This window comes from Panthera leo, chromosome C2, assembly GCF_018350215.1.
Source record: "Panthera leo isolate Ple1 chromosome C2, P.leo_Ple1_pat1.1, whole genome shotgun sequence".
In the NCBI taxonomy this organism is placed as follows: domain Eukaryota; kingdom Metazoa; phylum Chordata; class Mammalia; order Carnivora; family Felidae; genus Panthera; species Panthera leo.
The window spans coordinates 5930982-6067527 of record NC_056687.1 but is presented as its reverse complement, the minus strand read 5'-3'; the positions used below and the strand labels follow the sequence as shown (position 1 = coordinate 6067527).

The 136546-nt window shown below is 45.8% G+C and overlaps 1 protein-coding gene across 3 annotated transcripts; it reads left to right on the top strand.

Moving 5' to 3' along the window:
• The first annotated feature begins 79964 nt into the window (after window positions 1-79964).
• IGSF5 (immunoglobulin superfamily member 5) lies at window positions 79965-131518 on the top strand. 3 transcript variants are annotated; one of them, XM_042903200.1, is made up of 10 exons: window positions 79965-80130; window positions 80431-80495; window positions 84192-84269; window positions 97698-98015; window positions 103231-103530; window positions 114268-114408; window positions 117635-117659; window positions 121632-121732; window positions 123412-123485; window positions 130600-131518. In XM_042903200.1, exons 3-10 carry the CDS (start codon window positions 84212-84214, stop codon window positions 130693-130695), a joined length of 1113 nt encoding a protein of 370 aa, XP_042759134.1. In that variant the 5' UTR covers window positions 79965-80130; window positions 80431-80495; window positions 84192-84211; the 3' UTR covers window positions 130696-131518. The 3 variants fall into 3 exon arrangements, with proteins under 3 accessions (XP_042759134.1, XP_042759132.1, XP_042759133.1); XM_042903198.1 differs by lacking the exon at window positions 80431-80495; XM_042903199.1 differs by lacking the exons at window positions 79965-80130; window positions 80431-80495 and adding an exon at window positions 80507-80595.
• Window positions 131519-136546: the final 5028 nt, after the last annotated feature.

The following is a 136546-nucleotide window of genomic DNA, read 5'->3' as shown; positions in this document are numbered from 1 at the left end:
GGCCAGTGAACGTTGGGGCAGCGATGAAAAATCCAGCACCGTCGGAACTCAGGTGCAGCCAACGACTCGGTCGGCCCCTCTGTCCCGGAGAGACGCCTGCTGCTGACGCCCTTCAGCCCCTTTCAGCCCCTTTGTAGAGTCCCCTCCGCCTCCGCTCCTAATCCTTGTGCTTTTAGCGCTGTCACTGGGGCGAAGCAGCGTGCCCCCAGATCCTTAATTCTCTGCGGTGGGTCCCCGAGTCCCTGTGAGCGTCTCGGCCCTCCGCTCATGGCAGAACGAGAACATCCCAGGCAAGAGCCCCTCAGAAACCGCCATCCCTAGGTGGAAGATTCGGTTTAGAAATGGCTGCAGAGTCGGCCTGTGGCACAGATTCTTGGCCTCACTGCCGACCTCCCCCAGGGTGTCTGTTTGTCGCAGATGCCCCTGGTCTGTCGGGGTTCCCACGGGAGGGCAGCGGGGCGCAAGGCTCGGCCTGGGAAGGACTCTGGGAGCTTTCCTGGGAATTCAGGCGGGTTTAAGTCAAGATGTCCTCAAGGACCCCCTGGGACACTGAACACTGAAGTGCCTGGTCAGGAGGGGCTGTCTTCCTGCGCCTGCTTGGCACACCCAACCCCAGCTCATCTTTGGATTTCTCAGACGGCCAAGGAACGACGGAGTTTGTGGAGGACTTCATCCTTCGACTTTTTCCTTCCTGGACATTTGCAGGGGCCCGTTCCGCGGGCCGTGGACGCGAGGCGCTGCTGTGCAGAGGGGTCTCAACCGCGTTTGGCCGCCATCGATTGCACGCAGAGTCACCTTGCTCCTGGTTGTGGGAATAACTGTGGGTTCTTGTTTTCTTACCTTATCCGATTGGACTTTACCAGCACTCAAAGCCAAGGCCCCACGTGGCCGCGACACTCACAAACGTTGGACTAAGCTCCTACCTGAGCTCAGGAAGAGGTATTTGCCGCAAAATGGCCGTGGCGATGTTAGCTTGCAGGTCGAGGTGTGGCATTCTAGTTTGCAACCGCATTTGTTGTATCTGGACGAGTCGTTGCTTCGTGGATGTGTTTCCTTACCCTGGCTGATCTGAGCGTGCTGGGTCGTGTTCAGAAAACGCTCCTTCCCAGGTGGGAAAATCGGGGACTGAGCTCATTTTTTTGAAGCCCGGATTTTGCCAGAGCCTGGGTCCTGCAGAATGGGTTGCCCCTGATTAGGAAGGTGATGGTGGGTGGGTGTTGAGGGTGAAGCAGTTCGTCTGGCGGTAGGGCTGTGTTTGTGCCCAGATGTCCACCTTGTCTGGTGTGCGTGACCGTGTGGCCCCTGGGCTAGGTGGGTGAGGTGTGGCTGACTCAGGATCTGGACTTCTCTGCATCAGACTGCAGCTCGGCCAGAGCGGCCATGAGCACAGGTGTGGCTGTGTTACCCAAGTCGTATTCTTGGGCCCAACAATGATAGAAATGAGGCCGGACCCAAAAGTCAAAGGCACGGGAAACAGCTTGAGCTGAAGGAGACACAGCACCAAGAGAGCGGTTATGCTGGCCTCCCTGGGCAAAGGGGAGGCCCTGCTTATATAGAGAAAGTACCCCCCCCCCCCCCCCGTGTTCCCACTCCAGTCCCTTATGCTACTAAGGGACAGAAAAGTGCCTCGTCCTGATTGGTCGATACTGGCAGGCCACCCGGTAGCTGGTGTTTTCGGAGCCAGGGTCTTTCGGGTTTCCAGAGCTTCTGGTTTGCTCCTGGGTTGACAGGATATGGCCGAAGCTGTTGTTTTTAGTCTTGCTTGGGTGGGGTCGTCTCCTGGTTCTGCTCTGAGAGAGAAGCAGCTTAGTAATAACAGCCGACAAGAATGCCCCAGGTGCATAGCGTTTTTCATTTGGGGCTTGGTCCTATGGTCCCTGATGGTCTTCTGTCCCTCCTGAGAGATTTTATCCTCCTCTTTTTTTTTTAACATATTTTTAACTTTTAAAATTTATTTTTGAGAGAGGGAGGCAGAGCAAGACAGAGCATGAACAGGGGAGGAGCAGAGACAGAGGGAGACACAGAATCCGAAGCAGGCTCCAGGCTCTGAGCTGTCAGCACAGAGCCCAATGCGGGGCTTGAACCCACGAACCGTGAGATCATGACCTGAGCTGAAGTCAGATGCTTAATCGACTGAGCCCCCCAGGTGCCCCTCATCCTCCTTATTCTTAAGGGGAACATGGATCGAGTTTTCAATCTTCTTCTTTTTTAAAAAAAAATTTTTAATGTTTTATTTATTTTTGAGAGAGAGAGTGTGAACAGGGGAGGGACAGAGAGACAGGGAGACACAGAATCTGAAGCAGGCTCCAGGCTGTCAGCACAGAGCCTGACACGGGTCTCGAACCCGTGAACCTTGAGATCGTGACCTGAACCGAAGCCTGATGCTCAACCAACTGAGCCACCCAGGCACCCCTCAATCTTTTTTATCTACTTCCTGCTCATCAAGGGCAGAGGCCCCGCCTATCACTGGAGGTCATGGAAATGTCTTGCTATCTGATCTAACGCTGATATGGAAACATGGCCCCCAGTCGGTATGGACTTGAATCCCCATGCGAGCATCAGCTTGTTGTAGTCTGGAGGACGCACATTGGACAAATGAGTTAAAGAGGCGTGGCCCAAATAGAAGCAGCAGTAAAATAGCCCAAGGAGAGGCAAGAGACAGGTAACGCTTGGCAGGTGGGGCCCCAGATGGCTTGAGCGGGGGGTTCTTAAAATGACGTAGCCAACAGGCCGGATGGAGGGTGATGTTAACCCTTTGTTCCCCGTCTCTGGAAACATTAATGTAGAATGTTGAATGTAGAATGTAGAACATTGATGTAGAAACATCAGGATGTATTTGCAATAGCACATTTCTCTGCTTGTTCGGCCAGTAAATTATCTAAGGCTAATTGGTGCTCTAAGACCATGGAAGCCATTGAGTCTGATGATGTTTAGATAAGTATAAAATCCTGTCGGGTTCCAGCCACCACTGCGGACACAGTGGCTGTGACATTTTGTGTGACCGCACTGCTTCCAGTTAGTCCCCCGGCTAGTCCTGTCACGAGTCTCACCAAGGTGACTGTTCCAGCGATCAGCAGTCCTACAGCTCGCCCGGACTTCGTGGTGAGAGCTGAGTGTCATTAGGGTTATTGGAGAATATTTTAATATTTTTTTCAGGGCGAGGTGCGACACATCCCACAGCTCAGTCACTGCTAGTATTATTGGTATCGTGACGTTGAAGTGGCGTCCCCTTCCCATCCACCATTCCTAGGAACACCGTTCCTTTAGCCAGACACAGCAGCCTTGGGGAGGGATCGGTGGGGACTGAGGGGTGAGTGGCTGTGAGGCACCCACAGGGAGTTCTTGTCATCATCTGGGTCGCCATCACCAGGGGTCCAGGGCATCTGTGGCCTTGTGTGACAGTCAGGGTAACTGTGCCACCAGAGCCATATCTCCTGGATCTTATCTCCAGGGCTGTGTTTGAGTTGGGGGTCGTATTTCTGCACATAAAGGGGGTCAGGGCTGGGGGTGGGGTGGGGTTAAGTGCACCTTTTGGTGAGCATAAGATGGGAGCTAAGTAGGCCGGCTCCGTGGGCAGTCAGAGTATAGATGGAGGGCCTATGAGGATCTCAAGAGGTGTCATGTGGGGACAACCTGGGATCTACCTTGGTACATCAGGTTATGGCTGAGGGATTAAAGCGTTTTGTTGTCATCAGGTCAGCGGGCATCAGGTGGGTGTGGAGGACTGGGCTTGTGTGAGATTGACCGGTTCTGTAAACGGGGTGGGTCTGGACCCAGGACCACTGTACGGGGTAGATCCCCCCCCCCCCCCCCCCCCCCCCGCCAAACATCTTTATGTGCCTCTCCATGGACCTGTTGGTGACATACCCAGCAGTGGGATAAATTTCTGGTGTGGTCTGAGACCACGGTTTTAGTAATTTGGAACAAAGAATTTTCTTCCCATTTTCCCACATTTTGCTTACACCGTATTACTATTAACAAAGATCTAAAGCACCAGGACCAGAAGGGACGTGGTTAGTTGTTGTCGTTGTTGCTGTTGTTACTGTGAATCCTAGCAAGGACACAACAGACCCAGAACCACCCCAGGAAATGTTAGACTAGACGGGACCCTCTCCCCAGCAGGGGCGAGCACTGGAGAAACTCAGCAGGGACGTGTTAAATCCTTGTGAGCTGGACCCAGCTGGGTATTCCTTCAGCCCTGCAGCGGAGGGAGTGGCCAGGATTACCCAGTAGGGTCCTTCCCATCTGGATTGGAGTTGGTCTGGCAAGATTTTATTGCCACATTCCCGTCTGGCCTCTTGAGTCTTGGCTTCGGTTAACCTGAGAATGAAATAGCCCCCGCCCCCCCGCTCCCCCAACCACCTGTTGCTTGGGAGGGACTTGGGCAGCCCCAACTAGCCCCAGTAGCCTTTTCTGTCCTCGAACAGAAAGCCTCTCCCCAACCGGTAAAAATGTCTGCACAGGCAGGGAGATATTAACCAGCCATTGGAGACGCCTGAGTAACATCAATGCCTGTCTGTCAGGGAACTCGGGTTCCGCCTCCGGGTGTGTTCATGACGTCACCTTGCCAGCCGGTGAGCGTAGGAAGCTCTGTGACAGTGTGAATTAGGAAGCAAAGCGATGCTTCTCCAGTGACACCCGACGTTTAGTTCTGCGCTGGGACCCAGGGGAGCCAGGACGGTATCTTGGCTCGCGCGCATCCAGAGAAGAGTGACTGTGGTGCGCCCTGTTTTCCAGGTGCTGAGATGAGGGTGATATTACATGCACTGTCCCCTTAAATGCTGGAGGCAGCTCTCTGGGGAGAGGGTGCCAGCAGGGGCCCTGCTTTGCAGACGAGGAAGCCCAGGCAGCGGGGAGCAGCTAGCGTGAGCTGCAAAGCAGTGGAATCAGGCTGTGACCCCCTGGGCGGGCGTCCCAGGCAGGAGCCCGTGGTGTGGGCTGCACGTCCCTGCTCGCCCTGTGCACCCCTCCACACGCCCACCCGCAGGTGTCTGAACCCTGGCCCCCGCCTTCCTCCGGGACTGGGCTGTGTGGCCCCAGCCCCAGTGCTCTTGCACTAGATTCCAGCCCTCCCCTGCGTCCTGGGGTGCAGGACTCCTGCGCGGGGTCCCCCTCTGCCGGGTCACCCCATATGCACGCAGGCGTGTTGTCATTTGCATCTTAAAAACTCATCAACAGCCTTCCTTGACACCCTCTTTCCCTCCAGCTAGGGCTCCATTTCTGTTCCCTCTGCAGCCCCACCCACAGGGAGTTCTGCGTGGTCTTACGCTTCTTCCCTCCTGCTCTTTCTGAATCAGATGTTGGGTCCCCTCCACCAGGCGGTCCTCTCCGAGGACCTGTGTTGCTGGTCCGGGCTGGGTTCTCGGTCCTCATGTGGCCTGACCGCACAAGCTGTTCTCGGTGGGGTTGGCTCACGTCTCCCCAGCTTCCAGGACGCTTGGTGCTCTTGGTTCTCCCACATGCTGGCGCCTCCTTTCCCATCTACTGTGCTTGTCCGCTGCTGGCTGTACCTTCAGATTGTATCCAGAAGCCCACCTCTTCCCACCGCCTCTCTGCCGCCACCTGCCCAAGCCCCGCCCCTCGCACCTGCCTGCCTCCTTCCTGCAGCGGCTCCTGCCTGCTCTCTCTCGGGTCCCACTGCTGCATCCTGTGGGTCTGCTCCCAAAACGGCTTCCAGAGCACCCTTCTTCGAAAATATAGATCAAAGCATCTCCTGGTCTGCTCAGAGCCCTCCAGAGGCTCCTCATCTCTGAGTAAGAGCCACATCTTTAATATTGTCATCTGCCTTTATTCCTTAATTTTGTCCCTTCACACTCTCCCCTTCCTGCCACTATAGCCTGCAGTAGCACCACCCTTCTAGCCACACTGACCTTCTTGCCTTTCCTGGGACATCACAGATGGATTCCACCAACCTCAGGGCCTTTGCACTGGTGTTCCTTCTGCCAGGATCACCCTTTCCCCAGAGGGTCTCATGACTCACTCCTTTCCCTCCTTCAAGCCTTTGGTCAGATATCACCTTCTTAGCGAGGCTTACCTGGACCAGCTTACATGAAATTGCAGCTTGCCCCCCGCCCCCGCCATGTCCCCTTACCTTGTGTTATTTTTCCCCACCGCACTTACCAATTTCTAACAGAGTATATAATATCTATGTATTATGATTATCTATTTTGTTTATTGTTTATATTTCAACCCACTTTAAGGAAAGCTCTCTGCAGGCATAGATCTTTGTTTTCCTCACTGATGCACCTTAAAACTTTAGCACAGCTCCTGGCACATACTAGATACTCAGCAAATACTTGTTGAATGGAACTGAAATGGCCTTTATTGAAGTGGTTTTAGAGGGGACAGGAGAGCCTAGACTGGAAGGCGGATGGTTTCTAAAGACTTTTTAAAAATTTTTTAAATGTTTTTTATTTGTTGAGAGAGACAGAGAGAGAGAGAGAGAGAGAGAGCGTGCTCAAGTGGGGGAGAGGCAGAGAGAGAGGGAGACACAGAATCCAAAGCAGGCTCCAGGCTCTGAGCTGTCAGCACAGAGCCCGATGCGGGGCTTGAACTCACGAGCTGTGAGATCATGACCTGAGCCGAAATCAAGAGTCTGTCGCTTAACCGACTGAACCACCCAGGAGCCCCTGGAAGGTGGAGGATTTCTGAAGCACAGCCAACACCGTGGCTGCTGGCGAATCAGTAGATGAGGAAAGGGATGCACTTTTTAAATAATTTGTTTATTTTTTAATTTACATCCAAGTTAGTTAGCATATAGTGCAACAATGATTTCAGGAGTAGATTCCTTAATGCCCCTTACTCCTTTGGCCCATCCCCCCTCCCACAACCCCTCCAGTAACCCTCTGTTTGTTCTCCATATTTAAGAGTCTCTTATGTTTCGTCCCCTTCCCTGTTTTTATATTATTTTTGCTTCCCTTCCCTTATGTTCATCTGTCTTGTCTCTTAAATTCCTCATGTGAGTGAAGTCCTATGATTTTTGTCTTTCTCTGACTAATTTCACTTAGCATAATACCCTCCAGTTCCATCCACATAGTTGCAAATGGCAAGATTTCATTCTTTTTGATTGCCGGGTAATACTCCATTGCGTATATATACCACATCTTCTTTATCCGTTCATCCATCGATGGACATTTGGGCTCCTTCTATACTTTGGCTATTGTTGATAGTGCTGCTATAAACATATAAACATTGGGGTGCATGTGTCCCTTTGCAACAGCACACCTGTATTGAAAGGGGTGCACTTTTACTGCAGACTGTGACCTGAAAACCTAGAAGTGTTTTAGAGCATTGTTTCTTGACTTCACGTCCCCCCTTCTCCATAGCAGAAGGCCTCAGACAGGTAGGGCCTGTAGGCAGGTGGGACCTGTAGCAGGTAGGACCCTATGATGCACTCTGTGTGCCCGCCCTCCAGCCCCCACGTGCCAGCCTTGTCTCACCTGCCACCCTCTTGACACCCCCCTTCCACCTCTGTTCATGATTATAGAAATCTGCCTTTTTTCCTCCACCGCATCCAACTTTTAGTCCCAGAAAACACTTAACCAAATTGTCAGAAAACACACACGGGACGACCGATGTGACTTTTCAGTGCTGTTGTTTTCTGTGTGTGAATAACTACCTACGTGGCAGTCTTTGGGACACTGAAAACCACACTTGGCCAGTATTGGAGGGCGTTTTTCAAAACCAGAACTCCGAAGCAACGTCCACTCTCTTGAGCTGTGTGGGTCAGTTCTGGACTCGGGATTGCCACTGCTTGGCGTCCCGGGGCCTGGCCGGCTCACGGAAAAGGAACGTGGATGGCCCAGGAAGGTTGTCCCTGGACTCCTGCACCTCACGAATCTGTTTTGATCCCGCGGAAGGGGCTTAGTTGCTGAAAGCCAGCCGTGGCTGAGGGGGCAGTTTCCTGGTCAACAAACCTGTTGCATGCATTTCAGGGACCGTGTTTAGCAACAGGAGACTAGAGTTTAACTCACTACCTGCCGGTTGAACTAGGAAACCACACCAATGCTGTGATGGAGTAAATCATCCTAATGTGACAGCAACAGAAATTGTAGAGCATCTTAATTTTACAAACTGTAATACCTGCCATTTGTTAAGTTACTGAATAGTGTTCCCTTGCCCTCCAGGCTCGGAGAATCTACGGTGAATCACGTCAGTCGTTTGGGTGGAAAGGCTGATACCACTGCCACTTTGCGACGAGGGGACTTTTTTTTTTTAATTTTTTTTTTTAATGTTTATTTATATTTGAGACAGACAGAGACAGAGTATGAACAGGGGAGGGTCAGAGAGAGGGAGACACAGAATCTGAAACAGGCTCCGGGCTCTGAGCTGTCAGCACAGAGCCCGACGCGGGGCTCGGACTCACGGACCGCGAGATCGTGACCTGAGCCGAAGTCAGACGCTCAACCGACTGAGCCACCCAGGCGCCCCAACGACGAGGGGACTTTTGTCCTCAGGTGTAATCGAATTATCCTGAACGTCAGGTTCCTCTTCCTCACCGAGTAGTTAACTCTTTCTTAGACACCTTTACCCACCTCCAACGTGGTCCACACATCACGTCTTGTACTGAATGCAGACTCAGGCCGATTCTCACTTCCTGGTGGGCTCTGGGGCAACCATCTTCTCTGACTGGGTCACCTCGACCCTGTGTCGCGGGTTTTTGCCCCGGAAGCCCTACGATTCTCCCAACTTTTCTTTCCTGTTGTCTGGGGGCGCATGGCCCCGGGGGTCACTGTTCTGATTTCTCTAGATAGTGACACCTACAGTAAGAGGTGAGAAAACAGTTTCAAAGGAAAGTAGGATTTCTGTGCTCGTGGACGGAAAGAGGGTTTAGAACTCGGTCCCATCCCCTCAGGTCACGCGTGAAAACTAAGGCCTTCGGCTGGTGTTTCAACTCGGCGCTCGGCCCTCCGAACTGTTTCGTTCTTTTCTTTGTCCAAACTAAATGTACTTAATTCCTACTTGCCTTAAAACATACCACTGCAGCCCCACGTGTAAAAAGACGGGAAAGAGAAATCCAAGCAATAAACCCTGTCCGGCTTCCTCTCCTTGGGCTCCGTCTGTCCATTCAACAGCCCGATTAACATCTCCTCCCGGGTACCCCCAGAGTGCACACGACACAGTGAGGCTAAAACCAGACTCCACAGCTCCTTCCCCCAAGCCCGCTCTCTGAGCTCAGAGCTTCCCCATCTCAGGCGGTGCGGCCACTGTCCCATCCCTCCGTCCATTCCGTTCAGGCCAGGGGTCACCTTGTCACTTTGCTCTCTCTCACTTCACCCTGCGTGTCGGACAGTTGCCAGCCTCTTCTCTCCGCGTCCACCACTGGATCCTCAGTCCCGGCCACCATCTTGGTTCAAGCGGACTCATGTTCATCCTCCGGGTTGGTCTCGTGGATCCCTCCAGTCATGCCTCCTCCCAACCCACCCTCCACTTCGCACCCAGAGTGATTTTTTTTAAAAGCAGATCTTGGGGCCCCTGGGTGGCTCAGTCGGTTAAGTGTCCGACTCAGCTCAGGTCATGATCTCATGGTTCATGGGTTCGAGCCCCGTGTTGGGCTCTGTGCTGACAGCACGGATCCTGCTTGGGATTCTCTCTCTCCCTCCCTCTCTTCCCCTCTCCTGCTTGTGCTCTCTCTCTCTCTCTCTCAAAATAAAGAAACTTTAAAAGAACACAAAAAATAAATAAAAAGCAGATCTGAATAGGGAACTCAGAGACCCAGGGGTGCTGAGTGGTTGCCTCTGGGCACCTGCCTTCTTGTCCACGAGTGTGGGCCATTGCAGAGGTCGGACTAGTGACCCCAACTCCAGCTGGGCACCTCAAAATTGCTCTGCTTATCCCCAAAGGCTTGCAAGAAGCACTGAAATCTTTTAGAACAAAAGGAATGACTTTTCATTGAATGTTTTGATCCTTTTGGTGTGGTTACTCTGGGTTGGGCTGCCTGGGTTTGAATTTAACCTTCGTCCTTCACTTCCAAAAGTAAGATACTTACCTTCACCTCAGTTTTCTCATCCTGAGAATGGGGTGATAGTGGTTCCCACCTCACAGGGTTATTGTTAAGGTTGTTGAGACAATGTGTGTAAATGACTCAGTAATACGAGTGTTTATGATGATAGTATTTGGGCTATGAATTTCGGCGCGTACTCTGATGGCATATTTATGGCGATCTTTACGCAAATCAAGAAATCCTTTGGGGTGAGTCTTTAAGACTATGCTCCCTCCTTGAATTTTCCCCGGCACTTTTGGAAAAATCCTTGTATCTGAGGAATTTGTCAAAATCTCAGGGCATGGTAGCCTAGATTCAATTCAGAATTCATGAGAATCTAAACAGGTTAAAAAAACGGAGCTGTAAGGTGCCTTAGAGATTACCTGTGGTTTGATTACCTCCTTTTTACTGAAGAGAAAGCCAGGTCTAAAGAGGACGGGGTGGCTTCTCTAAGTCCTCTAGGGAGCGGCATCTGCAGGGTCAGAAGCCAGCATTGGAAAACTCATGTCAGTCATTCACTCTTTTGTTTATGCATTCATTGGGTACATATGCTCAGTGCTTTTCACAAGATGTCAGGAATGAGGGTCAAGCCAAAGTTCTTGGCTGTGGGTTTTGCAAACGGCGTTAGCTGGGTAGGGTGAACACACAACACCAAGAAGGTGATTGGGGCATCGGCTCTCTTGACAACCGAAAGAAGAAGCGTTTGTTCGACGCCTTCCTTGTGGACAGATGTCACAACCCATTTCCACAGAAGCTGTCTCAGTGAACCCTCACAGGAAACTTTTGGGGTCCCCATTCTCATCATAATCAACACCCTGGGTTTGAGCTGAGGAAACCGAGGTTCCCAGTGACTCAGTGGGGGCTCGGACGTGGCAGAGACCTGGCCCCTCGCCCTTCACCAGGGTTGGTGAGTCCTCGCACGGTGCCGAGGGGGGACAGGGCATCCTGAGCCTTCCACAGGGACCCAGGGCTGGCCCCACCCCAAAGCCTGCCCTCCTGTCCTTTTCCTGCACCACCTTCTGAGTGTTGACACATGTCTCTGTCTGCTCCTTCCCGGTCCTGTTTCACCTTCAGCAGCTTGGTCCTTTGTCATCTGTGGTGTGCCCAAGGACTTCCTGTTTAGCTGGGTCCTCTGACCTGTCCTGTCCAGTTCCCTAGGTTTAGGGCGACAGCATAGAGCTCAGGGGGTCACTTGTTGTCAACATTGTGCAACTGGTCACACGCCTGTGACGCACTGTGTGCTACTTGCCACGCTGGTGTGCCAGCAACGCGGGCTGTGGGACGGTCTGCCATCACGGGTTATCCCGGACTCCCAAGTGTCAGGTGGAATGTTCAGAAAAGTGAAATACGGTGCACAAGGTAGAGCAGCCTCCTGACTACGGCCGTGTTTCTCGCAAGCGGACGGCACGCAGCGCCGTCCAGAGTCCTTGCCCCCGCTCCGCCCTGATACACAGGCCGAGAGGGACGGCCTGGCCTTGGCCACGCTGGCGGGCTCACCACACTAGGATCCTGTGGCTCTGTGGTACGTTGAATAATTAACAAGCCCGCTTTACCATAACAGCTGCCGTGCCTTCTCGTTTTAGACATAGATGAGAAGATGTTTCTTCTTCTCCGGGTCTTCCATTTGCAAGTATTTCCTTTCTCATGATTTTTCTTTCAAGAATTAATTTTCGGGACTTATCATCTCAGGACTGATAGCTTAGCTGTTTCCTGGAGACTATAACCCTCTCCAGGCTTACGATCCTCTCTGTCCAGGTCCTCGACACGGTGCGTGGTAGAGAGGATACGCCGGCAATTGTCTAGTGGGTTTTAAGGCGGTTTCCTGAGGGACATGTTCAGGCAGAGCAGTGAGCTGGTCCAGGGGAGTTAAGTGAGCCTCAAGGTCCCTTCAAACACCAACTCCTGAAGCCTCTTTTCTTTTTAAAAAAAAAATTTTTTTTTTAACATTTATTTATTTTTGAGACAGAGAGAGACAGAACATGAATGGGGGAGGGTCAGAGAGAGAGGGAGACACAGAATCTGAAACAGGCTCCAGGCTCTGAGCCGTCAGCACAGAGCCTGACGCAGGGCTCGAACTCACAGCCCGCAAGATCATGACCTGAGCCGAAGTCGGCCACTTAACCGACTGAGCCACCCAGGTGCCCCCTGAAGCCTCTTTTCTAGATTGTTATTGCCACTGATTTTTACTTATGTTCGGTCCTACAGGATTCAAAAGTCTGTATGTGAATATTAGGGAACTTTGTCACGGGCTGAGATGTATTTGAAATAAACTCTCAATCATGTCTCTGGGTTATGAAATGCGCTTACCTTCTCTGTTGTGTTTTGTTTTTTGTTGGATTATTTATTTCTACTGAGAGAGTGAGAGAGCAAGCAGGGGAGAGGAAGAGAGAGGGGGAGAGAGAGAATCCCAAGCAGAGGGCTCAAACCCATGAACTGTGACGTCAGGGCCTGAGCCGAAGTCAAGAGTCGGATGCTCAACTGACCGAGCCCCCCAGGTACCCCTACCTTCTCTGTTTTGAATATAGGTGGAAAGATTTGTAGCTTGTGGCCACTGGGAACCCGGAAGGAGGAACTCCTCTCGATTTTCCTTCTTTTCACGTAGGCGTACAGGAAAGGACCCCTTCCTCTCGGATTGGCCCTATCACTGAGCGGTGAAGCTGTCCACCCCAGTGTGGGGCCGAGAGCCATGAAAGGGCCAGCTGAGCACACGAGAGGAGGAAGCAGGAACGCGTCCTAGCATCTGCCAATTGGAATACTGGCAAACCAAAACATTAGATTTTAATTAAAGAAAACTCCTTCCTTATCAGACGTGATCAATTTGAAAAACACTCCTTTTAAAAACATGTCAATTTATTTATTTTCGAGACAGAGAGAGAGCGTGAGTGGGGAGAGGCAGAGAAAGAATGCCAAGCAGGATCTGCACTGTCTGCGCAGAGCCTGATGTGGGGCTGGGACCCACTGAGTCGTGAGATCGTGACCTGAGCGGGAACCAAGAGTTGGTCACTTAACCGACTGAGCCACCCAGGTGCCCCCAGACGTGGCCAACTTTAAGTATCCGTGGACAAGTTACGTTCATAGCCAGATGTAGTTTTGGGATCCCATTGTTTTGCATTATCTCTTCTACCTCCATTCTCTGGTTTGAGAAATGATTGCCTGAGGCGTGCAGAGTGTAGACAGCTGGTGTGGCATCTCCACAGCCTGGCCCGGGGCTCCTGTCACACACAGGCTCCTGGGAAGTCAATGCCAGGTCAGTTGTCTCAAGGGGCCAGTCTCTTGGGTCCCAAAGAGATAAACCAAAGAAGTAACGAGACCCTTTGTTAAGTTCTGCTTCGGGAAATGTCAGGTGGAGGGAGAACTTACTTATTTTACACCTGATCATACGAGACGTCAAGGAAAATCCACTATGACTGGAAATTACTTAATGTTAACCGAGGAGACTTTGTGGTCAAAGTTTGTTCTTCCTAAACGACAAGAAATAAAAATGAATTTATATGTTACTGAATGATACTGGAAAATGTCTCTCTGTATTTTAAGGGGATGTACTAGAGTCTTACGTCAGTTTTTGGAAGTGGGCGTATGTGTTTATTTATGATTTACTAATTATCTTTAATAAAAAAGCAACTATTAAAATGGCAGAATGCACATACGTGGCTAGTTCTAAGTTGTAGATAGGTGTGATATACTTGTCCTCCTCCTGAAAAGCCAACCATTTGAGGTCTAAACTGGACAATTTTTTTTTCCTCCATTAAAGCTTTCTATATTTATTTTGTGTTAGGAATTTTTAAAAACATTTTTAATGTTTATTTATTTTTGAGAAAGGGAAAGAGCGTGTGAGTGGGGAAGGGGCAGAGAGAGAGGGAGGCACAGAATCCGAAGCAGGCTCCAGGCTCTGAGCCGTCAGTACAAAGCCTGATGCAGGGCTTGAACTCACGAACTGTGAGATCATGACCTGAGCCGAAGTTGGATGCTTAACCGACTGAGCCACCCAGGTGCCCTGTGTTTGGGAAAAGTTTTTAAATTTTATTTATTTATTTTTGAGAGAGAGAGAGAGAGAGAGAGAGAGCACAAGCAGGGAAGGGGCAGAGAGAGAGAGAGCAGGGGAGGGGCAGAGAGAGAGAGAGAGAGAGCAGGGGAGGGACAGAGAGAGAGGGAGAGAGAGAGCAGGGGAGGGGCAGAGAGAGAGGGAGAGAGAATCCCAAGCAGGCTCCGTGCAGTCAGCTCGGATGGAGCCCGACGTGGGGGATCCCATGAGATCCCCATGGATCTCATGAACCATGAGATCATGACCTGAACTGAAACCAAGAGTCCGACGCTTAACCAACTGAGCTACCTGGCGCCCCGTTGGGGAAAATACTTTTGAAATTCGACTTTGATTTTAGAAAAATATGCTGAACAACATTGACGTGCTTATCTTTGTAAGAGATGGGGATTTCTTATTCCCCTTGGATTTTAGAAGCAAAAAACACCCTGGGGCTCTGACTCTTAGCGGGTCTTTAGGGGGACAGTGTCTGGGTGGGTGTGGAGGGGTGAGGCATCCTGTCGGGAGCTCTAAGCCCAGAGCGTGAGGAGACAGCCGTCCTTCAGAATTATCTTCCTCTCCGGTATGTTTATATTTTTTGAAAGCTGTCATTCAAGTGTAAGAAGTGAGGACTTGTGAATTGACACGAATTAACTTGTCTCTGGGTTACGCACTGGCCCCTGGGGCTTTCAGTGCCGTTTAAGTGGAAATAAAATGCAACCGATGTGCTTTTCTTGGACTTTTGGCTTGCGTTTGCCACAATTCTTGTGCGACTGCACACCTGGAAATCACTGTCCACCCCTCCTCCTTGCAGCCCATCTCGGACACAAAGCGGAAGCTGGAGGGGACAGGGAGCCTGGGGGGGCTGGGGATGCGCAGAGAAGGGGATGCCTTCAAAGGATGCGTGAACTGCTCTTCCCTGTCCCCTGTCCCCTAGCCGGGCCTCTCCTGCCAGTGACACTGGCTCATCACACCCCACCCCCATCTGCACCTCCACTTGCTCCCTGCCTTCCAGAACATTCCCACAGCACACACACATGCGCTTCCCACTCAGAGACAACTTTCTAGACCTCCCTCTTTTTCCAGCACTGCCCCCTTTCTTTACTTTTCTTTTTAAGAATATAAAAACCTCTCCAAAGAACAGCCTTCTGGTCACCACCGGCTCCTATTTCCCCTCCCCCCTCTGTGGCACTGAGAGTTCTGGCGGAAGCGTCACCCCCTCCTCCTGGCTAGCACCTGCATCTGATACCGCTGGGCCCACCCTCCTCCCGTGGGCTGCCTCCCCGGGCTCCTGGGACCCCACAGCCTGCAGCTTCTCCTCTCTGCAGCTTCTCTCTGGGCCCCCTTTCCCTGGGTCCTTCCCTGGGTCCTCCTCCTCGTCCAGCCTCACCCTCCAGCATTTGGGGAGCTGCAGGGCTGAGACCTCAGACCTCTTCCCCTTCTTTCCACTGACGCCTGCCCTCAGTCCCAGGAGCCCTGTCTGCTTGTGCTGCAATAACAATAATATCAGACTGGGGGGTCTATGAGAAAATTCATTTCTCATAGCGCTGGAGGCTGGAGGCTGGTCCAGGATCACGGTGGTTCTTGGTGAGGCATGATTCCTGGTTATGTTTTTATATGGTGGGAAGAAAGAGCTCATTTCTCTGGTGTTTCTTCTTCTTTTTAAAAAAATCTTTATTTTTGAGAGAGAGAATCTGAAGCAGGCTCCGTGCTGACAGCAGAGAGCCTGACATGGGGCTCGAACCCATGAACCATGAGCCGAAGTCAGATGCTCAACCTCCTGAGCCACCCAGGTGCCCCCCTGGTGTCTCTTCTTATAAGGACACCGATCCTCTCGCGAGGGCCCCATATAAACTTAATTACCCCCTGAAGGACCACTTTCTGATACCATTGCATTGGGGGTTAGGGCTTCGGCATAAGAATTTGGAGCAGGGCGAGGAGGATGTGGGGGTGGTGGGTGGGGACAGACACAGACATTCAGTCCACAGCAAGGTCATATAGCTAGAAACCAATCCTGGAGTTCTAACTCGAATTCCGTTGCCTAAAGCTTAGAATTCAATCAGAGCTAACGGTATATGTCTTAAAGGAGGCATGGTGTGATTGTACACTTAGTTTTCCAATATTTACTGAGTGACAATTGCTACACATTTATCACATTTGTGTTGAATGTTTTTCATGTGCCAGGGTTCCTGCCCGCATGGAATTTCCTTTCCTTTCCTTTCCTTCCCTTCCCTTCCCTTCCCTTCCCTTCCCTTCCCTTCCCTTCCCTTCTCTTTTCTTCCCTTCCCTTCCCTTCCCATCCCGTCCCTTCTCTTTTCTTTCTTTTCTTTTCTTTTCTTTTCTTTTCTTTTCTTTTCTATGTTTCTTTATTTACTTTGAGAGAAAGAGAGAGTGAGCAGGGAGAGGGGCAGAGAGAGGGAGACAGAGAATCCCAAGAAGACCCCACACTGTTAGCGCCAAGTCCAATTCAAAGGCTCAAACTTACGAACTGTGTGTCTGAAATCAAAAGCTGGACATTTAACTGACTGAGCCACCCAGGCACCTTGGAACTTATTTTCTATTAAAGAAAATGATGGGTAGACAGGCTTGCAGAATGCCATGTGCTAAGGGCTTTGATCAGTTTCATGCTAAGTGCAGGGGGCGCACGCAGAGAGGGCGCTTCATGTATTCTGTGGGGACAGGGAAAGCTCTCCAGACAAAGTGAAATATAACCTAAAACATACATAAGACTTAGTCACGTGGGAGGAGGAGGAGGGTTCCTGGGAGAAAAACCGGGGAGAGGCTGAATGTGAGCGGGAGCAGGGTGTGTTGGGAGGGAAATACTGTTCAGTGCACCAGAAGCAGAGTGCAGAGCGACAACGCCAAGAATAAGACTAGCCATGACCCTCAGTTTGTTCTCTGGGGGGGGGGGGGGGCGCAGGGGTGTAGGAGAGGGGAAAACGAGTGATGGGCGTTGAGGAGGGCACTTGTTGGGATGGGCACTGGCTGTTGTATGGAAGCAACGAACCATGGGAATCTATCCCCAAAACCAAGAGCGCATTGTACACACTGTATGTTAGCCAATTTGACAATAAATTAGGTTGAAAAAAAAAATAAAACAAAAAACAAAAATTAAAACAACAACAAAAGACTTGCCGTGGACTTCATGCCTCTGTCCGCCCCAAATTCATACGTTAAATCCTCACCTGCGGTGTGATGGTATTTGGAGGTGGGATTTGGGAGGTGATGAGGTTGTGAAGGGGGAGGGAGCCCTCGTGAACGGGATTACCACCTTACAAGAAGCGCAGTGCACAGGATGATCCCTCTCTCCCCGCCATGTGAGGACACGGCAAGAAAGCCCAGAAGGCATCTGTCTGAAAACCAGGAGGAGGGCTCTCACCAGGAACCAAATTGGCCAGCACCTTGTTTTTGGGCTTCCAGGCTCTAGAACAGTGAGAGCTAAATGTATGTTGTTTGAGTCCCCCAGTCTGTGGTGTTTTGTTACAGTAGCCCGAGCTGCCTAAGACAGACTAGATAATTTAGATCCAGATGATGGATGGCTTTGTAGGATTCTGAAACGGTCAAGATTCTGAAACGGTCTCCCAGGATTCCCTGCTCTGATCCCCACCACTGTGAACATGATGAAGCATCGTGGCCATGGTTTTAGCGATTATGTTACCTTACACGGCCAAAGGGATTTTGCAGGTGTAATTAAGGTTACCAATCAGTTGGCTTGGAGTTCATGAAAAGGAAGATTATCTGGGTGAGTCCAGTCTAATGGTGATGGACGGAGAAGTGCTAGAGATGCCATGTTTGGGAAGGAGGCAACATGCTGCTGCTGGCTGAATGTCAGAGAAGCCGTATGTCAGGGAACGTGGGAGTCTTTCCCTGACGGTCCACACGGAAGAGGGACTCTGATCCTACAGCTTCCGTGAACCACATCTGCCAATAACCTGGATGAACTTGGAAGTGGATGCTTCCCCAAAGCTGCCGGGTAAATGCCCGTCCCAGCCGGTACCTTGTGACGGCGTGAGGCTGCTCAGCAGAGCCCTGGCCAGAACCACGAGGCACTAAGTAGTCTGTGCTGGGCTTACATAGTGATAGAAAGCTAATGTTCAAGCCAAGTTAGACAGTTAGACTTTATCTGAGGCAGAAGAAGATAATACCCTTTGAAAGTCCAAACACATCCAGCAGGAGTTTCAGGAGGACCAAAGGAATGGAAGAAAGGCAATCTTCAAAGGCTGTCCTCAGATATATAAGAAGAACCAGAAGAAGATTGTTAAAAAAATAGATTAGGGATCGCAAAGGGTTTCTTGGAAATTAACAATATGACAGCAGAGAAGGGGACGTGTGGTCAGAGGCAGAAGATAAATGTAAGGAAATATCCTAGTAAATGAAGCAATGGAACAAAGGTGAAAGAGGAAAGAACAGACCATAAATGAGAGGGTGGCTCATCCTAAAATAGAAGGTGCAGAGAGGCCATGAGAGAAAGGGGAAAATGGGGGAGGAGAGACCTGTTAAGAGGTTATTCAAGAGCAATATCCAGAATTGAAGGACACACACCTCCGAATTTTGTGGGCCCACCAAGTGCTCATCATACTGGACGACAACAGTCACACACATCAACCACAGGACATTTGAAAATGTCCAAAGAGAGGATCCTAAAAGCTTTGGAGGGAAAGGTAACGGGTTTCAGAATTGCGTTGGATTTCTCAGTATCAGGACCAGTAGCTAGGAGGGAATTTTTCTTTTGGGGATTATTGTTTCCAACCTAGACTTTTTTTTTTTTTTTTTTTTTAACTTGGCCAAACTATCCGTTAAGTGTAAAAGCAGAAGAAAGACATTTTTAAACATGGAAGAGGGAAATAAAAGCATTTTTGTCAAAAACGAAGATTTTACTATGAATGCATCGAAAGGAAAAAAAAGTCACTGCAAAATGGACATCAACAGAAAGAAAATTAAACCCAGAAAAATGAATACCATTCATAACTCATGCGAACTGACATTTGTGAAGCCCTACACAGACAAAGGGAGAAGTAAGTCTCTCTCACACATGGGTAGAAGGAGCACCGATAACAGTAATGACCTAGCTGAGGCCATGGGATAAATGTTAGCACATACCAAAGAATGATTATTATATGGACCACATTTTCTGACCACAGTGAAATACAAAAAGAAATAAATATGTAAAAAACACCCACTCGAAACACCACTCGTCCTTCCTATTATGTGTTTGGAAACTGAAAAATGTATCTCTAAAGAATTCATGCGTCGAAGAGGTCAAACGGACATCACACATATACAAGACTGAATAAAAATGTATTTAATCTATTAAAACTTGTGGGATGCGAGTAGGGTTACGGTGTAGGCTATGTGTGTACAAGGGGCCCTGGGCAGGGCTGAAGCTTCGTCATCAAGTGCTCCCCATGCAATGGTGTCTGCCCAGGTGAAGGGTAACTTTTCCTCTTCCAAATCAGAGCTCCACCCACTGACCAAGCTGTGCACCCAGCAAACTGAGTCCACCCTAAGAGAATACCTTTTGAAACTTCGCACACAGGGGCTTCATGGGCTAGTAGAGGCCTGGATGAACCTGAAACGGGACTAAGAAGGAAAATTGTAACCCCAGAAGCATATCTTTTGAGGGGCTGAGAAAGACCTATTCACGTCATACAAAAATAACAACAGAATAATTGAAAAAAAAAAGCAGTAATAATAAAATAACAATGGTAAGAGCAGAAAGTAACAAAATTACAATTATACAGATAAGTACTAAACAGGGAATAATAATACCCAAACACATTGGAAGTACTTTTATAAAGAGGTATATTTTGGGTATAAATGATTAAGGAAAGGAGAGGAAGCAGCAAACATTAGGAATTTTATTTTTTGCAGCAAAGCATCTTTTTTTAAAAAATTTTTATTTATTTTTGAGAGAGAGAGACAGAGTGTGAGCAGGGGAGGAGCAGAGAGAGGGGGAGACACAGAATCCAAAGCAGGCTTCAGGTTCTGAACTGTCAGCATAGAGCCCGATGCAGGGCTCGAACCCACGAACCGTGAGATCATGACCTGAGCTGAAGTTGGATGTTTAACCGACTTGAGCCACCCAGGCGCACCGACATATTAAGAATTTTAAAGAGGAAATCCATCTATAGATTGAGTAGAAAATGTAAAATTGAAAGAGAAAGTATGAGCCAAAATATTTGAAAACATCTAAGAACTGAGACAATTTTCTAGGAAAACAATTACCAAGAAGAAATGGAATTTATGTCCATTGGTAAACATATGACTCAATTATAAAAACTGTATCAGTGGTCAATCATAGGGCCATCTCATCAAGCACTTATGGGAAATCGTTTATCTTCCAAGATTCAACAACTTTTATTGTGTAAATTATTCCAGAAAGTAGGAAAAGGGGACATCATTTTCCAATGGGCATTAAGAGGCTAGTGTGACCTTCATGCTAAAACTTGACAGGCACAGTAAAAGAAAGGAAAATTATAGACTGATCTCACTTGTGAAAATAGATGTAAAAAACAATTAAAAAAAACCCCAATACTAAAATGAATGTGAAGTACATTAAAAATATGAGAGTACTGGGGGATGCAAGCTGGTGCAGCCACTCTGGAAAACAGTATGGAGGTTCCTCAAAAAAGTAAAAATAGAACTACCCCACGGCCCAGCAACTGCACTACTAGGCATTTATCCCCGGGATACAGGTGTGCTGTTTTGTTTTTTTTTTATTATTTTTTTAATGTTTATTTATTTTTGAGACAGAGAGAGACAGAGCATGAACGGGGGAGGGGCAGAGAGAGAGGGAGACACAGAATCGGAAGCAGGCTCCAGGCTCTGGGCCATCAGCCCAGAGCCTGACGCGGGGCTCAAACTCACGGACGGCGAGATCGTGACCTGAGCTGAAGTCGGACGCTCAACCGACTGAGCCACCCAGGCGCCCCCAGGTGTGCTGTTTTGAAGGGACACACGGCTATCAGCAATAGCCAAAGTATGGAAAGAGCCCAAGTGTCCATTGATGGATGAATGGATAAAGAAGATGTGATATATATATATATATATATATATATATATATATATATATATATACATATATATGTGTGTGTGTGTGTGTCCACACACACACACACACACACACACACACACACACACACACACACAATGGAGTATCACTCGGTAATCAAAAAGAATGAAACTTTGCCATTTACGACTACGTGGATGGAACTGGAGGGTATTATGCTGAGCGCAATTAGTCAGAGAAAGACAAAAATCATATGACTTCACTCATATGAGGACTTTAAGAGACAAAACAGATGAACATAAGGGAAGGGAAGCAAAAATAATACAAAAACAGGGAGGGGGGACAAGACAGAAGAGACTCCTAAATATGGAGAACAAACTGAAGGTTACTGGAGGGGTTGTGGGAGGGGGGATGGGCTAAATGGGGAAGGGGCACTAAGGAATCTACTCCTGAAATCATTGTTGCACTAGATGCTAACTAAATTTGGATGTAAATTTTAAAAAATAAAAAATAAAATTAAAAAAATATGAGAGTGCTGTTTAATATTAGAAAATATGTTGGTGTAATGTGCACTGACGGGTTGTATTGGGATGTAAGTTTGACCCTTGGAACAGAAACATCTAAAATAATAGCAACTTTAACCAGATAGAATTTTGTGCCTCACGTGAAACTGTAGGCAGATGGCCCGAAGCTGGAGTGGTGACTCATGATGAATGGTGACACACACTCACTGCTTGCCTTGTGCCCTTCAACACGTGGCTTCCGTCTTGTCACCCGGATGGCTGATTCAGCTGCTCTCTTCATGATATGTCTCAGCTAGCAAGAAGGGAAAAATGGTCAAGCAAAGAGCATGCCCCCTTCTCCCCATTCTCTCTCCCCTGCACCTTACAGGACAAGATGTGAAAATTGCACACACTTCTCCAAATCACAGCTCGTTAGCTGGAACGTAGTCACACGGCCACATCTCGCTGCAAGAGATTTTGGGAAAGTCGGTGAAGTGTGCAGCTCGTGATCTCAGGGTTATGAGTTTGGGCCCTTACTTAGGTGTAGAGATTACCTAAAAAATTTAAATCTTAAAAAAAAAAATTGTAGACACTGTTTTATAAAACTTAAAAAAAAGACATTAAAAAACAGAGAACATGGCAAACACGGAGAATTTAAACTACCCCCACGTTTGCCACATTTTATCTTATATTTAACATTGTTTGAGCCATGTGAGTAATGTGTTCAGTGAAATACAGTGATTTCAGCATTGAGGGGGTTACTATAGATATTGTATAAGCTCAAATATAATGACCATAATTGCATGATAATAATGGAATCTCATAATCTTGTTACCTCACAGCTTTTTTTTTTTTAACAAAAGAAAATGTGGAAATTTTAGTGGAAAAGTGTACCTTTAAACCAAATTCTGGCCATCAAAGGTTGCAGTAAATTGGTTTTTAAACAGTCTTCCCACATACTGAAGTTCTCACTACTCATCATTCCTATTCCCAACACCACCCAAAACCATCTCCACGGTAATCGGTGTACTTTTACGTGGCTCATCTTGGATTTTCACCGTTCAACCAAATAGCAAGTATGTACAAAAGTCGGTCTCTCGATGAACAGTGCAAAACAAGAAACATGGCGTTGGTCAAGGATTCACTGCAACACCCACAGTATATTAGACAAACCTGAGTTAAATGAGACTATGAGGGGGAAATGGCTAAATCTATATGTTTTGTGGTAGCTTTTTGATTATAAAAAGCCCTTTGCCTTGACCTTCGGCATGAGAACACTTTGAATTTTGCAGATATTAGTTGTTAATATTTCCGACTCTCTGCAGCAGTGGTGGAAAAGTGAGCAGTGAGGAGGCTCTCTGCGCACACAAAATAACACAAAGATGTTGAAAGAAGGTAAATCTGCAAGATGACCTTCCTCTAAAGAGGAATACTCAGCCTCGGCTGAACACTGCAGTTACCCAGCGAACTTTAGAAATAGTGATGTTTGCATCTCTCCCGAGAGACCCTGAATTAATTGGTCTGGCCACATCCTGGCCATTGGGAGTTTTAAAAGCTCCCCAAGTGATTCTCAGATGCAGCCAGGCTTCTGAGCTTAAGAGCTACAGCTCTGGGGCTGATGCCGACCTCTAGGGACAGAAAGTGTTAAGAGGTCCTTGTTTATCTCCGACGGATAATCGATTTGCCTCTTCAGACATTTTGCATTTTATTATTTTTGCCTTCAGATATTTTATTATTCAATATAGATTTTTCATTATTCATTCCTTTATTTAATGCTTTTTTAAAATTTATTTTTGAGACAGAGACAGAGCGTGAGCGAGGGAGGGGCAGAGAGAGAGAGGGAGACACAGAATCTGAAACAGGTTCCAGGCTCCAGAACACGACGTGGGGCTCAAACCCACTAAATGTGAGATCATGACCTGAGCCGGAGTCGGACGCTCAACTGACTGAGCCACCCAGGTGCCCCTCATTATTTTTTTATTTAAATTCAAGTTAGTTAACATACAGTGTAGTCTTGGTTTCAGGAGCAGAACTCAGTGACTCATCACTTACATAAGGACACCCAGTGCTCATCCCTGAAAGTGCCCTCCTTAATGCCCATTACCCATTTGGCCTATCCCTCTCCCCCACCTCCTCTCCAGCAACCCTCATTATATTTTTAAATAAAATTAAATTTCATCATAATTTTAAGTTAAATGTGTATTGGATTTTATTTCTACCTATAAAAGAAATACATGTTAAGTGCTCCCCAGGCTTAATTAGTGTTATGATTTTGGTGTTTGTTCTTTGTTTTTTATTTACTTTTTCACGCTAGAAAAAAATGAAATAAAAAAAAAGAGGGGTGCCTGGGTGGCTCAGTCAGTTGAGCGTCCGACTTCGGCTCAGGTCATGATCTCACAGTTGGTGAGTTCAAGCCCCGTGTCAGGCTCTGTGCTGACAGCTCGGAGCCTGGAAGCCTGCTTCTGATTCTGTGTCTCCGTCTCTCTCTGCCCCTCCCCTGCTCATGCTCTGTCTCTCTCACTCTCAAAAATGAATAAATATTTTAAAAAAATTAAAAGAAAAAAGAGAAAAAAGTGAATAGATGTAAAACATGAAATGTACATAGAGTGTAATGAATAATTATAATATAATAATCACTATAAGGTGAACTCAGGAAATCATACTGGGTCAACCAGCATACCAGAAGCTTCTTCTTTGTCCTTGCCTTAAAAAAGAAATAACTCTTGATTCTTTTGATCATCAATTCTTTGCCTTTCTTTATAGTTCGACTGTCTATGTGCACTTTCCTAAACGGTACAGTAGAGTTCATCTATTTTTTCCATTTTTTAGCTTTACAGCCGTAGTTTAATTACTTACATTGCCATAGTATCTTCCACTGAGTGAATATACCAGATTGACCTTCTACTGTTGATGGAAATTTGGGTTGTTGACATCTACGGGCTGTTAAGAACAACGTGCTTGAGCACTCTGGTTGTGTCTCCTGGTGCCCATATGTCCTAATTTCTCTAGAGAATATATGCTTAGTGTGGGATTGCTGGCTCCTCTGGTATGCATGTTTTCAATTTTAATAGAAAAAATGAAATTGATTTCCAGAGTGGTCATACTAAGCCCTACAAGCAGTCACTGAGAGATCTCGTTGGGCTAAATCCTCTATAGAACTAGGTGCTATTAAGCTCTGTTAGTGTTTGCCAGTATGGTGAGTATATGTAATGGTATTTCCTTGAAGTTTTAATTTGCATTTTCTCAGTTTATAAGGAGACTAAGCATCACGTCACATCCCCCCCGGTTCATCTGCTACTTTCTTTGGGTGTTGTTTGCTGTTCCTTTACATATTGCTTGAGAAAAGATTCCTAGCTCATTCATTTTCAGCCTTTCTTCCTTTCTAGGTGTGGTTAAGGTCCTCTGTTTCTTCCTAAATCCAACTTTTGCTAATGTTATTTCCTAACATAGGAAGATTTTCCAGATATGTTCATTAAGTCATATTTGTTGTTCATGATATTAATTTCTATCAGGTTTCTCTCTCTCTCTCTCATTTTTTTTTGTCTGCTTATTCTATTGTGCTGACAGGAGAATGGTAAAATTCTCCCACCATGATTGTGAATTTTGCTGCATATATTTTGAGGCCAAGTTATTAGGTATGTACAAATTAAAGATTCTTATCGCATCCTGGTCTATTGAGCTTTGCATGATTTGAACTCAAGTAATGTTTTTCTGCTTTGCAGTCTTTAAAAAAATATTTTTGAGAGAGAGAGAGAGAGAGAGAGAGAGATTGAGCGTGAGCAGAGGAAGGGCAGGGAGAGAGAGGGAGACACAGAACCTGAAACAGGCTCAAGGCTCTGAGCTGTCAGACAGAGCCTGATGTGGTGGGTCTCAGATCCACGAACCTCGAGATCATGACCTGAGCCGAAGTTGGACGCTTAATCAACTTAACCCAGGCACCCCTGCTTTAGAGTCTTTAGCTGATTTTGATACAGCTGTATCAGCTTTATCTTGTTTGCATTTTTGGGTGAATGTATTTTCCCATCCTTTGATGCTTAGCCCTAGTGTGTCCTTATATGTTAGGTATATCTTTTGTGGATATCATACAGCTTGATTTTCTTTTTCCTAATTAGACAGGTTTTTGCCTTTTCCCTTTTCTCTGAAGCATATAGCTTGTTTACATTTAGTATAATTACTAATATATTTGGATTTCATGTTATTTTGAGATTTTTATAGGTACTATCCTGTTTCCTTTTGTCTTATGTCTTGCTTTTGGGGGGGGTTTGATTAGTGATTTTTTTCTCCTCTAGTTAGCTTGAAAATTATGACTTCTGATTCTGTTGTTTTAGTCATAACCCTAGAAAGCACAACACAGGGACTTACTTGATCAAAATTTAGAGTTAATCAATGCCTTTATTTTCTTCATGGGTAATAATACGGAGCCTAAAGATGTTAATTATTATTTCTTTCCTTCCTGACATTCCCTAATGTCATCACGCACGTTAATTCTCTCCTTGTAGCCCCATTAGTTAGTATTATTTCAGAGTTAATGTTTACTTACCTTTACCCATCAGAGATCACTTTCCTTCTGCCTTTAAAATGTCACTAGAGAGAGGACATGGCATTAGCAGCTGAATTTTTAGTACTTTCCGGCACCTTCTGGCTTCCACTGTTCTGGCTGAGAAGGCAAGTTTCAGTGTCATTTCTTTACTTTAAGATTTTTTTCCTTGGTTGGTCTTCTGCAGTTTCATTATAGATATGGGTTTGTTTTTATCCATCCTCTTTGGGAATCAGTGGACTTCATGAGTTTGTAGATTGGTGTCTTTCATTAATTTCCAATCACTGTTAGTTACATTTTCACTCTCTTCTTTCTTCCTTAAACAGCTGTTTTACTATCTAATGCTACCCTCCCTTTTAATGTATTTTTCATTTTTTTGTCTCTGGGTAGACTTCTGAGTGGTACCTTCTAATACACCTTCTAGATCGCGAATTCTCTGTTCTGATAGTTTAAACAAATTCATAGCTTAGTTTTAATTGGGTTATTTTACTTTATTTTTTATCTTATTGTTTAATGTGGTTCTCGTATAGCGTGTTAGTTCTCTTGGGCCACTGTTTATAGTTTTCTGTTTGCTGGTGATATTTCTAAGACTGTCTTTTGTTCTTTACACTTAGGAAGCACGGCTGCTTTATAATCTGTATCTGATAACCCCAATGTCCTCAGTCTACGTGGCGGTTTCAGCCATCTGTCATGTTTGTTATACTGTCGTGTTCTTGTGTGGTTGACTTATTTTGATTGTGTGCCGCTCATCGACCTTAAAATTATCTGTGAGTTTCCCTGAAGCCCATCGTGAAAATGCCTTCCTCCAGCAAGAGTTCACATGTAAGAGCCCCACCAGTCCTAAGAATTTCCACTTCACAGCTCAAGGCTCCTTGGACCGTCCCCAGGGGGTTAATCTGGGCTACAGATCGGCCAAGCACCTGCCCACGTCGTGACAGATTTTGTCCCTTTTCTTTTCTTTCCTCTTTTTCTTTCATGTTTTCTTATTCTGATCCACGGCATTCTTCCCAGCCCTTTGTGGATGGGAGAACAGGAGCAGCTCCCCTGAACGCTAGGGATGTAACTGGTAACACAATGAGCTATAGTTTGGTTGTCATCCTGAGACCAGCCTCAAGGAGGGATAAGCCCTGTACTTGGTCTTGTCGAGAGAAATGTGTGTGCGTGTGCGTGTTGTTTTTATATTTCTATATTATGCCATAGATAAAAATATTTGTCTAGAGAAATAAAAAATTAGCAAAGCAAAATACATATGGAACAACCTTCCACCTGGCTGGCTGCCTCCACCACGGTTCCTCCGTGCAGGCGGCAGCTGGTGTGTGGAGGAGGGTGAGACGGTCCACGTGAGGGCGTCCCCTCCTACCACTTGTCTCACAGGGTCATGTTCTTCCTGCAGTGAGAAGAAAACAGCTAGATGGCAGGGTTCTTGTCTTACATTGTACCGTTCTCCAGAACCTAGCTGATAAACCTGATAAACCACAGGTGCACAGTAAGTATTTGCTGGCTAAAGCAATTTTGGTGCCATGGTCTCATAATTATTAACACAAAAACCCCGAAACAGCACAGAATTATTATTTCTTCCAGTAGTCTAGAGGATTATATGCTTTCCAGGACGGCAGCTGTACTTGGCTGCCGGCACGCATCTCCCTCCCCGTTCCTCTGGTTACCATCTCTCACCCCTGCAGGTGGACTGGGAGGTCATGTGATCCAGTATTGGCCAATCAGAGAGCCTCTGCGTCTTTCGCCCTTAAATTGTTCACGGATGGGGATATCAGGCAAGCCAAGCTGGCTAGGGTTCTTCTTTGAGAGTGTGTGTACCAGAACTCTGGAAAGCTCTCTGATGCTTGTGTCAGGGAGCTAGAAGGACAGGTTCCAGGCTGCTTTCCCCAGTATTTTATGCCATTTGGAGAAAGCCTTCCAGTGGAGGCAAGGACTCCAAGCAGAGACAAGAGGTGGGAGAGATTGAAGAAGATCCCGTGGTGGTAACACCCCTTCCCTTTCTCTGAGGTCGCTGGAACAGTCCTGGTTCCTTAACGTTTCCTTCAATTCTTTGAACAGATTACCCTTCTGTCATAAATTATCCTGAATTGGGTTGCTACCACGAGGATCAGAAGCGGGCTCTGCACAGTCAGCCTGGAGCCTGATGTGGGGCTCGAACTCACAAACCATGAGATCATGACTTGAGCCCAAGTTGGTTGCTTAATCGTATGCGCCACCCAGGCTCCCCTACCCTTTTTATTCTCGATTGTATCTAAAGAGTGGGGACATGGTCAGAGGAAAGACCACACAAAGATACCAGCTTTGAAATAAAGTAGGGCAGGTAAACACAATTTTACCTGTTCTCTTTGAGTACTGTTTTTATGTCCCTCTGTCTCTTTCATAGTTTTTTTAGTGCGCGTTATCCTCAGATTCGAATACCACATGTACTTTCTTATTATCCAAGAAGAGCTGTGTTATGAATGGAAGAGAAGGAGAGCGGCACAGTGAATTTTTAAGCAGAACTTCAAGGGAACAAGACATAATGTCCCTCTGTATCAAGAAATCCCAAATTTAGTGCCACGCTGACATCGAGGGAGAGTCAACTTCACGGCGTCAATCTCTTTCATTCAGGTAACAGGGTGACAGCAGGGCTATGCACCTGTCGCTCCCCAATCTCTCCTACTCAATCCCACCACAACGTGGCCCTTCGGAGAGGATCTTGGGGTTACACAGAGAGGAGATGAGTGTGGGAAACCAAGGTTTTTATTTTCTTTTTCCTCTTTTCGTTGTTTTCATCCCCCCCAAGACTTGCTCCTCCCCTCAGTCCCTCTGACAAATAAAATGTTGTCTTCTTAACCTAAATACAAGAAACTTGAATGAGATTCGATAATCAACATGTTCACCTAAAGACATGCACAAGCAAATCGTTCACAGCACTATTCACTCCAGCCCCAATGGGAAACAATCCAAGTGGGGTAAGGGGTAGATCTTATGTGCTTGTATAGTGGAATACTATACGGCGAAGAAAACAAAATGAACGAGCTCTACACGCAACGGTGGGGGTGGATCCCACAAACAGGATTTTGCGTGAAAGTCAAACGAATAAAATACATTAGAGCAAGTCCCCAAATAAGCAAAACTAGTCAGTGGTGTTGGAAAGGTGTGGACAGTGGTGCCTTTGAGAAGGAGAGAGTGAGAAATAACTGAGTGTGTGGGGGGGTGTCTGAGAGGGGCCTCTGGGATGCTGACAGTGTTCTTTTTTTGGGGGGGGACTTTGGGTGACTACACAGGTGTGACCACCTTGTAAGAATTCGTCAATTTGGATACTTACAGCTTGTGAGCTTTTCTACGTGCGACTTACATGGACAAGACAGCTTAAAATAAAATCCGTGCTCTAACAGGAAGAAAAAAACACCACCAGGGAAGTGGTTCACATTAGAAGAGCTCCCCCATGGACTGCTCAGAAGTTTCCCAAGGTGTGATGAGGAAACAGCGGTCTGGAATCTGCTCACATGAGTCTAGACACGTGGCTAGGGACCTGAGCTTATGGTTCTTGGGCCACGTTCCTGCTTTGCTTTTCTCTGGGCACCTTGTAAAATAGAGCTGAGGGGCACCTGGGTGGCTCAGTCAGTCAAGCGTCTAACTTCAGTTCAGGTCACGATCTCAAGGTTCTTGAGTTCGAACCCCGCTTCGGGCTCTCAGCTGTCAGCATGGAGCCCCCTTCGGATACTCTGTAGCCCTCTCTTTCCGCCCCTCCTCACTCTCAAAACTAAACACATTAAACAAATAATAAAATAGAGCTGAGAAGTTAGTGACCTCTGCCCCAACCACCATATAAGTAATAGGTGCTTGCTACCCTGTTCTCTCTCTCTCTTGCTCTCGTGATCTAGGGCAGTGGACAGTCCTTCTCCCCCAGCTCACTGTAATGCCCCCCACTGGCTCCCATCTCTGGGACGTGTGAGTAGTAAATCTTGTGTCTTTACTCCTTCGTGTGGGTGTATTGAAACTGTTGCCTTCAATCAAAACTACCCTGTGGTTTTCACTTCCCCCCAATACATACATATTTCCAAAGTGATTCAGATAAGCTAGGGGGATCAGAGCCAGGGGCACACCCTTGACACTTAAGGAACGTGCCGACCGCTCTGGTAGAGCAGGGGTCCAGGACTGGGTTTGCTGTTGCTCGGCCACCAAATACCATTTCGTGCTTATAATGCCAAGCGTGCTATCTGTTTAGACCTGAGCCACCAAGCAAAGTTTCGGAGACTGTCTTCTCTTCATTAAAGCGCAAAGTCAACAGGTCCTGCAGGGGTGAGGATGGAAGGGACTTTTTTTTTTTTTTTTTTTTTTTTTTTTTGGCTTCTTTGCTCCGCAGGGTCTCCTTTGCCAAGCCTTGATGGAGACGTGGCCAGCAGGAGGGGATTTTCCTGGCCCCCTTTCCAGCATCCTCCAAATGGGCATCCTTCTGGCCCTCTGACCTGACCTGCACTCCCCTTCCTCCAATAGTTGCTCCTTCTCTCCCTCGGGTCCCATCTCAGGGCGTCATGGAATCGACCACCGGGATGTATTTTCAGCTCCTCCTTCCCGTTCCCCCTTCCCGCTAGTCGCCAAGCTCTGTGCTTTCCCCCTCACCCCGTCTCTGGAATAGAGGTTCTCAACCTAAGCACGCACCACAATCACTCGGAGGGCCCTGTGCCCTCTCACGGCCAACAGCACGGGTCCTCTCACCATCTAGCACTTTGCACATTTGCCTGGAACCTGTCCAGTTTTCTTCTGCCAACACCTACGGGATCTCCATGCTTTTGGGAAACCTACTCGGATCCTTCCATGATTTAACAAACCTCTTCCTTTTCTGTTGTCCCACAGTATGTTGCTTATACCCAGGAAACATGCACACAGTCTGCCTGTGTCCCGTATATATCTAGATTTTCTATTCCAATGACACTGTGAGATCCTAGTAGGCAGGGTCCCCCCCCCCCCCCCCCATTGTATGTAATGAGTGACCTGGTCTCCTGTGCACCTAAAATGAGTGGTACGAGCAGTATTCCATCCAACAGAGAATTAAAAATAGCCACTCAAATCATTCTCTGTGCACTGCAGGTCAGAAGCCAACAGAGAGAGACCTTCTTCAAAGCAGATGTTCTGGAAATGCACATGCATGAGATGATACATTCTGAATCTGAATTCCAGAGGCAGTGGAACTTGAACTGGTATTGGAACATTTATTCCACACCCTCGTTACCCCTTTCTTGCTCTACTCTCTACTCTGGAGGCTACAAAATAAAAATATTTGATATCCAGGCTACTTTGCAGCTAGGGTGGCTCTTTATAGAGCTCTGGCTCAGGATATGTAGGCAGAAGTCCCTGGGGGAGGCTTCTCCTGTGCTTCTCTTCTCCTCTTCCGTCTGCCTGGATGCAGACATAATAGCTGGAGTGGCAGCAGCCATCTTTTGACCCTCTAGAGTCACACGGTAACGATGACGTTTAGGGGTGGTCACAGCCTATCCGCAGTGATGCTATTGGCTAGGAGAGTTCCCAGGAAACTTGGAGGAACAAGCTTTATTACTCACAAGTCCTGGAGGGTACACGGCATGCCCCATGCCGAGGGATGAAATGGATGCCTAACCAATCACAACGTTAATGTCAGGCGCTTACACTACAGACATCCTTGAATGGTTGCATTGGCCTTGGACTGTCTACCACTAACCTTCATGTTACATGAGGAAAATAAACCTCTTTATTTGCTTAAGCTATTCTTTGTCAGGTTTTCTGTTTTGGCAAAACAAAACAAAATGGAAAACAGAAAGAAAGAAAAGAAAGAAAGAAAGAAAAGAAAGAAAGGAAGAAAGGGAGAGAGAGAAGGAAAGAGAGAGAAGCCTGATGTCTCTAATGTAAGGGCAGAAAAAATTTTTCTTCTTCTCTTCCCTTCTAGATTATTTGGCTGGTCTAATAATTAAGCTAACATACCACAAACAGGAGAACAAATTAATTGCAATGTACAGGAGCCCCATAAAAATACGAGACTCAAAGAAGTGACCAAAGCAAAACGTTTTTATACCTTTTAGGCAAAGAAACAATAAATTCATGAAGAATTAATAAGACAAAGGGGTTTGGGCTTGGGGTAGTAAATTGGGGAAGAAGTAACAAGTCTTGTTTATACAGCTTTTCGGCCCTAAATTCCCGGTCTCTGGTGAAGGGAATGCCTTCCGCCCTCCTGATATGGAGAGCATACCTTTCACAGGGGAAATTTGTGTCCTGCTCTCAGGCAGACCAAGGAGGGCCAGGGTGCCCTCCCCACAGCTGTTTCTCAAATATCTCTCATTCAAATAATCAATATGCCAAAGTGGTGTATTTTGGGTGGCATTCCTGGTCACTAATCTGCATCAAATCCTCTCTCACCCCGCTGGTTAATTAAGGGGAGAGAGTTCTTAACTTAGCCTGCTTTGGGTTAATATAATGTTAACCTGAAAAAGAAAACGGTCAGTTCTTTCACCAGCCAAGGGGGTTATTGCAAAGGCAAAGAACTGCAATTCAGGACAAGCGAGCTAAGGCAAAACCATCGAAGTGTGGAGAACAAAGGAGAGGAAGCTCTCCATTGTGTAGGGAAGGGGGTGGGAGGGGCTGTTGTGAACACAGAGTCTGCTGGGCTAAACTGGGAGCTACCTGCGCAGTGGCCTCTCATGGGCTGGGCTGGCGAGATCCTGATTATGTGCACCTCAAGTCAACACTTCTTAATTGGGCCTCATTAGCTAGGGATTTGTCATACCTCTAAGTGTTTAGTTCACGTTTCCTGTTATACTCTGAAGGAAGTGTCTGCTAAGCAAATTAACAGTGTAATCAAAATCCCAGAGAGAATGTTTAACTGATTAAGAGTCGGAGGTAAATGACAACAGAGTGTAATTGACTATTTTAATAAGTATCGAAGCGTCTTTTCTTGGAAACATTTTTTTTAAAATTTATTTATTGATTTTGGAATAGACAGAGACAGCCCGAGTGGGGGAAGGACAGAGAAAGAATCCCAAGCAGGCTCTGCGCTGATGACACAGAGCCTGATGCAGGGCTCCAGCCCACAAATCTGCAGGTCATGACCTGAGCTGAAACCAAGAGTCAGATACTTAACTGACTGAGCCACCCAGGAGCCCCTCCTTGGAAACATCTTGTGAAGCAAATAGTCTCAGTTATTTATACACTTAGGAATCATGAAGTGTGAATTTCTTTTTGCATTATTCTATTGATGTGACTTCCCTCTGGATTATGGGAATGAGAGTTTTGAGGGTACCTCAAGGAATATTTACAGAAACACTAATCATAGTCTATAAGGATTATATTCGTTTTTAGCCTTAAACTAGAAGTGTAATCTTTCCATGTGATTCCAATTTAAGTGGGGGATAATTTGCTAATCAATTCACTTCTGTTGTTCAGCTTTCTCAAATGCTACTTTTTTTTTTGTTTATTTATTTTTTAGAGGGAGAGAGAGCGAGCGAGAGAGAGCATGCCAGCGGGGGAGGGGCAGAGAGAGAGAGAGAGAGGGACAGACTGAATTCTAAGCAGGCTCCGCGATGTCAGCACAGAGACCCATGCGGGGATCAAACCCATGAACCGTGAGATCATGACCTGAGCCTAAATCAAGAGTCAGACGCTTAACCGAGTCACCCAGGTGCCCCTCAAATGCTACTCTTGAACTTGGGGTCACAAGTTCGAGCCCCACGTTGGGTATAAAGTCTACTTACATAAATAAATAAAAGAAAAGGAAAAAACCCCAGCATTTATCTGCCCATACAAAGACCTGGACATGATGTTACAGCTGCTTTTATTTAGAGTAACCCAAACTAGAGACACCCAACTGTCCATCAATAGGAAAATGGGTAAGTAAATGCTGGTATATTCACACAATGCAGCAGTACCCAGAGCAATAACAAAGGAATAAACTCCTGATGTACACAATATAGATAAATCTCAAAAACACGCTCCCGAGCAAAAGAAGCCAGACACAAGCGTGTTAATACCATATGCGTCCATTGATGTGAATTCTAGAAAAGACTAGTCTCACCCACAGTGACTGAGGGTAGAGCAGTGGCTGCTTTGGGTGGCCAGGGGTTCAGGATATGGACGTCTCTTCCCTCAGGGTCCCATAGATTCATCCAAGTTCCACACACAAAATGCCAACACCTTATCTCAGAATCCCCCATTCTCAAATTATTACAGCATTAAATCAAGTCCAAAATCTCGTCTGTCTTAGTAGATCATCTGAATTATTGAACTCTGGGTATGGTCCATCCTGGGGTAGAATATCCCTGTGAAGTTAGAAAACGAATTGGCTGCTTCCAAAGTACTATAGTGGGACAGGCAAAGGATGATGATAGTTATAGACACTCCTATTCAAAAGAGGAGAAAATAGGGGCGTGTGAGTGGCTCAGTGGGTTAAGCATCTGACTTCAGCTCAGGTCATGATCTCATGGTTTGTGGGTTCGAGCCCCACATCGGGCTCTGTGCTGACAGCTCGGAGCCCGGAGTCTGCTTGGGATTCTGTGTCTCCCTCTTCTCTCTGCCCCTCCCCAGCTCACACTCTGTCTGGCTGTCTCTCTCTCTCTCTTAAAAATAAATAAGCATTAAAAAGAAATTTAAAAAAACAACAACAAAAGATGAGAAAATCAGAGGAAAAGAGGAATCAGTGGTCCTAAGCGATTTAGAATCCAGGACAAACTCCATTGGGTTACAAGCTTAAGTAAAAGCCTCTGTGGCTTGAGGCTTCACTCCAAACCCTTTGCTCTGCCTTTGGGGACGGCCATCTTGTCTACCCTCAAGTCGGGACGTTCCCCATATAAGGTAACATAGTGACAGGTTCTAGGGATTGAGACGCGGACATCTTTGGGGGCCACTCTTCGGCCCGTTGCAGGTGGTTACACAAGCATATAAACTTGTCAAAATGCATCAAAATGTGCACTCACAACCAGTGTACCTCATATGCAAATTACTTTAATAAAGTTGATTTTACTTATTTATGTATTAATTTTTTAAAATTTAATTTTTTATTTTTTAAAATTTACATCCAAATTAGCATATAGTGCAACAATGATTTCAGGAGTAGATTCCTTAGTGCCCCTTCCCCATTTAGCCCATCCCCCCTCCCACAACCCCTCCAGTAACCCTCAATTTGTTCTCCATATTTGTGAGTCTCTTCTGTTTTGTCCCCCTCCTTGTTTTTATATTATTTTTGTATCCCTTCCCTTATGTTCATCTGTTTTGTCCTCATATGAGTGAAGTCCTATGATTTTTGTCTTTCTTTGACTAATTTCACTTAGCATAATACCCTCCAGTTCCATCCATGTAGTTGCAAATGACAAGATTTCATTCTTTTTGATTACCGAGTAATACTCCATTGTATATATATACCACAACTTCTTTATCCATTCGTCCATCGATGGACATTTGGGCTCTTTCCATACTTTGGTTATTGTCGATAGTGCTGCTATAAACATGGGGGTGCATGTGTCCCTTCGAAACAGCACACCTATATCCCGGGGATAAATGCCTAGTAGTTCAATTGCTGGGTCATAGGGTAGTTCTATTTTTAATTTTTTGAGGAACCTCCGTACTGTTTTCCAGAGTGGCTGCACCAGCTTGCATTCCCACCAACAATGCAAAAGAGACCCTCTTTCTCCACACCTCTCCAACATTTGTTGTTGCCTGCGTTGTTAATGTTAGCCATTCTGACAGGTGTAAGGTGGTATCTCATCGTGGTTTTGATTGGTATTTCCCTGATGATGAGTGATGTTGAGCATTTTTTCATGTGTTGGTTAGCCATCTGGATGTCTTCTTTGGAGAAGTGTCTATTCATGTCTTTTGCCCATTTCTTCACTGGATTATTTGTTTTTTGGGTGTTGAGTTTGAGAAGTTCTTTAGAGATATTGGATACTAACCCTTTATCTGATATGGCACTTGCAAATATCTTCTCCCATTCTGTCGGTTGCCTTTTAGTTCTGCTGATTGTTTCCTTCACTGTGCAGAAGCTTTTTATTTTGATGAGGTCCCAGTAGTTCATTTTTCCTTTTGTTTCCCTTGTGTCCAGATACGTGTTGAGTAAGAAGTTGCTGCGACCAAGATCAAGCAGGTTTTTGCCTGCTTTCTCCTCGAGGATTTTGATGGCTTCTTGTCTTACATTGAGGTCTTTCATCCATTTTGAGTTAATTTTTGTGTATGGTGTAAGAAAGTGGTCCAGGTTCATTCTTCTGCATGTTGCTGTCCAGTTTTCCCAGCACCACTTGCTGAAGAGACTGTCTTTATTCCATTGGATATTCTTTCCTGCTTTGTGAAAGGTTAGTTGGCCATAGGTTTGTGGGCCCATTTCTGGGTTCTCTATTCTGTTCCACTGATCTGTCTATTCTTGTGCCAGTACCATCCTGTCTTGATTACAACTTTGTAGTATAGCTTAAAGTCTGGGATTGTGATGCCTCCAGCTTTGTTTTTCTTTTTCAAGATTGCTTTGGCTATTCAGGGTCTTTTATGGTTCCATACAAATTTTAGGATTATTTGTTTTAGTTCTGTGAAGAATGCTGGTGTTACTTTGATAGGGATTGCATTGAATATGTAGATTTCTTTGGGTAGTATTGACATTTTAACAATATTTGTTCTTCCTATCCAGGAGCATGGAATCTTTTTCCATTTTTTGTGACTTCTTCAATTTCTTTCATAAGCTTCTGATAGTTTTCAGTGTATAGATTTTTCACCTCTTTGGTTAGATTTATTCCCAGGTATTTTATGGTTTTTTGTGCAACTGTAAATGGGATCTATTCCTTGATTTCTCTTTCTGTCGCTTCATTGTTGGTATATAGGAATGCAACTGATTTCTGTGCATTGATTTTATATCCTGCAACTTTGCTGAATTCATGAATCAATTCTAGCAGTTTTTTGGTGGAATCTTTTGGGTTTTCCATATAGAGTATTGCGTCATCTGTGAAGAGTGAAAGTTTGATCTCCTCCTGGCCGATTTGGATGCCTTTTATTTCTTTGTGTTGTCCGATTACAGAGGCTAAGACTTCCAAAACTATGTTGAATAACAGTGGCGAGAGTGGACATGCCTGTCTTGTTCCTGACCTTAGGGGGAAAGCTCTCAGTTTTTCCCCATTGAGGATGATATTTGTGTTGGGTAGTTCATATATGGCTTTTATGATCTCGAGGTATGCTCCTTCTATCCCTACTTTCTTGAGGGTTTTTATCAAAAATGGATTTGTATTTTGTCAAATGCTTTCTCTGCATCTATTGAGAGGATCATATGGTTCTTGTCCTTTCTTTTATTGATGTGATGAATCACGTTAATTGTTTTGCGGATATTGAACCAGCCCTGCATCCCAGGTATAAATCCCGCTTGGTCGTGGTGAATAATTTTTTTAATGTATTGTTGGATCCAGTTGGCTAATATCTTGTTGAGGATTTTTTCATCCATGTTCATCAGGGAAATTGGTCTATAGTTGTCCTTTTTAGTGGGGGTCTCTGTCTGGTTTTGGAATCAAGGTAATGCTGACTTCATAGAAAGAGTTTGGAAGTTTTTCTTCCATTTCTATTTTTTGGAACAGCTTCAGGAGAATAGGTGTTAACTCTTCCTTAAATGTTTGATAGAATTCCCCTGGAAAGCCATCTGGCCTTGGACTCTTGTTTTTTGGCAGATTTTTGATTACTAATTCGATTTCCTTACTGGTTATGGGTCTGTTCAATTTTCTATTTCTTCCTGTTTCATTTTTGGTAGTGTATATATTTCTAGGAATTTGTCCATTTCTTCCAGATCACCCATTTTTTTGGCATATACTTGCTCATAATCTTGTCTTATTGTTTTTATTTCTGTTGTGTTGGTTGTGATCTCTCCTCTTTCATTCTTGATTTTATTTATTTGGGTCCTTTCCTTTTTCTTTTGGATCAAACTAGCTAGTGGTTTATCAATTTTGTTAATTCTTTCAAAGAACCAGCTTCTGATTTCATTGATCTGTTCTACTGGTTTTTTTTTTTTTTTTTTTTGGTTTTGATAGCAATAATTTCTGCTCTAATCTTTATTATTTCCTGTCTTCTGCTGGTTTTGGGTTTTATTTGCTGTTCTTTTCCCACCTCCTTAAGGCATAAGGTTAGGTTGTGTATCTGAGATCTTTCTTCCTTCTTTAGGAAGGCCTGGATTGCTGTACACTTTCCTCTTATGACCGCCTTCGGTGCATCCCAGGGTTTCAGTTTGTGTTGTTATCATTTTCATTGGCTTCCACATAATTTTAATTTCCTCTTTAACTTCTTGGTTAGCCCATTCATTCTTTAGTAGGATGTTCTTCAGTCTCCAACTATTTGTTACCTTTCCAAATGTTTTCTTGTGGTTGATTTCGAGTTTCATAGCGTTATGGTCTGAAAATATGCATGGTGTGAACTTGATCTTTTTGTACTTACTTAGAACATTCCATGTGCGCTGGAGAAGAATGTACATTCTGCTGCTTTAGGATGAAATGTTCTGAATATATCTGTTAAGTCCCTCTGGTTCAGTGTGTCCTTCAAAGCCACTGTTTCCTTGATTTTTTTAGTTAGATGATCTGTCCATTGTTGTGAGTGGGGTGTTAAAGTCTCCTACTATGATGGTATTAGTATCGATGGGTTTCTTTATGTTTGTGATTAATTGATTTATATATTTGGGTGCTGTCACATTTGGTGCATAAATGTTTACAATTGTTAGGTCTTCTTGGTGGATAGACCCCTTGATTATGATATAATGCCCTTCTGCATCTCTTGATACAGTCTTTATTTTAAAGTCTAGATTGTCTGCTCTAAGTATGGCTACTCTGGCTTTCTTTTGTTGACCATTAGCATGATAGATGGTTCTCCATCCCCTTACTTTCTATCTGAAGGTGTCTTTACGTCTACAGTGGGTCTCTTGTAAACAGCATATAGATGGATCTTGTTTTCTTATCCATTCTGTTACCCTATGTCTTTTGATTGGAGCATTGAGTCCATTGACGTTTAGAGTGAGTACTGATATATATCTTCATATGTATTTTATATTTTCATATATATTTTATATATATATATTTTTTCATCTTTTCTCCCCTCAGAAAGTCCCCCTTAAAATTTCTTGCAGGGCTGGTTTAGTGGTCACAAACTCCTTTAATTTTTGTTTGGAAAACTTTTTATCTCTCCTATTTTGAATGACAGCCTTGCTGGATAAAGAATTCTTGGCTGCCTATTTTTCTGATTCAGCACACTGAATATATCCCACCACTCCTTTCTGGCCCTTCAAGTTTCTGTGGATAGGTCTGCTGCAAACCGTTCTGTCTTCCCTTGTAGGTTAGGGACTCTTTTTCCCTTGCTGTTTTCATGATTCTCTCCTTGCCTGAGTATTTTGTGAATTTGACTATGATATGCCTTGTTGATGGTTTTTGTTGAATCTAATGGGGGTCCTCTGTACTTCCTGGATTTTGATGTCTGTGTCTTTCCCCAGGTTAGGAAAGTTTTCTGCTATGATTTGCTCACATAACCCTTCTACCCCTATTTCTCTCCCTTCCTCTTCTGGGACCCCTATTATTCTCATGTTGTTCCTTTTTCATGAGTACTGATTTCTCTAATTCTTAAATCGTGCTCTTTTGCCTCAATCTCCCTCTTTTTCTCGGCTTCGTTATTCTCTATAAGTTTGTCCTCCATATCGCTGATTCTCTGTTCTGCCTCATCCATCCTTGCCGCCGCTGCATCCATCCGTGATTGCAGCTCAGTTATAGCATTTTTCATTTCATTCTATTTTTTATTTCTTTTATCTCTGCAGAAAGGGATTCTAATCTATTTTCGACTCCAGCTAGTATTATTATCATGATTCTAAATTCTGGTTCAGCCATCTTGCTTGTATCTGTGTTGGTTAAGTCCCTGGCTGTCATTTCTTTGTGCTCTTTCTTTTGGGGTGAATTCCTTCATTTTGTCAGTTTGAAGGGAGAAAAGGAATTAATGAGGTAGAAAAATTGAAATTAAAAAAGTTAAAATTAAAATATTAAAATTAAACACACACACACACACACACACACACACATACACACAAATTGAATAGATGATGCTAGATCCTAGGTGTGTTTTGGTCTGGATGTTGAAAGTGGTTTGACAGATTAGAGAAAAAAAGGGGGGGGGGGGCGGAAGAAAAAAAAAGGAAATCATTTGAGAATTTGAATAAATGAATACACTGAAGTGGGCTAAAATGAGATGATGGGGTAAAATAGAATTGGAAAAAATTTACATAAAAATAAAGAATACAGTAGGAAAACATTAAAGAAAAATATTTTAAATAAGAATTAAAAATAATGAATTTTTCTCTCTTTCTGTATTCAAGGAAAAGAAACGAAAAAGAGAAAAAAGAGAAAAAAAAGAACTCGTTTGAAAATTTGAAAAAGTGAATACACTGTAGTAGACTAAAAGAAAATGATGGAAGTAAAATAGAATTTGAAAAAGTTTACATAAAAGCAAAAAATATAGTAGAAAAATTAAATAAAAATATCTTTAATAGAAATTGAAAGTAAAAATGAAGGTTTTTCTCGTTCTGCATTCAAGAAAAGAAACGAAAAAGAGAACAAAAGAAAGAAAAAAATACAAAGGAAATCGTTTGCAAATTTGAAAAGGTGAATACACTGAAGTAGACTAAACTAAAATGATGGAAGTAAAATAGAATTTGAAAAAATTTACACAAAAGTAAAAATATAGTAATAAAAATGAAAGAAAAATATTAAAAAAATTGAAAATAAAAATGAATTTTTTCTTTCTGTATTCAAGAAAAAGAAGTGTAAAAGAGAAAAAGAAAAAGAAAAAAAGAAAGAAAATTGAATAGACGGACCTGCTAACAGATTAAAATAGGACTGACATTACCTCATTTTCCCCTAGAAGTCAGACTACGTAGTGCTTTATAGTCCATAAACTAAGTAGGCTGTGAGACTTGTCTTGAAGAGCGAGGTTGGCCCGGTTGGGCGGGGCTCCGTGCAACAGCTCCGCTCTCCACTAGATGGCGCTGCTCAGCTCACTGGGGTGGAGTGTTGAGGGGCTCGTAGGTGCATGTGCGCCTGCGCGGCAGTGGTAAAAATGGCGCCAGCCAGCTACCCGGCCTGTTCTCCCCATCAGCAATCGCGCCCGGTCCTCTGTCTTCAGCTCTTGTCCCCTCCCCGCTTCTTCACTGTCCGTGACCAAGTCCTAGACAGTACCTCTCTCCCGGGTTTTGTCCCAGATGCGACTGTTTTCCCCGGCCCCTTACTTCCGAAGGACCCCGGCCTTGACCTGCTCTGCCCCTCTGCGGGAGGGTCTCACCCAACAATGGCCGAATGAGCCACGGCCGAATGTCGGCTGCAGCCAGGAACGCCCGCTGGACCCTGCTGTTGCCGGTGTCCTGAGACTGCGGCCAGGTGTCAGCCCGTCCCAGAAAGCGTTCGCGAGACAGTGTAGCTGCAGCGTTTCACGGATTGTGGAAAATCACAACACACGTCTGGCACCAGGCTTCACCCTAAATTACCCTTAATGGTTCCGGCACCAGCGAATGTGGCCGCCTTCCGGGGTCTGCCGGGACCAGGTGGCTTCAACGGTCTCCACCAAATGTCCTTCCAGCAGTGGAACCGCTTTTCCCCGTGTGGCCCGAGAACCTCCCGGACCCCACTCTGCTCCTGGGGATTCGCCCTTCCCACCAGAGCACCGCCAGGTAGGGAGCTGCGGGGTTGCAGCCTTTGCGCTCCCCTTGTTTACAGTCTTAATGGAATTTAAACCCTCTCCTTTCTCCTTTCTCCCTTTTTAGTTTAGTCCCTGCGGCCGTTTCCACTTTTCCACTTTCTCTCCAGCTGCTTTTGGGGAGGGGCGCTTTTCCCGTATTCTCACCCCCCCCCCACCCCCAGTCTCTGTCCTCTCTCCGCTTGCGAAAGCACCTCCCTGCCTGTGGCTTCTCGCTCCCCAAGTTCACTTCTCCGCGCCGCGTACCTGCTGAATTCTGTGGTTCAGGTTGTGCAGATTGTTGTGTGAATCCTCCAATCAGTTTTCTGGGTGTGTAGGATGGTTTAGTGTTGGTCTGGCTGTATTTCATGGACACGAGACACACAAAAAACTTCCATGCTCTTCCGCCATCTTGGCTCCTTCCCTATATATGAATTATTTTTTAACGTTTATTTGTTTTGAGAGAGAGAGAGAGAGAAAGAGAGAGAAGGGGAGGGGCAGAGAGAGGGAGACACAGAATCCCAAGCAGGCTCCAGGCTCTGACCTGTAGCACGGAGCCTGACGTGGGGCTCGAACTCCCTAACTGTGAGATCACCCGAGCTGAAGTCAGATGCTTAACCAACTGAGCCAGCCAGGCATCCCAAGTTGATTTAAAAAATAAGTATATAAATAAAGTTGATTCTTCCTTGCCATATTGTCACTAAGGGTGTTTTCAGACTCGTGTGGCCTAAGTGCCACAAAGAAAATTGCATTGGAGCAGGTGGAATCAGTTCTCGGATCATTATTATAGTTTACTGCAATTGTAAATAAGATCATCCGACTTATTTCAAACTGAGCGTCAGGTAGCTTATGAAAGCTGGTGAACACTCTTGAAGAGATTCTTTCGTGCAGCTTCAAATGCAAAATGCAGTAAAGCCAGGAGAATACTCAGTCTTTTGGCACTCGAACCTGTCTGGGGGCGGGGGGGGGCTCCGGCTTGAGCCTCTGAATTTGGTAGAATAACGACGGGACCTTCAGCTTTGCTCAGGGTGGTAGTGTCTCTTCTATTATCCTTGTCCAAATGATTCACGCGGCTCTCTACAGGGGAGTGACACCCTCGCTCGCAGCGCTGTGTTCTAGAGGCTAAGTAAGCAGAGCGCAGGGCATGGAGCTCGGTGTGGGAGTAGTTGGCTCCAGTGAACCACCTATTGTATTCTGCCCAGGACCCCACAAACCAGCCCAGCGTCCTCTGTGGCTTTCCTGCGCCGGGATCACTTGGTGTGCACGACAACTCCAGGGACTTGTGGAAACGCATGTTCCCTATCCCCACTAAGATCGACCAAATTGCACTTCCCACAGGGTAGACACCTGGGTCCTGCATTTCCTCGGCTCTCTAAGTGATTCTATGCTTAGTAATGTCTGAGAACCACTAGATGAAAGATTCTGAGAGAAAGTAGCAGGGAGGTAGAGGAACCAAGAGGCTGCAGGATGCTGGAAAGCAAGGAAAAGCTTTGGGAAGGAGATGGCTTCCTCCCCGCCACGGGATACTAGAAGACAGGGTGGGTGATGACCAGGCGGTCACTGGCGACTTCAGCAGGTGCGGCTTCAGTGGGGTGGGAAAAGGAAGGGCAGGGGTCACAGAGTCAAGTGAGTGGCTCTGTGAAAGTTAGACTGGACAAACATTTTGTTCCTGCAATCCTGCCTCTTGGTGTCTTCCTGGTAGGATATCACTTGTGCACAGAGGCGTGTACAATAATGTGCCCCCAAAGCTTTATTTTTAATGGAAAAAACCCCACAACAACAGGTTTTAAGTGTCCATCGATAGCAGAAGCCTAAATAAACTGAGGGTGGGCAGTGGCCAACGCCCATTTGGATCAATTTGCACTAAATAATAAGCTCACTCCAGCTGAGAGAAGCTCTTCCAGGATTCGGGTTGGTCTCTGCTTGAAGAAACCTACAGCAGGAGGGTTGTTAGGTTAAACTTCTATCCCCATGCAAACTTCTATCCCCAGGATAAACTTCTATCCCCATGCTGAGGCAAGATTGGGACATGATAATACTGGTTACCTCTCTCTCTACTACAGTCTTGATTCTCTCTCCTCACCCTCTGTTAGCACCTCTAGGTTCAGGCCGATGTGGTCTAGAGCGGTGGTGACCCAGCTCTCAGCTCTGGAGGGTTTTTAGCCCCTAGTAAGCTCCCCTTAATCCATGGCTGCTGCACCTGTCCATTTACTATCAAAATTGGACAAGGGAGTACCAATAGGCACCCCAGAGGGTCATGTGAGTGACAAAGTGTTCTTCCTTTTCTCTGCATGTGACATCAGCCTCTTTTTTGTGATCAGGGTCAATTACTCTTGCCAGAATGGTGATGCCTTTCTTTGCCTGCTGGCCATATGGCACAAAAAGCCTGAAATGCCAAGGAAACAGTCATAGCTTAATGTTTAATGAGTCTCTTGCTGTGTCCCTTAATGGAAAGAGTTCCTCTGGGAAAGAGGACCTCTTCCTGAAGAGTCCAGAGTTGCAGTGATGGGAAGCACAGTTCCCCAGGGGAGTCATTGGAAGTGAGTGTAAGTAGGGCTGATGTCACTTCTGTCCCTCATGCCCATGTTTTTAGGTAATACCTGCTGGGGACACAGTATCATGCCTTGGTTGTTGATTTAGCTGGAATACTGAATCCTGGAGGGAGTGCCCACCCTTGCAGTCTATTATCTCCAAGCTGACACATTACCTGTGCCTTCAAAGGGTTGTTCCATTGTGCTGTTGGGCCAGAGACTTCAGGGTGGATTCATATGTGCTAGGACCAGTGAATTCATGGTCATTTGCCCACTGTCAAACTTTCTTTGCTGTAAAATGGGTTCCTGCGTCCAATGAAATATTATGTAGGATTCATATCGATGGATCAAATACTCTGTGAACTTTTAGCTAGTGATGCTGCATAAAGCCCTATGGACAGGAAAGGCAAATCCATACCTGTATGGGATGAGTCAATACCCATTACGGTGAGTCATTCCTTTCCAGGTTGGCTAATTGATCTGTGAGTGATGATACCATATTGAGAGTTCAGGGTTGGTCTCTGTTGCTTGCGGGTTGGACATCCAGCAGTAGCTGTGGTTAGATCAGCCTTGGTGAGTTGGAGGCCCCGCTGGTGGGCACATCACAGCCTCCTTCCCTGCCACCACACCTACTCTTTTCAGGATTCCATTATATAAGAACTGGTGTGGTCAATGAATGAAGAGGGCTGATCTCAGTTGGCCAAGTCATTCTCTGTACTTGCTTGGCTGGTGTCTCTTCCATGGGAGAAGATCTGGTTGATGCTAACATAGAACACAAAGATCTTTACACTTAATGCCCATTCCCATAGGACCATCTAGACTTCTGAATTTCTAATCTTCAAATCTTTCTTCCTCCAGGCCATTGAAAAAGGAGCCAAGCCATTCACCACTACCCACAAGTCCATGTACATTCTGACCTCAGGCTACCTCCTCTGTCAGATGACAGATGTGCTGCTTGAAACTCTTCCCATTGGGAGGAATTCTCTCACCATGTCTTCTGGGGACACCCCTGGGTACTCTGGGGCTATAATGAAGCAACAGACCATTTCCAGGTACTACCCTGTAGCAAGAGGACCCGTCTTTGAACCAAACTTAGCCTTTTCATCTCTTCCTTTTGTAGCTAATAAGGGACAAACCTCACCCATGTGGCTACAGGTGTAGATGAAGGAGAGATGCTAAAGTGACAGTGGTAAGTGATGTGGGGGTCCAGGCCCCCTGCCTTCTGGCTGTGCTGGTGCCTCATCTCCAGGTTCTGCCTCTATCATGAGAATTATTTGTTGACTGCTTGCCTGACCCTGTGAGTCTGTGGGTCCTGACAGAACCCAGGTCGCAATGGGCAGTTATGGTGTCCATGGCTATGTCCTCAGTCTCTATCAGGACGTGATATCAGGAAGAAAGCTCTTCCTTGCATGGTGTTTATTTCTCTGTTGCAGTTGGCATGATCTTGCTCTAGGATCCTAAGGGTCTACACTGTGATTGTCCTGCTGGGGCTTGTCCTAAACGGCACATGATGTGTTTTCCCACCACAGATATATAGGGTCCACCAGGCGTATTGGCACATTGGCATCACAGCCTGGACCCGCTGCCGTGCCCTGTCCTTCTCTAGGCTTCACTGAGAGCCGGCACCTTCCATGTCACATAGTAAACTTGTTGGGCAATATCCACAGTTTGGAATATGCTACGTCCGGAACCCAGAGAGGTCTTCCAGGCCTGCTTCCTTCTTACAGGTGGGAGGTTTAAGATACAATAATTCATCTTTTTCTTTAGAGGGGAAGTTCAGCAAGCTGAGCTCTTAATTCACTGATGCCCTAGGTTCCTCAATCTACATAGAATTTTCTCCCACCTTCTGGAATATGTATGTCTTACAAAGACCTCCAACATCCTTGCCACCTTTGTTCATTCAGTCTACTTAACGTGTCATCTATATAGTGGACCAATGTGATGTTCTGAGGAATGTCCAGATGGTCCAGGTCTTTTGAGATTATATTATGGTAGAGGGCAGGAGAATTAATATAGCTCCAGGGCAGGGCTATAAATAAATACTGTTATCCATCCCATGTGAATATAAACTGCTTCTAATCCTCCTTCCTGATAAAGATGGAAAATAACGCATTCATCAAATCAATGGCTGTGTACCACATCAACGCTAGCTGGCTCTAGAAAAGAGACCACAGCTGGCACGACAGCTGTCTTCAGACTACCGTGTGGTTGGGTTTGCAGTAGTTCTTGTTTGTTTCCCCAAATCTCTATGATTTGGAAAGGGTCCAGATAGTGAATGAAATGGGGGAACTAATGGAGTTCATCACCCCCTGCGGTGATCTTTACGAGTCTGTCATTTCTCCTGGGAAATACTGTTTTTGATTTACTCTCTTGGCCTGAAGGCAATTTCATGTTCCCCTTTGGCCTTCCTCACTGTGACAGCTCTTACCCAAGGCCAAGGAATCCACACGTGTGCGTCAGTGCCTAGGGCTGCTGTGACAAAGCACCACTAGCCAGGTAGCTTAAACAAAGGGTAAGATATTGTCTCACAGTTCTGGCGGGGAGGGATCATCCGTTCCAGGCCTTTCTCCTGGCTTCTGGTGGTTTTCTGGCAATCTTTGGGGCTCCTTGGCTTGCAGAAGCATCACCCCGATTTCTGCCTACATCTTCACGTGGTATACTTCCTGTGTGTGTCTCTGTGTCCAATTTCTCTTTCTTTTCTTTTTTTTTTTTTTTTAATAATATAACACCGGTTATATAAGACTAGGTCCCATCCTAATGACCTTATCTTAACTAATTACATTTGCAATGACCCCATTCCAAACAAGGTCACGTTCTGAGCTACTGGGGATTAGGAGTTCCAGATATGAATGTGGGGGGAAACACAGTTCAACCCATAAAATGTGGGGAGCTCACTCTATCATCCACTCCAAGCTCGCCTGGGGCAAGAGAGGTGCAGGGCAGTGTGCACCCAGCCAGTCTCAGTAAGGAGCCTGCTGTGCCTCACTAGTCCAGAACCAACTTCCCAAGACTTTAAAGACCCCAGTCCAGGCCCGAGCCAGATCCAGGGTTGCTCACCACAGGGAGGACAGGAAAGTGCAGAGCACCCAGGTGCCTGGGACCCGGGCAGCCTGAAAGTGTGTTCTGATGGAACAGGGCCAAGCAGGCTGTGTCTTTCTCTCACTCTCTCTCCCCAGACCTCTCACCTTCCTTCAGGGAAGAATGTGTGAGAGGTGGACGTGTCTATGGAACATTTCCAAGAGGCTCGAATGTCTGCTCTATGGGCAGGCAGGCCTCCGGGCAGAAAGAGAAAGTGGTTTTCTCAGTTCAGCACAGTGAACTGTGCTGATGTTTGCTGATGTTCTGACAGTCCAGCATCCTTCTTAAAAACATGGAGCCTCCTTTTGGAAAAATACTTCTCCTCCACGTGGGTGGCCTCTATGGGTCTACCAGTGAAGGTGTTCTGCCAGCCACAGCCAAGGGTAGGTGCGTGACCCAGACTTGGCCAAGTAGACTTCTCCTGGGACTTCAGTCTTGAAGGGGATCATCACATATGTAGGGGAACGCTTCCCACTACTAGGGGTACCATGGTATCAAAAGATGGAGATAACAGGGAGCTCCCCTAAATGCTTATGTGAAGACGCAGGAGGCAACATTTCCTACCCTCTTCCTACAAAGTCGACCATTTGCAAAGCCAACGTTCATTTTATTTTCATGGATTGGGAATTCAGTTTCCCATCCATGGATGGAAAAGGGTGGTGGAGCATGTTCACTCCACTGATGGGACCTGAACCAGAGCATGGAGACGTCCTGCTGTGTAGACACCAGGTTCTGGTCTTGCTTCCAAACCCAGTTCTCAGATCTGCCCGTTCTTTGAGTTGGCTGCTGTTCCCTCACATTTTGCTTGTGATCCAGAGTTAGATGCTGTTTGCAGTCAAAGAACCTGAGTTGGTAAGTAGGAAGCTGCCCAGCAGCCTGGCTCCCGGGGATGTGATCCTGACTACTGGCTCCTGGCATGTTGGCTAAGAAATCTACCCGGTTCCTCTGCAGATTTGCCGTGTGGACTTTTGCTGTGCTTAACGTGCATTGACTGATTCCAAATGGTTTTGGAGAAAACTTAACTTTTGAGAGGTGGGAAGATGGGGTGAGGCCACTTTTCTTAAAAAGAGACAGATTTGGACAGGGGGAGATGTCATTATAACAAACAATCCTTTCTCATGAAGAACTTTCTGTTTTCCTGATAAATCTAGATATTCATTTTGTTGTAGACACTGTGCATCAGTAATCAATACCAGACAGCACCGGTGCTGACCATGGGCATTTAAGAGGCATCTTCTATCTCAGCCACCACTGGGAAGTTATTGTGTATATCCCTGTAATGTTGGTGTGATTGATTTTCATCATGAATTTCTTTTGTACTAAAACAATACACCTATAGGGTTGTCATGTGAAATTTTCTTTGTGTTAGAAAGGCAAATAGGACTCAGTGCTTGAAATGCTTCTTTTCCTCTTCTGTTTTGCTGATGGATGTTTTTTTGTGTGTGCCTTATTTATTAATAGAAGCGAAAAATAAATTATTTAATGTTTTCCTTGATGCACTGGCCTGGAAAAATATTTTTATCCTTGGCCAATGTGTTGCTTGGTGTGTGCTGTCTCCTGAGCGCCAGGTCTTAAAATCCCCCTTGAATGTGCTTTTCACTCCACTAGAAGGGAAATTAAAACCCTTTATCTTTGTACTGAGAGTTGAATTAGCAAAAATGGAGCTGGTGAATATTTGAGCTCTTTATTCTAGTTGACCTTTTCTTCCCAAGAATAGCATTTCTTTCATTTAAGACATACAGTTGATAGTCTCTGTTGCTGTGAATACCTTTTTCTAAATGTAAATAAATATGTGCTTTTGTTTTCAATCAGGCCACATCATTCCAACTTCCAGGAAGTTTCAGCCCAAGCTACAGAGGTTCATGGGCTTATTTTCTTTATAATAACCCCTGGCACACATTCATTCATTCATTCATTCATTCATTCATTCTCCATTGAGAACTTCTCTATCCCTGCTACTGTTCTAGATAATAAAGATACACTGTAAGCAAATAAGAAAATAGATCCCTGCTTTTGTAGCATACAAAGAATGCTCCGGCTAATTTTAGCCTGAATTATGAAAGTAGAAATACAGTTTCATTTTATTCAAGAAAAAAAATATGGTGGGAGAATAATCATTCGTGGATTTTTATAATTAGTATAATTTACAGTCTTCATTTTGTGTGTTCCAATTTAAGGGCGAGCATTCACAGGATTACTGAGTCACCCAATCTCACTGGACAAAATGAAGTGAGTGCCTGTGTGTGTGTGTGTGTGTGTGTGTGTGTGTGTGTGAAGGGGTGGGGAGGGAACCAACCCAGATGTAATTTTTTTTAAATATGAAATTTATTGTCAAATTGGTTTCCATACAACACCCAGTGCTCATCCCAACAGGTGCCCTCCTCAATACGCAACCCAGATGTAATTACAGTAAAATTTTATGTACGTCTTACTTCTGCTCATTGCCCTACAGTGCCATCTGGTGGTTGAAATGAAGGAAAACATTTCAGCCTCCACAGACAATAGCATAAACATTTGGTCCCCTGCCTGTGATGAACAGGCAATTTATTATCAAAACTGGGGCAGTTTTGAATGTAAAAAGGGAAAGTAGTCATCATTTCCCAGGGACAACACGCGTCAAATACGACTGCCCCAGGCCGACCTGCACTAGATGCAAGAGTAGTAATTATAATACATCAAGCATTTACAGCGCACCCTTTCTTTACAGGCATTATTATTATTTTTTTAATATGAAATTTATAGTCAAATTGGTTCCCATACAACACCCAGTGCTCATCTCAACAGGTGCCCTCCTCAATTACAGGCATTATTTTGTAACATCCACACAGTAACCCCATGAAGGGTGAGTTCAATTATTATCTTATCATCACTTTAGTGATGAAGACAGCGGGCTTTCAGGCTTTCTATATAAAATATAGAATATCCAGTTAATTTCAGCGAATCAGCAAATAATTTTTTTGCATAAGTACGCCACACATATTCAGATAAGCAATGGTTCACTTTTTAGTATATGTCGTGCAATCTATCTGAGACATATACTAAAAATTATTTGTTGCTTCTCTGAATTTCAAATGTAACTGGATGGTGTATTGTTTTTCCTAAGTCTGGCAACCCCGGGCTGTAGAGGTTAAGTAGCTTGCTTCAGATGGTATCGGCGGCCAGCACAGAACCCGTTTTTGAGACCGGCTTTTGCTCAGAACAAAGCTCAGGTCTTACCTGCATGACCACCGCCTACTCCTAACCAAGAAGCCCCCATCTGGGTGGGGAGGCAGAAGTCCGAGCTATGTAACCACACTTGGACCTCCACCTCCATACGCAGGTATGTACGGAGGGAGTAGTATATGAAGGATTGACTCGGAATCGTTAACAGCACGGTTTGTTTGAATTTGGTAAAACCCACAAAATTTTAGCGCAGAAAGTGCAGTAGGGCCATAGGAAGAACCTAGACCCAGGCACCAGAAGACGCTGGAAGATTGGGGAAGATTTGCACAGGGTGAGATAGAAATGCCAGCTTGGAACTTTGGGCTCGGGGCAGTGGAAATGAAGTCTGGTAGGCATGATCATGGAGGGAGCCTGGGAATTCTTAGGAGGCATTTTCATTTTTAGTTAATTAATTAATTACTTAATTAGAGAGGGAGAGAGAGCGTGCATGCACGAGGTAGAGGGACAGAGAGAGAATCTTAAGCAGGCTCCGCGTCCGGCACAAAGCCCAAACTCACCAACAGCAAGATCACTGATGTGGGAAACGAAGGCAGAAGGAAAATGGTAGATAAAATTAAATTTCCTTATAACCTGCAGCCCATTGATAGATACTTGAGGCAGGCAGAGAATAACATTTTTCCAGGGACTCCCTGCCGTCTTAGTGTTAATACTTTGCTAGAGGGGAAAACAACCTGAGCTTGACAACAGCTAGGTTTCCAGGATCCTGGGAGTCTTTGTTTGCATATGAAACTCCTTTTGGAAACTTCTCCTTTTGGAAACTTCCTCCTTTTGGAAACTTCCTAGCTGTGGGTCTGGACTCCCCCCACCATTCCCAAACCACATCAATCATGACCTGAACCAAAATCAAGAGTCAGACGCTTAACTGACTGAGCCACCCAGGTGCCCCCAAGAGGCATTTTCCTGCTCACTTCCCAGTAGGGTGTCACAGAGGAGGGGCCCACACTAAGGCCCCCCCTAGGAGGGATGGCTCTTCTGATCAATATCCTTGGGTGGCCAGCCTCCACTGGGGGACAGCATGTAGTTGTGAACGCTGGGGCTAAGCCTGAGCCACCCACTTTTAGAATATGTGTTTTGAGGAATCTTCTGGTTCACAAACCCCTCTTATGAAACTACCCTCCAACTCTCAGACAGGGTCCCTGGCCGTCTTTCTGCCCACTCCGGCAGGTGGCAGTGGGGACCCCAGACCAAGGTGGATGATCAGAGTCTATTCCCTGGGGACTTAGAATTGGGGCCCAAGACACTAGTTAGTCTCTGGTGATAAGGATATAAAACCTTGGGAGCTGGGAGGGTCCTGACAGGAGAGGGAAAGGAGGAAGAGGAGGAGGAGGTGGAAGGGAAGGGGAGGGGAATGAGAAAGAGGAGGGAGAGGGGAGGAGGAGGGGGAGGGGAGGAGGGAAAAGGACAGAGAACCACAAAAAGAAGCAGGGACCCTGTGGCCTCAGTTGCACCTGGGAGCCCAGGCCTAGCTTACTGATGACCTCCCAGCTCCCAGTTCTGGAACGTGCTTTCCAAATGAGTATCACGTTCCAGTTCCGGAAGGTCCTGAAACCTTCATGTGCTCGAGCAGACCCTCAGCCTTCCCGTCTACACAACATGTCACTATCGGCACTTTCAGCCTGGATGATGACACCCAGCATGTGGTCCAAGAACCACAGCCCCACCCACTGGGTCTCCCCTTCTCATATTCAGTACAGAGAAACCCTGCATTGTCACCAATTTACCAGAAATAGGTTTCTTTGGAGACTCTTCCTCCAGGATGTCTCTCTTGTACGTGAAACACTGGAACGTGGCCTCCAAACTGTGCTAAGTCAACCTCCCTATGTGTCAGGGGGACCCCCTCCTGGCTGGGCTGTCGGGGTCCTGCTCTTACCTCAGCTTTTCCCTGTCTTCCCTCATCATGAGCCCTTCCCTGCAGCCATGAAATATCCGTTACATCCCTGCCTTGGGGCTATGCCTGATTTCTCAGCTTCCAGGTATCCCCTGTGAAGGACTTGGGGGTTTGGTGTCCCAGAGGACTGCGTACCCAGGTAATGTGCCTACTTCGTCAGGTCTGTCGCCACCTAGTGGCCAGGTGAGGCCATAAGAGAAATTCTGCCCAGAACAGAGGTGGCATTTTTCTTGGGCCAGATGAAGCGACCCAGGATGGAGTCACTTATGCTAGGCCAGGTCACCAAACTGGGGCTTAATTCTTAACCTAACTGCAGTTTCAACCTCCCCCAGAAATGTAAGTCTTAACAGGTCAGTCAGGAAGTTTCTATTAAACACCAATGAGGTAGTCCATCACAGGGGCTCTCTCTACCCACCAAAGGAAGAGGAGGGAATCTGCAAAGGATCCCTGGCCCCTTTCCCTAAGGGAAATGGAAGTTGCTTGAAACAATCCTTTCTTTTCTTTTGCTAATAATTTCCTTGCCCCACCCTCCTTCCTATATAACCATTTTGTTAGCTCAGAGCCCCTCTCTACTTGCTGGATGGGATGCTACCCAACTCAAGAATCACCTAATAAAGTCAGTTCGATCTTCAAATTTACTCCGTCAAGTTTCGTTTCTTAACGCTGTGAACTTCGCCCCTTACTGTGGTTTAGACCTCGTACTTGCTTGTGGGATTTATTTTTCTTGCACGTCTTTCTCTCCCACCTGACTGTTTGCTCCATGAGGGCGGAAACCGTGTCTGTTTTCTGTACCTTCAGTAAACGAACTGATCCCTGACACGTGAGCTGAGAAACCAACGAGTATCGGGACAGTCTGTGTTGCAAATGACAGAACTCTGGAGGTACTTCACCTTTCGAGGCTTCACCTGGATCAGCTTGGGCACAGACTGAATCCCAGGCCCTCTCTGCCACCGTGTTGGCTTGGCTGAAGGCCAGCCTGATCTATTCTCTTCCAGGTCATGGTCAGGTGGACAACTAATGAGCATTAGTTTATTTGGGGGGAGACAGAAGAAATAGACAGGAAATATAATTCATGTACTTCTGTGAATATAATAGTCACCAAGTTTGTTTTCACACTGCCCCAGAGACTAGTGCGTAATGTCATTTGTCCCTAAAATATTTTCTTGCAAATATTGTTTGTAGAATATATAAAACAATCCATTTGGTTTGGTATTAATGTGTTTTTCTGCCATAGTGTGTGCTGGCCAGTGATGAGCGAGAAACCCTCTGAAGTCCTGGTCTACAAGGGATGCCATTAAAAAAATTTTTTTTTAGTATCTATTTATTTTTGAGAGACAGAGAGAGACAGAGCACAAGTGGAGGAGGGGCAGAGAGAGAGGGAGACACAGAATCTGAAGCAGGCTCCAGGCTCTGAGCTGTCAGCACAGAGCCCTGTGCAGGGCTCAAACCCACGGACTGTGAGATCATGACCTGAGCTGAAGTTGGGCACTTAATCTACGGAGCCACCCAGGCACCCCGGGATGCCATTTTATTATTATTATTATTATTATTATTATTATTATTATTTTAATTTTATAAATATTTTATTATTTGTTTTGGGGAGAGTGCATGCTGGGGAGGGGTAGGGAGAGGGGGACAGAGGATCCGAAGCTGGCTCTGGCTGACAGGCTGAAAGCAGTGAGCCCTATGTGGGGCTCGAACTCATGAACTGGGAGATCATGACCTGGACCGAAGTGGGATGCTCAACCGACTGAGCCACCCAGGCACCCTAAAGGGAAGCCATTTTAGATTTCTAAGTCAGCATGACTGTACATAATCTTTTTTTTTTTTTAAACCTTTTTTTTTTTTTTTAACGTTTTATTTATTTTTGAGACAGGGAGAGACAGAGCATGAACAGGGGAGGGTCAGAGAGAGGGAGACACAGAATCTGAAACAGGCTCCAGGCTCTGAGCTGTCAGCACAGAGCCCGACGCGGGGCTCGAACTCACGGACCGTGAGATCATGACCTGAGCCGAAGTTGGCCGCTTAACCGACTGAGCCACCCAGGCGCCCCATGACTGTGCGTAATCTTTGTGTCGATCAAAAGGCTGATTTAGGGTCTGCTGAGCACACTTCTTACGTAGCCTGAAGGAAAATCATCTTGTTTTTAAAATATTGATCACTGCCCCTCCTAGCTCTATGCATTCCTGATGTTAAAACTCATGATTCCTGCCTGTGTGTTAATCTGTGGTCTTTTGAGCTCTCACAAGATGTAAAAACTGTTCATTCTCTGAGGTACTTTCTTCACTGTGAAGGCGGTGGGCAGCTCTCTTGGGCTTGAAGGAAACTCTCTTTCTTGTAGAGATTCTAAAGATTTGTTCCGTTTGCACGGACACCAGTGAGAGCTAGTGAAGCCACCTGAAGCATCACCTCCAAAGGTCACCGGTAACACCCAATGCGGAGCATAACCCTGGCAATCGCAAAGCACTCTCTCACAGCGTGACTTGTGCGAGTGAATTTCTTGATGATTTAGCTTTCAACTTAACATTTTTTGTCTTAGGCTTTTTATTTAACACAAACTTTTTATTTTATTATTATTATTTTTTTTTAATTTTCTTAACGTTTATTTATTTTTGAGACAGAGAGAGACAGAGCATGAACGGAGGAGGGTTAGAGAGAGAGGGAGACACAGAATCTGAAACAGGCTCCAGGCTCTGAGCCGTCAGCACAGAGCCCGACGCGGGGCTCGAACTCACATACCGCGAGATCGTGACCTGAGCCGAAGTCGGACGCTTAACCGACTGAGCCACCCAGGCGCCCCTAAACTTTTTATTTTAGCATGGTTTTGATTTACAACAAAATTGTGAGTGTAGTACAGTGGGCTCCTATAGTCTCCTAAAGTTCACATCTTATGTCTGTGTGGTGCATAAAACACATCACAGAAATCCGAGTTGAGGGATTCCACAAAATATCTGCCCATTCCTCAAACTGTGAAGGTCATCAAAAACAAAGAAAATCTGAGAAGGCTGAGGGGGCCAGGTGACTAAATGTCACACACATGGCTTCCTGGACAGAATTCAGGATAGGAAAAAGGACATTAGGGGAAAACAGGACATCTGAGTAAATTATGGACGTTGGCTCAGAAGAAGGCATCAATAGATGTCATGTTGACCATGGTCATGTAAGATTAATAATAGGGGACACTGGAAATCCTGTGTATATCACTGTATTTTTTCTTAAATCTAAAACTACCCTAAAATAAAAAGCTTACTTCACACACACACACACACACACACACACACACACACACACACACACACAATCCAGGTGAAATCTAAGAAATACAAAGGTACAACCCTTGAGCTCATAGATAAGAGAAGAGATTGGTATTTGGCAGATGCGGGAAGTAGATGAAGGGGGTCAAAAGATACAAACTTCCAGTTATAAAATAAATAAGTCCCAGGGACATAATCCAGAACATGGTGACTGTAGTTAACAGAGTTGTTCCTTATACTTGAAAGTTGTTAAGGAAGTAGTTCTTAAAAGTTCTCATCACAAGAAGCAAAGTTCCGTAACTGTGTGAGGCGAGGGATGTGAGCTGGGATCATTTAACAGTTTATACAAATAGGCTGTCCGCTCAAGACTAGGATGATGTTTTATGTCAATTATATCTCCATTTAAAAAATCCTGGCGCTTTATAAAGCAAAATAAAACAACTAACACCCTCACAGAGAGAATCCTAGTGTAAAGGGGCTGATGAGTTGAACTGCGGGTGGCAGTAACTTCACCCGTAGGAACAGACATTTGAAATCACTTTCATTGTAAGGACAGCTTTCCAAAGGGGAAGTTAGGTTAGTGATGCATCTTATACATTTGTCGTAAATATTCTAATGCAAAGACAGGATGGGAAGACCACAGGGAGTCTTTGGGGTCAGAGTCAGGGGCAAAGCTGGTTTACAGATGCCATGACTCTTGGCAATGTGATAAAATGTTTAGAGCCTCAGTTTTAGTGTGTGTAAAATGGGTATAGTAATGCCCAGCTCTCATGAGTGTTGAGCTGACTAATGAGACCATCGAAACAACCCCTTACACAGTGTCTGGCTCAGAGAAACAAACCTTTCTACCTTCCACCAAGGCTGAGCCCCAAAATTGGTATGAATCACAAGGAAGCCTTATTTGGAAGTGGAAACTCTGTAGAACATATTGAATGTAGAAAGTTAGTTTTAATTCAAGTGCATATACCCTCTAGAGCAGAAGCACCAAGGTGAAATTTTACTGCCTGTTGTAGGTAATTGGGATTTGCATGCCAATGACTGATTAAATTAAACCCTCTGAAAATTATACTCTCTACAAGTAACTCCCAGGATCTTATCTGCATTGTTCATTTCCTTCAGAATAGTTTCAAATAATTACAAATTTGATATTATCATAAATTCCAAATGAAAGAAACCTAGATCCATGAAGTTTTAATTTACTGTTAAAACAACCAGGTGCTTGAAAAAATGTGGTGTCTTTCCCCATATGTTCCACATTCCTCTCGTGACAGTGTGAGGTCCTGGGTCTAATGAGGCAGCATTAAATATAAAGAATGTGCTTCTCTCCTACTGCCAAACCCGATGACACACTCACCAGTGGGGAGCGGGGACATTTACTTTCAGAACGTAGTGGAAAGTGCCCTAAAGACAAAAAGGGAATCAGAGTGATGTAGTAAAACAAACAAATAAACAAACAAACAGCAAGCCAGCCAGCATGACTTAATTTTTTTTAATGTTTATTTATTTTTGAGAGAGAAAGAGACAGAGCATGAGTGGGGGAGGGCCAGGGAGAGAGGGAGACATAGAATCTGAAACAGGCTCCAGTCTCCGAGCTGTCAGCACAGAGCCCGACGCGGGCTCAAACTCACGAGCTGTGAGATCATGACCTGAGCCGAAGCCAAGAGTTGGATGGCCAAGCGACTGAGCCACACAGCGCCCCAGTGTGAAGCACTTTTAGAGGTCACTAGACCTATTTAGAAAGGAACCAGGGTATCTTCCATTTTGTTGTGTAAAACCGAGGCCATTTGTCCCCCTAACCTAGAGACCCGTCGGCGTTTTTCCGCAATTGAGAACAGCAGAGTCTCTTTCTTCTCTGTTGTGGTTGAAATAAAAGAGCTTTGACCGTCTCAACATGTGAACCAAAAAATCCAAGTTTTAGACCCTTCAGCAGACCCAAAAGAAGACCAAGCCTCCTCCTCCTGACACCCAATGGGGCTCAGTCCATAAAGCTTGACTTTGGCCCAGATGACCATTCTTCTCTAGCTGGTTTGCATGGTGAGTCCATGAAGGACAGACACAATGTCAAGCTCAGTAATGGTGGTTTCATTTCAGGGTGAACTAGGGGAGAACATTACAGGCCCTCCAGGTTCATCATTCCACAGATCCTAGGTGTAGGATGGGACTAGGGTAGCTAACTGTGTTTTAAGCCAGAAATCAAATGAAAGAAAACCGTGATGTGCACACCAGCCATGGGGGATGGCTGCAGTTTCAGAATGTGGACTGGGAAGGTGTCAGTGGATGGAGATGTCATGATGGCACAGCCCCAGGAGCCTGGGGTCAGACGATGTACAGGAGCGGGACCGGCTGCTCTCACTGCCCAGCGGCCACTGGTGCAATTTTGCCAGAAACCTCATGTTCTGTAGGACCAGAGATCCGGGCTACTGGTGGGAGGGGTCACACTGAAAGGGTTCCATTGAACTTGAATACTTGGGGCCTCCCCTGCTGGTGGCCGAGGAGGCAAAGGAAGCAGGTACTCTTTCAGCAGGGGCCCTTGACCCCGGTTATCACTGGGGCTGTGGCTGCTGTGTGTCACAGCAGCACCGGGAACACAGCTCTTGCTTGGAGATTGTCTGGGGCTTCCCTGGGTGCCACCCAGCCTGGTGATAATGATGGTCATTGACCCTCAGGCAAGTGGCCTGGAACAGCAGACATGCAGGTGGAGCGTGGGGGTCATCTTGGAGCAGTGGTGGAGGAGGGAGACGATGCGTTTTGGCCACGGCCCCTGGTTAGCCTCAGGTGCTGGACACCCACGCCTTCTCTGTGGAGCCATCCGTGCATTGGGGCTGGCCACTGTCTTACAGACCAGGAGACAGAGAGGGACTGGTGTAGAGTGGGAGCCATCTGAACGGTGTGAGGGTTGTCCCGCAGCACACGTGTGAGGTTCTCGGACTCCTGTTCTCTCGGCCTGACCCCAGATTTGGGCAGGGGCTGGGGCTACACTGGTGCTCCTTGCCGGGCTTCGTGCTGATAAGAGCTGAATTCCTGCACCTGCTGCTGGACTTGCTTTCTCCTCTGATGCTGTGAATGGGGGACGTTCAACAGGGGCAGCTTGTGACCTTGACAACATCCTGGACCTGTGGGGCCGAGGCTGGTGACGAGGCGCTTGCTCTTCCTTCCTTCAGACGAACGGCCTGGGGCCAGTCTGCACAATTCTCAGGGGGCCAAGTGGCACAGAGCGGTTTCCTTGACAAGACAGTCTCTTCTTCCCTCCCCTCTCACTGCCGTGCGTGGAATTGTGTCCTGCAAAAAGGGATGTTCAAGTCTCAATCTCTGGTCCCTGTGAACGTGACCTTATCTGGAAATAGGGTCTTTGCAGATGCAATCGCACTAAGATGAGGTCATACTGGGGTGGGGCGGGTCCTAATCCAACGTGACTGCTGTCTCTATAAAAAGACGTCGTGAGGACCTGTGGAGAGAAGGCCATGAGACCACAGAGGCAGGGATTGAAGCCACGGCCAGGCGCACCACAGATCGACGGCCACCACCAGACTTGGAGGGAGGCTGTCCTCAGGTTTCGGTGGGAGCCGAAAATCTTTGCCGACATCTTTGTTTCTGGCTTCTGGTCTCCGGACCTGTGAGAAAGTAAACCGCCAGCTTTACCCCCTGGTCTGTGTTTGCGCCATCCTGGGAGATGAATGCCCTCGTTCTGTTTCCTCTCTCCAGTTTTCCAGTATCACCTCCCAAATCAACCACCTGCTTACTGGTCCATGGCTTCCCAGGGTTTTCTTGTTAGGAACCCAGGCCAAGACGCCCCTGTGCTGTGTGAAGAGGGAAACCTTAGTGTCTAAATGAGACTTAAGTTTCTGAACGAACTCCTTTTTTTGTGAAATATTCAATTATAATGATACCACTTGCTGGCCTGGCACTGTATAAACATATCAGATTTAATCCCATGCAACCCCACATGGTAGATAGTAACAATCCTATTTTGCAGAAGAAAAACAGTCTGGTTGAGTTTAAGTAACTTAGAGCATTTGTGACCCCAGATCTTGTTCTAAGTACCTATCACCAAAAATGCCCAGGAAATCTGGAATTTCTCTGATGGTCTCTAGATTTTATCTACAAATCCTCTTGTATTTGTTGGTATATAGGTTTGGCTGCTATAAAGACCAAAATAGTAGCGACTTGCACAGGCAGGTGTTTATTTCTCTCTACAAACGCCTACATATTGGGGGCCGGCCTGCTCTTCAAGCTTTCAAGGGCTCAGGTTCCTTCTTCCCGCCTGCTCTGCCATCTTTGGGGTGTGGTTCATGATGGCTCATCGTCACCTCCACTCTCCAGCCAGTAAGAAGGTGGGAAAAGGGAGAGAGAAGAGATTTCTTTGTAAGGACAGGATCTATTCACGTCCCATTGATCAGAATTTAGATGCACGGCCGTGCTTAGCTGCAAGGTGCGAGGGCTGAGAAATCAGTCTGGATTTGTGTCCTGCTAGAGCGTAGGGTTCTGTTGCCACAGAATTTGAGAGCGTGGATGTTAGGGGATGGCAGCAGCCATTCATGGGACACCTTTGTGCATGGAACGGCACCAAGCCTTGTTGGGAAGAGAAAGATGAATGAATGCATTCTGGTTCCTGAACCCAAAAGGAGGAGACAACGAAGGTGGAGTTTCACTAGCTGGTAGAGGTGGACGTTGTGGCCCACGGAATGGCAAGGATACAATATATGGGGAGCGTCGGTATCCAAGTAGGTTCAACCAGCAGGTCCTGGCTGGGAGGATACGCAAAATAAACCAATAAAGAAATTAAGGTGGGGGGGAGGAGTAATATGAAGCTAATTCAAGACTAGAAATACAGATCTCCTTGGGGTATTATAAAAAAACCCAAACAATACACTGACCTCAACTTCAGTCTTGGAAGGAAATACACCCGGTGAATAAAGCAGAGCAGAGGGGCGGGTGCCTGGGTGGCTCAGTTGGTTAAGGGTCTGAATTCTGCTCAGGTCATGATCTCATGGTTCGTGAATTCCAGCCCCACATCGGGCTCTGTGCTGACAGCCTGCTTGGGATTCTCTCCCTCTCTCTCTCCGTCCCTCCCTCCCTTTCTGTCTCAAAAATAAACATTAAAAAAAAAAAAAGCAAACTGGAGCCATGGGAGCAGTGAGGCCAGAGAACGTTAACTGGATAGCAGCACTTCCACAGCCGGTGCAAGAAATCAAGGGGTCTGCAGGGTCGTGCTCCATCTGGAGCCTGTGGAGGAGAATCCGTCTCCCCTCCTCCAACCTCAGATGTTCTCAGCCTCTGTCTTCATGTGGCCTCTCCTGTGTCTCTCATACTGTCTTTCCTGCTACATGTGTCTGTGTCTGTATCCAAACCTCTCCTTTGTATAAGGACACCAGCCACACTGGATTAGGCTGCACTCTAATGACCTCATTTTAGTGTGACTTGTCGGTAAAGATCCTGTCTCCACAGCAGGTCACATTCTGAGGTCCTGCCGATGTAGACTTTGACCTAGTTTTTTGGACAGGCACAGTTCAACCCACAATGGCTTGCTTGATGGACATTCATATCTGAGGTCAAAGGAAATTTAAGTCTGTATTAAAAGCAAGAAAGATCCCACCCTAGAACCAATATTAACATCTAGGTGTGAGATGTAAGGGAGATGATTCATTTTCAGAAATACCAAATAAATGCCGTGTTGTCTAGTTAGCAGTAGGTTTATAACCTATTGGAAATATGTACAATCCCCCCTCCCCCCCACAATGGAGTCCCAAACCCTTAGACACTTCACTTCCTGGTTCTTCTTCCCTTCTCTATTTCACGGGCTTGTTTTCGTGGGCTTTGCAATGAGCATGCACCAAAGAACAAAGGGAGGAGGGACTGAAAGTCTCTGGAACCTCAGGGAATGTACCTTTGTTCCAATTAGACTACTCTTTGCCTTATATGGGCATAGGCGCCTTCTGGGTAAGGCTGTAACCTCTGTAGTGCTCAGCCAATGAGGAACCAGGGGAGGGACTCACCTCTGTAGTGCTCAGCCAGTGAGGAACCAGAGGAGGGACTCACCTCTGTAGTGCTCAGCCAATGAGGAACCAGGGGAGGGACTTACCTCTGTAGTGCTCAGCCAATGAGGAACCAGGGGAGGGACTCACCTCTGTAGTGCTCAGCCAGAGAGGAACCAGAGGAGGGACTTGAATGCTAGGAGGTAAATTGTCTGCTGTAACTGCCCTGAGTGTGCCTGTCCCTCAGACACCTGCTCTTACAAGAACGTTGATTAAAGCCTGGCTTCACTGGGCTTGAATCTCCACCTCCCTCCTTTGATTGGGTCGGTGACCCACACAGGGAGTTCCATTTTCCAAGCAACATGAACCCCTAAGTGAGCCTGAGTTGCCAAGAGAGGGCGATGTGGTCACTCCTCAGCCACACGCACCTGTGAGGCATCAGGCCAGTCTGACATGAGGATGATTCTGCAGTAAAATAGAAGAAATTAGATGATGAGGTTCCCAAAGGCAGTTTATACTTTCCTATGCTTTCAAATTCATTTTCAAAAATCTTTTGTTTGTCTTTGAGAATCTTAGGTTGCTTTCAAGGGTCACTTTTAGTGTCCAGCCATTAGTGTGTGGGCTGCATGACACAGGACTGTCATGAGGTGGGGACTGTGGGCATAGGGCCAGGCTGCAGCAGAAAGTCCCCCCCTTTTCTTTTCTTTTTCTTTTTTAGCTTATTTATTTATCTTGAGAGAGAGAGAGAGAGAGAGAGAGAGAGAGAGAGAGAGAGAGAGAGAGAGAATCCCAAGCAGGCTCCGCATCATCAGCACAGAGCCTGATGTGGGGCTTGAACTCACAAACTGTGAGATCATGACCTGAGCCTAAACCAAGAATTAGATGCTTAACCGACTGAGCCACCCAGGAATCCCCAAAGGCATTTCTTTAGGAAAGAAAGCAGCCCTGGCAACTTCAAGGGCACATTATTCTCATGGACCTTCCTCCGGGGATTTCGTGACTCAAGGAGCACCATGGACAGAGAGCATTTTGCAAATTCCTAGTCACAGGAGGGGTCTATCAGCTTTGCACTCCAGTCAACCACACTCACAAATATGACAATATCACGTGCTGTTGAGGGTGTGGTGAAGTAAGTCATCTTTGACACTGCATGTGGGATCATAAGTTGGCATAGTTCTGGAAATTCCTTCAACTTTATCAGCATATATATTTTTAAGTTTATTTATTTAAAAATTTTTAAATTCTTATTAATTTTTGAGAGAGAGACAGAGACAGAGCATGAGCGGGGGAGGGGCAGAGAGAGAGGGAGACACAGAATCCAAAGCAGGCTCCAGGATCCGAGGTGTCAGCGCAGAGCCTGACACGGGGCTTGAACGCACAAACTGTGAGATCATGACCTGAGACAAAGTCGGACACTTAACTGACTGAGCCACCCAGGGGCCTCTAGTTTATTTATTTATTTAGAGGGGGGGAATTGTGCTAACATGTGAGAGCAGAGGAGGGGCAGAGAGAAAGGGAGAGAGAGAGGGAGGGAGAGAGAGAGAATCCCAAGCAGGCTCTGTGCTCTCAGTGCAGAATCTGACACAGGGCTTGAGATCATGAACTGAGCTGAAATCAAGAGTCAGATACTTAACTGTCTGAGCCACCCAGGTGCCCCAACTTCATCAATAAAATTTTTTTAATTAAAAAAAATTTTTTTATTATTATGAGAGAGAGAGAGAGAGCGAGCGAGCATGGGAGTACATGAGTGGGGGAAGGGCAGAGAGGGAGGGAAACACAGGATCTGAAGCAGGCTCCAAGGCTCTGGGCTGTCAGTACAGACCCTGACGTGGGGCTCAAACTCACGAACCTCGAGATCTTGACCTGAGCCGAAGTCGGACGCTTAACCGACTGCCAGCCAGGTGCCCCTTCATCAATAATTTTAAAGTGACTAATGTTTTTACATGATCCTAATGAAAAGAGCCTAATGTAGATACAGTACCAAATGCAAAATACAACCCCCCAGCCCAACACTCTGTACATAAATACATTCATCTCAGTATTATTTGCAATACTAAAAAGCTGGAAGCAACATAGTGTTTAGCCACATGGGTATTCTTACTGTCAGGATGATACTTATAATAATGATGTCATATTATGAATCATAATACAGCACGTTATTATGAAGCCATTAAGACAGTGTTCATGCACGGCTTTTAATGGTAGGGAACAATGCTCATGATACCGTGTTACATGAAGAAGGATATAAAGTCATATTCTACTATATAATACATGAATGTATACCTGGTTCTTCAAGGAGAACATGTCTAGAATCGAATATATAGATGCAACTTAATGTTTAATAATAAAGAATTCTTTAAATAACTGATGGTACATCCATAAGGCAATACTCTTCTGGCCACTTCAAATATTCTGTAGGAATCCATAAATTTATGGAAAGACACTTAGGCCATTTGCTTAAGTGGTTGTAACCGCTCCCTAGGATTACAGTTACAAAGTCCTGCCCATAGGCTCCTTGAAGGAACCCGCATTTATTCTCTTGTAGTTCTGGAAGCTGGAAGTCTGAAATCAAGGTGTTGGCAGGACCTCGTTTCCTCTGAAGCCTCTGGGGGAGACTCCTTCTCTGCCTCTTGTAGCTTCTGGGGCTTGGTAGCCACTCTTGGTGCCCTGTAAACACGTCACTCCAATCTCCCCCTCTGTTGTCACCTGGTACACCCCAGTGTGCCTTCCAGCACTCTTTCTTCTGTGTATATCTCTGTGTCCACATTGCTCTCTTCTTTTTTGTTTTAAGTGTATTTATTCATTTCGAGAGAGACACAGAGAGCGTGCAAGTGGGGGAGGGGAAGACAGAGGGAGACACAGAATCCAAAGCAGGCTCCAGGCTCCGAGCTGTCCGCAGACAGCTGTCAACTCACGAACTGTAAGGTCACGACCTGAGCCGAAGTCCGACGCTTAACTGACTGGGCCACCCAGGCGCCCCTCACATTCCTTTCTTCTTATAAGGACACCAGTCATACTGGGTTAGGGCTCTCTGTAATCCAATATGACCTTACCTAATTTAACTAGTTACATCTACCAAGACCCTGTCTCCAAATAAGGTCACATTCTGAGGTTCATGTTGTACATGACATAGATTTTGCCAAATGTATAGTGACGTGCACCCACCATTATAGGATCGTGCAGAGTATTTTCACTCTCCTAAAAATCCTCTCTTCTCTGCCTATTTATTCCCCCACTTCCCCCCCATTACTCATCTTCTTACTGTCTTCATCATAGCAACTGCATTTTTCAGAACGGATCCTAAGGAATCATCAGAGGCAGACTCTCTGATCAGCTGAGACGGTGTTGATCACCATATGCACCGCGAAGCTGGACAGAGGGAATCGGCTTAGGTAAGTGATGCTATCATCCGTTGACGGAATTATGCCTAGTCATTAAAAATAATGTATTTACTGACTGGGGACAGGGATTTGTAATATATTAAGTAAATAAAATTTGACTACTAAACAGGAGGTCCCATCTGAACATTTTTTAGCAGATACACACCATGCTGTTAACAGTGCTTGTCTTCATGGTGTGCTTAAAAGCAATCTATTTAAAATGTTTCTCCTGGGGCGCCTGGGTGGCTCAGTCGGTTAATCCTCCGACTTCATCTCAGGTCATGATCTCATGGTTCGTGGGTTCAGGCTCCAAGTTGGGCTCTCTGCTGGTAGCTTTGAGCCTGGAGCCTGCTTCCGATTCTGTGTCTCCTTCTCCCCTGCTTGTGCTCTCTCTCTCTCTCTCTCAAAAGTCAACAAATATATATTTAAAATAAAATAAAATGTTTCTCCTTTTGGATTACCTGCATTGTCTATTTTTTTTTTCATAGTGAATATGTATTACTTTTTAAGTAAGGAAAATAATAGAAGCCACTCATTAAAAATTTATAATGCTTCAAAATGAACAAATCAGGAGACTATAGATGCTGGAGAGGATGTGGAGAAACGGGAACCCTCTTGCACTGTTGGTGGGAATGCAAACTGGTGCAGCCGCTCTGGAAAGCAGTGTGGAGGTTCCTCAGAAAATTAAAAATAGACCTACCCTATGACCCAGCAATAGCACTGCTAGGAATTTACCTGAGGGATACAGGAGTGCTGATGCGTAAGGGCACTTTTACCCCAAGGTTTATAGCAGCACTCTCAACAATAGCCAAATTATGGAAAGAGCCTAAATGTCCATCAACTGATGAATGGAGAAAGAAATTGTGGTTTATATACACAATGGAATACTACGTGGCAATGAGAAAGAATGAAATCTGGCCTTTTGTAGCAACGTGGATGGAACTGGAGAGTGTGATGCTAGGTGAAATAAGCCATACAGAGAAAGACAGATACCATATGGTTTCACTCTTATGTGGATCCTGAGAAACTTAACAGAAACCCATGGGGGAGGGGAAGGAAAAAAAAAAAAAGAGGTTAGAGTGGGAGAGAGCCAAAGCATAAGAGACTGTTAAAAACTGAGAACAAACTGAGGGTTGATGGGGGGTGGGAGGGAGGGGAGGGTGGGGGATGGGTATTGAGGAGGGCACCTTTTGGGATGAGCACTGGGTGTTGTATGGAAACCAATTTGACAATAAATTTCATATATTGGGAAAAAAATAAAAATAAAATGCAAGGTGGAAAAAAAATTTATAATGCTTATCCATGGATGATATTGAGATTATAGATGGTTTTTATTTTCTTCTTTATATTAGGTTGAGCTTAACATGAAATAGCCGTTTCTGTAAGAAAAAAAAAAAACCACAACACAGGTAAATGTATTCTAACCTACTGCTCTTAGTACTTTAAAAAAGTTCTACACAGATCATGGCCCTTATCTGCTTAAAGTGCTCAAAGAACTCCTTCCTGTTCCTGGGATTTAAGATTGTGGCTCTTATACAAATTTGAAAGGAACACGGGGTGCCTGGGTGGCTCAGTCCATTGAGCAGTTGAGCGTCTGACTTCAGCTTGGGTCATGATCTCGCGGTTCAGTTGGTGAATTCAAGCCCCATATGCAGCTCGCTGCTGTCAGTGCAGAGTCTTCTGCATAATCCTCTGTAGCTCTCTCTCTATCCATCCCCCTCTCGCGTTCTTAAAATATACATCTGGGGCACCTGGGTGGCTCAGTTGGTTAAGTATCTGACTTCCACTCAGGTCATGATCTCATGGTTTATGAGTTCAAGCCCCTCCCGTATTGGGCTCTGTGGTGACAGCTCAGAGCCTGGAGCCTGCTTCAGATTCTGAGTCTCTCTCTCTCTCCCCCTCCCCTGCTCATGCTCTGTCTCTCTTTCTTTCTCAAAAATCAATAAACATTTAAAAATTTTTAAAAAATGTTTAATTAAAAAACCTAAAATGAAAAATGAAAAATGAAAAATGTTTAATGTTTAATTTTTTTTAATATGAAATTTATTGTCAAATTGGTTTCCATACAACACCCAGTGCTCATCCCAACAGGTGCCCTCCTCAGTACCCATCACCCATCCCCCCCCCACCCCCCATCAACCCTCAGTTTGTTCACAGTTTTTAAGAGTCTCTTATGGTTTGGTTCCCTCCTTCTCTAACTTTTTTTTTCCTTCCCCTTCCCCATGGTCTTCTGTTAAGTTTCTCAGGATCCACATAGGAGTGAAAACCTATAGTATCTGTCTTTCTCTGTATGACTTATTTCACTCAGCATAACACTCTCCAGTTCCATCCACGTTGCTACAAAAGGCCACATTTCATTCTTTCTCATTGCCACGTAGTATTCCATTGTGTATATAAACCACAATTTCTTTATCCATTCATCAGTTGATGGATATTTAGGCTCTTTCCATACTTTGGCTATTGTTGAAAGTGCTGCTGTAAACATTGGGGTCCAAGTGCCCCTATGCATCAGCCTTCCTGTATCCCTTGGGTACATTCCTAGCAGTGCTATTGCTGGGTCATAGGGTAGATCTATTGTTAATTTTTTGAGGAACCTCCACACTGTTTTCCAGAGCGGCTGCACCAGTTTGCATTCCCACCAACAGTGCAAGAGGGTTCCCATTTCTCCACATCCTCGCCAGCATCTATAGTCTCCTGATTTGTTCATTTTGGCCACTCTGGCATGAGGTGGTATCTCAGTGTGGTTTTGATTTGTATTTCCCTGATGAGGAGCGACGTTGAGCATCTTTTCATGTGCCTGTTGGCCATGTGGATGTCTTCTTTAGAGAAGTGTCTGTTCATGTTTTCTGCCCATTTCTTCACTGGATTATTTGTTTTTCGGGTGTGGAGTTTGGTGAACTCTTTATAGATTCTGGATACTAGCCCTTTGTCCAATATGTCATTTGCACATATCTTTTCCCTTTCCGTCGGTTGCCTTTTAGTTTTGTTGATTGTTTCCTTTGCAGTGCAGAAGCTTTTTGTCTTCATGAGGTCCCAATAGTTCATTTTTGCTTTTAATTCCCTTGCCTTTGGGGATGTGTCAAGTAAGAAATTGCTGTGGCTGAGGTCAGAGAGGTTTTTCCCTGCTTTCTTCTCTAGGGTTTTGATGGTTTCCTGTCTCAGCTTCAGGTCCTTTATCCATTTTGAGTTTATTTTTGTGAATGGTGTGAGAAAGTGGTCTAGTTTCAGTCTTCTGCATGTTGCTGTCCAGTTCTCCCAGCACCATTTGTTAAAGAGACTGTCTTTTTTCCATTGGATGTTCTTTCCTGCTTTGTCAAAGATTAGTTGGCCATACTTTTGTGGGTCCACTTCTGGAGTCTCTATTCTATTCCGTTGGTCTATGTGTCTGTTTTTGTGCCAATACCATGCTGTCTTGATGAATACAGCCTTGTAGTAGAGGCTAAAGTCTGGGATTGTGATACCTCCCGCTTTGGTTTTCTTCTTCAACTTGACTTTGGCTATTCGGGGTCTTTTGTGGTTCCATACAAATTTTAGGATTACTTGTTCTAGCTTTGAGAAGAATGCCGGTGCAATTTTGATTGGGATTGCATTGAATGTGTAGATAGCTTTGGGTAGTATTGACATTTTAACAATATTTATTCTTCTAATCCATGAGCATGGAATCCATAATCCTTCATAAGCTTTCTATAGTTTTCAGCATACAGATCTTTTACATCTTTGGTTAGGTTTATTCCTAGGTATTTTATGATTCTTGGTGCAATTGTGAATGGGATCAGCTTCTTTATTTGTCTTTCTGTTGCTTCATTATTAGTGTATAAGAATGCAACTGATTTCTGTACATTGATTTTGTATCCTGCAACTTTGCTGAATTCATGTATCAGTTCTAGCAGACTTTTGGTGGAGTCTATCGGGTTTTCCATGTATAATACATGTCCTCTGCAAAAAGTGAAAGCTTGACTTCCTCTTTGCCAATTTTGATGCCTTTGATTTCCTTTTGTTGTCTGATTGCTGATGCTAGCGCTTCCAACACTGTGTTAAACAGCGGTGAGAGTGGACATCCCTGTCATGTTCCTGACCTCAGGGGGAAAGCTCTCAGTTTTTCCCCATTGAGGGTGATATTAGCTGTGTACTTTTCATAAATGGCTTTTATGATGTTTTAGTACGTTCCTTCTATCCCGACTTTCTCGATGGTTTTTCTTAAGGAAGGATGCTGAATTTTGTCAAATGCTTTTTCTGTATTGATTGACAGGATCATATGGTTCTTATCTTTTCTTTTATTAATGTGATGTATCACATTGATCGATTTGCGAACATTGAACCAGCCCTGCAGCCCAGGAATGAATCCCACTTGATCATGGTGAATAATTCTTTTTACATGCTGTTGAATTTGATTTGCTAGTATCTTGTTGAGAATTTTTGCATCCATATTCATCAGGGATATTGGCCTGTAGTTCTCTTTCTTTGCTGGGTCTCTGTCTGGTTTAGGAATCAAAGTAATGCTGGCTTCATAGAATGAGTCTGGAAGTTTTCCTTCCCTTTCAATTTTTTGGAAAAGCTTGAGAAGGATAGGTATTATCTCTGCTTTAAATGTCTGGTAGAATTTCCCTGGGAAGCCATCTGGTCCTGGACTCTTATTTGTTGGGAGATTTTTGATAACTGATTCAATTTCTTCACTGGTTATGGGTCTGTTCAAGTTTTCTATTTCTTCCTGTTTGAGTTTTGGAAGTGTGTGGGTGCTTAGGAATTTGTCCATTTCTTCCAGGTTGTCCAGTTTGTTGGCATATAATTTTTCATAGTACTCCCTGATAATTGCTTGTATTTCTGAGGGATTGGTTGTAATAATTCCATTTTCATTCATGATGTTATCTATTTGGGCCATCTCCCTTTTCTTTTTGAGAAGCCTGGCTAGAGGTTTATCAATTTTGTTTATTTTTTCAAAAAACCAACTCTTGGTTTCATTGATCTGCTCTACAGTTTTTTTAGATTCTATATTGTTTATTTCTGCTCTGATCTTTATTATTTCTCTTCTCCTGCTGGGTTTGGGGTGTCTTTGCTGTTCTGCTTCTATTTCCTTTAGGTGTGCCGTTAGATTTTGTATTTGGGATTTTTCTTGTGTCTAGAGATAGGCCTGGATGGCAATGTATTTTCCTCTCAGGACTGCCTTCACTGCATCCCAAAGCGTTTGGATTGTTGTATTTTCATTTCCATTTGTTTCCATATATTTTTAAATTTCTTCTCTAATTGCCTGGTTGACCCATTCATTCTTTAGTAGGGTGTTCTTTAACCTCCATGCTTTTGGAGGTTTTTCAGACTTTTTCCTGTGGTTGATTTCAAGCTTCATCGCATTGTGGTCTGAAAGTATGCATGGTATGATCTCAATTCTTGTATATTTATGAAGGGCTGTTTTGTGACCCAGTGTGTGATCTATCTTGGAGAATGTTCTGTGAGCACTCGAGAAGAAAGTATATTCTGTTGCTTTTGGGATGCAGACTTCTAAATATATCTGTCAAGTCCATCTGATTCAGTGTATCATTCAGGGCCCTTGTTTCTTTATCGATCCTGTGTCTAGATGATCTATCCAATGTTGTAAGTGGAGTATTAAAGTTCCCTGCAATGACCACATTCTTATCAATAAGGTTGCTTATGTTTGTGATTAATTGTTTTATATATTTGGGGCCTCCCATATTTGACGCATAGACATTTATAATTGTTAGTTCTTCCTGATGGATAGACCCTGTAATTATTATATAATGCCCTTCTTCATCTCTTGTTACAGTCTTTAATTTAAAGTCTAGTTTGTCTGATATAAGTATGGCTACTCCAGCTCTCTTTTGACTTCCAGTAGCATGATAGATAGTTCTCCATCCCCTCACTTTTTTTTTTTAACGTTTATTTATTTTTGAGACAGGGAGAGACAGCATGAACGGGGGAGGGTCAGAGAAAGAGGGAGACACAGAATCTGAAACAGGCTCCAGGCTCTGAGCTGTCAGCACAGAGCCTGACACGGGGCTCGAACTCACGGACTGCGAGATCATGACCTGAGCTGAAGTCGGATGCTTAACTGACTGAGCCACCCAGGCACCCCCATCCCGTCACTTTCAATCTGAAGGTGTCCTCAGGTCTAAAATGAGTCTCTTGTAGACAGCAAATAGATGGGTCTTGTTTTTTTCTCCATTCTGATACCCTATGTCTTTTGGTTGGAGCATTTAGTCCATTTACATTCAGTGTTATTATTTGAAAGATATGGGTTTAGAGTCATTGTGATGTCTGTAGGTTTCATGCTTGCAGTGATGTCTCTGGTACTTTGTCTCACAGGATCCCCCTTCGGATCTTATAAGGCTGGTTTAGTGGTGATGAATTCCTTTAGTTTTTGTTTGTTTGGTAAAACCTTTATCTCTCCTTCTATTCTGAATGACAGACTTGCTGGATAAAGGATTCTCGGCTGCATAATTTTTCTGTTCATCACATTGAAGATTTCCTGCCATTCCTTTCTGGCCTGCCAAGTTTCAGTAGATAGGTCTGTCACTAGTCTTATCGGTCTTCCTTTATATGTTAGAGCGCATTTATCCCTAGCTGCTTTCAGAATTTTCTCTTTATCCTCGTATTTTGCCAGTTTCACTATGATATGTTGTGCAGAAGATCGATTCAAGTTACGTCTGAAGGGAGTTCTCTGTGCTTCTTGGATTTCAATGCCCTTTTCCTTCCCCAGATCAGGGAAGTTCTCAGCTATGATTTGTTCAAGTACACCTTCAGCCTCTTTCTCTCTTCCTCTTCTGGAATTCCTATTATACGGATATTGTTGCATTTGATTGAATCACGTAGTTCTCTAATTTTCCCCTCATACTCCTGGATTTTTTAATCTCTCTTTTTCTCAGCTTCCTCTTTTTCCATAATTTTATCTTCTAATTTGCCTATTCTCTCCTCTGCCTCTTCAATCCGAGCTGTGGTCATCTCCATTTTATTTTGCAGCTCATTAATAGCATTTTTTTAGCTCCTCCTGGCTGTTCCTTATTCCCTTGATCTTTGTAGCAATAGATTCTCTGCTGTCCTTTATACTGTTTTCAAGCCCAGCAATTAATTTTATGACTCTTATTCTAAATTCACTTTCTGTTATGTTGTTTAAATCGTTTTTGATCAGTTCGTTAGCTGTCGTTATTTCCTGGAGGTTTTTTTGAGGGGAATTCTTCCGTTTCGTCATTTTGGATAGTCCCTGGAGTGGTTTCGGAACTGCAGGGCACTTCCCCTGTGCCATTGGGAGTAACCTGTGTTGGTGGGCGGGGCCACAGTCACACCCAATGTCTGCCCCCAGCCCACCACTGGGACCACAGTCAGACTGGTGTGTACCTTATCTTCCCCTCTCCCAGGGGCAGGACTCACTGTGGAGTGGTGTGGCCCCTGTCCGGGCTACTTGCACACTGCCAGGCTTGTGGTGCTGCTCCGATGGGATCTGGCGTATTAGCCAGGGTGGATCCGCAAGGTGCACAGGGGTGGGAGGGGCAGGCTCAGATCGCTTTGCCAACGGTGGTCCCTTGCGGGAGGGGCCCTGCAGCACCGAGAGGGAGGCCGACCGGTTGGAGGGGTGGATCCACAGAAGCACAGCGTTGGGTGTTTGCGCGGTGCAAGCAAGTTCGGTGAACTGGTTCCCTCTGGGGTTTCGGCTGGGGGATGGGAGAGGGAGATGGCACTGGACAGCGCCTTTATTCCCCGCGGAGCTGAGTTCTGTCTCCCGGGGCTCAACACCTCTCCCTCCCGGTGTCCTCTCGCCCTCCCACTCTCCGAGCAGAGCTGCTGACTTTTAACATTCCAGGTGTTGAGTCCCGCTGGCTGTCAGAACACACTCTGTCCGGCCCCTCTGCTTTTGCAAGCCAGACTTGGGGGCTCCGCCTTGCGGGGCAGGCTGCCCCTCCACCACCCCGGCTCCCTCCCGCCAGTCCGTGGAGCGCGCACCGCCTCTCCGCCCTTCCTACCCTCTTCCGTGGGCCTCTTGTCTATGCTTGGCTCCGGAGAGTCCGTTCTGCTAGTCTTCTGGAGGTTTTGTGGGTTATTTAGGCAGGTGTGGGCGGAATCTAAGTGATCAGCAGGACGAGGTGAGCTCAGCGTCCTCCTACGCCGCCATATTCTCCACTCTCTCTCTCTCTCTCTTTATCTTTAATGTTTAATTAAAAAATTTTTTTAAATGAAAGGAGCACGTGTCAGAGATTTTATTTAACTCACTAATTAATGAGGGAACCAGCATGATGTTACAACAGGTTCAATGGAGAACTCAAAGAACACACATACATATGCTATTATGAATGTTGAAAACTCTAAAAAATAGATATGAAACTGGTCATTATCTGGAACACGAAAATCAGGTGCTTCTTCACCAAAGTTCACTTGTGTATCTGTGTGCTAGAATAATTAGTATTACTATAGGTTTCTTACAACTTTGCATTAGTTGGTTCTCTAGGAATAGACGCAGTAAGGTGTGTGGTGTGGTTCCCGCTGGATGCTGGTCTGTGTAAGCACACCCTGAACGCCCCTGTAAACCACTGGCTTCAGAATACACAGATCCCGTCTTCCCGCTGGAGCCCCAACAAGCAGGAAATGTGGAAACCTGCTGTTCCGTGCTCGAGGTCAAGGGCCCAGGGGGCGACCAACCTGGAGCATCTCAATTGTGACCAACAGTATCTGGATGGCAGGCCTTGATGTCCTTGGAATGCTGGCCCTGTAAGGAGGGCAAAGGCTGCAGGCAGTAAGGGGGCTACGTGCTAGATCCTAAAAACAGCAGGTGCTTTATCTAGTTGGCCACTCCTGTGCTCCCTGTATGTAAGTTCCCCCAATAAGCCGATGTATTTTTATTTTATTTTATCTTATCTTATTTTATTTTATTTTATTTTACTTATTTTATTATTTTTTATTTTCTTTTCTTTCTTAAAATTTTTTTTTATAGAATTTTTTAAAAAACTTTTTATTTATTTTTGAGACAGACACAGAGTGGGAGTGGTGGAGGGGCAGAGAGAGAAGGAGACACAGAATCTGAAGCAGGCTCCAGGCTCTGAGCTGTCAGCACAGAGCCTGACACAGGGCTTGAACCCATGAACTGTGAAATCATGACCTGAGCTAAAGTCGGATGCTCAACCGACTGAGCCACCCCGGTGCCCCTAAAAATTATTTTTTGAATCCAAGTTAGTTAACATATAGTGTAACAATGATTTCAGGAATAGAATTTAGTGACTTGTCACTTACATATGACACCCAGTGCTCATCCCAACAAGTGCTCCGCTTAATGCCCATCCCCCATTTAGCCCATCCCCCCCCCCACCTCCCCTCCAGTAGCCCTCAGTTTGTTCTCTGTATTGAAGAGTCTCTTATGGTTTGCCTCCCTCTTGGTTTTTATCTTATTTTTGCTTCCTTTCCTTTATGTTTTTAAAAAAAATTTTGATATTTATTTATTTTTAAGAGAGAGAGAGAGAGAGAGGGAGAGAGAGCAGAGGAGGGGCAGATACAGAGAGAAACACAGGTTCCGAAGCAGGCTCCAGGCTTGAGCTGTCAGCACAGAGCCTGATGTGGGGCTTGGACTCGTGAATGGTGAGATCATGACCTGAGCTGAAGTCGGACACTCAACTGACTGAGCCACCCAGGCTCCCTCCCTTCCTTTATGTTAATCTGTTTTGTATCTTAAATTCCACATATTAGTGAAATCATATGATATTTGTCTTTCTCTAATTTTGCTTAGCATAATACCCTCTAGTTCTATCCATGTTGTTGCAAATGGCAAGATTTCCTTCTTTTTGATTGCTGAGTAATACTCCATTGTGTGTGTGTGTGTGTGTGTGTGTGTGTGTGTGTGTGTGTATGCCACATCTTCTTTATCCATTCATCCATCAATGTACATTTGGGCTCTTTTCATACTTTGGTTATTGTTGATAGTGCTGCTATAAACATTGGGGTGCATGTGCCCCTTCAAATCAACACTCCTGTATTTTTTGGATAAATACTTAGTAGTGCAATTGCTGGGTCGTAGGGTAGTTCTGTTTTTAATTTCTTAAGGAATCTCCATATTGTTTTCCAGAGTCCAGTAAGCCTATATCTTGATTGCTGTCTCTGGGTCAATTCTCCGATGGTGAGACCACCACCCACCCTTGGCTTAGGGTCTGCTGGGGTGCGGCTGCACAACATATATGTATGTATGTATTATATATGTATGTATGTTTTATGAGAAACTGACTCATGCAGTTTTGGAGGCTGGGGAAGTCCTAGGGGAGCGGGTACTGTGGCTCCCGTGCAAGTCTGAAGCCCTTAGTCCAAAGGCCTGAGGACCAGGAACACCAATGTCTGGGGAAAGGAGAAGTTGCGTGTGCCAGCTAATAAGCAGAGAGAGAAATTTTGCCCTTCCTCACCCCTTGTTCTCTCCAGGCCCTCAGTGGATTAGACGAGGCCCACCCATATTGGGGAGGGGTTTCTGCTTTCCTCAGTCTCCTAATTCAAATGCTGACATCTTACAGAGACATCTTCAGGGACACACTCCACACGATAACGTCTAACCAGCTCTCTGGGCTTCCCATGGCCCGGTCAAGTTGACACATCAAATGAACCATCACACACTTAGAGTTTTTAAGAGCTCAAAGACAGCTCAGGTCCTGTTACGTCAGGTGACCCCATGTAGAGAGCAAGATGAGTCACTCATGTCAAGCAGCGACTTGTGTCAAAGCAGTGATGTAAGCAGCCAAGGGCGTTGTAGCTATGACCAGGTGTCCCTGAAACCAGCACTGGCTGGAGACACCCCGGAACTGATAACCGGCAGGAGCAGGGGAGGCCTGCAGGGGCCCAAGGCTGATGACATCCCTTTATAAAGGGAGGGTTTTTGCAGCAAACTGTCAGATTCCTCGGACGTGACCCCTCTGTGTCTGACCACCTCAGAAAGGCAGCTGCGGCCAAAGACTCTGCCCGGTTCATCTCCAACAGGAACAGAGACCCTCCGCTGCTTGGACATAATAAACAGTGAGCTCTGAGCTCCGACCCAGACCCGACGGAGGCCTGATCTCAACCGGGTGCCCACAGGCTGACTTCATGTTGGGTTTGTTAACTTCTTACGCCCTGTTCTACCTAACTGGCTGTGTAACTTGTCTCGTGCTTTGCTTTGGGTGACCTGTAAGAAGCCAAATTAAAAGTGTAGTGCAATGGGGGCGCCTGGGGGGCTCAGATGGGTAAGCATCTGACTTCGGCTCTGGTCATGATCTTGCAGTTTGTGGGTTCGAGCCCCGCGTCGGGCTCTGTGCTGACAGCTTGGAGCCTGGATCCTGCTTCGATTCTGTGTCTCCCCCTCTCTCTGCCCCTCCCCTGCTCATGCTCTCTCTCAAAAATAATACATAAACGCAACATATATTTTTTAAGTGTAGTGTAATGTCACTGAGTTTGGAATCCTGAATCTGCTTCAAAACTATGTTAACCTTGCCTTATGACTGAATAAAGCCAACAATGGGAAAGACACCTCATGTGCCTTCATGGTGGGCTCATGAAACCCCACAACCTTCTTTGCTCATTTAAAAGGTTTTCACCGCTTTTCCTGACATTCCTTTACAATTTTTTAAAATGTTTATTTATTTATTTTGAGAGAGAGAGAGGGAAAGGGAGAGAGAGTGGATGTGAGTGGGGGAGGGGCAGAGAGAGAGAGGGAGACAGAGAATCCCAAGTAGGCTCCACCCATGGGGCTCAATCCCACGAACTGTGAGATCATGACCTGAGCTGAAAGCAAGAATCTGATGCACGACCAACTGAGCAGCCAGGCGCCCCCTGACATTCCTTTCTATATGTGAGGACAAAACCCCAAATCTTGACTGTACCCTTTAGTCTGGACCTTGCCTCTTCTCTGGGCTAATGGAAGACCCCTGCCCCCCCTGCCAGCCCTACCCCAACTCCTACCCCTTTGCATTCAAGCCAGGCTAGGCTCTCCAACTTCCTCAGGCTTTTGGGGCCTCCCACCACCCACCCTGACTCAAGGCACACCCTTCATCTGCGCCCCCCCCCCCCCCCCCCCCCCCCGCCATGGTCCTTCCTGAACTCCACCTTCCTACCCAGTGTGGTCCTAACATGCCCACCCCACACCTGAGCTCAAACGCCTTTCCTCAGGGAACCCCCCTCCCAACCCCTGCACCTTCAACAAAGCTTTTTTGGGGGTCTTTACCACAATTTGAATTTTAGTGTGAGTATGTTTCAGGTAGATTTGAACTTTGTGATTTTAAAATAGCATAGGCTAGGGGCGCCTGGGTGGCTCAGTTGGTTGGGCGTCGGATTTCGGCTCAGGTCATGATCCCGCACTTCGTGGGTTCCAGCCCCGCAGGGTCTGTGCTGATGGCTCAGAGCCCGGAGCCTGCTTCAGATTCTGTGTCTCCCTCTCTCTCTGTCCCTCCCCTGCTTACACTCTGTCTCTCTGTCTCCTAAAAATAAATAAACATTAAAAAAATTTAAAATAGCATAGGCTAAAAATATTAGTACATCTGTCTTTATGCTCAAACTTTGAAATAATGAAAACCTCCCAAAGTCCAAAAAAAAAAAAAAAAAAAAAAAAGTCCCTCGAGACCACACAGTCTCAGAGTTGCATTTCCAGTGATTTGGAAACAGGGTTTCCAGGCTGGGTAGCTGGTAGACAGAAGTGCCCAGGCCCAGGGTCTGCATCTTTGGGGCACCTCCGAGGTGGTTACTGTTGTTACGTACGCACGTCATACAGCACTTGTAGGGGATCAGAATATAGCACCCCGGAATGGGCCAGGTTGTCATAAGAATTATCGTAAGCTGAAGATAACTGAGAAACAGCAGACCCCAAACTTTGCCTCCCCTCGCGGGTATCAGGAAGGGCAAACACCATCTTCGTCACTGGGGGCTCTTCTCAGAATGGTTACAACAAACCTGACCCTATACAACCCTTACCTTCCTTTTAGTCTCCCCCCACCCCCCCAACCCTGTCTTCACCTTCCCACAGTTTGCCACACTTAAAAGCCTGGACTTCTTTTCCTTTGCCCTGTCACTTCTCTTCAAGTGTATTGTCTTGTTAAGACTCCTTTAAGTACTCAGCACCGAGTTTCCCCCACCTGTATGCATCAATAAACTCTTGATATCTTGCTGTTCTCTTGTTTTCTCTTGTCAATCTGTCTTTTGTCAGTTTAATTCTCAGGCCCTACCCACCAAACCAAGGAGGGTATGGGAACAAATCTTTCCCCTCCCCTACACTCTCATTGTTATCATAACTCAAAATTTCTAGAAGCTCTAACAATAGTCTCCAGTAGTTATGCTGAGGCTGAGCTGTGCTCTGAAGGTCAGTGCTTGGGACTCCTGGTGCTGACTGATATTCTTCTTCTTTTTTTTTTTTTTTTTTTTACATTTATTCACTTTTGAGAGACAGAGAGAGAGCACAAGCGGGGGAGGGGAAGAGAGAGAGGGAGACACAGAATCTGAAGCAGGCTCCAGGCTCTGAGCTGTCAGTACTGAGCCCGGGTGCTGACTGATATTCTAAATGACTCGTGCTGAAGCCGAGAAAATGAGGAAAAGTGTATCAGGGATAAAAATCAGCTACATTGGCCTTGGGTGTTCATTTCAGTGGCTCATTGTTTGGGAATTATTTGAGTTTTGAATTATGCTTGGCCTTCAGGGACATAGCTCATAAATAAGATGCCACAACCTTGTGTATATTTGAGAGATTATTTGACTCACGTGTTGTTAACTCCTGGAATCTGTTTCGCTCACCGTTTTTTCTGACCAGCACAGGGTCTTGTAGGGGAGGAGGAAAACAAACCTTTTTCTTTGCCCTCTCAGGTACAATGCCTGGGACCTGTGAAGCCAGGTTAGCAGGATAAAGGTGTAATCTGCATGCATATAGGAACCAAGTGGTTGGAATGAATACTTATATATACCTAATTTGGAAGGGGAGAGTAAAGGCGGGGGTGGGGGGGGTGGGGGGTAGGGGTGGAGAAAGTCTTCTTATGGGAAAAACAAATAGGGTTTTTTTGGAAGGACAAATAGATTTTCAGTAGAAGAGACAAGAGAGGAGAAGGTTTGTGATAATGTTTATCTATACAGGTGATGAGTGGTCTTTTGAACTTATTCTCATTCAGAGTCGGAAATTCCCCCTGAAGAAGGGATCTCCAGTAGGCTTCATTAGTGGACCCACCCTATAAAGGAATTTATGGCAGCCGTATTCCCCAGTAGTTAATGCTTTTAGTCAGAAAAGGGAATCTCTAAGAAGGCTTTTTTTTTAATCTCTTAAATCTCAAATATTTTTAGCCTAAAATAAATCTCTATGCCAAACTGGCATATTTTGGGGGTGGTGTATTCTGATTCTGTTCCACTGGGGAGAACCGTTTCCCCCTATTTATTTGTTTCAGGGTCTCACGCTAAGTGCGTGATCCACACCCTCTGTTGGTGTCTATTCTGTTCAGACGCCCTTGGCTCTGAGTCCCCTGACAAGATTAAAATGCAGTGGGTGAGGGGCACCTGGGTGGCTCAGTCGGTTAAGCCACTGACTTTGGCTCTGGTCACAATCTCACAGTTTGTGGGTTCGTGCCCCACATTGGGCTCTGTGCTGACAGCTCGGAGCCTGCTTGGGATTCTGGGTCCCCATCTGTCTCCCTAACCAACCTCCCCCTGCCCCCCGCCCCACCCCTGCTTGCGCTCTGTCTCAAAAATAAATAAACCTTAAAAAAAATTTGAAACGCAGTGGGGGAGACGAGGCAGGTGCTGAGAGAGAACGGCATAAGAGCAAACAGTTCCACGTGGTGCTGCCGTGTGGTGGGTGCCAGGTGGTGGTCTCTTCCAGAATTTTCCACGGGCTCTAAGAAGCCAAGTTCCTTTGTTCAGGCTGAGTGCTGGCTGGGTGTGGGCGTGGGAGGGCCAAAGAAACCTCTTAGCAGTTTTCCTACAAATGCTCCTCGGGAAAGTGCGGCCACATTCCAGAAGGTTTCACCCTCAGGACTACTTTTCTTTCACTGAAGAGTCTTCTTGTGGGTGTGGAGGTTCTTGGCCGGAGAAGGAACCGGCTCGGCCAGCCCCAGGCCCGTGCTGACGCCAGAGATCAACAAGGTTGTCCAGGCCGGCGTCCTCGGGCAGGAAGGGCCCCCAGCCTGGGTAAGAGGACCTTCGGCCCCCAAGGGCTTGGCTCTGTGGGACTGAGAGAGACAGAGAGGGAGAGAGAGAGAGAGAGAGGCCCAGAAGAGGAGCCAGGGCAGAGGGCCGAGGGGAAGCAGTGGTGGCCCCGGAGGCTGTGACCTTCTCAGGCCCCGCTGGGCGGCCTGGCTTGCTGTTTGGGGCTGGCTAATGATTAGCAGGGAAAATGTCACTCTGGGGCATGCACACCTTCCGGGAGCGAGGGGCCAGTGGCAGGCAGGGGCCACCTCTGTGTTTACAGCCCGGCCTGTGACGTGACAGGGCCATTTCAAGAGGAACTTCCTGCTAACCGGCGACCCGGGTGGAGATTCTCGGCGGCCACACAGGTTTGTTCCTGCGTTTGCGTGGAGGGAGGACGGAGGCCCAGATGCCTCTGGGATCAGAGAACCTTCTGTGACGCCGGAAGAGGAGAACTTCCTGCCCGAGGTGAGCCAGCTCCAGCCAGCAGTGGGCGTCCGTCCAGCGGGTCCGCGGGCACCTGTCTCGGGCCGAGGGGCGGGTCGCTCGCTTTCCCCGGGAAAGTGTCCCAGGACCAAACACACACTCTTTGTTTCCCAACTTCCACCCAGTTAAACATTAAGAAAGCAGGCTGTTCAGGGAGTTCAGGAATTCAAGATGACTTCTGATGGAGCGAGAGCCTCTGTCATAGCATGCCGCTGTCTGGGGGGCGGCGAGAGCTGAGAGCCAGCTGGGATTTGGGGGGGGGGGGGTCAGGATTCCAGGGCTGGAAAGTCACCGTGGCCCCATGGGTCATTCCCCGCACTTGTAAATGCCGTTTCTCCTCCTGTGGGAAGGAGAGCCTCACGGAAGTCTCCGGAAGCCCTCACGGGGGCCTCATTCCTGCAGGCAGGACAGCCCCTCTGGATGTAGGGGTGCAGGACGTGGGCTTGTCCGAGTGCAGCCTTTATGTATATTTAGGCACAGACGTTTGCAGCGAGCCCCTTGCGTGGATTTTGCTGTGACGGATTCTCGCTCACCCTGACCAGCACCCAGCTTTCTTTTTGGGTCTTGGCTTCATGCTGCTGCCTGTAGCAAGAAGTGTGGCAGGCACCTTGGCAAAGCTCTTTCCAGGGACCCAGAAACGAGGGCTTGCGTGTGGGGGTCACTGAGTGAGATAATGAAACGCGGCAGTTTCCTTTCCTGAGATCAGTGCGGTGGCCACTCACACACCTTCCGTGTGGTTTTTGCCTTGTCAGGGCAGTAAGGGAGTGGTTGGAGGTTAACTCCTGTTTAGTACAAATAAAAAAACCTTTTTTTTAATGTTTATTTTTGAGAGAGAGACAGTGAGAGTGGGGGAGAGGCAGAGAGAGAGAGGGAGACACAGAATCGGAAACAGGCTCCAGGCTTGAGCTGTCAGCACCGAGCCCAACGCGGGGCTCGAACCCACGAGCTGTGAGATCATGACCTGAGCCGAAGTCGGATGCTTCACGGACTGAGCCCCACAGGCGCACCAGTACAGTTTTCTTTTTAAAGTTATTTATTTAGTTTGAGAGAGAGAGAAAAAGCAAGTAGGGGAGGAGCAGAGACAGAGGGACAGAGAGAGAATCCCAAGCAGGCTCAGCTCTGTCAGTGCAGAGCCCGACATGGGCTGGAACCCATGAACCTGTGAGATCATGGCCGGAGCTGAAGTCAGTTGCTCCACAGACTGAGCCACCCGGCTGTCCTGTGTTTAGTACCGTTTAACAAGACTTAAGACTTTAAGAAGACTTTGCAGGTTTTCAACGAGAAGTAGGTACTTCAAGTCTTCCATAACAAAATGACTGGGAAGTGAAATCTCTGGGGTCTGTCCAACTATCCCACAGAGATGTTAACTTGCAAATTACCTGGCAATAGGTCCTCATTTAATTAAAGCGAAGGGACGGCTCGTTTCTGCACACATCCTTCAAATACCAGCCCGGCACAAATCCACTCCTGCAGCAATCCTGCCCCAGGGCTCCCTGGACCTCACTGGGCACTCCTGCCCTGCCTGTCCCGGGGTTCTGCTGGGCTCTGGGGAAACACAGTCACCGCTCTTACAGAGAAGAAGCCGGAAGGGTGTGTGAGGGACGGAGGCCGAACAGAGGCTTTAGAAAACACAGCACTCAGACTCGGCCTGACTCAGCACGGTTATCGGTATTTCCTAATGGACCTTAAACTTCGGCTGCAATTTCAATAAGCACTGGGTCCAAGCTTGGCATTTATGGCCTTCGGTGAGATGCGTAATCTTCTCTACGAGGGCTCAGTGTCTCCCGCATCCTCAGCTGGGGTGTAGCCTTCTAGACGACCGGTCTAGCCACCGACTTGTCAGAGCGGTGTGCATTGAACCTTGCAAATTAGTAAATGATTTATTGGCACTTCATAATTGGGGACCTGGAGCCCGTCTGGGAGGGCTGGGGTTTCAGTCCGGCCTGGGTACGGCTGCTGCACAGCTTGCCGCCCGGGCCTATTTGTGGAGCTCTGCGGCGTGTGTTTTAGACCCCGCGGGGGCTGGGGTCCCCACAGCGGCACCGACTTTGAACCTTGCGCCGTGCCGTGCACGCAAGTGGTTATGGTTTAGCACGCATGCTGAGTTTTGCTTTCCCAACACATCAGAGAAACAGAGGGGTGGAAACCCGCGTTCCTTCTCGTGAGCCCCGAATAGCCAGGATCACTGCTTCAGCGTGAAATGGGTTCCGCAGACGTGAGGTGTGGTGGTTACTTGTGCCTGTTTCACTTCCTGTGTTTGTGCTTTTGTGTTGCTGTGGGGTCGGCCTCTTTCGGCTGTAGGAGAGGAAAGGGGACGGGAGCCCTGGACAGGTGTCAGCCCATTACAAAATCCCACAGCTGTGGGGGGGTGGGGGTCTCTGATGAAACCCGGTGCCCCACATTTCAGAGGGAGGGTCCCGCCCGCCCCCCCTCCCCAGTTGATGGGGCTGTGACGTCTGTGTGAACCCCAAAGCCAAAGTGAAAACCATCCCCTGGTTAGGGAGCTGTGCTCCACATGGTGGTGGTGTTGAAGACTGTGAAAGAAAGAGACCCTTTGCTGAGCCAAGGGGCCATTGTTTTTGCGGGCAGTTCCCCACACATTCAGTGGGTGATTTACCTTACATGCTCCAGTGGGACCACACGTTGCTGGTGACTGTGTTGCATGGGCCTACCACAGGGAAGAAGGAAAAAATAAAAATAAAAAGAGAACATGTAGGGATGGAGGGGTGAGCAAGAGGTTTATCCAAGAACAAAGGGATTGGAAGGAAGGGCCAAGAGGTGCACACGACAGGTTCCCCATGAGCTGCCTAGGGCTCAGTCTACCCTGAACTCTCCTAGCTCTGACCTCTCCCCCTCTCCCTCACCCTTGACTCCACCCCAACGCCAGTGCCTCTCAAACATGCCAGGCATGGTCCCACCCCGGGGCCTTTGCACCTGCTGCCCCTGTGCCTGGAAAGCTCCTTTGCAGATATCCACGTGGCTGTCACCTCACCTCCTTCACTGTTCACGGAGCATCTTCCCGGGAGACTTTCTGTGACTTGCCTGTTTGTAATTACAGCCGGCCACCCCATGCACGCACACGACCCCTTGCAGACGTCCCCCTGTTCTCTCTCTATATATACCTTTTGGCACCTTCTAATAAGCTTATGTTCTATTTCACCTGTTTTCCCTTTTGGTAACGTGAACTTGTTACGGGGAGGATTTTTTTTTCCCCTCAGTGATTAAAACATCATGATTGAAATGAAAAGCAGCAAGCCCTCGCCCCTACATCCTGGCGAGTCAGTCAGCAGTAAGGCTATACCGTCTGCCTTCCATAACTTATACCTGGACTGGGGAGCAAGATCGTTTAATGCAGGGATTCTCCAACTTGAGCCTGGGCCAGAATTGGTTCACTGTTTAATTGTTTGGACAGATTTGTGTGCTCGCCCCTGGAGCTTCTGATCCAGCAGGTTTGGGGTGAGGCTGGTGCCACCGACCGTCCATCCGCGGACACCCATGAGCCGGTAGGGGCTCCACGTACTCGGGATGCCAAACGCTCGTCAGTGACAGATGGTTACCTGGCTGCTTTGTTTTCCCAGGGTGAAGAAGACGCGTGGTGATGGAGGGCAGGTGGAAAGGCATCTCGACCGTGCTGGTCATCCTGGCTGGGCTGGCAGGTAGGGGTCTCCTGAGCTTGGTGGAATGTTCCTGGGCATCCGCTGGAAGCGGGCAGGAGGGAACCCAGAGGAAGCTTCCTGGATACGTGGCTGCCAGAAGCTTCTTCCTTGGGCCTTTCTCACTGCTTCCTCTTTCCACAGAAGGGTCTCTTTCCTTGGGTGCACTTCCTGCTCTCTTGACTGAATTTCCTACCGGTCCTTCCACTGGGTCGTCTCTGCTGTGAGCGTTTGCCCTCCCATTCCTCCCTGTAAGTCATTGTCCTGTCCTCTGCCTGCTTTTCTCTTCTTCCATTTCTATCTGGCCTTCAAGGAAGGCCCAATTCAGACATCACCTCCTCCCTGAAGCCCTCCTGACCTTGCCGTTTTCTGGGTAATAATCCCAGCTCCCATTTACTGACAGGGGAAGGGCCCACCGCTGTTTCTCCCATCAGCTTCTCCTCGTCCTGGATCGCCCCCAGGGGGTCAGTCGAAAGGGACTCCAGGGGGTCCCAGGCCAGGGTCTCCCTATCACACTCTGCTTTGCAGGAGGTGGAGCTTGAGACTGCGGGGTCTTTGGGGTGACTGGAGTTGGTTCCCCCAGCTTTCTTTTGATTATGTCTTGCCTAGACTTCTTAGAGGGTAGCCATCCTGTATTTCTTGTGCAGTGATTTCAAGGCATTGTACTGAAGAATGATGAACATGTAGAAAAGCTCACAAGTCACGGAGGTACAGCTTGATGAATTTTCACAAACTGAACACCTTCGTGTATTAACAGTGAGACCAAGAACCTCCCGTGAATGCCTCCCTTTTGGTCATTCTGATACCCCTCCCCCAATATTCGATATTTATTGAAAAACGGAAAAGAATGAAATAATATAGGGACTCTCAGAGTGTGTTATAGGCAATAAGGACTCTTTTGTAAGTTTTGGTTTGGAGTATGTTGAGACATTAAGCCCAGGGGCCCAGGCTGTGGTGTTAACGCATATTTGAGGGCAAAGATGTTCAGAAACCCCCGACTCATAGTGCGCAGTGTGAGGTGTTTAGTAGGCGCTTGATAAGCCCTGGTTTGTGGAGAGGAAAACACCAGCCCTGTCGCGTAGAGCTTGAGGACTTGTCCAGGGGCTGGCAAACCACGCTCAGCACTCATTTGAGGGATAAGCTCCAACGTGGCTATTTCAGCCACGGTTGCAAAAATCTCTTCTGGCAGTTTAGCGGGGAGCTGATGTGCTGTGGGGTCTATGGTTTTTCTGGGACATTTTCCCTGAAGTTGTGTTTGGAACAAAGGGGAGGCTTTGGTGGAGGCCTGGAGATGGCTGTTCCAGGAGGGGAGAGTGTTATGGGCTCATTCGAATGCCCCCTGGGGGATGGGGTCCATTGCTATGGACTGAGCACCTCGGATGCTTCATCTTGGAAAGTCTGGGGGTAGAGACACCTTCATTTGTAGACTTTAAATAGCTGAGAGCAACCTCCATGCACACTCAAAGGGTTCCTGCCAGTCCTCTCCTCTCTATCTTGCCCCAGTGCAATGGATTATTTAGAACTCAACACCCTTATTTATTCGCTCAGTGAATATTGACTGAAGGCCTGTTAGGTGCCATTTAGTTGTAGGCATTGTGATGTGGCAATGAAAAGAACCGGGCATAGTCCCTGCTAACAAAGCACTTAGAGCCTCGCAGGGGAATTAGGCACTGATTGGTAGAAAAATCAATATAAAGTTGCCATTGTGACAATTGCCTCAAAGATTTGAAAGCCAAGACTGGCATGCCAGACTGATCACTGCCCATGCAAAGGCCCTGGGGCCAGAAAGAGTTGGTGAGTTTGATAAATTTAGGGTAGTCTGGTGGCTGGAAGGTGAAGTTTGGGGCCAAAGGAAGTTGATGGGAGACTAAGTGAAGTCTTAAGAGGATAATGTTAAGGGTTATCTGGTCTTTGTCCAAAATGTATATGTTTAAAATATTTAAACTAAGTCTGAGTGTGGAGGTGGGTGGTAGGGGTGTCTGATCATGCTGGTGTGCTGGCTGCCGTGTGAGCAGCAGTTCTGGGTGGTGGTGGCACAGCGGTGACACTCGAGCTTCCTGCCATCATCAGTGGGACTCTGCAGGTGCCTCAGGACCACCCCCCCCCTTGTTTCTCAGTTCCCTTCTGACTGTCCTGACTCCCATTTTCTCAGCTGCCTCACCAAAGTATTTCTCTGCTGCCAGATCCCCTGCATTTCCCTTTCTCCCTTTTGATTTTAATGGTCTGCTTCACTGTTTCTTTGCGGTGTTCAGTAAGAGGCAGGGGAAGGCGAGGGGTCTGCAGGTGCAGTGAGGGAGGCGGGAGGACAGTGGGAGAACAGAGGGGTCTGGCCTCCGACCTCCCATCAGGGAGACATCCAGCTGCTCCCCCAGGGAGCTGAGAAAAAAACCTTCGCAGAAAGCCGGTAGGATGCATGTTTGGGGTCCATTTATGGAGGGCCAGGAGGAGGCACGAAAGTGCTACTGTTGGGTGATTTCCGTCTTGCAGACAGGAGGATGCAGTGAGTGGACGAGATGTCTGGTCCCCGCTGGCAGCCAGTCAGTCATTCACGGAGGTGCCTGGTGGAGTAGGATCCTGGCAGGAGAGGAAGCAGAGGGAGGGGGGCTGCCGATGTGGGAACTGGAGAGTGAGTGTGAATAAGAACCTTGCAAATGGACAAACTCCCGAGTTGGGTGACCGCCACAGCTGGTGGCCCAGGGGAAGTGTCTGGGAGGTGGGGAGGGGGGTGGGGGGGGACACTGATCTTTCTTGTGGCTCTGCCCCGATTTGCCTGTTCGCTGTACAGAGTGAAAGGGGAACAGAGGGAGGAGGAGGATTTGTGTTTGGTGAAAGGCCTTACTGTCAATTTTCTCGTATTTGTTCTGTGCAGGGCAGGGTTACACAACCCGCAGCTGATAGGATTCAGGGAGAGGAAAGGGGCTCCAGGACCTCGCATTATCAGGGTACAGCTTCTGAGTCAGGAGGCAGGGCTGAAGGCGAGTTTACCTATGGCGGTAGCCAAGACCGCTGGGGACGTGCTGTCCGGGGAATGTAGTGCTGACGATTTGGAGCCTCCTGTTTAATTTATGAGAGGTCAGGTTCAAACTCCAACAAGAGTTTCCATTTGTTCTTCCTCCCTCTCACCTCCCACCTGCAAAGTAAGGTATGTGGCCTGCACGTTTTGTTGGTCACAGGTGCAGTCTGGTGGCTCGGAGCAAACAGTGTTCCAGAGTGAAATAATCTCTCTACCTCGCACTAGGCAGTGAGGGAGCCATGGTTTCAGATGGGTCTGCGTGTTCCGTGGGAGCCCTTAGATGGCGCTCCTGGCAGGGCGGGCTTGGGTCTCAGCCACCTTGGTGCTCCCCACACCTGAGCCACTGGGCTCTGTCCATTTAACTCCCACCGTTCTGCATCAGGAGTAGGGGGAGCGTGCTGTTGTCTCCCTGTGGAGTGGGGAGAGCTCGTCTCTTTCCTCGGGGTGTAGATTTGGTTGTTTCCTTCCTTCTGTCCTTCTGAAGGTGCAGTTCAGGGCTCGTGGAAAGAGCCAAGTCGGCACAGAGGCTGTGACTTTCCCTGGGGGATCATTTTTGATTTCTCTTCCTCAGGCTTTTTTCTTTTTCTAAAATCCCAGATCAAAGGGATCCTTGGATTAGAGAGGCCTGCCCTGGGATAAGGGAGGATGGCCAATAGGAGCTGTTATTTAGAGTCCCACTTTCTCTCTTTTCCCACCATGCCCAGAGACAAAGGAAAGAATAACTGTCATGTTTATCCAAACACAGGAATAGTCTTAGCTAATTGTGATCTTCCCTCAGTTCTGCCTCTTTGCAGCCTGTAGGTCTCTTTTCAGGACCCTTTTCTTGACCTTGACCCTGGCTGCCTTGCCCCCTGGTCCTGCTTGCCTCCGGGGCTGTGCAATAGTTCTCGCTCTCCCATTAACCTGTCCCTGCGGCAGACCGTGCATTCTGGGTACTCAGGTGATGCGTTAATGTGTTAATGTGTGTCTGCTGTGTCCTGTCTTACGACTTTACCATATGAAGTTGGAAGGAGAGGTGGCTGCAATGATTTGGGGGCACTCAGGGTATATGGCAGGCTGCCTGGTGGACCCACAGGAATCCTACAGCTGCATAAGGTAGGAGGAACCCGTTGCAGTCTTACTGGTGTGGCGGGCAGGGCTGAGGAGAAACCACAGGGTCTGGTCTGCTTAGGGGTCTGTTTGCTATAAACTCTGAGTGAGATCAGAGGGGGAAAGAGTGGGCAAGAGTGGGAAGGTGTGAGTGTGGGTTCCAGCTCATCACTGTGATGGCAAGTCCTGGGATATTGCTTACCTTCATTTATTCGTTTAAAAAACCAGAAGTGAAAAGAGGGGCATGAAGGATTTGGAAGACTACCCTTTGCCGTGGAAGTTCTATGTCGAGTTGTTATTATTATTATTATTATTGTTATTACTATTTTATTGACTTCTTTTATTTTTTATTTTTTAAATTTACATCCAAATTAGTTGGCATAGAGTGCAACAATGATTTCAGGAGTAGATTCCTTAATGCCCCTCCCCCATTTAGCCCATCTCCACTCCCACAACCCCTCTGGTACCCTCAGTTTGTTCCCCATATTTAGGAGTCTCTTCTCTTTTGTCCCCCTCCATGTTTTTATATTATTTTTGTTTCCCTTCCCTTATGTTCATCTGTTTTGTCTATTAAAGTCCTCATATGAGTGAAGTCAAATGATTTTGGTCTTTCTGTGACTAATTTCACTTAGCATAATACCCTCCAGTTCCATCCACGTAGTTGCAAATGGCAAGATTTCATTCTTTTTGATTGCCAAGTAATACTCCATCATATATATATATATACCACATCTCCTTTATCCATTCATCCATTGATGGACATTTGGGCTCTTTCCATACTTTGGCTATTGATGATAGTGCTGCTATAAACATGGGGGTGCATATGTCCCTTTGAAACAGCACACCTGTATCGCTTGGATAAATGCCTAGTAGTGCAATTGCTGGGTCATAGGGTAGTTCTATTTTTAGTTTTTTGAGGAACCTCAAACAATACTGTTTTCCAGAGTGGCTGCACAAGCTTGCATTCCCACCAATGCAAAAGAGATCCTCTTTCTCCCCATCCTTGCCAACATCTGTTGTTGCCTGAGTTGTTCATGTTAGCCATTCTGACAGGTATAAGGTGGTATCTCATCGTGGTTTTGATTGGTATTTCCCTGATAATGAGTGATGTTGAGCATTTTTTCATGTGTCGGTTGGCCATCTGGATTTCTTCTTTGGAGAAGTGTCTATTCAAGTCTTTTGCCCATTTTTTCACTGGATTGTTTGTTTTTTGGGTGTTGAGTTTGAGAAGTTCTTTATAGATTTTGGATACTAACCCTTTATCTGATATGTCCTTTGCAAATATCTTCACCCATTCTGTTGGTTGCCTTTTAGTTTTGCTGATTGTTTCCTTCGCTGTGCAGAAGCTTTTTATTTTGATGAGGTCCCAGTAGTTCATTTTTCCTTTTGTTTCCCTTGCGTCCGGATACGTGTTGAGTAAGAAGTTGCTGCGACCAAGATCAAGCAGGTTTTTGCCTGCTTTCTCCTCGAGGATTTTGATGGCTTCTTGTCTTACATTGAGGTCTTTCATCCATTTTGAGTTAATTTTTGTGTCTGGTGTAAGAAAGTGGTCCAGGTTTATTCTTCTGCATGTCTCTGTCCAGTTTTACCAGCACCACTTGCTGAAGAGACTGTCTTTATTCCATTGGATATTCTTTCCTGCTTTGTCAAAGATTAGTTGGCCATATGTTTCTGGGTCCATTTCCAGGTTCTCTATTCTGTTCCATTTGATCTGAGTGTCTGTTCTTGTGCCAGTACCATCCTGTCTTGATGATTACAGCTTTGTAGCATAGCTTGAAGTCTGGGATTGTGATGCCTCCTGCTTTGTTTTTCTTTTTCAAGATCGCTTTGGCTATTCGGGGTCTTTTGTGGCTCCATACAAATTTTAGGATTATTTGTTCTAGCTCTGTGAAGAATGCTGGTGTTACTTTGATAGGGATTGCGTTGAATATATAGATTGCTTTGGGTAGTATCGACATTTTAACAATATTTGTTCTTCCTATCCAGGATCACGAAATGTTTTTCCATTTCTTTATATCTTCTTCAATTTTTTTCATAAGCTTTCGATAGTTTTCAGTGTATAGATTTTTCACCTCTTTGGTTAGATTTATTCCCAGGTATTTTGTTTTTTTGTGCAACTGTAAATGGGATCAATTCCTTGATTTCTCTTTCTGTCGCTTCATTGTTGGTGTATAAGAATGCAACCGATTTCTGCATTGATATTATATTCTGCAACTTTGCTGAATTCATGAATCAATTCTAGCAGTTTTTTGGTGGAATCTTTTGGGTTTTCCATATAGAGTATCATGTCATCTGCGAAGAGTGAAAGTTTGACTTCCTCCTTGACTATTTGGTTGCCTTTTATTTCTTCGTGTTGTCCGATTGCAGAGGCTAAGACTTCCAAAACTACGTTGAATAGCAGTAGTGATAGTGGACGTGCCTGTCTTGTTCCTGACCTTAGGGGGAAAGCTCTCAGTTTTTCTCCATTGAGGATGATATTAGCATTGGGTCGTTCATATATGGCTTTTATGATCTCGAGGTATGCTCCTTCTATCCCTACTTTCTTGAGGGTTTTTATCAAGAAAGGATGCTGTATTTTGCCAAATGCTTTCTCTGCATCTATTGAGAGGATCATATGGTTCTTGTCCTTTCTTTTATTGATGTGATGAATCACGTTAATTGTTTTGCGGATATTGAACCAGCCCTGCATCCCAGGTATAAATCCCGCTTGGTCGTGGTGAATAATTTTTTTAATGTATTGTTGGATCCAGTTGGCTAATATCTTGTTGAGGTTTTTTGCATCCATACTCATCAGGGAAATTGGTCTATAGTTGTCCTTTTTAGTGGGGTCTCTGTCTGGATTTGGAATCAAGGTAATGCTGGCTTCATAGAAAGAGTTTGGAAGTTTTCCTTCCATTTCTATTTTTTGGAACAGCTTCAAGAGAATAGGTGTTAACTCTTCCTTAAATGTTTGGTAGAATTCCCCTGGAAAGCCATCTGGCCCTGGACTCTTGTTTTTTGGCAGATTTTTGATTACTAATTCGATTTCCTTACTGGTTATGGGTCTGTTCAAATTTTCTATTTCTTCCTGTTTCAGTTTTGGTAGTATATATGTTTCTAGGAATTTGTCCATTTCTTCCAGATTACCATTTTATTGGCATATATTTGCTCATAATCTTGTCTTCTTATTGTTTTTATTTCTGTTGTGTTGGTTGTGATCTCTCCTCTTTCAGTCTTGATTTTATTTATTTGGGTCCTTTCCTTTTTCTTTTGGATCAAACTAGCTAGTGGTTTATCAATTTTGTTAATTCTTTCAAAGAACCAGCTTCTGGTTTCATTGATCTGTTCTACTGTTTTTTTTGGTTTTGATAGCATTAATTTCTGCTCTAATCTTTATTATTTCCTGTCTTCTGCTGGTTCGGGGTTTTATTTGCTGTTCTTTTTCCAGGTCTTTAAGGTGTAAGGTTAGCTTGTGTATCTGAGATCTTTCTTCCTTCTTTAGGAAGGCCTGGATTGCTATATACTTTCCTCTTATGACTGCCTTTGCTGCGTCCCAGAGGTTTTGGTGTGTGGTGTTATCATTTTCATTGACTTGCATTCATTGACATCCATATACTTTTTAATTTCCTCTTTAACTGCTTGGTTAGCCCATTCATTCTTTAGTAGGATGTTCTTCAGTCTCCAACTATTTGTTACTTTTCCAAATTTTTTCTTGTGGTTGATTTCGAATTTCACAGTGTTGTGGTCTGAAAATATGCATGGTGTGAACTTGATCTTTTTGTACTTACTTAGGGCTGAGTTGTGTCCCAGTGTATGGTCTATTCTGGAGAATGTTCCATATGCACTGGAGAAGAATGTATATTCTGCTGCTTTAGGATGAAATGTTCTGAATATATCTGTTAAGTCCATCTGGTCCAGTGTGTCCTTCAAAGCCGTTGCTTCCTTGTTGATTTTTTGATGAGATGATCTGTCCATTGTTGTGAGTGGGGTTTTGGAGTCTCCTACTATGATGGTATTACTGTCGATGAGTTTCTTTATGTTTGTGATTAATTGATTTATATATTTGGGTGCTGTCACATTGGCGCATAAATGTTTACAATTGTTAGGTCTTCTTGGTGGATAGACCCCTTGATTATGATATAATGCCCTTCTGCATCTCTTGATACAGTCTTTATTTTAAATTCTAGATTGTCTGCTATGAGTATGGTTACTCTGGCTTTCTTTTGTTGACCATTAGCATGATAGATGGTTCTCCATCCCCTTACTTTCAATCTGAAGGTGTCTTTAGGTCTACAGTGGGTCTCTTGTAAACAGCATATAGATGGATCTTGTTTTCTTATCCATTCTGTTACCCTATGTCTTTTGTTTGGAACATTGAGTCCATTGATGGTTAGAGTGAGTACTGAAAGATATGAATTTATTGCCATTATGATGCTTGTAGAGTTGGAGTTTCTGGTGGTGTTCTCTGGTCCTTTCTAATCTTTGTTGCTTTTGATATATATATATATATATATATATATATATATTTTTTTTTTTTTTTCATCTTTTCTTCCCTCAGAGAGACCCCCTTAAAATTTCTTGCAGGGCTTATTTAGTGGTCACAAACTCCTTTAGTTTTTGTTTGTCTGGGAACCTTTTTATCTCTCCTTCTATTTTGAATGACAGCCTTGCTGGATAAAGAATTCTTGGCTGCCTATTTTTCTGATTCAGCACACTGAATATATCCCGCCACTCCTTTCTGGCCTGCCAAGTTTCTGTGGATAGGTCTGCTGCAAACCTGATCTGTCTTCCCTTGTAGGTTAGGGACTTCTTTTCCCTTGCTGCTTTCATGATTCTCTCCTTGCCTGAGTATTTTGTGAATTTGACTATGATATGCCTTGTTGATGGTTGGTGTTTGTTGAATCTAATGGGTGTCCTCTGTACTTCCTAGATTTTGATGTCTGTATCTTTCCCCAGGTTAGGAGAGTTTTCTGCTATGATTTGCTCACATAACCCTTCTACCCCTATTTCTCTCCCTTCCTCTTCTGGGACCCCTATTATTCTCATGTTGTTCCTTTTTCATGAGTACTGATTTCTCTAATTCTTAAATCGTGCTCTTTTGCCTCAATCTCCCTCTTTTTCTCGGCTTCGTTATTCTCTATAAGTTTGTCCTCCATATCGCTGATTCTCTGTTCTGCCTCATCCATCCTTGCCGCCGCTGCATCCATCCGTGATTGCAGCTCAGTTATAGCATTTTTCATTTCATTCTGACTAGTTTTTACTTCTTTTATCTCTGCAGAAAGGGATTCTAATCTATTTTCGACTCCAGCTAGTATTCTTATTATCATGATTCTAAATTCTGGTTCAGCCATCTTGCTTGTATCTGTGTTGGTTAAATCCCTGGCTGTCGTTTCTTTGTGCTCCTTCTTTTGGGGTGAATTCCTTTGTTTTGTCATTTTGAAGGGAGAAAAGGAATTAATGAGGTAGAAAAATTGAAGTTAAAAAATTAAAGTTAAGAAAATATTAAAATGAAACACACACACACACAGACACACATACACACACAAATCGAATAGATGATGCTAGATCCTAGGTGTGTTTTGGTCTGGGTGTTGAAAGTGGTTTGACAGATTAGAGAAAAAAAAGGGGGGGTGGAAGAAAAAAAAGGAAATCGTTTGAGAATTTGAAAAAATGAATACACTGAAGTGGGCTAAAATGAGATGATGGGGGTAAAATAGAATTGGAAAAAATTTACACAAAATTAAAGAATATAGTAGGAAAAAATTAAAGAAAAATATTTTAAATAAACATTGAAAATAATGAATTTTTTCTTTTTCTGTATTCAAGAAAAAAGAAATGAAAAAGAGAAATAAGAGAGATAAAAAAGAACTCGCTGGAAAATTTGAAAAAGTGAATACACTGTAGTAGACTAAAATGAAATGATGGAAGTAAAATAGAATTCACAACAGTTTACATAAAAACAAAAAATATAGTAGAAAAACTAAATAAAAATATTTTTCATAGAAATTGAAAGTAAAAATGAATTTTTTCACTTTCTGCATTCAAGAAAAAGGAAAGAAACGAAAAAGAGGAAAAAGAAAAAGAAAAAAGAAAACAAGGAAATCGTTCGCAAATTTGAAAAGGTGAATACAATGAAGTAGACTAAAATGGAATGATGGAAGTAAGATAGAATTTGATAAAATTTACACAAAAGTAAAAAATATAGTAAAACAAAGAAAAATATTTTTAATAAAAATTGAAAATAAACATGAAGTTTTCTCTTTCTCTATTCAAGAAAAAGAATAGTGTAAAAGAAAAGAAAGAAAAAGAAAATTGAATAGATGGACCTGCTAACAGATTGAAATAGGACTGAAATCACTTCATTTTCCCTTAAAAGTCAGACTACGTAGTGCTTTATAGTCTATAAACTAAGTAGGCGGCGAGGTTGGCCCGGTTGGGCGGGGCTCCGTGCAACAGCTCTGCTCTCCACTAGATGGCGCTGCTCAGCTCACTGGGGTGGAGTGTTGGGGGGCTCGTAGGTGCATGTGCGCCTGCGGCCGTGGTAAAAATGGCGCCAGCCAGCTACCCGGTCTGTTCTCCCCATCAGCAATCGCGCCCCTGTCCTCTGTCTTCAGCTCTCGTCCACTCCCTGCTTTTCCACTCTCCGTGACCAGGCCCCAGGCAGTACCTCTCTCCCGGGTTTTGTCTCAGATGCGGCTGTTTTCCCCGGCCCCTTACTTCCCAAGGACCCCGGCTTTGACCCGCTCGGCCCGTCTGCGGGAGGGTCTCACCGAGCCATGGCCAAGCGAGCCACGGCCGAAGGAGCCACGGCCGAATGTCGGCTGCAGCCAGGAACGCCCACTGGACCCTGCTGTTGCCGGTGCCCCGAGACTGCGGCCAGGTGCCACCCTGCCCCATAAAAAGTTTGTGAGATAGTGTAGCAGCAGAATTTTAGGGATTATGGAAGATCACAACACACATCTGGCACCAGGCTTTACCCTTAACAACCTTGTTCCGGCACCAGCGAATCTGGCCGTTTTCTGGGGCCTGCTGGGACCAGGTGGCTTCAACGGTCTCCACCAAATGTCCTTCCAGCAGTGGAACCACTTCTCCCTGTGTGGCCCGAGAACCTCCCGGACCCCACTCTGTTCCTGGGGATTCACCTTTCCCACCAGAGCACCTCCAGGTAGGGAGCTGTGGAGTTGCAGACTCTACGCTCCCCTCGTTTACAGTCTTAATGGAATTTAAACCCTCTCCTTTCTCCTTTCTCCCTTTTTAGTTTAGTCCCTGCGGCCGTTTCCAATTTTCCACTTTCTCTCCAGCTGCTTTTGGGGAGGGGCGCTTTTTCCGTATTCTCTGCCCCCTCCCCCTCCCAGTCTCTGTCCTCTCCCTGCCTGCAAAGGCGGCTTCCTGCCCGCTGACGGCTTCTCTCTCCCCACGTTCACCTCTCCGCGCCACATACCTGCTGAGTTCTGTGGTTCAGGTTGTGCAGATTATTGTATTAATCCTCCAGTCAGTTTTCTAGGTGTGCAGGATGGTCTAGTGTTGGTCTGGCTGTATTTCAGGGATGCGACACACAAAAAACTTCCATGCTGTTCTGCTATCTTGGCTCTTCTCCTGATGATTATATTTCAATGCGAGAGTTCCCAGCCCTCCACCTCCTCATCCTGGTCCTCAGGCGGGGCACAGGCTGCTCACCCTCCTCATCCTCCCTCCTCCCCTTCCTCAGGCCGGGTGCAGGCTGCCGTCCTCCCTATATCGAATTATTATTACAAACATGGGAAGCTCTTAAAAGCCCTGGCTGCCAGTTGGCTCCTCTAAGGCGATTAGAACATCTGTCCTAAATGGACAAAAGATTTTTCTTGAGTTCTTCCAGTGCCGAACATGCTTCATCCCCTGTTATCCTGATTCCTTTCATGTGAGCTGGAGAGCCCTTGATGTCCACTGTGTGGAAGACCAGTTAGAAATTGTCACTCCAGGGTCACCGGGGTGGCTCAGTTGGTTAAGCATCTGACTCTTGATTTTGGCTCAGGTCATGATCTCAGGTTCATGAGATGGAGCCCCGCATCGGGCTCTGCGCTGATAGGACAGAGCTTGCTTGGGATTGTCTGTCTCCTTCTCTCTCTTCCCTTCTCCACTCGCATTTACTCTCTCTCTGCCTCTCGAAATAAATACATGAACTTAAAAAAGAAAAACAAGTTGTCACTCCAGGTAAAACCGGCATTATGGTGCATCTGGGGAGCCAAGGGTTGAATGTTGTGGAGAGTGTGAAAGAAACAATTCTACTTAAATCTACACCACTCTTGGCTTGTCTTACAAAATCGACACATTCCTTCTTGCAGGTTATATGCTCATGAATGTTTACTGAGTGTTTGAGGGTCACGTTTAGGGCTTGACATGGACTGTCATATTTGGTTTTTGAAACGATCCACTGTGGTGCCAGTGCCCTTGTTCTGTGGCTGAGGCGAGTGGGACAGGGAGAAGTTGAGATAATTTGCCCCGTGAGCCAGGAGCCCCACCTGACAGTCCATGGGCTTCTGCTTTTGAGCCACCTGCCTGTCTGCTGGAGTTTTGAAGCCAACACTAGATATGGTGGGATTTTTTTTACCAGCCTGCCAGAAGCATTGCTTGATTGTTCTCATCGTTACGGGAACCCACTCCCCTATCCTTCTGCCTGTTTTCCCTCTTTGTATTTCCCCACCCGTGTCTCTTCTGGTCCTTAAGAGGAGAGGCACGGAATCAATGATAGTACAGTTCTCTTGATACTTGGCGACTGGCTTACCTATCACTCCACGGCCGTGTACTCAGATGCAACGTTTGTCTCTCTCCAGCTGGACTCCTTCTCTCTCAACCTTGTTTATCCTCCACCCCTCAACACTGTCCTAAGGATTCCATCTGGGGGCTCTAAGGAGTGCAGGGGCATGCAGTGGGCTATGATCTCAGCATGCTGGGGTCCCCATTCTCTTCATGAAGAGAGACTGTTTTCCACCTTCCCCTCTGAGCCCCAGGATTTCCACGGGGGTGGAAATCAAAGACCCTGCCCAACTTCCTTGGAGGATAACTCTCGTTTCATAGGGAAGGTGAAAACTTGCCTCAAGTAGACCCGGGAGCTCTCAGGGCCAGGCTGGGATCGAGGTAACATCGCTCCGGAGGTAGAGGAGCAGTCTTGCTGGGAGGTGCTCTGAGATGTGGAGGGAGCGGATGGAAAGGAGGGATGCGTGGCTTCCTGTCCACCGGGGAGACATGGTGTTGGGACCAGGAAGACATGGAGTCTGAGCCCCTGGCCATCCAGAGGCCACGGCTGGTGAATACAGAAGGGTTAAACCCTACCTTAGACTTACACAGATTTGTTCACTTACCGTGCCTTCCAGCTTCTGGATCCAGCTATCAAATCATAGAAGGTCCCAAGAATGCAACGGTGCTGGAGGGCTCGGAGGCTCGCTTCAACTGCACGGTCTCACAGGGCTGGAAGCTCATCATGTGGGCTCTGAATGGCACGGTGGTTCTGAGCATCACGCCCTCAGAGCCCATCATCACCAACGACCGCTTTACCTCTGCGAGCTACCAAGAGGGCGGCAACTCCATCTCTGAGATGATAATCCATGATGTGCAGCTCCGTGACGCGGGGCACATCAAGTGCAGCCTCCAGAACAGTGACCGCGATGCATCCGCTTTCCTTTCAGTGCAAGGTGGGTGCACAGGTGGCTCTGGGCGGAGCAGGTGGAGGCGGCTGCGTTGGATGCCAGGGGCACAGGAGGACCCTGCACGCATCCAGGGTCTGCCCTCAGCGTGTTAGGCTTAGAAGTATGAATGCCTGTTGTTTTGTTGTTTGTTGTTTCTTACCCCAATTCTTCACCGAATCTCTTTCTGCCCTTCTTTCTGTTTCCCCTACCTCATCTCTTCTTTCCTTTCTCTTTTCTTTCACTAAGACTCTTAAAGACAGGTCTTATCACTTTCCCATCGCTAGCCCACCGAGAGCTTTTGTGGACATCCACCCCAGATTCTCCCAGGCCGGTTGTGGCCACTGCTCTTTGATTTAGGAAAAGTTGCCCATCACTGCCGTTTCTCTAGTGTTTTATATACTTGCTGCTCTTTCCTCGCCTTATGTCACGTATGCACTTTGAATCATGATTTTTTTACCCTTTTCCTCTTTCCAGTTGAGTTCTCCCAATCCTTTACTCTTTCCTGCCCCCAGCGGTTCTTGTAGTCAAAGGTGGGTGTTCACTAACTATACCAAACATTTTAGGGAAAAGAGGAAGCGAAATTTATCACAAGGGATAGTTTATTTTTCATTTTCAGAGGTAATTTTGAGGTGCTCTAAATCATGGTATGTAGTGAAAAGAAAAATAAAAGGATGCTTTACAAGAATTCAGAACATCTTTATCAAAGTTTAATCACCTTGCAATTCGTAAAATGTAATTATATGGTATTTGTAGATGCATTGGAGCTAGTTGAGCTCCTGATTTCTGTGGCAGCATTTCTTAAGAAAACCACGTCGTATTTTGAAATTTTTTCTTATGTCTATTTATTGGCTTGTCTAGGAGAAATTTCCAAACATTTGATCTGTGTTCATGTTGCATCAAATCCAGTTTGATAACATTTGGTAGGAATGCAGGTTTACCTATTTCTACTTGCCTTTTTTTTTTCTTTTTTTACTTAGCCAAAATGTTGTCCCTTTACTTTTATGTGTCTTTAATTTTATATGGCTTAATGATATTTTCAAAATAGTGATTTTTATGAGATTACCTGGATTATTGGCTTAGTTTGCATGACCAGATTCTTACCATAATGATTTGTGGCATATGGGAAAGAACACAGGAAAAATGGAATCAAAGACACGAGTTCTGGGTTCGCTGTCATCAGTTACCAACTTAGTGACTCCTGAGGTGGCCCGACTTCTTCATCTTTAAAAGAAGGATAAGGCTCCCCCGCCCCACCTCACAGGTGTACTGTGAGGGTCAGACGAAGCAGTGACTGACGATGGCTTGAAGACCCCAAAGTCCTGTTTGATTCAATTTATCACACGTGGAGCTGGGAGCCAGCGTGGGCTGGTGGTTCATAATGCAGGCTTGGGAGCCTGAATGCTAGGTTCAGATTCCAGCTGTATCACTTGCTAACTGTGTGACCTTGGCCGTTATTTAATGACTTTGTGCCCTAGTTTCCTCATCGGAGGGTTGTTGTGCGATCAGCTGCGTAGGTCCAATAAAGTCTTTACAACAGCACTTGGGTCATGGCCATCTCCGTACGGCCAATCGCATTCCTGATAGGAGCACACCATTGTGTTGGGCATCTGGAAATGCACTCAAAGGTGGAGAGAAGAAGACAGAGTCCTGTCCTCAAGGACCTCCCGGGAAGAGTAGACCATGCACATGCAGGGATAACATGAGTGGCCTGGAGATGCTGCCAGGTGCTGTGAGGGAGACAAGTTCAGGTTTGAATTGGGAGGGGAGATAGAGAAAGAGCAAAGCCTGTACAGATGACTCCGTGTTGAGGTGCCCTTCTGTGCTTCGAAGGTTTGGGGATGCTAGGCCAAGGGGGGAAATGAGAGAGGAGGGGGACACCTGGATCAAGGACACAGGGCCAGAGGCCTGACTTAATCGATATGTTCATGGCACATCAAATTCATAGATCCATGTGTTTTTATAGCAGCTTTGCTCAAAGCTCCACATCTATAAAGTTGTCTGTGCCTAAACGTGCATTTTTGTCAGTTGGCAATTACCGTAGCTTTTAGTTTTGCTACACATGGAAGATTAAGCATTTGGGATGATAAATTCTTTCCCAAGGTCATGCGGAAGGAACCCACAGACCGGCCACCGAACTTGGTCGTATTACCTGGGTTCCAGTGGTCTGAATGGCTCTTTGTTCCCAGAGGAACAAATGTTCTCTAAGCAACAGGATCTCTTTCAAGGGAAAAGAATCTTGAAGAAAGAGGAAACATCCATGTTATTTTTAAAATGGTTTAGCTGAAGATTTATTTTTTCCAGCTCATGTATCAGCAAGAAAAAGAGAGCTTACATAGCTCCCTCTAGAGTCATCTTAGATCTGTGTGAATGCTACAGTCATCACCTTTGTATAGAGTGTTCATTGCGCTATGCGATAAGCTTTGTGAAAGCCAGTGGGAAAAGTTGAATCACAAATATGTGTAGAGAAAGGAAATGCTTCCGGTCGCTGCATTTGTCCATCCATTGCCAAGTCTGCCCATTAAATCACACACCAAATTCTAGACCCCTTGTATTTCGAGGGCCAGTAGACTTGAGTTCAAGATCGTCCCTTATTAATTGAGGCAATACCGCTCCTTCCAGTTTCTATCATCTTAAACCTCTCCACCAAATGAAACAGTGAGTGGAAAAGAAGGAATAAGTACAAAACCCTTTACATGTAAGGAACAAATCCATTTCCCTCGCATTGTTGCGTTTACAGTATTCCCTGCATTAGCAAACAGGCTTTACTTACTCCGAGAGACTATTGAGGAAAGGAATGGTTGGAAATTTAACATTTTAGAGTAAGAAGAGCTTTCAGAGCTGACCCAGTTCCATCTAGTTTGGGAACTGTTGGGCATCCCCTAGAACTTGCAGGGTCCGTAAGGTCACGACTGCTTCCATTATAATACTAACATGTGAATTGCCTTTCCTACGCTCATTTCACTTGTGCCCACAGGATGTTTTTCCCAATAACTGATGTATAATGATACAAAGTCATGCAAAAGTGGAAGGTCAATTAAAGCGCCAGATAGAGCAATGGGTTTGTATGTCAAAGAGAATGAGAGTTCCTTTATATAGTTTCAGTTTCCACAGTGCAACTACCCTGTAAGAAATCACTGCTTGCCAAGTGTTGGTACAATATCAAGGAACATACGTGATTATTTGAAAAACCTTCTCAGTGTTTCACCTATATATCCATGGGAGGTCAGATTTATTTATTTGTTAAAAAATTTTTTTTTAAAACGTTTATTCACTTTTGAGAGGCAGAGAGTGAGCAGGGGAGGGGCAGAGAGAGAGGGAGGCACAGAATCCAAAGCAGCTCCAGGCTCTGAGCCATCAGCACAGAGCTCAATGCGGGACTCGAACTCATGATCTGTGAGATCATGACCTGAGCTGAAGTCGGAGGCTTAACCAACTGAGCCATCCAGGCACCTCCATGTGAAGTCAGTTTTAAAAATATACTCCAGTAAAGCCATTTATTGAATATATTGCAACAGCTTGAATGCAGAACCAGATATGAGAATCCAGCTAGACGTTAAAGAGATTTGCAGAAATCTAAAACAATGATATTCTTCTCAATAATTTATGTTGGGTTAAAAACACAGGTGTTTTTCATCATAATATGGTAATCCACGGTGACATGTAGTGATTTGTCATTGTTATTTTAAATATCTTTAAAAATAAATATTCTAATTTCAAGTATGGTAAATATTTTTTAAAGTTTATTTATTTATTTTGAGAGAGGGAGAGAGTGAGCGTACAAGCAGGGGAGGGGCGGGGGTGGGGGGGGGAGAGAGAGAGAGAGAGAGAGAGAAAGAGAGAGAGAGAGAGAGAGAGAATATCCCAAGCAGGCTCCATGCTGTCAGCACAGACCTGATGTGGGCCTTGAACTCAGGAACCATGAGAGCATGACCTGAGCCAAAATCAAGAGTCAGATGCTTAATCAACTGAACCACCTGGGTGCCGCTCAAGTATGGTAAATATTGATAGAACATAAACAAAATGTCTTTGGAGTCCTCAGTGATTTTTAAGAGTACTGAAACAAAAACATTTGAAAACCACTGATCTAGTCAGATTGTTTCATCTGACCTTTAAAAACAGAGTGATTGCCCAGGTGAGGGCAATTTGAGAACTGAGGGTTTTTTTTTTAAAATGTTTATTTATTTTATTTTGAGAGAGAGGGAGAGTGCAAGCAGGGGAGGGGCAGAGAGAGACACACACAGAATCTGAAGCAGGCTCCCGGCTCCGAGCTGTCAGCACAGAGCCTGACGCAGGGCTCAAACTCATGGACCTTGAGATCATGACCTGAACCAAAGTTGGCTGCTTAACTGAGCCACTCAGTTGCCCCGAGACTGAGTTTTTGATTCTTAGTCCAGTGTTCTTCCCATTATATTATACAACAGGGAGGATATTTTAATTTGGACGCTTGGATGTTTCACTAAGGCTGTGTCTTTACCGGAGCCAATCCTCAGGTTATTTTATTAATATTAGCACACACAAGTCTTATTTTCGTATAGGTTGTTTATAGTGTGAACATTGACATATGCAGGTAGGCCATTCATAAAAACCGTAAGGTTTTTAATTTATCTATTATATTCTGGTACATAATTTTGGGCAATTGTTATAATTATATTAGATTTGATTTTGAATTCATTTGCAACTGGAAAAACATTTTAAGGAAATACTATAGGAAGTTCTGTTTAGAAATGTATGACCCCCAAAATAAAATGAAATGAATCTGACTGACCAAAGGCCAGGAGCAACTTGCTTCCCATGACCCCGAGATACGTTCTCCTGACAATGGAAAGAATGTATAAAGGTTTTTCCCTTTTTGTTTTTGCTCCCAGGAGAGCCCAGGACAACTTTGCAACCTCACTTGAGTGACTGAGTAGCCTACTCTGGCAGGCACACTTGCCCTCTCTTTCCCATAGAATTCATATTCTCCTGGATCCTGATTTTTATTTATTCATTTCCTCTGGAATTATATGTTCTCTGGTGAGCAACCTCCCCTTCTTCCATGAACCTGGCAGGTCTAAATAAAGACACAGGTCAAACCTGAGTTAAGGTTCTCGATACAGACACAGCCCGTTTGGCCTCGGGAAGATGGCTCTCATGAAATGCGATCCAAGGGGAAAATTAAAGACAACCTGGAACCAACAGAGGTATGGTCACCCCTTTGGAACATTTCTCTTTTCTTCTTTAGTTATGGGGGCGTTGCTCATTCCCGGAGGCAACCTTGTAGTCGCGGAGGACGAACCTTGTAATGTGACTTGCCACGCATGGGGCTGGATCCCGCCCCCAGGTATTTCCTGGGATATCGGCGTTCCCGTGAGCCACTCGAGCTATCATTCCGTTCCGGAGCCCAACAGTACCCAAAGTGCAGTGAGCGTCCTGACTCTCACACCACAGGGCAACGGGACTTTGACTTGTGTGGCCACCATGAAAGGGCTGCACGCCCACAAGTCTGTAACTGTGAATCTTACTGTGGTTCAGCCTCCTTTGGGTAAGTGAAGACCTTTTGCTTTACATAAAATAAAAATATTGTTGCATGCTTTTATATTTCATATGGGGTGCTCTCAGTCAACAATGCCTAGGAAAATTGTATGGTGACCTTGATTTTAGGTAGGGATGGTGATGGAGACAAATTAGTGTCAGCTTAATGATGCCGCAATTCCACTTGCTTTTAAATTTCATCTTCAAGTGTCTCTCTTTTTTTTTATGTTTAGTTTTGAAAGAGAGAGAGAGAGAGACAGAGCGTGAGCAGGGGAGGGGCAGAGAGAGAGGGAGACACAGAATCTGAAACAGGCTCCAGGCTCTGAGCTGTCAGCACAGCGCCCGATGCGGGGCTTGAACCCACGAACTGTGAGATCATGACCTGAGCCGAAGTCAGAGGCTTAACCAACTGAGCCACCCAGGCACCCCAAGTGTTTTTATTTTTGACTTCCTTATGGAAACCATTAAGAACCTTGACAATGATCATAAAACACATCAGGTTCAGGGATAAACACTTGAAGTCAGTGTTTCTCTGTAGCTTTTATCTGTTGTTCCAGTTTGATCCCATCCTCTTGGCCAGTATGGGGCAAGCTCTTCTAATATTTGAGGAGGGTGTGCAGGCCCTCTTGGATTCCTTCCAATCTTAGTAGCATATGGTTTCTTTCTTTCTTTCTTTCTTTCTTTCTTTCTTTCTTTCTTTCTTTCTTTCTTTCTGTTTTTCTTTCTGTTTTTCTTTCTGTCTTTCTTTCTCCCAACAAATCTACAGTGTATATGAAGGCACCACGTCTTATATTTTAAAAAATATAACTAAAAACTCAACTAAATGACATAAATTTAGAGTTTAGATTCCCAAGAGAACCTACTGTAGGGTCCTTGGCATACCAAAAACTCTAACCACACAGCCTACAGGGCTGCAGAGCCTGCTTGAACTCTGTCAGCCTGGAACAAGAAGTAAACGTGGGGCCAGGACTGGAGATCAACTTTCAGTCTTTCATTTTGCAAAAGAGGACTGAAAGGGAGGCCTAGAGAGGTGCTGTGCTCTGGGTGGGGCAGAGCAGGACCTAGAAGCCAGGTAGGGGTTCTCTCTTGTCCAAAGAGTTTCCCACTACAAAAACACCTTTACTTGAGATCTTCCAAAGTTCAGAACAAAGTTATAGCCAGAGAAAGATTGATGATGAAGAAGAGGAAGAAGGAGAAGAGGAGGAGGAGCAAGTGGAGGAAGAGAAGGAGCAAGAGGAGGAAGAGGAGGAAGAAGAAGAAGAAACACAGCATTTGCCAAGTAAAGGCTCTGTTTTAAGTGCTTCTCAGATGTTAACTGAATTAACATGCACAGCAGGTCTATGAGTGGACCCTGTTATTACTTCTGTTGCAGAGGCGAGGTGACAGGGAAATAGTATGGTTTGGAATTTGCCCGTGTCTGCAGAACTAGTAAATGGCAGAGATGGCCCTGCTCGTCTGTCTCCAGAATCTGCTCACCTGTCAGCTCTGCATTTCACTTGTGTGGGCATGTGGGCAGCGACGTGGGGGGATGGGGGAGTGTCCTATGGCTTCCATAACAGTGTTCCACAAAGTGGGTGGCTTATACCAGAGAAATATGTCACAGCTCTGGAGGCTGAATGTCTGAGATCAAGGTGTTGGTAGGCCTGGTTCTTTCCAGGAACCATAAGGGAATGATCTCTAGGCCTCTCTCTTAGCTTCTGGTATTTGCTGGTGGTCTTTGGTGTTTCTTGGCTTGTAGAAGTAGCAACCTGACCTCTGTTGTCATCTTCACAGGATGCTCTCTCTGTATGCTTGTCTGTGTCCAAATTTCCCCTTTAAAAATTTTTTAAAATTTATTTATTTTGAGAAAGAGAGAGAGAGAGAGAGAGATGGGGGGGGGGAGGGGCCGAGGGGCGGGGGGAGAGAGAGAGAGAGAGAGAGAGAGAGAGAGAGAGGAGAGAGAGAGAGAGAGAGAGAGAATTCCTAGCAGGCTCCACACTGTCAGCACAGATTCTGATGCAGAGCTTGAACCCATGAACTATGAGATCATGACCTGAGCCAAAACCAAAAGCTGGATGCTCAACCAACTGAGCCACCCGGGTGCCCCTAAATTGCCCTTTTTTATAAGGACACCACTCATATTGGATTATGGGACCCATCCTATCGAGTATAACCTCATCTTAACTAAATTGCATCTGCAATACTCTGTTTTCAAATAAGGTTACATTCTGGGAATACTGGGGGTTAGTACTTTAACACATGAATTTTAGGGGGACACAAGTCAACCCGTCATCACAGATGATGTCTCCGTGAACCTATAAAAAGCCAGTCAGAGACTAACCTGTGGTCAGTACCAACAGTTCTGTGCTTTGCACTGTGGGGATTGGTCCTTGGTGCAACGAGCACAAGCTTGTCCCACCATTGCTAAAACTTTGCCTCTTGTCTCTGATTCAGATGCTCCCAGAGACCAGGCAGACAACAGAAACGAAAGCATAAGTGAATACATGTGTCAGGTAGAAGATGGAGTGGAGGGGCCCATTGGGAACCAGACATCATGCTCCATCCACATGGAACAGCTCTATCAGTGCCAGCTGGTTGTTGCCAATGGGAAAGGAGATCCAGGGCTGGCAGATCTCTGACCTGGATCTGGTGACTATCAATGCTTTTGAGGGTGAAGGACACCGAAATCTGTGTTTCTTTGGTTTTAAGTCAAGATTAATTTATTTTAGCTTATTAAATTCAAGGGAATTTGGCTTGTTCTCTGCTAAGACGACGTAAGAAGATAAAACGAGAATTCAGGGGCGCCTGGGTGGCTTGGTCGGTTGAGTGTCTGACGTCGGCTCAGGTCATGATCTCACAGTCCGTGAGTTCGAGCCCCACATCAGGCTCTGTGCTGACAGCTCAGAGCCTGGAGCCTGCTTCCGATTCTGTGTCTCCCTCTCTCTGTGACCCTCCCCCGTTCATGCTCTGTCTCTCTCTGTCTCAAAAATAAATAAAAAAAGTTTAAAAAAAAAGAAGATAAAACGAGAATTCAAACCCAGCTTGCTTTTCTGTCTCCAGTTTATTATTTTGAACAACTAAAACCTTTAGAAAAATTGAAAGACCAGTACAATGAATACCTGTGTGCCTTCGCCTAGATACAACAAATGTTAACATTTTGTCCTGTTTGCCCCTCTCTCAGCTTTTTCTTTTTGCTGAGCCATTTGAGAGCTTCTGTTAAATAAATACCTAAATACCTTGGCATGTGTATCATAAGAACAAAGGCATTCTACTTAACCACACATGATGTCGTCAGCAATCAGGAAATATAATGCTGACACAATACTATTATGTAATATACAGCCCATATTCACATTTCCCCAAGTATCCTTTATAGTGATTTTCTTCTCCAAACCAGTATCCAGTCAAAGACCATGCATTGCCTTTGGCTGTCAGGTGTATTGTTTCCTTCCCTTACTCTTGAATGGCTCCCTTACCTTTTCTGTCTTTCCTGATATAAACCTATTTTGATTTGGGGCTAAATATTCTTGGCAAGCCATGGGTATTGTCATGTGGGCACATGATGCCGATTTTCTCTATCATTGGTAATGAATTTGGTCATTTGGTTAATGATTTCTCTGTTGTAATGATACCTTTCTCCTTTATAATTAATACATAATCAACGTATACTGTATGAATGTCTCATTTCCTGGCAGTCTTTCACCTCATAGCTTTTGTGTTCATCAATAAGTCATTGCCTAAATCTGTTGCTTCTATGGTGGTTGTAAAAGAATGATTTTCTGGCTCCATAATTTTTCTATATTTGTTGGTTGGTGGTCTTCTGTAAAGAAGAGACTTCTTTTGCCTTTTTTTCCTTTTCCTTTTCTTTCTTTTTTTTAAAAACAGTTTTAGTATGGACTCCTTTTTATCCAATACACTATTATCTGCTCCTGTCATTATTCATTTTGATGTTCAGGTTGCTCCATATTTGGCTAGTGGGAATCCCTTCCAGCTGGTCCAGTGTCCTTTTTGACATGGCCCTTAGTTTTTGAGCAGTCAGCCTAGTAAGATGATGTTCTGAAGTCCCTATGCATTTCACCTCTTCTACCTGGAATCAGCCATTTCTCCAAGGAGCCAGTCCAGCTTGCTTTGAAGCTATTTAAATATGATAAAGTATGGTCCAGGCTTTGAAAGGGAGGATTAAAAAAAAAAAGAAAGTTCATTAGCCCCAAATGCAGTGAAATCGACTGTTGAAACTGCACATCTTAACAAGGTAACACTGCAGCAGAGCTCTGGTCTGATGGATCATGCCCCAGAGAAATGGATTTTAGAGATTCGCTTGCCTGCAAAGCTTTTCTTTTGTAGGGAAGGGTAAGGAGCACTTAATTTCCGTTGATCAGGTTTAATTCAGCTGAGGGCCTCGTAAACTGGGACTGGGGGAGTTAGGCCTTAGTTACGGCAGCTGGGGTCCCCGCAGCCTCAAAGGGAAGCCCAGTGGGCACCTTGCAATGAGTCTTACTTTATGGGACTCATTTGGAAAAGGGTAATTTGTTTCTAAATTATTCATCAAGATCCAGAGCAGCTGGCGGCTGGCTGCGTGTTGTATATTTTATGCAAGTTTTAGTAGCTGAAGACCTCATTACAGCGCGGGCTGCTGGTGCGTGGGAGGCTTCCAGAAACACAGCCAGCGGTCCGGAGAGCCCAGAAGCAGCAAGCCTGGGCTGTGCAGGCTTCTTCAGGAATCGATAAGCATCAGTCCTGCCACCCATTTCCTTCTAAAAGTGCAAGAAGTCTTCACTTCTGGAATAGTCCCTGTAAGTCGTGGCAAGAATGACAATGGCCGTTTAGGAAGCCTGTAATTAGTTCAAGCCAAATAAAACACTCACTGACTCCTGAAAGAGAAGCATCCTGAAAAGGGTACTGCTAATTTTTTTTTTTTAAAGATCGATTTTCTCGATTCCAGAAGCAACACCGCATTGCAGACACACGGCCGGCCGGAAGTGAGAGCCCCTCTCACAAACCCCCTTCCCACCCTTCAGATAAGCGCTCTCAGGCCTCTGTGCGCCCAGCTGCCTGGTTTCCTCTGTTTTCTTGCTTGGTGTGCAGGCCAGTGAAGCGTTCCAACAAAGCAACATTGTTGGGACAGGGGAGCACCCGGTAGAGTGTAGTGATTCCTGGTTATAATCTTAGTTTTGTGGGGAGTGGTGATTTCCACGGCCCGGGAGTGGCAGTCCTGGGTCACAGCTCTGGCTCCCGCTATGTGATTCTGAGCAAGTCACTGACTTCGGAGCTTAGTCTTCTTGCCTGTTAAATGAGAAGCAGAAGCATAGAGCAGAAGTTCTCTTTCCCGGCTGCCTGTTAGCCTCCAGGAGCTTTGACGTACATGGTGAATGCTCAGGGCCCATCCCAAAGGTTCTGACGTAATTGGTTTGTGCGGAGCCTGGAAATGGACATTTTTAAGAAAGCCCCAGTTCACTGGGCAGTCAGAACTGGGGGCTCCTGCACAGGGAAATCTTGAAGGCCTTGCCTCCTGAGCCAGCTTCATTAGTGCTGTTATCCACACAGACGTGGACAGCAGAGAGCCTGGGCTCAGATTCCCAGCTTGCCTGCTGTGTGACTTCAGGCGAGTTACTTAACCTCTCTGTGCCTCAATTTTCTCATCTGTAAAACAGAGATGATAATAATACCTACCTCACGCAATTGGTGTCAGAAGTAAGCAGGTTAAAACGTCTAAAGTGCTCAGGACAGTCCCTGCTGCAGAGCCCAAGGGCAGGAGGGGGGGCGGCTTTTATCACTTGTCTCATTGATTCAGAGATCTCCTGTGTCCCTTCCAGTCAGCAGAGGAGCACCTTTTCACATGCCGCTGGTGACATTTTGTATCGATCCAATTGTTTTCGAGAAATTCAATAGGCCCTTTTATTTTTTTATTTTTAAAAAATTTTTTTTAACGTTTATTTATTTTTGAGACAGAGAGAGACAGAGCATGAACGGGGGAGGGTCAGAGAGAGAGGGAGACCCAGAATCTGAAACAGGCTCCAGGCTCTGAGCAGTCAGCACAGAGCCCGACACGGGGCTCGAACTCACAGACAGTGAGATGGTGACCTGAGCCAAAGTTGGACGCTTAACCGACTGAGCCACCCAGGGGCCCCTCTATAGGCCCTTTTAAAACCCAGAGCATTTCTGTGAGAGCATCTGGGAAGAACTGTCTTCCTTTTCTGCTCAGATGGGTAAAGGACAGCCTTGAAGCTGAGATTAAAGGTGCACAGGAAATTCAGGATTGCGGCTGTGACGTGCACAGTTGTGTGAGGGAACGTAGGGCCGAAGGCAAGCAGTGCTCAACGTGGACATCGTCTTCCTTGGTCGCGAGGTGCACATGTGCGTCCTTTCCAGCAACTCTGTCGTTCACCTTGAACCGATTACATCTATATCCTTTGCTAGGACATACGTCAGGGTCCAGCACCTACCTGGACTCCCCATTTCCCGTAAGACCTGGGCTGCAGCTTCCCAGAAGGATTCTTCCAAATTGGACACACAACACAAATAGACAAGAGTCACAGCACCGGGTTTTCTCCTGTTCTGAGAGACAGAACCGAGCCTGTTCTGGTTTTCTGTTGTCCAGCATTCACTGAGTGTCTTTGTTCCACGTGTCTTATCTGTACAATGGAGGATTATGGACAAGGTCATACCAAGATGCTGTGCTTTCTGCCCACTCTCATGCTTTCCATCAGTAGATGACCATTATTTATTTTTCTTCCAATCCACTGTAAATGTACCATTTAAAAAGCATCACACTAAGACGTCTATGATATATATGCCTGTGTGCATTCATATGTATGTCATATATGATAAATTAAAAATTGTTATTCAAATAGGAAAAGTTCTTCTGTGTAGCTCCAGTACCAAATTACCCCCACCTCGTGGTGCATGCACCATGCTGTCTGGGGGGGCCCACTGGAGTAGAGGGAGAGCGAAAGTCTTCCCTCGGTGTGAAACCCCAGGGGAGATTTGACCCCCAGTGGAGGGTGGTCACAGCATATAAGAAGCAAAAGAACGAGCCGTGTGCCTCCTGTTACCAGTCGCTGTTTTGGTGAGAGTTTGGGGCTTTTAGGTGAGTGCAGGCAACACTTTGCTGAGCGCGGTGGTTAAATTAAGAGATAAGAGAGTGAGTGAGATCACAGTACCCAGCAGGGTAGCCCTTCCCTTCCTTTAAATAAGTCCTTCCTGAGGGATAGGCAGCTATTTCTGTGCTAGATCAGAGGAAAGGTTGTCACGGTCAAGACTTGGTTGACAGAAGCTTGGCAGACTGGTCATTTTCTCCAGTAGGGGAGGAAAATGCCCTGATAGGGAATGTTTGGGGCAAGTCAGCAAATATGTGTTGACTTCACCAGTGTGAATTTCAAGCCTATCTCTTGAATGTTTCAAATAGGCTCCAGGCCGGACATGGAGCTTGAATGTGGGGCTTGAACTAACGACCCTGAGATCAAGACCTGAGTTGAGATCAAGAGTCAAGTGCTTGGGGCGCCTGGGTGGCTCAGTCGGTTAAGCGGCCGACTTCAGCCCAGGTCATGATCTCGCGGTCCGTGAGTTCGAGCCCCGCGTCGGGCTCTGTGCTGACGGCTCAGAGCCTGGAGCCTGTTTCAGATTCTGTGTCTCCCTCTCTCTCTGCTCCTCCCCTGTTCATGCTCTGTCTCTCTCTGTCTCTGTCTGTCTCAAAAATAAATAAACGTTAAAAAAATTAAAAAAAAAAAAAAGAGTCGAGTGCTTAACTGACTGAGCCACCCAGGTGCCCCCCCCCCCCCCCCCCCCCCCCGCCATCTCTTGAATATTGAGCCAGATCTTAATGTTTAACCCCAGCTGGCTCCCTTAAGAAAGCTAATATTTGAAAACTTCAATTTGTAAACAGTTCATCATACTGATTTAGAATGATATCAGCAATCTCGAACGTGTGTGTTGTACCCTACAGTGTTCTCAGCATTTTGACATGCATCCCGAGTCTCTGACCAGCCTGGGGGGAAGGGAGCAGGAACTGTGGACGAGTGAGCCAGTGGCCAGTAGAACACAAGTAAACAGTGGCCATGAGATTTCGCTGGATGCACTGACATGAAGCCCAAAGCTCTTTGTCAGTTGCAAAGTTTCCTCATGGTGCTCTGAGTTTAAACTCCAGATTGTGATTATCATAAATGTGGTTTTGGACTTATTATTGTTATTATTTTTATTTTTATCACATCCATAAGCTGGAGCATCCTGTTGTGTGGCTGGTTGCTTGGAAAGTGTTTGCATTTTGGTATTTTCAAAGTGTAGGTCACCAACCACCTGTATCAGAATCACCTGGGTGCCATTGCAGACCCCCTGACTTGGCACCACTGGAGGCAGGCTCTGCATTTGATGTGCAACGAGCATTCCAGGTGATGCTTAGGATTTTGCTCTCGGTGCAGCAGGTGGACAATCTGTATTACTCTCTGGATGGGAAGACACTGGATTGTTTTAAAGCTCCAATTCTGGGGCTGAGGAGGGGTGGTATGAGAAGGGTAGAATTCTGCCCCTACCGACTCTGCCTTTTCTGGGGAATTCTTTTCTATCCCTATCTGTCTCAATTCATCTCAGAAAAATGATGGGTCATGTGGAGATACATCATCCATCCTTCCATCCACCCTTCCTTCCATCCTTCCTTCCTTCCTTCCATCCTTCCTTCCTTCCTTCCTTCCTCCCTCCCTCCCTCCCTCCCTCCTTCCCTCCCTCCCTTCCTTCCCTCCCTTCCTTCCCTCCATCCTTCCATCCATCCATCCATCCATCCATCCATCCATCCATCCAATGTGCCCAATATGTACCAGGTGCTTGGGGTATAAGAAAAATAAGACATAGTCCTCGACCTTGAGGAGACTAAGTTTAGTTTAGATAGTAGCAAATATGTAAGAAGAACTGGAGGTGAAATCTGTCAATTTCACAAACATTTATGGTGGCAATGAATGGGAGATGTATAAAAAAAAGGAAATTTAAAAAACCATCACAGGTAATGCAGAGAGGCTTTGCACAGAGAGAAAACAAGTACCTTTTTATATTATGTAATTCTTCAAAGCACAGAGTTCTCTGAATTTTAGCATGTGCTTCGAGATCAGTCCATTTATTATTTTGCAGTGGAATCCTTTCTTGTCCATGAGTCAGAATCCAGGTGGTTGATGATTGTAGAAACTAGGGCATTAGTGATCATCTCTAACCATTCCTGTAAGGTTGTCTGAGCATTTAACTTTGACACAGGATTAGCAAATTATGATTTCAAGGTCAATTTTCATGGAAAACTCTAAGAACACCCAAGAACTGTTTTCCCACTGTAACCTCTGGTTCCAAAGTGCTAGAAAGTCTGTTGATTTAAATTTTTTCAAATGTTTATTTAGTTTTTGAGAGAGACAGAACATGAGTGGCAGAGGGGCAGAGACAGAGGGAGACACAGAATCCGAATCAGGCTCCAGGGTCTGAGCTGTCAGCACAGAGCCTGACAAGGGGCTCAAATTCATGGACCATGAGACCATGACCTGAGCTGAAGTTGGACCCTCAACCGACTGAGCCACCCAGGTGCCCTTAGTCTCTTCATTTAAAAACAAACCCTCTCTTCCTTCATAGGAAGTCTATTGTTTTAATATTTTTCTAATGACTTGCATACAATACAATAGCATTCATTTACAATGAGAATCCAACCAAGCACTCAGGGTTGAGTGACAGACTTTACTGAAGAGCAATTCACATTGGAACGGATCAACTTAAATGCGGGTTGACCTCAATGTGGTTCGGGGGGCAAGTGCAATGCCGGCCGGATAAGGGCTCTCTTCGGAACGTGGGTATGGTTCTCCTAACCCACGGCTGCACGGTGCTGTCCAATGGGACTTCCTGTGGTGAGGACCATGTTCTGCACCTGTGGGAACTGAGCACTTGAAATGTGGCTAGTGTGACTGAGGTGCTGAGTATTTAATTGTATATAATTCTGGTTAATTTAATTTGAACTTAGATAACTGTGCGAAGCATGTTGGGCAGTTCTGGCTAAGACAGCGCTGTACTACATCAAAGTGGCTTTTTCTTCTCTCTTCCCTTCTCACCTCTTCCCTTTCACCCTCTGCAGGCACTACCTTGCCTGTCTGTTCCCTTTCCCAAATCCGTGACTACTGGATGCAACAAGAGGGCAAAGCAGACATTAAGGGCGGTGCCTCCCAAAGAACCATGGAAAACAGCAATGAGCAGATGAGGAATGAAGTCTGTGGGCGGGGTGTGGGTGGGCTGGGGCTGAAGGCCCTTGCAGTACAATCCCTTAGACGTGACGCTTCTTCAGTTTGGCCTCGTTTCCTCTGGGCTCTGGACCCTTGATGGGTGGGAACGTGGGAGAACCAAATGCTGGTCTTGCAGTCTTGTCTGGTAGTGGCTGCCTAGTAAGTATTCCATGGCGAAATAAAGGATGTTGGGGTGAGGTAATCACTCCTCCCACTTGGGAGCGGTCTTCCTGTGTTGCCTACTCTACCTCTAAGAACAATAGAGGCGCTAACTGACAAATACTGGGACCGTGTTACTCAGCAGGTGCTTATTGGCAGCAGTAAGTATTGTAATGGAAGATCCTGTAGAGTATTGAATATCTGAGCACACTGAAGAGAAGTTGACCTATGACACCCAGCTGTAGTGGCCAAATGGTTATAATATTATCGGAAAACAGAATCTAACTTACAGGGCGGCAGAAATAGTGATTACGAACCCTAGATGGTAGCAAGCATCACTAAATAAATTTTTTTTTCTCCTCTCAACTTTATAGGCAGTATTGATAAAGCAGGTACATCCTTGCCTACCTGGGCCATAATTCTGCTTGCAGTATCATTTTCGTTGCTTTTGATCCTGATCATTGTTCTGATTATAATAATCTGCTGCTGTTGTGTCTCTGGGAGAGAGAAAAAAGGTAATTGTTTTGTTTATATAGATTTGTGTATCTATTTGAACGTTTGGTACAAACACTTGTCGGTCATTAGCTCCTTAACTCTTTTGTAAGATGCATTGGCCTTTGGAGTGCACTTTATTTGGAAGCGGGCTTCAGAGAAGGAAAGGATTTTATGAAGAAGGAATACATTCCTTTGGGGCTTGCTATAACCACTCCCAGAAAGACTGAGATCTGCACACTTTTGAGAGGGTGAAGAGACAGTACTTTTCTCAGCAAAGACGCTGACTATTTGAGTTCTGTGCTTATTTGCGAGGACAGAAGGACATTGTAATCTGCCACTTAGACGCTGTGCTTTTATCTAGAATAGTATCTACCTATCTGAGCACATGAAAAGGTTATTTCCTATTTTGTGTAATTCCAAATTGCATTTGGAGGTGAATGTTGGTACAGTGGTAGGAAGAAAAAGAAGGTCTGCCAATCAAAATAGTACAAATAAACTTAATAATCACACATTTCTTCTGAATGAAGTCTTTCGAGGACTCCAAGATATATGAAAGCAGTGGCCTCGTTTGGGGGTCAGGCTTCACAATGGGGTGGGCTCACCAACATTGGGGGGGGGCTTGTCGTGAGGTTTAGCCATTTGTGACTTCAGAAACCAAAGGATCTTTGTCATGTAGAAGGCTCGGGACTTTCCAAGTGCTGAATATGTGTGTCCAGCCTTACCTTTCTTTGTCTTGGAAAGCCTCACCTACACCTATTTGAATATTCTCTACACTTAAATTATTTTTCTTACAATCAGACTTCTGATATTAGGCTATGTGTCAGTTTAATTGCATTTAAAATGTCATTAGTAATAATTGCCATTTGATGAGCCCTTTTTTGTGGGTGACCCAGGCACTGTGTTAATTATCTTACATGGACTATCTCTCTTAGATAGTCTATGCAAAGTGCATAGTTAAGCCATATCTAAGCTAATTGCCTGGCCTCAGCCCCTGCATGGATTTGGTTCAGGATTGGGAATTAATTCTGTGATACAACTTTATTCCCTAGGAAACAGAACATGAAAAGTAGTAAGCCTCTGTTGGCCCAGATTTGATGGCAATTTGCTTTAACTTGGGAGTTACCCTATATGCCACAGATGGATTACTCAAGTAAAATACACTGGATTTTAGATGAAAACGATTGGATAACTTAAATTTTAATTTAGACGTGACTAGGATTGTGCAGTGCCTTCAGAATACTATTTTCCACATTAGCTACTGTGGTGTCATTGAAGGAGCATTCTGTTTATTTGGATTCCTGCTTCTCCTAAGCTGTTTTTTGCCTGTTCCATAATAGCCTAGTAGGAAGGTTGTGATGGTTGGTGGCCCAGGTAAGATGTGCACCGGGGGGACTGTCTGATTTTTAGCATTCTCATTTACAAGATGGGGATAAGTGCCATCCTATAGATCGGTCATGAGGACAAAATAAATTGCTACATGAAACTGTTTCCATTCTAGATTAAAAACATTTTTTTTACTGTGTTTTATTTTTTGAGAGAGACAGTGTGCTGACAGCACAACGTGGGGCTTGAACCCACAAACCGTGAGATCATGACCTGGGCTGAAGTTGGACACTAAACCCACTGAGCCACCCAGCTGCCCTTCCACTTTAGATTTTATCCTTTACTTAACTTTGAGATGAAAAGCTCATGTAAGAGTGAGCTGTGTTTATTCCCCTGCGTCTTAACAGGTCCAGGTAAGTGTTGTGAGCAGGGCCTGTGGCGACCTTACAAAGCCCACCCCCATTGGGTGGGACTCACAATAGACACTACATTTCACCTTGACATAAATAGAAAGGATGCAGTGAAGGCCTGGGTTTCCCCCATGACAATTATTTCCATCCTTAAAAATGGCAAGCACCAAGTTGTTTTCAGAAGTATTTTCTGGCACTTTGCTTTGCTGATGCCTAGAGAATTCTCAGTGGTCTGACTGGTTAACTGGGGACCGACTGAAGAGAGCTGAGGACCCCACTAAGTGTGGCCTGAAGGCCTTGGGATTGTTTCTGCTAATAGAGCAAAGAGGCCAAGAGCCCATCTCCTGCAGCCCATTCCTTAAGGAAACAATAGTGACATTCTGTGTCTCTCTTTCAATTCAAATAAGATTGCTTCTGAAGTCCAATTTGGGGTGTGAATTGGCAGATGATATTACGACTGGAAGTAAGTGGGAATATTCTCTAAAAATAAGGAAAATGAATATATTTTAGATCTCAGTAAAGCTTTTTTTTTTACATTATTTTTTTAAAATGTTTATTTATTTTTGGGAGACAGAGACAAGAGTGTGAGTGGGGAAGGGGTAGAAAGAGAGAGGGAGACACAGAATCCAAATCAGGCTTTACGCTTTGAGTTGTTAGCACAGAGCCCGAAGCAGGGCCCGAACTTAGAAACCTCGAGATCATGACCTGAGCTGAAGTTGGACGTGTAACCGACTGAGCTACCCGGGTGCCCCTGTAAAGCTTGACGAATAGAAGGCCTAGACAGGACAGCAGAGTTGCAAAGAACACTGGCTTTTGAGACAGATGATTGGAGACTGGAGCGTGACTCTGTTTCTCTCTACTTTCAAGTTCTATGTCCCCTCCGGTCCAAGAATCCTTTGATTAAAAACATCAGCAATTTAATGACAGCTCAGGGTGGGGGGGGAAGGGGATCCACCTCTATGAATCGATACCATTGGTACATGTTGATTGAAAATGAATTCTAGAATTAAGTAAATACAGTGCTTAAGCAATGTAATTCCTTATTTGTTAAAGTATGATAATACAACATGATAGTGTCTAGTTTGTTAATAATATGATGACACTAATACCTATCTCTTGGGTTGTAATGATTAAATGAGATAAGTGCTGGCACACAGTAAGTACTGAATGAATGACACTAGGGACTGGGAATGCAGAATGCCTCTCCCTGGTGAACGGAGTCTTTGTAATCTTGCTAGTCAAATTCCATATTCACTAAATACTTATTAGGTACCTACTATACTACAGGTACCTAGGAATTATTTATGTTTATGATAGTTAATAGTGAATTCTACTTCCTTTATGCTTGAAAGTCATTTGATAATTCGCTGTGGGGGAACTTAATAATACCTAATGGGTCACAAATACTCAGCAATGTATTTAATTGGTGGGGGGAGGGGGTGGTCTATAAAAACTGATGATATTTTATTTTGTGATTTTGTGATATGTGATTTTGTTCCTTTTTTTTTTCCAGAATCTAGTTATCAAAGTGAAATAAGGTAAGTTTGAAATCACATCACTTTCCTGAAAACAAAGACAAACAAATGAAAAACAACCAAACAACACCAACTCTACCACCACTAACACACACACAACTGTGGCGTTTCAGGATCATGTTACTCAAAATTAAGTACTGAAAGTGGACAACTCTGAAAAACACATATGCCAAACACAAACTCATATGGCAAAATTAATCATAGAATAAAATAGGGGCTGGTTACTGCCTAAGTTTGACTTGCCCTGGCTCACTTAGGAAAAAGGAGATTTTCTACCTGGTGTCTGGCATTTACAACTCTTTCCACAAGAGGACACTAGGCGCCTGCACCGTGACTGTTGGCCCTCCTGTTTTTAGTCAATGCAAGGGACTCAGGGAACATTTCAAGGATATTAAAGAACCATGCAGAAATCCTGCTGCAGTTTCTGGGGCGGTGGAGAACAGTGGGGCCAGCTGGATGGCTTCAGGCACATGAAACTGACCGGACAGACAAATTAGGTAGTGTTTATTGCTTGTACACTGATAGGGGAGGGGATAGAAAAATTCCTGACATTCCCATGGCCGTCCAGAAGTAGCCACAAGCACTTTGAAGGTAGCCGTGTGAAGGACCTACAGTAATACAATAACTAGTTTAAATGTCTGCAATATTTATACAAGTATAAATGCGCTAAGGGGAGGGATTTTTAGACAGCGGTGATTTTGGTGGGGGTGTTACAGCCAAACCGTGTCTAATTTTCACTATTTTATTAGATAATTTTCATTTTTGATAGGCTGTGGTTTAAAAATACCTTTAGGCTACACGCGGTGAATGAAGATGTGTGTAATCATTGTGTAACAGACACTAGCTGTTCTCCCTTTGACCCCGGTCACTCCCTGGTGATAATGCGGTATTGGGAGAGGCAGCTGTGGTCTCTCTCAGGACACTACAAAGCAGCAATCTGAAATGACACCTCCTTTGGGGCCTGACTTAGGGCAAGAGGAGAGGAAGGCAGACTCACTCTAATAATTATTCTGGTATCTCTCAGCCTGATGGCAGCCTGGATTCTTCCGTGGACCGTTATTGACTTCGTAACATCTTTCACTTGTGTTCTCTGGGATATTAGCTGATTTCAAAACATAGGACACTGGTCAGCAGTGATTCGGGGGCACGGGTGGAGAATAAGAACTACTGACAACAGCAGCAACAATATGGCAGTAGTGATGACAACAGCTGGTTTATGCTAAGTGCCGAACACACGTGCCAGGTGCTGTTCTACACGCAGTGGAGCCCGTTTTCTCGCCGGATGCTCATGATGATTTTATGGGCCATTTATTTTGTAGAGGAGGAAACTGAGGGGCACAGAGAGGTTAGGTAGTGTGCCCCGGGTCTCCCATCTGGAGAGTGGACGGTCAGGATGTGAGTGAGGCCGTCCTGCTCAGGGCCTGGACCTTGCCCCTGTGCAGCTCTCGCACTTAGATCTGAGTGCATTAGGTCTGGGGAGCAAAGACAGGGAGACTCACTGGGACCCCCATATCCTAGCTGCTTTCCCTGCACTGTGCCAGCTGTGCTGGCTCCAGCTGCTTGCAGACGTCTTCTGCAGTAAAATAACATACTTCTTCCTCTAGAATCAATGCATGTTTATTATAGAAAAAATTAAAAATACAGTTTAAAAAAATATATTTATTTATTTTTGGGAAAGCGCAACTGGGAGAGGGGCAGAGAGAGGGAGACAGAGGTTTTGGAATGGGCTGTGCGCTAACAGGCTTGACGGCAGCAAGCCCGATGTGGGGCTCGAACTCACGAACTGAGAGATCATGACCTGAGCTGAAGCTGGACGCCCAACCGACTTGAGCAACGCTCAGCCCAAGTGCCCCAAACATATCGATTTATTTATTTATTTATTTATTTATTTATTAAAAAAATTTTTTTTTAAACGTTTATTTTTAATTTTTTTTTTTAACGTTTTATTTATTTTTGAGACAGAGAGAGACAGAGCATGAACGGGGCAGGGGCAGAGAGAGAGGGAGACACAGAATCGGAAACAGGCTCCAGGCTCTGAGCCATCAGCCCAGAGCCCAACGCGGGGCTCAAACTCACGGACCGCGAGATCGTGACCTGAGCTGAAGTCGGACGCATTAACCGACTGAGCCACCCAGGCTCCCCTTAACGTTTATTTTTGAGACAGAGAGAGACAGAGCATGAACAGGAGAGGGTCAGAGACAGGGAGACACAGAATCTGAAATAGGCTCCAGGCTCTGAGCTGTCAGCACGGAGCCCGATGCGGGGCTCGAACTCACGGATTGCGAGATCATGACCTGAGCTGAAGTCGGACGCTTAACCGACCAAGCCACCCAGGTGCCCCCAAACATATCGTTTTAAGAAATGATTTTGAAATCACCCCTAATTCTATTGCTCAGAAGTAGGTATTGTTACCTGAGTATGTATATGCTCACTTCGATGTATATGCACACATCGATGCGTTCACGTCGATACACACACACATGCATTTTGTAAAATTTGGACCATAATAAACCTTACTTCATAACTTGCTCTTTTCTCTTGAAACTCTTCTGAAGATTATTTCCATTGACAAATACTTGCCGGCCACATTTTTGCTTCATTTGCTTAATAAAAATATCTTACTGAAGTTTGAGTACAGAAAAGTTCACAACTCGCGGGTGCGTCGCTTGATTACCTTTCACAAGGCATATGGGCCTTGCGTGGGGCCATGCAGAACTAGAACACCCCTAGCGCCCCAACCTCCCTGCCCCCCCACATCGCTGCCTCTTCCTCAAATGTTACGTCTTCTGACCTCCATCCCCACATCCCCAGAGATCAGATTCATATGAACTTTGTGTAAATGGAATCATGTCATGTGCACTCATTGATTTTGGTCTTCACCCTGTGAGATTGGTCCATGTTGTTCAGAGAAGATGTGGATGGTTGATTATTTTGCGATACCACGCACTGGGTATATATGCCGTTTATCTTCTCTTTTTCCCTTTAAATGGGCATTTGGATAGTTTTCAGGTTGGGGTCATTATAAATACTGTGGCACTAAGCAATTTAGCATGTATCTTTGGTGACATGTTCATAAGTCCTCATTCCTGTCTTGTATTCAGTTGGGTATGTGTCTACTGGTGAACGCTGGGCTGCAGGGTAGGCAGGGTAGACGATTCTGTCATCATCCAGTTTCTGAAGTAGGTGCACCTGTTTATACTTTTACCTGCGGTGCATGAGAGTTCTCATCAGCAATAACTTTTATAGGTGGCATGGAATTTCATTTTAGAGATGGATTGTCATTTATTTTACAGTCCCCTAGGGTGGGGCGCGTGGACTGTTGGCAGCTTTTGCTGTTATAAAGCGTTCATGAATGAACATTCTTTTAAGTAAATCTTTGCCCATATCTTTGGCCATTTCCCTATAATACATTCTTAATGGTCGAGCATGAATGTTTTTAAGTCTTTGGATACCCATTGCCAGGCTTTCCTCCCCTGGGAAGCTGCACCAATTTTTACTTTATTTTGGAGATTGGCATACCTTTTCTTTAAAGGGCCAGATAGTAAATATTTTTGGTGTTGTGGGCCACACTGTCTGTCACAATTACTCAGTTCTGTTGTTGTAACATGCGGGCAGCCATAAATAACATGGAAGTGGACAGGTGTGGCTCTGTTCTGATAAAACTTTATAAAGGGACGCCTGGGTGGCTCAGTGCGTTGTCGTTGGCCAACTCTGCTTAATTGGGTCACTGGTTTCTGGGGGTGGACTATCGACTGGGGAATGGTGCCCACGGGGCTCTCGTGATAAGGTTCCATCTCTCCCCACCTCAGTGGGAGTGTGAGCAGGCAGACCACTTGCATAGCTGTGCTGGTGGCGATGAGTGTCTTTCCTGATGCGGTGGTGACTTCGGTGTGCGAGGATGCCCTGGGTGGAGCAGTGTGAACCAAACATCCACCACTGATTAACATTTGGCTTTTAAAAATGGTCTGATTCCAGGAATTCTGCAAGTGTGAAGACAAACAAAGAAACTTTTGAGACAAACTTAGAAAGTGGCAGTGAAAACCTGGGCTACCGTTCAGACGAGCCGCGGACGGCAAGTGAGTGGTCGGGGGGTCCGTGGGAATACCCGAAGGGGCGTGTGGAGGAGGGGCTGGCCAGCCCAGCACCAGCTGCAGAAGCCAGAGGACTTAGCCATTCCTGGGCACTGTTTTTGAGTAATTTTCAGAAGAAGGAGAAATTTCAGAACTAGCAATATTCTAGTAGGTAAACAGTCTACCTATTTGTCCAAAGTTTAAAGCAAAGTGGGATGACTGTTTAAGGACTTTAAAATAAACTTTCTGTTTTCATGTTCTCTTTGGAAATAGCCTTCTACCTTTAGTAAAGTATGTGAGGAGGCATTTTAAGACATTGAGGGTCACTTCCCCAAAACTTCAAATAAAGGTGAGACTCAGCAAGAAATCCATTCCTATTGAGCTTTAGAGGGAGTGGGAGAATGTTGAAAACAAAACCTAACTTTGAAAAGTCTTTGTGGCACCTGAATATCTTACCTTTACAGGACACAGTCCTAGTGAGGGCATCTTGGAAGGCTTGGGCACTTGTTAGCGGCAGGGATCTTCCAGAAGGCAGATGAGAGGGGAAGGGAGTACAAATGGGTTGGAGGGGGAGACCTGGCCCTTCCAAGTTGCCTGGCAAATCAAATTCCATGGAAAGATGTTTCATTAATCAGTTCTTACTGACAGGCTCCCCCCAAAATTGTTTTCACTAAGATTGGGGCTGTGCTCATGTCCCATCTCTCCCACTTTGCCATGGCCGCCTCACATATCTATTCAAAATGGCTCACTTAAGATTTTTTAAATTCCACGAAGCACGACTGGTTCCTTTTTTTTTTTTTTTTTTAAGTTTATTTATTTATTTTGAGAGAGAGTGCGCACGAGGTGCAGACAGAGAGACAGGGAGAGAGAGAGTCCCACACAGTCAGCACGGAGCCCGACTTGGGGCTCGATCTCACGAACCGTGAGATCATGACCTGAGCTGAAATCAAGAGTTGGTCACTTAACCGACTGAGCCTCCCGTGCACCCCTTGACTGTTTCCTTTCATAATCGGATCACAGCTTAAAAATTTCCTGTAGGAGAATATTTATTTCTTAGTGTTTTGAGCAACTAATCGTGTAGCTTGACCAAAATCATAGCCCAAACCAAACCTATCTTTTTTTCCCCTCTTTTGCCCTGTGTTTATTTACCTTGGTCAGCATTACAGCTATGGATTCACCTTGTCTCTGGATGAGACTAATGAGTCAAGGAAGAGCTTGATTGTGAGTTTGCCATATTTTTTTTTTATTTTTTTTTTAAATTTTTTTTTTAATGTTTATTTATTTTTGAGACAGAGAGAGACAGAGCATGAATGGGGGAGGGGCAGAGAGAGAGGGAGACACAGAATCGGAAGCAGGCTCCAGGCTCCGAGCCATCAGCCCAGAGCCCGACGCGGGGCTCGAACTCACAGACCGTGAGATTGTGACCTGAGCTGAAATCGGACGTTTAACCGACTGAGCCACCCAGGCGCCCCAAGTTTGCCATATTTTTATTTCATTAGAAAGGTAGGAGTTGCAAAGTATGTAACCTCAGGGTTAACTCTAAAAACAATCTGTTTATGGTTAAAGATTACTTTATGCCAGGGTTACTATATAAAAACAAATGCGTTTCCTTCTAAATCAGAATTGTGAGAACGTGTTATTTGGGTTTTGTCATTTATCACTCTAAAATCCTTCTTCTGTTTCAGAACTTGCTTCTTTTGCTCCAATGTCCTCTGAATCCAGTGTTCAGGAACAACACAGCAGTAGGCAACCTTATCAGGTGATTCAGACCATTTTACCCATTTTGAGACTTTTTTTTTTCCCCCTTTAACAACCCTTGCCTGGTGGTAGGTGATTATAAAATCATGCCTGTTTTATGCTCATGATGGAAGAACATGGCCTTTGCTCACTGGTCAACCTGTCAACACGGAGGGAATGGGCCAGGACATGTAGTATCTCTTGGCCTTCGTAGTGGGTTTTGGGGGGGAAGATCAGAAGTGTAGGTGGGGGCTTATAGATCTTGGGGTATCTCTTACATGAGGGTGCAGGTGTATGTACAGGTCTGGAGCTCCAGTGGGGGAGCACAGGTGGTAGGTATTGTTGGTTGTTAGGCAAACTCTGATGGTCTCCATCCTTCCAAAGCGCATGTAAAGAACACAGTCACCCAGGAACCGTGATGACACAGTATGTTACTTTTCTGACACAGACTCCGTGGTGGTTGTCACAGATGAGTTAGAGTGCCTGCACAGAAAATACAATTCTTTGCATATCATATTAGGCAAAATATGTATTTTCTGACCATTTATTGACCTGCACAAAGGCACCTTGAAATGAGAAACACTTCGATGTGACTCTGCAGTGGTGTCCCCGATATGGATGAATGTTCTCCCCTTTGGCTTTTGGAAAAGGCCCACTGGCAGTTGGGATCCCGAAAGCACTCAGGGTCCTAAAGCACTCAGGGTCCGAGGTCTTGGCCGTGTTCTGACCGTGAGTCTCTGTCAGCCTGAGGCGCTGCTGCTGGGAGTGCCTTCCTAGACCTGTCATTCTTTGTACTCGTAGATATTGACTTGGGCTTCCGGGCAGCCCCAGGCCATGATATTCCTCTCGGCAGCTGGGATTCAGCTCAGTCCATACATCTTGTCAGTGATGTGTGCCTCCTGGGCCTTTGGGGGTGGGTGGGGGGAGGTGAGGTTTGATTGATGCTCATGCATGTATTAAGAGACCTAAATGGTCTCAAAAGAGTGGTAGCCAGGTGGGAAGACATATGGGGGGGGGGTGTCTGTGGCACGAAAGAACATGGGACAAATAGTTGAGTTCCTGGTACAAGTTCAGGCTATTTCCTTAGGGTGAGTGTCGGGAAAATGGAGAGGTAAATTTCTTCCCATCTAATCTGCTCTCTTTGGCACATAGATCTTCTGATGCATTTAATCTGGCCCTGGGTGAGGTGGCTTGTGGAGACACAACAGATTCCCTTTCCAGGGGCCATCTCTTGACTAAGGGGGGCGCTGACCCAAGAGAGTAATCACCAGGCTGTGAAGGAGCCTATCAACCCTCTAAGACTGGACCTGAGTGGGAGCCATGGGCTGATGGAGGGGTTCTCTTCACTCAGAACCAAGCACGGTCGTCCAAGAACACGTTTACTCCAGCCCTTATTTCTGTGGTTACCTTTTACTGTCAGGTGTCTTTCTACTGGACAAGCCAAAATGCTTACGTCTGGCATTGGGTGGGGGGCATTGGGATAAGTGGGGAGGAGAGTCAGAAGAAGTGAAGTAGATGATTCCCCCCTGAAGTAGAAATGAGGACATGGGAGAACTCTAGATGCATTTGGATACAGGAATGGAGAATGACATTTCAGAGGTTGGAGTGGATCCTTCTTGAGTTTGAAGTGTTTTGAAAATACGCAGGGAGAGAAACTTGAGAAGTTTCTGCTACTTAAACATGTAATCAGCTAAATAATCTATTGGTGGAAAAAGAACAGTGGCCTGGAGGTGCTGGGCCCTGGGGGACTGTCACACACACCTGTGTTTCTTGAAGTGTCTGTCAGTTTTCTAGGGGAAGGTGCATCTCGGCCCAGAGCATCAGGGTCCTTAAGAAACCAACAGAACACAAGGAAGATGAGCTGTTCTTGCCTGGACTAGAAGCTGGCGAGAGGCTATTTAAATAGCTGGATTCTTCTGTTTAGAGTTGGGGAACTTCAGGGCAAACCCTGTTTTGAAGAGTCCACCTTTGATCAGTAACCAGAGGGTGCCTCTGCAGGTGCGGGCCCAGGCACTGTCTGCAGGTTGTCCATTTGGAGAACCCGGACGCAAGATGTACCGTGGGGTACACTTCCCATGAGCACTTTGGGAAGGGAGGGAAGAAGGCAGATGGTGGAGCAAGTGGCCGAGCACGGGGACCCTCGGCCCAAAGAGGACATATTCCTGCACGTGGTCAACTGGCCACTCGAGAGCTGCCAAGAGGCCACGCCGCTGCTTCTAGAAACAGGTCAAGGTGACTTGCAGCACAGAGGCTCCTTTTAGAACTTCCCCAGGCCAGGCCTGCAGCCCTGCCAGGTCCGTGCGTCCGTGTTCATGCTGTGCAGCCCGAGGAAGACCTTCGTCAGAGCTCATTAGGCCTCACTGAAAGACGACAGTGCAATCTGCACTTTCTTTTCTCATAGGCTCTCTCCATTCTGTAGTGACCCCTAAAGGCCCAGGGGAGGCATCTGAGAGCTACTCAGAGCTCTTTCATTTGTCTTTCATCCCGGCCTCTTCTCCAGAGACCTCAGTGTGACTCCAGCCTGTGACAGAGCTACCTGCGCCACTGTTGGGTGTTTCCATGCTCATGGGCCCCGGTGGGACTCCTGCCCGTAAAGCTGGCTTGTTGGAGTTTAGGATTGTGGGCTACAGACTACGTGATTGTGCAGAAAATCTGCACCAGCCTCGGCTCCTCAAAAGCCCGTAGCTTCAGCTGAGACATGTCCAGCTGGGAATCAGCCTGCCCAAAATCTCTTCCCGGTGTTCCTCTGCATGGAGCTCGTTGGGGCAGATGCACATCCTATCCATGGAGGCATGAGGCATGGTGTGCACAACGCCAGCTGAGGCTCCTGTTTTGTATTAATAGGTCTCACGGTGGGGTGATCTTGGTTTTGCCAGCAGCTCAGCAACCATTGAATACGTGCCCTCGTTCTCTCTTCGTGCTGGCTCTCTCGTCTGCTCAACCTGCTGGTGTTATGTTAACTCAGCATTTTCAGATCTTAACTGGTGGCCCAGACCTACGCACAGTCTAGCACAGCGTTACTGGGCGCTCATTAAAAGCTATGCACTGATGTGGAGAATGTCTCCAGTGCTTAGCCGTATGCTGTCACGAGCGAGGTGATACAAGGAGTGTGTGTGCATGTAGACGTGCTCCCTTTGCAGATAATCACAACCTGATCACCCCAAGACATTTGTTAGACAGGTATAAAGGAGGATGCACCGTAAAAATACTGTGTTTGGGGTTCATTGAAGAAAAGTAAATAAGTCCATGTCAGATTGCCACTTTGCTCTTGGGCACTTTGGTTTCCTTCAAGATTATCCTGTTCAAACGCAATCTGAGGAGGAGGGAGCCTGAAGGGCCAGGGGCTGCACTCAGGAATCATTGATGTGGCCTTTGGGATGCCCAGACTCCTGGTCTCACCTGTGGACCTCCTGGCTCAGTGGACTTGGGATGCAGCCTCAGTGCGTCTGAGTTTTGGACAAGACAGGGCGGTTGTCTAGGTGGTGAAGTCTAAAGGCAATTGGCTACCTTATAACAAGCTGGAAATGAGGGGCTGCTGGGAGAGACAGTGGAACATTGCCAGTGACCAACTTGCTTACTTTGTGACGATTATTTGCTAGTGTCCCAGGGCATTCACGATACCCAGGTTACGTACACCAGGTAGCGGTTACACCGGACCTTTCCCGAGGGTGGAGGGTGTCTGTGCTCTTGCTGGAGTCATGTGGATCTCCTATAAGTAGAGGAGGGTCCAGCCCCCGAGCCCTGTGTGTGCCCACACTGGCTCAGGGACCAGAGAAGTGTCCCAAGGAGCAGGCAGAGTCTTTGGGCCACTCTTCTCCTCGCCTTTAAGACTGCAACTTCCGGCTCCATCCAGAGTCCACGACTGTGTCTCATCTCCAGGTTGTGGTGAACCTCCACGTGCCACGTCTTTGTCGTGCAGCACAGGCATGATTTTAATTACATCCTACGCCCAACAGTTACTAGAGCAGGAAATTGGAGTTTTAATACTTACGAGGGGCGTTTGCGGCTGCACCAGCCCCCATAACTCTTGCCCCATCCATACCTTCTGATTGAGGTCCAAAACACAGGAGGCCCACACTGCCTTGGGGAAGATCAACCTGAGACGTCATGGGGAACCTCTTTTTTAGGATTTCTCATCGTGTCCAGATGCTTTAGGTGCTGACAGCCCCGAGAAAGCTTCGGAGGGGTGAGGGCTCTGCTCAGGGACAGGCTGGCATGAGTCAGGTCCATTGGTGACCCTGGGCTGTAATCACAGGAAAAGGTACCTGCTGGCTCTTCTGGGGCTCCCTCTCTGGCTCATCCCCACCTGTCAGCCCACTGCCCTGCTAAGGTCTGCCCTGAACACGGGACTCTTCACCAGAGGCTGAGACATGGGGGCAGTCCTTGTTCCTACCAGCAACTGGCAGAAAGGGAGGATGTGTTTCCAGGATCCAGGATCCCAAGGAATGCTTGCTGAGCCTGGAGGCACAGCCAGCACCTGTAAGTTCCCGTGTCTTGGTACCTTGCTGGCTCAGCAGTGGCTCTCAGTGGAGCGGTATACCGGAAGCTCTTCGGGTATTTGTTAAAATGCGAAGTCCTGAGCTTCTTCCAGCCTTTCTGGATCAGAACCTCTGGGAGATGGGGCCAAAGAATGGGTGTTTTTACCATGTTCTCCAGGCGAACTGCTTTGACGACAGTATTTTAGTGGACCCACATGAAAACGTAAGACATGTACAGCCTGTTTCTAAGGGCAAGTCACTGCTGAGTGCTGGGGTTTTTCTTACACCTATGCACTGGGAATGACTTCTACTCCACGAGTGTGCCACCAAGTAGGTGGCTAGGCAGTGCTATGAGGAGCGTTAGATGGAAGGGTCTGGATACCGAGATACTTTGCAATCTAGGCTGCACTGTAGTTGGGGTAAACTTATTTCTTAATGTTTATTCATTTTGAGAGACAGAGCATGAGCAAGTGAGCATGTGAGCAGGGGAGGGGCAGAGAGAGATGGAGAGAAAGAATCCCAGGCAGGCTGCTTGCTGTCGGCACAGACCCCGATGTGGGGCTTGATCTCGATGTGGGGCTTGATCTCACAAACCATGAGATCATGACCTGAGTGGGACGCTTAACTGACTGAGCCCCCCAGGCACCCCAGGGGAAAGCTTTTTTAAACCTCTTATGTTTTAAGTGGGTCCGAAGGCATACTGCATTCACTCTGGATGAAAGAAAAAACAGGATTTTAAGCTGCAGAGACCCCAAGAGCATGTATTAAATTGTAGGAAAGGTCAGAAAGGAAAACAAGAGAGTGATTTTCAGAAGTTACAGACACCAAAATGTGACACTTCTTTCCCCTGATGATTCCTATCTGGAATTCCTAGCTGGATTTACGGTTAGGATACATAATACTGACTTTATATTCTAGAAAGGAGTTGACGTTGGTGAAGTACAATAAACTTAGGTATAACTACCCGTGAAACACGTTAGGACAAAACTAATAAATAAAACTAGAGGGGCACCTGGGTGGCTCAGTCCATTGGGCCTCCAACATTGGCTCATGTCATGATCTCGCAGCTTGTGGGTTCGAGCCGCACGTCGGGCTCTGTGCTGACAGCTCGGAGCCCAGAGCCTGCTTTGTTGGGATTCTGTGTCTCCTTCTCTCTCTCTGCCCCTCCCCGGCTCATGATCTGTGTATCTCTCTCACAGAAAAATAAATAAATATTTAAAAAATTAAAAATAAATAAAAATAAAATGAGAAATTCTTACTGACAATTACAGCCAGTGGGAAGGGCAAACACCATTTTTTTTAATATGATGTCATGGGGTTTGCAGATATTTTGCATCTTGATCAATAGTTAAAACCAAGAGGCCTCGTTTTCCTCTCCTCTTTCCAGGCCTCAACTCACTGTCAGTCAATTTTTCTGTTTATTTTGGGCAACTCTGTCCCTTTCTCTCCGGAGTCTGTCAGTTTTGAAGGGTGAACGCTTGAACAACTTGAAATGCGGATCGACTCTTCCCCGCGAATCACCACCCTCCTGAGATCAACAGAAACAAACTCTTGATAAATTTAGAAAACAGCCAGGCGTTAGTGCAGCCCAGTCGTGAAAACAAAAGGCAAATAACAACTGCAAAAATGTCAGGCATATTTACCACAGAAACCCACTTCCTAGAGCACGTTGCTGAGCTGGCTCCGTCAGCCTCCTGTTTTCCCTGCATGACCAGGAGTCACCAAGTTCAGACCACGAGCCTGAGTGATTCTATCCTGCAGACTTACTGACATTCCATTGCAATGTCAATAATGCATGGTGCCCGGTTGCATTATTTAGGATGTGCAGTGCGGCTGCGGTACCTTGGAACCTGAGATGGCACTCTCAGGACTGGCAGGAAAACATATTGTGTGTTTTTTAGTAGGGCAGTATAGTCAGGCAGGCACTGGTCCCTCTGGAAGAGTGTGTGGTTTGCCGGGGATCACACTTCTGAATGAGAACAGAACAGCAAAGATAGCATTTCTGGCAGGAGGCAGCAGCCTGGCTGCCCGAGGAGACAGACGAATGATCTGTGCCCCTCTCCTGTAGAAGGAATGTGTGTTATTAAAGAAGGTTAGAAATCTATCTATCTATCTATCTATCTATCTATCTATCTAAATGTCTTTATTTTGAGAGAAAGTATGAAAGGAGGAGGGGCAGAGACATAGAGAATCCCAAGCAGGCTCCACGCTCTGTGTGGAGCCTGATGTGGGCTCGATCCTGCAACCCTGGGATCGTGACCTGAGCTGAAATCAAGAGTTGGATGCTCAACAGACTGAGCCACCTGGGTACCCCCCCGAAGGTTAGCAATATTTTATATTTTCATATGGAAGTTAGAATTTCTATAGGAAGATTGAAAAAAAAGAAAGAAGAGAAAACCAGAACAGCACATCTTTGTGGTACTTTGCCTCCATACAAACGAATATTGGATTCTTTGACCTGCGTTGCTCATGTGGCCCTGAGCTCGGAAACTTCGGGCGTGTGTGGAAATACTGACATAAAGGAAGGATGTGCGTTAACATTTTTGCTTCCTCTCTGGGTCCTCGTTTCTTCTTATCTGATGAGTGGAGGTTTCTTCTCAAGTGTGCCTTTTCCGTCCATCTCCACTGATTAAATCCACCCTCTTCTCTTGTCACCAGGGACCCGACCGCCGGTGGCGGGGTCCAGCAGGTCGCCCGCAGGTTTCCTTTTCCGTGGCCAGTCCTAGGACCGTGAGGAATGTAACTTTGGTCTAGCGAAGACGTCCCTCGGGTTCCATTCTGCACATGGCTGATAACACGCATCACGCCCGCGTCGTCCTTCCTCTCTGTCCCAAGGCTGGGCTCCCGTTTCGCCAGTGTTACCGGGAAGCAGTGATGCCGGAGTAATCGGAATGGACACTTTATCGTGAAAGAAGGGGTCCGCTTCCCCACCTTCCAGCACAGAATTTGGTTTTCAAAACGTTTCACGATTTTAGTGAATTTCACCAAGTTGCTGAGTAAAAGCTACGAGTCCATCGTGGTGATTTACTCGTCACCGGACACTCCTTCTTGCTATCTAATAAATGGCAGATAAGCCTATATCATACCATGACTTTTAAAATATTTTTGTTATTGTAATCATATGAAGACAATATTTATGTATGTTTAATATGGGGGACATTATTGTATATTGTTTGCGAAAAAAAGAGCATACATATTAGGATCAATCAGAAATCTAAGATTGCCTGGGAAATCAGAACTCATAGGTTAAGAAAAGATTAAGTTCAAAGCCGACGTACACATTGTGGATATTTCCATGAAGACATTCACTTTTGTCTGCTCCTTATCAGGCTCCCTCTCCAATGAGTTAGATGTGGATTTTGCTTTGTGGGGGATGTAACTTACATACCACAAATGCCATGAAAACACTGGAAATGGGTAACGTGTTCTTTAATAAATAAAAGAGAAAACACCAAAAAACATGTATTGCCTCTCTTAATTCCTTACTATTCATGTGGTAGTTTAAGGAATCATGATGTTTAGGAATCAAACATTTCTTAAAAGCAACATGAGATGTCTGAAAAAAAAAAAATCAAAGGGCGCCTGGGTGGCTCAGTCGGTTGAGCATTCGACTTGGGCTCAGGTCATGATCTCACAGCTTGTGAGTTCGAGCCCCATGTTGGGCTCTGTGCTGACAGCTCAGAGCCCGGAGCCTGCTTTGGATTCTGTGTCTCCCTCTCTCTCTGCCCCTAACCCACTCACATTGTCTCCGTCTCTCTCAAAAATAAATAAACATTAAAAAATTTAAAAAATCACATTTTCATGTTAGTCTTTGACTACTGTACATTTGCCCCATAAAAGTTAATACGAGGGGCTCCCAGGTGGCTCAGTCAGTTAAGTGTCCGACTCTTGATCTCAACTCAGGTCTGGATCTCAGGGTCGTGAGTTCAAGCCCCATGTTGGGCTCTGCACTGGGCACGAAGCCTGCTTGAAAAAAAGCAGTTAATATGAATGTTGTTATTAAGAGAAAAATTTGTCTTTTCCAAATATTGCTTTTTCGTGTAGATATTGTCAGTACATTTCACTGCCTACCCATCTCTTCATATTTACCCCGGAGACAGGACAGGTGGCTGAGTCCTGCACCAGTTGGTACAAATTTCTGTGATGGTTAGTAATTAGCAACTGCTCAGTAATTAACGACATGCCCAACCATGGACTTGCTAAAGTGGAATTTGACTTCTAAAATGGGTTAAGATTTTAGTGATTCCTTGGAGTTAGTAAGTAAACAATGTACGTTTATCGTGATGACGTTTATCACTTAACACTGCTGCCTGCTAATCCAATCAATGGTGGACAAACCTATATACCACCATGACTTATAAAATATTTTTGTGATCTGAAATCACACTCAGCCTCTACCCTGAAGGCTTTCATGTGAATCAACAACTAATTCCAGAGCTATCTGCTGGTGCAGATGTTTGATTCACTGGCACTCATACAGTATCTGCTCTGATTGGCTGGTGTTCAGCCTTACTGGTTGTCCAATATTTTGAGTATCACCACTGCCTAGAGGATCCTGAAGAAAATGCCATCTCTTCTAACACTGTGTCCCTAAAGTGAGGGAATTGGCCGCCTCTTTCTCTTCGAAGCAGAGCTAAAATGCAAAATTTCAAAAACCCATGACAATTGCTAGATCACTTTCCTAAGGTAACTTTTGATGAAAAAAGTTGCGAATTCACCTGCTTCAAAATGAGACTCGTATTCATTATAACTTCTTAACTCTCTGCCAGTGTGTTTCTGTCGTCCATCATCATCCTTGAGTGGGTACAAGTCAAGGGGAAAGACAAGAGTTTCAGAAGACCTTTTGGACAGAGCTGTTCAGTGAGTGAACTCTGTATTCTTTACTTCATGGTTTGCTCTCCCGAAACCTTCACAGAACCCAGACCCTGAGACAAGGCAAATGTCATGTCATTTATGCCTTTTGTAACCTTTACAGGCGCTAGCGTTCTTGTAGGCATTGAGTAAATATTGAGATCAAACAGGGCAATATTGAGAAAGACAATATATTGAAGTGTAATGAATATTTGCCATCTGCCTGCTATAAGAATTCCATTTGGGTGGTTGTTTTAGGAATCAGTGGGAGTTGCATGGGAAATATAATTGAACTTTAAGTTCTGAACTCTGGAGAGCAATGCCAAGTGATTTTCATGGAAACTGCTTCAACTTCGTTGGTGCCTGTTGCCTCAAAATGTTTATCAGTCCCTCGGGAAGTTTCTCTGTGTCACTAATGAGCTATTTCCTTACTGTAGCTTATTCCAGAAGTGAGGTTCCTCAAAGGGACCCCCAGCCAGTTTTTATTGCACAGGAGGTGAATAAGTTATTTGAACAGAACTGTCTATAGCTGTCCTGCCCAATACCATAGCACAAGTGGCTATGCACATTTAGGTTATTTGGAATTAAATAAAAAAGAAGATCCATTCTCTAAGTCCCACCAGCCACATGTCAAGTGTTCAATAGCCACACGTGGCTAGTGGCTACTGTATGGGACAGTGCAGGTGGAAGTTTTTCACTGCTGCAGAAAATCCTGTAGGATAGTCCTGACCTAGAGCTAGCTATTTGGAAATGACCTTGATGTGTCCAGGATGGGCTCTTTTACACAAACACTCAATTGGTGTTTTCTGTCAGTGTTATGTCTGTGTGCTTGCTAGTTTCTATTTAGGAACCTGTAAACCCCAAGGCGGCTCTCAACTGAAAATGGTATTTTGCTGATGTGGTAAATTCATCTCTTACTTCTGCAACGCAGAGAGCTGAAGCATGCCCAGGGGCATGCGGTGAGAGGGGTCAATCACGGCTAAATGTCACGGCCAAGGGTGTTCCTCAGAAAGACAGACATGGCTACTGCTAACGAATGGCCATGAGGCTGCAGGTTTACTTAAACAAATACCTCTCAAAGGCGTGTGCCATAAAATCCTGGCTGGGGAAACCACACCTGTCCATCCTTCCAGGGGTCTTTGACCATGGTTCCTCTGTCAGATTCCAAGCCAGAACTCGAGGACCTTACACAGTTTACTTAAGAGTAGGGTATAAGTGGTAATGTCAACACATCAAAGGTAATTAGAGACTTGAATAGAAGCACTTCCTTTGCTCTGTGTGACCCTGACCTTGGAAACTGTGAGAGATGTTCAAGTTGATCCTGGGAGTTTGATCACCAAAAGGGTGAATGGATGCTGCCAATCATATAGGAGATTCTGTGTCAACAACCTATCCCTGCCACGTCAGTGCTTATGATACTTTTGGGGAAGAGTACTCCATCCTGCGTAAAGAGGGTGCATAGTCCTCCCTGGGAAGCACCTGGGAACTCGGAGCAGAGATGAGGGAGGTAGAGGAGAGGCGAGACAGTAAGGAAGGGCAGGGGGAGCGGGGGAGAATGGGACGGACAGGGGGTCTAGCAGGCCTGGGCCAGGACCCGAGGGCCCGAGCACCTGTTATCGTCCAAAGGGTTAGACTTGAATGGAGAGAGCTCCCAACAGTCGCTGCCAAGCCCTGGAAGCCTGGAAGTAGGGAGTGAGGTGACAAGACTCCCTCACTCTCTTGCTCATGCCTCCCCTTGACCAAGCCCGACCAGAGCCAGAGGTCCATGGGGCCCACCCATGTCATCCGTCCAGGATGCAGAAAGGCAGAAAATGGATATGGAGGGCAGGCAGGCAGAAGATACCCAGCCAGGAGGATCTGGCAACATTTAGGAAACAGAAATCAAGGAATGGAGAATGTTTGCAAAGTCATGGGGAAAGACGTTTGGCCTGGTAGCATTCCACTTTTTCCATTCTTAAGGCTGCATCCCTTTATACCGAAAGAGGACACCGTTTGGGGAAAAGGAATTTCGCTGCACTGAACTTGAGTAGGTCACGGCTTCGGTGACACCTCAGTAGAACAAAGAGATGGGATGGTGGTCCCTGGAGTCCCTTGTGGCACTTATCTCTGTAGAGATGCTCTCAAACACACACACACACACACACACACACACACACACACACACACAAACACGCCCCGTCCTCACCTGACACGGCCCAGCTGTCGGACTGAAGCTGTTCCCATCTGAGTGCGTGCAGGCGGCCCTGTCCCCGCTGCACCGGGGGCGATGGTAAATATTTAATTCTTACCTAGTTCAGCCTGTAAATCACGCCTCGGGCTGTGGCTTCGGGTGAGTCTCACTTTCCAGCATTTCCCAAGCAGGCCCTCCTCCTCTCCCTGGACCTGGATGAAATGCAGTCTTGGAGGCAGTGGGCGGGGTCCTGAGCCGAAAGCAACCCCACATTTGTCTCCCCTCCTTTGTTGCATGAGACGTGTTCTTTCTAAGTATACAGTGGGATTTGGAGTGCACACACCCGCAGGAAGGTTCGTGAGGATTACCACTCAGCCTAGTGGCTTCAGACAGAGAGGTTCATGACCAGCATGTAATCACAGTGGGTTGACAAAGCAGAAAATGAATGATCCCAGTAAAGTATGGGGGAAACACAGTGCACAATGTATTGATATATTTCTGCTCAGAAACCTTAAAAATGCATGATATTTTATAGGGTAACTGAATTTGAGAACAGTTGCTAATCTCGTGCTTCAATTTCATGGCTAATAACCTCTGAGGTAGTTCAAATAATAGCAAATTACTGTCTAAATCAGAAACTAATTTTAAGCATTATAGTCGATCTAAATTTTTTCCTTAGAAAGTGCAAATGGGATGAGATCAAGTGAAATGTAGTTAGCCAGAAGGCTCGGACCTTGGCAGTAGGAGGTGACACAAGAATGTCCCGTACCTTCTGCCTCTTCCCAGTTGTGTGGTGTGCGCGTGTGTGTGTGTGTGTGCATGTGTGTGCACGTGTATGTGCTGTGTTTGTACATGTGTGTGCTTGCCTGTGCATGTGTGTGTGCTGTATTTGTGTGTGGCATGTGTGCGTGTGTGTGTGTGTGTGTGTGTGTGTGTAAGGAGCAAGGAAGGGGGAGAAACATTTGTTTTGTGCCAGCCACGGGAGTCAGCAGACTGTAGCCCATGAGTCGAGTTCAGCCTGCTGCTTTTATTTATGTGGCCCACAAACTAAGAATGGTTTTTCCATTTTTAAGTGGTTGAAAAAAATCAAAAGAAGAATATTTCACTGGATGTGCAAATTATAGGGAATATAAATTTCAGTGTCTACAAGGACAGTTTTATTGGAATGCAGCCAAAGTTTACGTATGGTCTATGGCTACTTGTAGGCAACAGAAGCAGAGTTGGGGGGGACGGAGCCGTGTGGCCCGTGTAGCCTGAAGTAACTATGACGTCGCCCTTTGCAGAAAGTGTGGTCTTGCGCACACAGGCACTTTCGTGGGTTGGTTCGCTCAACCCTTACTTAATCTGGCCGTGTTCTTTTGTCTCCATTGTACCGACAAGCAAAGTGAGGTCACATAATACGGTTCACAGCGACTCTGACCCTAGGTCTTTCTGATTCCCAAGCTGGTTCTCTGTCTACTCTCTGTTCTGGGTGTCAGCTTCGCCTGGATCTCCACCACTCTTGGGATAAAATCTAAAACCCCACCATGGCCTATGAGGCCTGACCGGCTCTACCCCCAGCTCTCCCTGGCCATGCACCACTCT

Bases quoted from the DNA above. Each gene is read 5' to 3' on its own strand.
- IGSF5 (XM_042903198.1), top strand. From the start codon at position 84,212: ATGGAGGGCAGGTGGAAAGGCATCTCGACCGTGCTGGTCATCCTGGCT. The intron at 114,409-117,634 runs GTAATTGTTTTG...TTTTTTTTCCAG, and splicing joins CTCTGGGAGAGAGAAAAAAG to AATCTAGTTATCAAAGTGAA. The intron at 117,660-121,631 runs GTAAGTTTGAAA...GTCTGATTCCAG, and splicing joins AGTTATCAAAGTGAAATAAG to GAATTCTGCAAGTGTGAAGA.